The sequence below is a fragment of the Tinamus guttatus genome, unplaced genomic scaffold (assembly GCF_059628265.1).
Source record: "Tinamus guttatus ecotype Peru unplaced genomic scaffold, ASM5962826v1 Tinamus_guttatus_pri_ptg000530l, whole genome shotgun sequence".
In the NCBI taxonomy this organism is placed as follows: Eukaryota; Metazoa; Chordata; class Aves; order Tinamiformes; family Tinamidae; genus Tinamus; species Tinamus guttatus.
Window position 1 is genome coordinate 3,395,329 of NW_028289064.1, and position 121,896 is coordinate 3,517,224.

The window sequence follows — 121,896 nt, forward strand, 5'->3', positions numbered from 1 at the left end:
ACATAAACAGGCTTAGCAATAATTGTTGATATGTCTCTACTGTTTCCTCCTTTGGCCAAATAGGATCCCACCCCCCCGCCGACACACACCGCGCACACACACACACACACACGTAGTTTCAGGCCCACATTTTCATCTTTTTTTTCCCCCCTATTTTTGAGAGATAATGTTACCTTTCTTCAGCTAAAGGGAAAGAAGGAATGAAACCCCAAGGATTCATTTCTGATCTGGTGTAGACTTGGTGGAAAGTTTCCATAACTTGTCTTCAGAGAAACGCTGGTCTCTGGGCAACCAACTCCATCACAACACAAACCAGATGATGATTGCTGCTGAGCTCCCTGGAGAAGAGGTGCCTCTCAGCTACAGAAGTGAGGATGTGCAAGGATGGTGCCTTAGAGAGGGTGGCCGAGAAACGAAGTGTCCTTAGACAGAGAGCTCCCGGCAGGAGCATCGAGCATCCTGAGGGCTCCTGTGCAGGACCAGCTGCTTTCACATGTCTCCTCATGGGAAGCACGCCCTTGCTTGCTTGCACACACATATATAGACCCCATGCACACACTGAGGCATATACCCTCACACTCATGTATATTTAGTGGAAATCTGTAGCTTATGTCTAGAATGGATTTGAAAAATCCTTGAGATGGGAAGCCTTCCTTTACCTAGAGAACATATAAGCAGGACCACGGCATTAATGGAGAACAGCAAAGTCCGAAGTCCATAGGGCACGGCAATCTGATAATTCAGGTTCCACTTAATGTGTTATTAATTACATTTAAAATTGCACAATTATATAATAAGAGTATATAATTTTGATAAATTAATTACATAATTTTAACTTCAGCAAGAAGATTAGAATTCAAGGATTTTATTTATGTTCATATATTTTGCAATTGTTTTATTTTTATACTTTTCAGAATACATATAACCCAAAGCTCAGCAGGTAGACACCTTCCTGAGAGCTGGGAGCCCTTTGGTCAAGCTTTCCCTTACCCCAAAGCCACTGGTTGTTTGGTGCCCCAGCAAAGGCACCTGACCCAGCGCAGGGCTACCCAGGAGCAGAGGCAGTGAACACCCACGGCCTGCAGTCAGTCCCATGTTTAATTCCCCTGGGGGGACCAGGTCGACCCTCACCCGGCCGGCGCACAGCAGCTGTCTGCAGGCTGCTTCTCTGCAGGGGTGCCGGGAGCTGGATGTGGGCACTGACTCATCCCTGCAGTATTCACTGCTGGTTTGTTGCTCATTTCTTGCTCTTTCTGTTTATTTTGCACAGCAGTCTGCTATTCCTGATGTTGCTGCCATCCTCTTTACACTTCCCAGCTTAAGACGCTTGCTCACTCCTATGGCTACTGTTCTTATTATGTTGGGGAAGAAATTAGATTTTGTATGCTCTGCTCTACTTTTTTTCTTGTCCCCAATCCTTGCATCTTTTGACCGGGGAAAAATTCCCAACTTCTGTGCTAGGACTCCCCTATCCTCTTCTGAAAGCTAGTGCCATGTGTCAGGTCTTGCCCAGCTACTGCTATTCAATGTACCAGCTTTTTAGTAAGCTGTGGAGAAAAAAAGAAAATGGGCCTAGCATCTGCAGGCCCAGCTGGGCAACTTTTATACAGAGGAGAAAAATGGTTGGCTATAGAGGAAGTCAGTAGGATAAGATACTTGAATATAGACTGGGAACTACAGCTGTATATTTTATTTCTGATGAATTTCCACTGAATCATGCAGGTAGCTGGTTTCCATCCCCTTGCCTCTGCTCTGCATTTCCCTAGTGTGCATGTGGAGGCTTCTCTCAAATGGTGCTGGAACAAAACCCACGGGAATCAATCCCAGATACAGCTGTGCAGACACCAGGTATCCTGTCCTGCCCCAGTGCTTCCCTTGAGAGCAGATGACTCCGGAATCCCAATGTTGGCAACTATTTGCTTACAAATTTGTAATATGTAATGAAATACCCCGGAAACTATTTGCAAGCAAAGAGTTCCCAGAGTATTTCATTACTTATTACAGATTCTCAAATTGTTCACGAACTATCAAATATTAATATGTAGATGCAGGGCAGCATCAGAACAGAGCCACCATTTTCAGGAGAGATTAGCCATGTTCGGGGCATTCACTCAGTTCTCGTTCCAGTTGCGTCATGTTCATCAATTACTATTTAGAAAACAGGAAATACCATTGAGTTTTTGTTCGTATATCGAAGACTCCTGAGCCATTATAATCTGCTTGCTCAGGCACTGATAGCAGTAAGGCTAATGCCTCTCGGGACGAGGAGGCTCTGTGAGTACAAAGAGCTACTGAAGTCCTTAGGACGATGACGGTACCTTGGCTCCAGTAAGCAGGCGGCCTGAAGGTGGAGCAGAGTGTTTTTCTGATATGGTGTACACAGCACTCCACCCAAGCCTCCCTGTGTAAATAGAAAATAAAGTCAAATTATGCCAGCAAGGAGTGGATTACACTGGTCGCTGGGAGTGCTTGTGTATGTTCAGTCATAACCTATGATAAAGCACAGGCCATAAAACGCCTCCCGAGCACAGCTTGCCTGGAAGCTGCAGGATGCCAGCGGGAGCAGAGCACGTCCCAACACCTCCCCGGGGTGGCAAGGAGAGATGGAGGGAAGGGCTGCTCAACCAGGGGGCCCAGGGGGGACCCTCGCTGCGTGGGCAGAGCATGGCCTTGGTCGAGCAGCAGATACAAGGGGATAAAGTACAGCTCAAAGAGGCACAGGGCAGCAACCTTTCTACAGGCAGAGCTGTCCTGCAGTCAGTCAAACTTAGCAGTCATAAGGACACAGATAACAAGGCATATAACGAAGACCGAGATTACAGAGCCTTGTGATCAATCCGTTCTGCAACAAAAAGGCTTTGTAGAGCAGCTCCAGTGCCAGTCTTTGAGCTCAGTTAGCTGGAAATGCAATGCTACAGGACTCTCAAAATCTTACAGGGAGTTTCATTGGCACTATAACAAGTTAAAATAGTGTGTAAGTCTGAGCAGATCTCAGATTTTTTATATTTCTTATGAACAAAAATAATATTTATTTATGGTAGAAATAAACAGCAAAAAACAAGCCATCTTCAGATATGAAGGCTGCATGACCATGAAAACTTCTGAGACAGCTGGAGTTAAGCACTTGACTAGACTGAGAAGAAGTGGCCTTGCAGGTGGTTTGTGGCGAGAGCTGCCCACTGGCTCCCTCCACCCAGGGAAGCGACGCCTGGTTTGAAGAAAGCGCAGTGTGTGCTCATCAAAGTTACAGTCTCTCTAGAAAACAAAAACAAACAAGGGCAAGGTTATGACGGGCTGATAACAGATAACGCGGCGGGGAGCACTGCCTGGCGCCAGGGCGATGCCACACGGCCCGGCCCGCCGGCTGCCCCTCCAGCCACGCGCCCATCAGACAGCCCATGGCTGGGGGGAAAGATTTGCTGGGGGGCTCCTGGGGGAGAAGAAACTCTGCACGGCATGTCCAGGAGGAAGCCAATGGCTCCAGTCTGGAGGGTGGAAGAACGTGGCAATGTATCGGGTGCAGCCGCCGCGCTGGGCACTGCAGCCCTGTATCCATCACACCATTGGGTTGCTCCCTCCACACTGTGTGTGATGGAAAACGGTGCCGCCTGGGATACGAGTCCCCAGCTGGGGGGCCAGGAATGGTGATACCACAGGCCAGGATGGATGGGTATCCATGCCAGCTCGCACCCCACACCATGTCCGCGCTCACCCACCACCACAGCCTGCAAGGGACGACAAAAGCGTCAACCCGCAGGCCAGCGCTCAACCCCGGGGAGTTTCATTTGCAGTATAAATTGATGCATGTGCAGAATAAATGTTAGCTTTGCAGGATTAGCTCTCGAAAAGCCTGCCAACAGGCTCGGGCCGCAGGAAGCGCGGCGTGACGGAGCCGCCGGTGCCCGTGTCTCTCAGCCGAAGCCGCAGCCCCGCGTGCCAGCGGGTGCTCGTGCGAAGCTCAGCAACCCCCTCCAGCCTCAGCCTCAACACACCACCCCTGGGACCGGCCTGAATTATGCACATCCTTGAGTATTTGCAGGATAGAGGCCTCAGTTCATCGGGTTAAAATACCAAAATAAAGCAAAACACCTCTGTCTGCATAACCCACTGCACTTAATAAAAATGCTGGGGACCCTGCTGGAGCTAAGCCATTGTTGATAGCCATAAAAAATTGGTTAATAAATCTTCTTCCCCTGATGAAATAGGCGACTTTGCTGCCAGGACTAAACAAATTGAGCATTTCAAAGCAACCTGTTTGATACAAGCCCTGATTTGCACACAAATAGCAGCATCCCCAGCACCCAGCAAGCCTGCGGAGCCGACGGGCCTTTATTGCTTGCCCCTCGCCCATGTCACAGCCGAGCTCTGGGAGGAGATTTACTGCACAAATATTTTCCTTCCAAGTGACAGGAAGGGGATTTACCTCCACAATCTGCAGCCGTTAGGTGAAACGATCCCCAAAACTAACAACAGTGGAAAGCAGCCTCACACACAGCGCAAAGGCCTTAGCTGTCCCCTTGCTGTCCTGCTGCTGGTCCCCTGGGGTACAGCGCAGAGACAGAAGCTAAAGCGGCTTCTACCTTTTTTGGTTGCCTTCATTTTAAAAATGGAAGCATAACCAAAAGAAGAGCAGCTGCTCATGCCCCTGCTGCTCCATTGAAAGGGCACTGAATGGCTCTTTAATCTAGGATGGGAAAGAGAAAATAGGCTTAAAGAGCAGGCTCTACTTTTAAAAGGATTTTTGGAGTCAGTAGGTTTAAAATACAGCTGATAGCCAAGGTGGGGGAAATAACACATTTCACTAGCTTTTCTCAGCTACATAACTGTCAAGGCATTACAATAGAGTGTAATAACCGCAAAGAGAAAAATACATATATTGTAATGTTTTTAAAAAAAGAAACTTGCACTCTAAATTCTTGCCAACAGCTTTTATTAACAAGTCAGTCCTGGCTTGTTCCCTTCCTTCCTGCCTGCAGGAAAGCCGTTGGGAGCTGTGGGGCAGGAGCTGCTTCCAGGCAGGAACGCGCAGTGGAGTTACTTCTAAACACTGCCGTTTCCACAGAATTTGCTGTTTGTTTCCCTGGATGCTACAGAATTGCCCGGAGAACCACACTGGGGAAAAAAAAATGCACATTTGTTTAGGCCCTTCTAACAACAGAGAGAGACTTGGAAACAGTGATGAGCAAAGCCTACATTTTTCAAAGCCATGTGACGCGGGGCTCAGATATCCTGATAACTCATCAGGATTTGGGTTTCCAGGACAGGTGTTTGGCATGTCAGATTCCCAATCCCTTTGGGAGACACCAAACTGAGCGCAAAGCTCCCCATGGTCTTGAAAGCTCAAGCGAAGACGCTTTTCGTCTCGCTTTTCCCCTTGACCATCCTTGCAGGACTGAGTCCCTCATGAGGGCTGGGCAGGAGGCGCAGGGCTCTCAGCTTGCAGGCGCTGGGCTCCCTCCTGGCCTGCTTCCCGGCAGTTTGTTTTAGCCCGGGATTCACCCGCTGGGATTACAGAGGCCGCAGACAAAGGTTAGAGGTGAGGCAAAGCAAACGGCCCTGCTTGTTTATTTAGAGGCAGCCCGGACTGGGAGTGCTGGAGACACTGCCACCCTCCCAGGAGAGAACCGCAGCTTTGCAGCACCTTTCTTCAGCTTCTCTCTCTCTCTTTTTTTTTTTTTTTTTTTTTTTTTTAACAGAAATATAATATGGTGACAGATTCAAAATACCATTTCCCTGAGTAACTCCTAGAACCAAAACAGGAGGGAGAGTTTATCCTGCAAGGCGGCCAGCCACGGGAACAAAACAAACACCGCTCCATTGATCTCAGGCCCCACGTGGGAAAACAGCTAAAAAAAGCAAAACAACTCTGCTTGCTTCAGAGACCTTCCTTTCTATTCTGTCGACTTCTCTCCCAATATCCACGTTTCCTTGCCTAGAGATCTTTTTTTTTTTCCTCAGAAGATAATCTTCTTATCTTTCCCTTCAGTAAAAAAGCCAAAATTTTGTTTTCATTTAATCTCAGAGCAAACCCACCAACCAGCATCTGATATGATCCTGCACGGACAGCCCGGCTTGCACCTTTTCCCTGCTTGCACCCTGTTTAATTGTTACAACAGTAGCGAAGGGTGAAGGATGTGTGTCCCTTTTTGCATAAGGAAAATGGTGCTTTTTTCCCCAGGTCCTGTCACACATCAGCTACCCGAGGCACCGTGTACTTCTCCTGGGATTGCTCCAGATTTATAATGCAGCATGTGGTTATACAATAACAAAAAAAAAAAAAAATCGATTCCAAAGTCCTGGCTGGAAAAGGTAAGCTTTCCTGGGACTGGCGCCTGCTCTCAGCCGTATAGGCACTAATCTGGGGCGAATCTGCTGGCGTCAGGGAGTTTTCTCTAAACGCACTCTGGGGTAAAAAGCAGAAGCGCAGGCGGGCGCCGGCAGCCCAGCCCCAGTGCTCTGCTACCAGAAGTGGCTGCTTACTTTCAAGCTCTCTGCACAGCCTGTAATCACCCAATATTGAAACCAGATTTACAGGCTCTTTAGAGGAGGAGAAGTTTGTGATTTCCAAAGCAGACACACTTGGTATTTCAGAAAAAGGTCAAACCCCCTATGGAGTAAGGAAGTTTTAATAGAATCAGTTCAGCAGGAGTTAAGAGGAGACATACCAACCCCACGGCTCTCCAGACTGGGGCAAGCGGAGACACAGGGAAAGCCACAGCCATTATTGTTTGGAGAAAAGAACCAGGGAAAGAGAGAGGCACAGAGGAAGCTAAATTACATCTTGGCCGTTGGATTTCATTTATTCCAAAGGGGGAGACTTTTCAGTTTAGAAACGGAGAGGGTTGTCCTTGCACTCTAGTGCTTGCAGCAGTTTGAAAGACAGGAGGGTTTGTTATTGTCTGCAGTGGAAATCTGAGAGTGCGCAGCAGCACAATGACAAATCCAGGCTCCTCAGCACAACCCAGTTTAAGTTGATAGCCACCAGTTACTGCGGACAGCCACCAGTTACTGCCTCACCTCTGCGGCTGCCGCCTCCGCCGGGCGCTGCGGTGGGGGATGCTGCCCGCTCCCTGCCCCGCGAGGCCGCCCGCTGTCCTGGCTGACGGCGCCAGCACCAGGGAAGCCCGCGGACCATCACTAAACTCCCTCCTTCTTACAGGAACATAGATTAAAATGAGACAGCAATGGAAAACTTGTATTGGTGAGATCTGCAGATATAATAAGCAGCCTCTACAGCAATACTTATTAGCAATAAATGCTGTATTCTCCAAAGAAAGGGTCTGCAAAATTGCCAAGTGATTTTGGTGAAGAATTCTTTTTTTCCTTAGGCTATTTGAAGTCAAAAGCTCTGCAGAAGTGATTCTTTTTTTTTTTTCCTGAAATATTTCGTTCTGTTGCGCTGAGGAAGCAAAAGCAGAATCAAAAGCACAGATCAAACAAGCAGGACATGGTTTGGACAAAGTGTGACTCGGTTACCCCCCTGCACTGCTTTCATGGTTAGAGGTTCTCAGCTTGCAGCAGCGAAGGTGAGCGCTCGTTTCAGACGTGCGCTGCACCCCTGGAACGCTGCAAAGTGTGATTCAAGAGGACCCATCTCGGCCCACCGGCATGCTGCGGAAGAGGCACTGATGCAGGAACACAGAAGGATGCTGCCTCCGTTGCCCCGTGCAGAGAGCTGCTGCTTGCTTCTCCACCCTTGGGATCCTGAATCACAGAACGGTTGCGGTTGGAAGGGACCTCTAGGGATCACCTAGTCCAACCGCCCTGCTGTAGCAGGGACACCTAGAGCACGTGGGACAGGATTTTGGATCCAGGCAGGTTTGGAAGATCTCCAGAGGAGGAGACTCCACAACCTCTCTGGGCAGCCTGTTCCAGGGCTCTGTCACCCTCACAGGAAAGTTCTTCCTCGCATGGAGATAGAACTTCCTGTGTTTCCACTTGTACCCGTGCCTAGTAAAGCTTCAGTAAGAAAACATGGAGCTTATTCCACCACTCCCATAGCTAAGACCAGACACAAGGGCTTATAGCTTAGTTTCCCCGAATACAGAAGATTTAAAATAAATTGGAAGCCTCATGCCACCTTTAAGAGCATGAGTGTGTACGATAGGCCCTTGCAGGCCGTACGGGCTGCCACAGGGGAGCTGCACACAGCAGCTGCTAACAGGGCAGCACGAGGAGAGGCAGCCGCCAGCCCCACAGGCTCTGCGGCCCTGCTCTGAAGACTTTAGAGGAAGGCAAACATCTCTCTCCTTCTTTAAAATATCTCCACAGCGAGGGGCCAATTAAGAGGAGCCTGGTCTTATTAGCCTTTCAATGGCAAGTATAAATAGGCCCTTATATATTCAAACCAGCAGCAAATGAGTAGTGGAGGTCACAGGATGTTTTCATGGCTCTACAATGTGTGCCTTCCTCCTGGGCCCTGGAGAGAGAAAACTAAAAAAGTTTAGTTATTGCATGGTCCAATCTGTCTAGTGGTAACTATTCCTAGAGCTCAGTTTGCAGCAGACGTGATTTCAAATTTGTTTCTTTTCAAAAGAAAGTTCCTAGCCCATCCTCCCCAAAAACAATCTATTTGCTAGAGCAGGCAACCACTTCCACCTTCAGTTAGTATCAGCACAAAAAGAAAAAGACAGAGCATTTATAGGAAAGCAGCAGTTTGAGAGGTCAGCCAGAAGATCATGGGCCAGGTGCCTACCACAGTTAAATCCACATCATCTCTTAAACCTTAGCAGCAGAAAAAGGTAAATATTGGAAAATGTAACTTGGGGCATTGAAAGCAACTCTTGAGGCACGTAGAGGAAATAAGAAAAGTCAGCAGCTTGAGGCACATAAATGAAAATAATACTCCTAAGCTATACTTTAAAGCTGCACACACAGATATGGTAGAACCTTGGCTCTCATCGAGCTCTGCCTCTGAGAGTGTTTAACTGTGTGATGAGCTTGCAGTACCCGCACCTCTGTGCACACAGCAAGTGATCAATTTATCTCCAAGTCTACCACAGAGCTTGGGCACTTTCAGGAACAAACTTGTGACTTATGGGGCAGATTTCCATGGTTTTTATATCTAACTGTGCCATCCCATTCCTCACCAATGGAAGAACAGGGGCTCACTCTTCCACTAGAGCAAAAGTCAGAAGCATTTCTAAAGCAATTTAAATATAAATTAATACTAGCTTCTAACCTATTTTTCAACTCCCGCAGCAGCATTTTCAATCTTTTTGCTGTGATGTTGATCTGCCTTTTAAGCAAGTTCTCCTTTAATTACTACAAGAAAGTCTAGCGGGGCAAGACAAATAAATGCTGTAAGCCCTCTGGGAGGCTACAGGGGTTTTGTTTGTTTTTTAGCAGCTAGGCATCACGCAAATGGAGTGATCAAGTGAAGCCGAATCACTGAAGGAGGATAAGGAACAACAAAATGCACAGATGCAGCTGGGAAGAAGAGGCACCTATGCAAGACAAGCGCAAAGGAGCAGCCAGAGATTAAAGGGAGAACATTGTTGACTCTTCAGTCCAACAGTCCCACACAAAAGCAGCAGCAGGTAATACCAAGTTACCCTATGAAAGGGCAATGCAGTTTTCCCTTTTGCCCAGAGGGGTTATCAGTAACAGTAATACACACAGCAGAGTTGTCTTCAGGGCTTCTTGGATTCCTCCCATCCCCTAAATAAAGGGGAGAGTAAAAGGTTCAAAAAAAATGATTACAGAAAAATAGAAACTGTGAGAAAAGTGAGGAAAACCAGCTATGCAGAATTGAGAGACATTTTCTGACAGGGTGGTTTGCACAGAGAGAAGCAGCACTTTCATGGAGACAGGAAGAAATAGGTATCAGGCATAGCCTAAATTAATTCTTAGGCAGATAAAAGGAAAATGGAGCAAATGAAGTGAGGACATAGCCTCACTGCTACTTAAAATATTAAACAGTAAAGCTGCTCGCCCCCCTCTTTCAGCAATAACCATATAATTTCCCTGAGTGGGCAAATAAACCATTTTTTCAGAATCTAGACACTATGCATAGCTTCAATAATACTACCACCACCTTCATCTGTCCCCAGCAGCGCCATCCAAAAAAACAACAACAAAAATACTTTCTAAAACAAAAAGCCACAAACAAGTTTCAGACAAAATATATATATTTAAAAAAAATCTTTACAATAAGTCAGGAAACATAGGAGCTTGCATACAGTTTATTATATAATAACTCAATTCTCAGCTCCCTAGAGTTCAGATAACCCTGGTGACAGTGTTTACAACTTCTTATTTTTGCTTTCATAACTTTAAAGCAAACAATACATTTGAGTGTATTTTACTCTGTGCAAATAAGACAACTTTTGGAATCCTTCAGAAGAAATATCCAAGATTCTGTTTGCTGAGGTCCTTTGTTTCTCAAAGATGATTTATGAGAGTTTGTTTTTCAGATAAAGTGCTCCTGTCCAGCAGAACCCAAAGGCCTTCAACAGTTCAGAGAATATGTTTAGCCCAGATGAAAAAATAATTGGTCATACAAATTCCAGCTTCCCGTGTCCGCTGTACATTCCCCAGTGGACAAGCGAAAGAATTTTGTCATTGCTGAGGTCTGAGTGTCTCATTTTATCACAGGTCATGCAGCAGTTCTCATGACCAGTGACGGGCACCATGCATTCCAAGTCCAGTTTTGCCACCTGCCCTTTTTTCGAATGATGTCCATGAAAACTGTAGTGCAAACGGGAGAGCATTTGCTGCCGTTGATCTTGCAGTCTCTTATTTTCACTCCTGAGCATCCGCAAGGCCAGCATGATGAGGAGCACCAAGATTAGCCCGCCAGCTATAGGAACAGCTATTACAGCTGCCCTGAACCATAATTCTTTTGAAGAGGTCAGTTCCTGCACCTTGGTGATGAGATTCCTGCTGTTGTCATGTTGATATCTGCTCCCTTGTCCTGCAAAGGCAGAAGACATGAAGCTTATTCCAATTGCAACAACTGATTTATATTTAAACAAGCTCTTAAACCCCACACAGGCAGGGTTAAGGAGCCACAGCTGCATGATCTGTCATTTCAACAGAAATTTCTCCTATAAATGGAGAGACAAGGCTCTAAGCATGTTTTATGATACAGAATTTATTACACCACTAGCTCATCTAACTGGGAACGCCACTGCCATCGTTTCTTAAAAGCAACAGCAAGACAGACCCCTGTTAGTAATGCAGACATAAAAGCTACTCCAGGCAGCCACACGCTTCTCCCACTAGCGTCTCTAGTTACACGAACAAGAAAATCAATAGCAGACGGACAAGGCCTCGGCGATCCCAAACCGGCAGCCTGGAGCAGAGGCTTCACTGCGAGCGCGTGGCCCTACCTGAGGTGTCGGCCCTGGCAGGCGACAGGACGTCGTGCAGCCCCCGGTAATTGCACATGTCCTCGTGGCAGCACTCGAGCGTGGCGGCGCCGCCGGCCGAGCGGTTGCGCGGCGGCCGCGCGTGGCAGGGCTCCGCGCTGCTGGCCACCGAGTCCAGGCAGCCGTGCGCCAGCGGCGACTGCGTGTTCCGCGGGTCCAGCAGCCTCGAGAAGCAGGCGCCCAGCTCCGACTTGCACATGTAGCCGGTGGCAACGCAGTGCGCAGCGTCACAGTAGCATCTGATTTCACCTAAAACAATAAAGAAATGGTGCAGACGGTTAGAATTGGAGCGTTTAAAGGCACCTCACTAGCTACTCTGCTCATTAGCTGTGATCATTACAAAAAGGAATCAAACCTAGCAGCAGCTTTGGGTTATTGCTGTGGACTGAGGATCCCGGGGGCAGGGACTGCTTCCTTTCCAAGGCTGTACAGTGCCCACCTCCTTGTAACCTTAATCCCAGCAAATGCCTTGGGGCAGCTCTTACAATTACGGGTACTACGGTGCTTTCAATTAAAGCAAGAACATTGTGCTAAGCCAGGGATGGGGAGAAGCAGGAAGGTCACTCTGTCTTTTTCTTCCAGTCCAAAGGACTAACAAGACTGTTTTATAGCTACTTCCACTCACTGTCAGCAGCTAAACCACATCTGAAGTGAAACCCCACTTTTTAAAAAAAAAAAAAAAAAAAAAAAAGAAAAAAAAAAAAAAAAGAAATACCTACCTTTAATTCTATAGTAAAGTCACATCTACATTTTAGGTGATTACTATAGACTTTTATAAAGACAGCCTCGCACACTTTAACAGTGCAGAAACATACAACAGAACTTCTTTTTTTTTCCCCTATGTCACACAAATATTTAATCGGAACTGCAGAATTGTTTATTACTTCTCAAAACCATGCCAAGATTTAAGAGGTTTAACTAACACCTTATAAAGCTATTACCTAGAACTATTACCATCTAAAATCTCCCTGTCAGGAAGGATTTTACTGTGTGAAACTAAGCAAGCAGCTACTTATGATTTCTTCATTAAAAAAGCGGTTTTATTGTTTTGTTTTTTAAAATATGATTTTGTTTTTTAAAATAACCCTAATGCAGAAAGGCTTTTTAGGTAGTATTGTAAAATAAACTGCAAACAAATTAATTGTAAACTGCAAAGTAAGTGTCTTCCAACCCAAATGTAAAGTTATAAATGGGGTGAAACAGAGTATAAAGTTGTTCTCTCCCCCCGCTCTAATTCTGCACGCAATCCAACATGCGGTCAAAAGGGGAAACACTTAGACTGAAAATCCTCTACCGGTTGTATGAAAAATCTCTCAGGAAACCTCAAAAATTTCTGAAGGAAGCGATAAAAAAGTTCCCTTCATAAAACTCTTCATTTTGTGCTCTCCAAACCACTCTGCTACAAATTATGCATGCCCTGTGCTGTAGGGAAAACTTGCTCTTTCTAGGCAAGCTGAAACTCAAGCATAGATCAAATCACAGATTAGGAGGAAGCCGGATTTTTGGAGCCGTCATTAAAAGAGTGGACAACTCCTCTTAAGGAATTTGGTGTCCTGGACATCACAACGGCACCAAGGCTTTAAGTCGACTGAACTGTCACATCTCACCCTTTTACAACTCACTCTCCAAAATGGATCTGTAGGATTCCCGGGATTCCCACCGCATTTTATGGCTCTCCCCTCGCTAAAGGTATTCCAAAGGCATTCCTAGAAGGCATTCCGAAAGATGAAAAACCACCTCTGTCAGGTTAGCCTGTACCTCAGGTTAGCCTGTACCTCAGCCTACCTTGTACTTCCCAAAATGCTGCTTCCAGTTCCCAAACTTCCTGCTGCTCTTTAAGAGCTCTGCTTAATAGAAGCCAAATGATGGAGTGTCTGTCTCCAACTGCACTAACTCCCCTGGGCTTTTAGACCAAGGAACCTCATTTTTCTTGGATTCGCAGACACTTCCAGAGCCTGCTGGATGGGAAAGCCTCTTCCCTTGGTGCTGCACTCAATCATTTTCGGAGCTGAAGGTGTCACCCTGTGCTCTCCAAAAAGCATGTGGGGTGGCACCACGAGCAGCCACAAGTCAGAAACAGGGTGCAGAAGGGAACAGCCTCTCAGTGACAGTTTGTGCATGAACCTAAGGGCAGCACAGGTAGAAAGCAGAGCAAAATGCACACTTCTAACTATTTCTACAAGCCTGCTTACCATTCTAGATTTTACTGACCTATGATAATCTTATAACCAAGAGCCGACAGGCTCGTCTGCAGGTTATTGCAACTGCTTTTTTAATTAAAACCACTTTTTTTTTCGGGGGGGGGGGGGGGGGGAAACAGAATGGACTCTGTATTACTGTACTCAAACTGTATTTCTGTCAATTCATAAAGTTTCCTCCTGCGCGCTGCAAAGGGCCGGGGAGGGTACTTAGTATTTTGCAGCAGCGAACAATGCCCTTCTGTTCCCTCCTCTTTCTTGTTACTGTACGCAGCTATTAAAGAAAAAACGCCCGCTTTTAGTCAAGATGGCTCCAGGAGAGGCTGCGGGCTTCTCCTCGGAGCTTTTGAAGTGAGCAGCAGCCCCGCGACCCCCCGAAGCGCCCCCTTATCAGCCGCGTGGTTTCGGTATCTGCCCCTTCCCGGCGCTCGGGCCCTGCCCGCTCTGAAGGGCCGGGGCGCCCCGGGAGCCGCCGCGAGCCGGGGCCGGTTCCGCCCGCGCCCCCCGCCGCGCCGCGAGGGCGCCCCGCGCGCGGCCTCACCTCGCGTGAGCAGCACGGCCATGGCGCACAGCTCCAGCTGCAGCCACACGAAGATGTAGCTGGAGTGGCGATCCATTTACCCGCCCGCCGCGGCCCGCGCCGCGCCGGCAGCGCCGTCCCGCGGCCACCGCTCCGAGGCGGCCCCGGCGCGTTGCTCCGCGGAGCCTCCGCGACCCGCCGGGCGCTGCCGCCTCTCTGGCCGGCGCCGCCGCCGCCCGCGCTGTAAATAGGGCGGGCGCCGCCGGGCCCGGCCCGCCCGCTCCGCGCCATTGGCTGCAGCGCGGGCCGCCCGCGGCCGGGCCGGGCCGGGCCGGGCCAGGGCGGCGCTGCCGCCCGCCCCGCCGCGCTGCCCCCCGCGCCGCAGCCCCCCGCGGCGGCGGCTCCGCGGCGCCCCTCGCCCTCCGTTACTAAATCAGCGTGAGCCCTCGGCGGGAGGGCCCCGGGCCCGGCCCGGAGCGGTGCCACGGGGACGGCAGCAGGGCCCTCCTCGAGCTTCCCAGGCAAATGCAGCGGCGGCGCTGCCGGAAAGTCTGGTGGGGATGGCTGCGAGGAAGGAGCAGCAATGCAAAACCCCTTTCTTCGTGATGAAAGGCAGAGTTAAAAGGGAGCTAAGGGAAACACGCCGCTCCTGTGCCCGCTCCCCCGTGCTCAGCGCCCTGCCCCAGGCACCTCGTTGCCGCCAGCCCTTTCCCTTGGCTCTGCGTGAGGATGCAGAGGTGTTGCAGCACCCGATGCCAGCAGTGTCACTGGAGCAGCTTCTTGCTGGGCTAGGACGGGCCGCGTTGGTGCCAGATGCTCCTGGAGCTGAAGGCCATGCGGTACCACCACCGAGCATGGGGTGAGGGTGTCCTACCACAGCAGCGCTGCTCCATGCGCCCCCCTGGGCCTCCAGCTCTTCCCCCCGAAACCAGGGAGCCCACAGGGCTGTGCAGTCCCACTCTGCCCGTCCCTCGCAGGGCTGTGGCACTCGTCCCACGGCCACGGAGCGGCACCGCGTCGGGCAGCATCACGCACGCCCTGCAGCAGCGCTGCCTCCCTTGCACGTCCTTGCACAGCCAGGAAAACTTCCTACAGGTTGGATTTTACTTGGCCAGCTTTCCTTTGTATATTGTGCCTGAAAACAATATGCCTCATAGTTAAAATTTCTTTGCTAACTTAGTTTTCTACTTTCTGCTCTCATTACATATTAAAAGACTTGAATTCTGCAGTATTTGCACTCCAACTGTTTCCCATTTATGGGCAAAATGCTTTAAATATTTGGGCCTGCCACTACCACTCAATCTGCTGGACAATGTGTAGATAATGAGCTAATAGCAGCAATTATTTCAGAATGTTAATTTGGACTGTTTTGCGAGCCTTTTAAAGATGCTTTCAGTTCAGGATATAATACCTTGTGACAGAAACATTCCTCCCCTGAAAGAGAAAGGAGGAAATATGAAATCTGAGATTGAGATAACTCCAGTTTACTTTGGCAGAGAGGAACCGGCTGGATCTAGAGCTAATTAGTGCTGATGCCATCACACACTGTAATGGTTTTACTGCGAGTCTTGCAATCTACATATGTATAAGATAGGTGCACGTGTGCTACACCGCAGTCTTTACACTTACGTTGTACATATTTGCACTCTACCACAAGGTAATTTTCCAATTCTTGTTTCTGTTTAGAAATTACAAAAATGCCGAGATCAGCCAGGCCATATCACCCGCTCTGGCACTGGTTATCAGACCTTCATTTGCAAACATAAGAAAATATGATTCATTATAATTTATAATCATTATAGGAACATGTGTAATTCTGCAGGTATCGTTTCTCCTGCTCCTAGCGCCAGTGACAAGTGCATTTAGCAGTTCTCATTTGTTACACGCGATACCAACAGACTGGAAATGGATTTATTCGTGGAGCCACATTATTGCACTAAGTAACATGAGAGACTCCCTGGATGTTACAAACATCCTGCCAAGGGAATGGGTTCAGACTAACTAGAAGGCAATGTGCTTGAAATCACTTTTGAGCGGCAAATTTCATTGACAGCCGTCATGTTTGATCTGAGATCTAAAATTTCCTGTAAAAAAACTGCTAAATTCTGGGTGCTGCAGACATGCTTGCAATGCCACACCCGGGAGAAAGGGATGGTGGGGATTGTGGCCCAGTGTTAGTTTCTGTCAAATAGATTAACTTAAATTCCCTTTTGGGAATCTATGGGACATGGCGGGATACCTGGCAGGTTCGGCTGCCTCACTGTGTGCTCTCACTCACTCCAATTCACTGGTTTTCCATGCAGGAAGCTGCGCAGGGACTGCGTGGGATCCTCTGACAGACCATGACACAGACAAAGTAATTCCACCTTTGGAGCACTAATTAGCTTTTGTTTTAGAAGCAAGAACAAATAGGGCCGCATCGGCTTGTAAAAAGAAAAAAGAGGGACAAGGGGACCAACGCAGCGCAGCGCAGTAATAACAACATGTTGTGCAGCTAGCAGGAATGTGGGGCAATAACTACAAGGAAGCAGCAAGGGAAGCGTCGGGAGCCCCAGGCTGCGCGACGCGTCTCCCGCAGCCGTGACGGGGCGGCCTGGAGTCGCCACTGCTGATGCCGCCCGTGCCACGGAGCGCGGGCCGCTCGCCCAGCACCCGCTAGGCCGCAGCCGCGGGCAGAGCACGGGGCAGCGCCTCGGAGAAGGGCACTGGCCTCGTGAGCACGCTCCCGTCTGCATCAGCGCAACGCTGTGGCACACACACGACGGGGTTGAAAAGACAGAATTCCCAGCAAAAAGAAGAGCACAGCTCCAGGGGAACCACAGGCCACCCAAGTGCCATTTTGATTCCTTCGCTTTGTTTTGCAGGGCCAAGTTTCTGCCAGGGATGCGAGCAGTTCTCAAAGACCAATTTAGATAAGCATCCGAGGTCCTGGGATAGTCCAGATCCTGACTTCTAGCAGGCGAGCGGCGGCTCAGCATGGGGCCGGCTCCTGCCGCCTTTGCCATCACACTGAAGAGGAGGAGCACACAAGCAGTCTGGCCCTGGAAGAGTTCCCCTCCGGTCTTCAGCTGATAAAATCCCTCCCATGACATCCCAGACCACATCCACCGTCCTCTCTACAAGTTCTATTTGCTGCAAGACCCAACACCAGCGCAAGAGGGTGACTGGCACGAGGGGTTAAGGTTGTTCCTAGCTCTAGTAGGAAAATAAAACAAGCCAAGACAGAGGTAGAGCCAGCAGCGCTTTTAGAGTATTTTTTTTTTTTTGAATAAAAGAAAAGTTCCTTTCTGGCTCTGGGATCCTAAGACTTCCATAAAAACCAGCCTCCCCAAACTGTATTGCTTCTTTCATATATTCCCTTTCTCCTTTTAACATGAGTCAGCACCGGCGCATGTGCCTGCTGCTGTACTAGCATCAACGTGCTGCAAAACAGGCTAAATGGAGCTGAAACTTCAGCCTGCAGGTACTCCTGGTTTCAGGAACTACCCTTAGAAAAGTGCTTTGCAGTAAAGAATAAATTCTTTATCTGGCAGCTTTGAGCGCTGTTATGAATTCTTCACCCTTCTTTAAACTCGCCTGGCATGCTGGCAGCCTGCCACCGCTTCCCCCAAATGTTTGGATGTTTGGATGTAACCCTTCAACCTACCCCTATCAAAACCCAACTGTGCTCACACAGTATTCTCTGCTTGTCTGAACCCTTCCACCACAACCATCCTGCCAAAAAGATAAAAAAAAATAAAAAAAGAAAGAAAGAAAAGAAAAGAAACATAACATTAGCAGTTCAAAAATCCCTTTGCATTCCTCTCCAGGCCCTGCATTACACAGCCCTGTCCCGGGGAAAGCCACATTCCTGAGGGAGCCCTGGATTTGCATATTTGCGTATTTGCATGGGCACTCTCACATTTGCCAATATTGCCACATAGCACGCTGATTTCACCAGCAAAGAAGGATTACTGCTACATTTAAGTCATTAAAATTGATGTCAAAAGCAGTGTTAGTGCACCAGATCCATTCGTCTTTTTTATTTTATTTTTTTTTTCACCTTGCAGCTGTGATTTGGCTGGAATCTAATGTTTGGAAATGACAGGAAGCAAAAAGCATCAAGACTGCTTAAAGCTTCATGGAACAACCTTAATTGAAGTGGTATTTTTTAACTGTTGGACACTAACAAACAGATGAACTTTTCCTTTGCCTAGCTATCTTTCCCCCATTTCAGGTACGATACACACAAACTAATGCTACCAAACTGCTTTTAAAGAAAAAAATACAAGGTTTAAGTTAACACGCCTACGCTCAGCGTAGACTCTAGGGGACAGGGAACATAATGCGACTCCATGGAATTCCTTCAGCCCCCCATTTCTGGCACCGGCCAGGGATTTCCTGAATCTAGTAGATGTTTGGGGAGCAAAGACTAGGCAGAGCCGGAGCCCGGCTCCTCCGGCAGCCGCTCCCCCGGCGACAGCGAGGCTGCCAAGCAGGTTCCCGCAGCTTAATAACTCCCAGGTAGTTTTATCCCCCGCATAACTAGGGCAGTTCAAAGGGGCGGATGGAGGCTGCTCGCTACATGCCTGCTCGCTCGCAGCAGCAATTAGCAGGTCCCGGGTGAAACTCGGTTACCTGCGGACTGGGGCGCAGGGGGAAAGAGCGGGGAGGGCTGATTTCCAGAGATGCTCAATGTTACCTGTACTTATAAAATAAATAGGAAACAAGGCTAGTTCATAAGAATCAACTCTCCATGCCCAGGGGGATATATCGTCCAAGTGGCACCAATCTGTTCCCCCTCGGCTCCATCAGATACAGAATGCAAAAAAAAGTGACATTCTTTCAGGTGCCCAGAAAGTGAAACATTTGCTGACTTATCACCCGTATACCTTTTTCATTTAAAACTCATCCTTCTCTGCCCCCAAATGAGCTGCACTCCTACTCCTCCAAATCAATAGGACGATTTGCATTTATCCTCCTGGAGGCATCGCTGCTAGGACCGGGGCCAGAGCGATCCAATCGATAGAGGGAAGCTGGAGAAGAAGCAGCCGGGAGATTCCCCCGGGGAGAAATGCAAAACACTGGAGAAAGGCAACAATTATTGTAATTGAAGGTAATGAGGCCGAGGCGCCAGCTCCAGATCTGCTTAACATCATTCAATACAAACCGAGACGCACATGAAGGAGACAGCCGGAGCCCAGCCCCGCGCCAGCCGCCCGCAGCCACCGGCCCTGCCCCGGCTCAGCCCGTCTCCCACCGCAGCCCGTCCCCGAGCCCCCAGCGCGGGTGGCTGGGGCACCCATCCCTGGTAGCTCCGCAGCACGGGAGCGGGCAGATGCAGGACACTCGCTCCAGGTCTCATTTATCTCCGGGTTGCAGGGTCCTTGTTTTCCTGTCCGTATCAGCTGCTGTGTTTGTGGCATCCTCGGCGTATTTATCCTTGCTGGGCACGGGAAGGTCACATACTGAGCACAAGTCACTTGCCCTGGTGTCAGGGCAACAGAATCAGTCCCGACTCCTCAACCCACACAGTCCTCAGAGCCTGTATCTGCCCTCCTTTCAAATCTCCCTTTCTGCCACCCCAACCCTTCTCCTCCTCAGCTTCCTGGGCATCCCAGGAAAGGTAGGAGCAGGCTGCAGCTGCAGGGGGATGTGATCCAGGAGAAATCTGCTGCCCTGTGGGTTTTTTTGTGACGCTGCCCTGGCACGATGCCAGTGTGTCCATGCCTCTAGCACAGCACTGGTCTGCACCAGCGTAGAGATGAGACCAGCTTTTGGCAGGGTCCTCAAAGGCATCTGTGCTTCTACCTATGATTCCTTATGCACAGAGATTTCACCACAACTTTAATAAAAGAGGGAGGTTTCAATAAACACCAAGCTAGCAACATGTCACCTCAGAGCTTCTTTTCATATTGTCCCTTTCCCAATGTACAGCAGCTGGTGAGACCATGATGGCAGTAGGATTTCCCTGAGGACACAACGCTCTGGTTACCTTGGTCCTCGACCAAGGACTATAAGGGACAGTTTTCCCAAAGCAGGCTCCCTGGCCAGCCCGAGGAGGCCACTTCACGGTCCTATAGTGCTCTGCATCCACAGGAGCGCTCTAGCAGCAAGGCCGGGGTGGGAGGAAGGCAGCAGCGCTGCCTCTGAGAGTCCCTCGAGCACCTCGTCCCACCGGGAGCCAGCTCCTTGCAGGAAGCGTTTCCAGCCTCTTTGCCCCTGACGTTTTTCACATGTGGCTCCCTTAGATTCATCCCGCTGCGGCTCAAACAGAGGCACCGGAGCCAGACAAGGTGGCGGTGGCGGCAGCCCCGGACGCTGCCGGGTGCCTCTTGCCCTCTGCCGGCAGAGCCGCCCCCACCAGCGCTGCTCCCCCTGCCCAAACCAGCCCCAGGGCACCTGGCAGTGCTGCCAAAACCCTCTGGCAGCTCCCGGGGCCAGTGAAGGGCTCTGGGAGGCTGTGATTGCTGCTCTCGGCAGATGCCCCCACACGCAGTAACTGAGCACGACTGCCCGAAGCGCTAGAGCGCTGCACGGCCCCGCGGTACCGCCGGCCTCGCACGGGCCCCGAGGCCAGCACCTCCTGAAATACCCACACGAAGGTGCTATGTGTCAGGATTCATAAACTGTACCTGAAAAGGCAAGCACCGCATATCAGGTCTGAGTTATCAGGTGTCTGGAGATGAGACATGGCAAATATTAGGAATTCACTCTAGATCACAAGCATAAGAAATCATTAGTTACATCCTGACACTGCATAGCTGGAAGCCAGGAGAGATGGAGTTAGCTCTGGGATTGTGATATAGACCCCTCAAGAAACACACAAAAAAAAAAAACACTAAAAATTGAACTTTTTTTTGAAAATTGAACAAAATTGAACTCAGTGGAAGAGATCTGTGATGCACGATCATACACGTCAGTTCCTCTGAGTGCTCCTCCTCGCAGCAAAAATCTGGGATGATGTGCAGAGAGGCAAAGGTCTCCTCTGCTCTTGCAAACAAACACTGTCAGCAGCTCCCTTCCCACCCCCCTAACACAACTGCAGCTCTAAAAGCTTTTGATGTAGATAAAGAAGCTCTCTAGTGATATGTTACTCAATATTAGCCAATATTTATTGCTTGACCTCTATTTTCTGAGATGCATATTTCAGAGACAAATGTCAGAGACGATGCAATGCACAGAAGTCAGGAAAGCACATACACATTATAATAGACCAGCCCCGCTACTCAGGGAGATTTGGGAGGACATGAGCTCTGTTTGCACCAAGCTCAGGCTCCGACGGGCATTTGCAAGTGTGGAGGGAAAAGCCAAAGGGAAGGTAAAACTGGATCTCAGAGCTAAGAAGAACAGCTTCGAGAAGATGTGCATGTATTCTGTTAATGGCCCAATAATTCTGCTCCAAAAAGCTGCTGTTTGAAAGAGGTCAGCCTGACACCTGAGCAGAGAGGCGATAAAAGAGTAAGACCTTGCTTCTCACTTTAGCATAACAAGAAGAAGGGAGGAAAATAGTTGTGAGTTGTGGGACTCAAGGAACTGTGAGTCAGTAAATGCTTTAGACTTGTTTGATTTGTAGCAGTGCTTGTTGGTGTGATCCAAGCCTGCAAGGGATGCAGGAAAAGGAGAGAGCAGAGGTATCTCTCCCTTGGCTGTAGGAGAGGATCAGTAATTACAGCAGGGACAACCTGTAATTCTGATAACTGGAATTTAGAAAATTGTAAAGAAGGGGATGGACAGGGTAAGCAAACTCCAGCAAGTTGCGGCAGATGTACAACAGGCTGGAGGTACAGAAGGCCCTGGCTGACAGGTAGGACAGTGTCTGATGGCCCAAACTCGGTCTCAGGTGGACCAAGTGGTCGTATCCCCAGCTGTCTCCAACTCTCCGTGAGAAACTTCCATGCTTGTAGCAGGGACTGCAGAAGGGACCATCCGTCCCTGCAGTTCACAGCCAGCACTGGAGCAGCTGCAAGGCAGGAGCAGCCACTGTCCTGCCACCCTCCAAAGAAGAGCATGATCTCAAGTGAAGGGGAAGGACACCCAGCTCTTGCCAGTAACATCTCAAGATGCTGCAGGGCTTTATCTGTAGAAACACAGAGAGATTAGGCAGAGGAAAGTAGGGGTGAAGGGAAGCACAGAAAGCGATAATAGCACATGGAACAGAAACTCGAATTCCTCACAGTTCAGGGCTGGGAGGCAGCAAGGGGCCAGGACTAAGGAGTGCACAGAGCTGATAATCCTGAAGAGGGGAGAAGTTTCCCCCTGGGTTTTCATAACCACCAAAGGAAAGAGTAAAAGAGACATTACAGTTGCACAAGACTCAGGTCTAAAAATTAAAAAAGTGACAGAGGAAAGATAGCCCTGGTTATTTTCAGAGCATGATGCTTATTTAGCAGACAGGACACTAAACTGAGGCTCTCCCCACATATAGTAAGTGCTGTAAAGCATGTCCTGCGCTCGCCCCTGCCAGCGGGCACGGGGCAGGCACCCTGAAACACGGCGTGGGTACGGAGGGCAGCAGTAACAGAAGCGCTGATATTAGCAGCCCATTAATTAAGTGAAACACCGCTGATGAACACCCAGCCGCTAGCTGCTAGTGTGGCAAAAATCAGGCATTAGTTAGATAGAGTCCCTGTTGTTAGCTCTGGACACTTGCATAAGTAAATGTGAAATACATTTATCTGAATCACATTCCTGTAAGTAAAACTGGGCTCAAGCTACAAGGCACGGGAAGGAGGATGCTGGCGTTGGAACTCACGGGTGCCCTGTGGCCATGCTTGAGCTGCTGCCTTTGGAGCAGAGGAGCTGGGAGGGAAACACAGGCATCAGTGCTGCCTCCTGTGTCACAACCAGCCAGAACTGCTTCATTTGACCAAATCCATTTGCCCTTCCTGAGACCCTCAGGTTAAAACAACATCAGCTGATTCATGGGGCAAATGCCGACTGAAACATTTCTGTTTCCAGTAGCAGGAGGCATGACTTGATTCTGCCCAAAGGGGCCTCACATGGGATTAGTCACCTTCTCCAGCCTGCAGCTCTCTGCGTGCCCCTTAGCACAGCAGAGAACGGCAGGGAGATGCCCCTCCGTCCTGCTCGAACTGGATTTCTTTCGTATACCACAAGAGCAAAAGGAGAGCACCGTAGGACAGTGACGTAGTCACTGAAGGAGGGTAGAAGGAGAGGAGAAGGTTAGTCATGAAGATATTGAAGCCTGCTGGAACATGTATCCACAGTGGACATAAGAGACTCGACTTCCTGCTGGGTGAGCCCTCCTCGGGGCACTGCACTGTTACCCGCTTCTCAGCGGGCCTCCTAGTGGACATAAATTTTCTGGTGCTACCCTCATGCCTTCCCCCGACCCCCACCCCCACTTCATTTTCTGCCACCAGAGAGATATATTGAAGATACATAGGATGACATTTTAAGGGGTTTCCTCTAGCTAACTGGTGTGACACAGATGTCTGGCAGTCTCTCCTTTCAGCATGGACATGCTTGGCCACAGCTAGCACAGCCCACAGCTCTTGGGCTCCTTTTCTCTCAGTGGCAGCTTCTTGTTTGGGGCAAGGTTGGGGTTATTCTCCCCTGCCCTCAGGAGAGGGATGGAGGGAAGGGATTGAAGGGTTGCTGTGGTGACAATTGGCAAGGAGGCGAGGACACAAGCAGGTCTCTGCACTGCCAACATCACTTGTGGTAGGACGCTCTCCTCGGGCGTGAAAGAGTGCAGTGTTCCCTAGAAGCAGTCTAATCTGGTCATTTTTGTTACAAAATCAACATTGTCTTTTTGCTCTCTTGTGAGCTGAACATGGATTTTGTGAAGACATTGCTCAATACTTACTACCAAGCAGCTCCCAGGTAAGAGGGCAGTACAGGCTCCAAATTGGTCTTGGATGTTGTTAGGGCTCCCCCTTCTTGCCGAGTTGAAACCCTGGCTGCTCCAAATCCCAGACACTGTATTATGCTGTCTGTCTTGCTGGCCTTGCTCTGAGCTGTTTTCCATTACAGGACACATTGCAGTGAGTGAACTATCCAGACCCCTTCCCTGAACTGCTTGGTTAACCATGTAAATCTCCCCTCTTTACATGTGCTTTAGGTTCAGCACCAAAAGATCTCAGAAAGATCACCCCTATTGACCCACCGTTGAGGCCTCGCCTCAAAACCCTGAACTCATCCTCACTCCTCCTCTTGCTGACACTGTTTTCCCTGTATTTACATCTGCAGCTAGGAAGTAGCAATGGGAAGATGTACCAAGCCAACGAACAAGGAGGAGCAGAGTGAAAACGGGCCAAAATGGAGAGAAGCCCAACCAGCTTACAGGGAGGAAGCACAAGAAATGAGCCTTAAGAATGAAAAGCAGCGAGTGGATCTGAATGTAAACCCCACAGCGAGAAAAGCTGGCCCCAGCACCATGCTACAGGAACAAGATGTGACTTGCCAGGAAAAAAAAAAAAAAAAAAAAAAAAAAAGGATGCAGTAATGAAGGGTAAGGATATGGTGACTGACAGACACTGGCATCGCCCATATCCACATGTGAGAAATTCTGTCCTCACTTTCCTGCTTTGCAATTTGACAAGCTGACAAGCACAGCTGGGGCTGCACAGGCACTGGGAAGAACCAGAAATGAGGGGTAGCTGCAGGGAGCAGCACAGAGAGGCCAAGCGGCATCAGAAGTCTGAGGAGCAGATGTCTCCTGGCACAAAAAGGATGAAGTTCTGCTGTGTAGCGCCCTCGCTACATCACGCTTCACAGAAACAGTGCTGTTGGTGTCCCTCTGCCCGTGGAAGAGGACCCTCCCCATCATTCTTGACAATTTTACAGTAACACTCGTGCTTTCATTCTGAAAACCTGATATTTTGCTCCAGAAATGGGTCAGTGTCTCTCCACCATACTGAGCTCAGGATTTTCCCCATGCACAAAACAAGTTTCCCTGCTGCCTACTCCATTCCTTACCATTCTGTAGGAACATTTAGATGAGGAATATTTTACCAGGGCTGACTGATTTTTTTTCCTTTCTGCTTTCAATGACATAATTAAGAAAGCACAAATGACGTGACTTTTTCAGAAAGTATGCTCCTTCCCTGATGGCTGGCACATCTGGAACAGTCCTCCACACTGCATTTATGTCAGAGATTTACTTCATTTGTGTTGAAAGAAGGGGTTGTCAGAAATCTGGAAATGAAAACTGTGCCAGGGTCCTACCTTAAACCTTAAAACTACACAGCTGCTTCAGATTCCCTCAGCACAGATTGCTTCAAAATGCTGTGGTATGTAATGACTTGCCATCATCAACCAGCAGGTGGTATGTATGTCAGGAGATATCCTCTCTTTATAGAGCATGTTTCTTCCAGAAGATCCCCAAAGCACAGTAGAGAAACCAGCCAAAGTGATCAGTTCTCGTGAGCTTTGGTTAGAAAACCTACGCCTCCTGAGCTGTGGCGTGGGTGACAATCCTGAATAGAAACACCCATGCCAACTCCGTAGCAAGTGAAATACATGGCAATTGATTCCCTATAAATTGTGGAACACGTAATTCTGTCAGCAGCCCTCATGGCTCTTATCACAATATTAAACTTCATTGGACCCTTACCAAGAACAATCCTACAGCTGATTCAGAAAGCACAATAACTCGTTCACAAGCTTCTAATTTCTTCCAAGCTTAACAATTAAGACTGGGGTTCTTCAAAGGAATTTAATGGTGCTAAGCTCCCATTTGCCACAGAAACACCCTTATGTATGTGAGTGGTAGCTACATTGGTCCTGAACATGGCAGATGTGGAAAACAGGGTAAATAGACAGTATGAGCCGTGTAGCACCTACAACCAGAGCTGCTCAGTGGATTTGCACACCCAGCAGTAACACTCATAAAAGTATCCCCATTAGAAAAATCACACTTACTTCAACAGATTGTTTTCTCTCAGCAAAAAACAGTATACTGTGAAAGTGCAATAGACCTAACACACAAGACTTCTCCTGGCTTTCTCTTGAACAACGTCCTCATGAGAGAAGTGTTAGGAAATATTAGGCTTAATGCTATGGAAGTCATCTGATACCATCTTGTTTGACCCCTTATATAGAAGGGGAAGGGAACAGGAATGAACCATATTTCAAAAGCAAGTTTCAGAAAGCATTCAACTATATGAAGTGCTGCCCCCATACTGGATTCCAGCTCCAGTACATAAAATAATGTGTGAGACTTGTTCAGCATCCAAAATTGAAGCCATCAAGCTCTACAGATGTTGCAAGTTCATTTTCAATCATTTGGAAATGACAAGAAAAGAGCTGCAGGCAGCAATAAAGTATCCTGACATCCATTATCACTTCAGAACCAGGAAAAAACAAAAGCAATGGGTTGATATCATAAAAATATCATAGAGGAATAGGGCTAGGAAAGGTCTTAAAAGATCATCAGATCTATTCTCCCTGCCCAAGGTAGGATTAGCTCTTCCTACAGCAGATGCTTGTCCCACACATTCTTTACAGGCACCCAGTCACTGGGACTGCAGTTTTCCAGGACAGCTTCTCTACATTAACAACTGCAACCCAAGCTTGTTCCCTCTTTCCTCCCAGGCTTTCTTAGGCTAAGCCACCCCTGTTATTTAAGTCTTCCATGGTAGGCCATTTTTTGCAGGTCATTGGCACTGCTCTCCTTCAGACCTTTTGCAAACTGAAGCCTACCAATACGGACATCTTGTGATTCCTCAGACACTCTAGCATTAAGCGCAGCAAGGAAATCTTGCTCGTTTCTACTGAGCTCACTGGATTTTTTTTTTTTTTCAATAGCAACACCCTGGGAGATGCCCTGCAAGGTTCTCCTTAGCATAGAAGCTCATCCCCCATTTGCAAAGGTAGAAGCTTCTCTGGAGGGTGTTCAGAGTGGCTCTCTGTATCGGGCAGTCCCTGGTTCTTTTGAGGAGCACTCTCCAATGGCTGGAGAGGGTGTGTAAGAAGGCTGTTATTAGTAGATGTCTGTATTTGATGAATACACACCACAGTACATCCATACTGTGACCACTTGAGCCAGTGCTCTTGGGAGGCTGTTTTTGTTCTCTCTTTTAAGGATTACTAGTTCTGTTTCTCTACCTTCTTCTTTAAGCTTCTTCCCCAAAATTACCTACCAGTTTTGAGTTTAGTGAAGTCTTTCAAGTTTAGTTCACTCTTCTCTCACTTTGTATTCCCAGGCAATACAAACATCTTTTATCTTCACATTCTCAACTTGTTTTGCTCTGCTGGTTAGAATCAAATCTGGAAGAATTTTGTTCTTTAACTACTTTCCCCACCTTCTTAATATATATAAAAAAAATCATTCCCCATCTCATTCACATATGTATGAATATACACATATATATGTATAAAATCAATTATAGCAACAGGCTCTGGAATTTCTTGCCATTCTGCACCCGACTCCTCCTTTCCCAGCAGCCACGCGGTGATTCCAGCCCTCGGGAGCTCCGTGCGCGGTGTTGCTGGCTGCTGGAAGGCAGCCCCATCCACATGATTTTCCCAGCAGGGCAGTCTGTGGCAGCGCACAGTGGCACAGCCCTCCTCCTTCCCGATTTTGACAGGACTGACAGCACGAGCAAACCCTTGGGAAGGTAGCGGGGAGGTTCCTAACCCGCTCTTCGTTTCTTTGGTGTAAGGGCTGGCTTTTCCTTCTGTACCAATGACACTGGGTCCTCAGTTTGTGCTCAGCCAATGGACAAATCATTCTTTCCTCCCGCGGAATAGGGATCACCAACAAAGCTGTGGTTGGTTTCTCCTTGCAGACCAGCCACTTCCTTCTCCTTTAGTGCTGCTGCTGCAAGCCTGTACCTTTCTACCTTCGATATGTGGAAGCCCCAAAATTCATCCCATCATCCATCCTTGTGATGATGGACTTGTCTCCAGATGTTCTTTCCTCACACAGCCCTTGCAGCCTACTTCTGAGAACTTCCCCTCCACACCAGATGATGCTGTTCTCCTTACCTTCACTGGCAGCAAGAAGTTGAGTTTGGAGCCTGGAAATCCTGCTGTGGACCCAGGCTGAGGCCTGCATGTTTGTGGTGAGCGCGCAGGCCTGCCCCTCATGGCAGGTCAGGGAAGGTGTCAGGAGCAGAACTGCTCTAGCAGCACCAGGTTTCATCATTCTTGCTCTACATATGGAGATCTTGTCACCTCCCCCATCATTACTCCTGTGAAACTCTCCCTGTTTATGATCCCTAGTTGCCTTCAGCTGCTGAGGCCAAAGGTTCAGAGACCCCTGCCCAGCCTGGCTGCATCCTGCTCTCTAACTAGGCTGCAAAAAGAGGGCAGACAGAGAAGCTCCCTCTCATTAAGCTGATGTAGCTGGAACCCCCCCACAGCAGACACCTCTGCTTGCAGGGACTACATGGTAATGCTAGGATTCCTTATGAGCTGAGCAAAACCAGATCAGTTTTCTCACAATTTGAAGACTATGGGTTTTCAGTAAATCTGAACACATACTGAGCTTGGTTCTTTCTGTGTTAAAAAGTAGGAAAGAGATAGTAGCGATGTCCTCCTGCCACACTCTAGACTGTAGCCTGTTCTTCAGGCAGTTTGTGTTTGGATCTACTTGAGGCCACCAAGGCCACCATGGAGAGAAAGACATCTAGAAAAGCTCATGTATGTAATATGCTAAGCAGCCATGCAGGCTCAGGCTCAAACTGAATAATCAAGCAAAGATAACTGCTTATCAGAACAGCTTCCTCCTTCCTTTCCCAGCACTTCTACTTGCTTTCAGTGTATCTTGCTTTACAACAGAACGAGGCTTTGCAGAGTAAGGGCCATTTCTTAGTTTGTGAAATGCCTGAAATTCCTTTGGGAGCTAAGAAGCAATTCTTTTCAATTCCCAGCTAAAATTATGAGGATCATCTCCATAATTCTTCCCAAATCTAGACAATTTTTTTATTCAGCCTGAACAAATATCAGCTGTCTGTGTAACCCAAAGCCACAGAAGACTCCTGAGACCCTTTCAGCTGCTATTGCATAACAATGTTTGAACCAAGTACAAACAGGTAACGAACTCGATCCTACCAAGGTCACCTGCAGTGAGCTTGTTGTACAGGGGAGGTATTTTGGTGGAAATACCAGCTTGTGTAAGAAGCCAAGAAGATTTGGGAAAGCAAACATAGAACCCAAGCCTCAGTGCTCACATTAAAATCAATCAGTCCATCAAACAAACTGCTTAATCATCTCATTGCAGCACTCTGGTAGGGCTGCTGAGCTGGGCTGGTGAACAGATTTCCCTTTCCCTTCAATGGATATTTGGCCTAGCAAAAACAGGCTGCAACATCCACGTCTTGTGGGAGCTGCCAGGGCCTCTTCCTTTCTAAAGATGGGTGGATGCAAAATCCATCAGTGAGTAAGTGCAAAGAGAGCGGGCAACGTCAGCACAGCACTCCCAGGGTCTCGTGTGAACTCTGCGCCTCTCAGGTTGCTCAGGTCTGAAACAAAACAAGTTTACGCAGACCTGTAAGAAGCCTTTACACAGAAATACAGAATGTCAGAATACAACAAACAGCACTAAACACGAAGAGCAACATCCAAGAGAACAGAGCCACCTTGGCAAGGTCCGAGAGGATGGCCCCATATTCTACCTAGTGTCGAAACCAACCAAGAACGCTTTCAAAAGTATTAATGAGAATTAAAAAACAAAGCAAAAACCAAGGAATCCTCACATAACTGCTCTCCTCCATAAATCAAAGCACTTCATGAAAATTACTGGGAGTCATTCAGCCTGCCATCTCCATTTCTCACTAACATTGCACATAAAAACCATCTTCAGCAAGTATGAGCAGGACCCATGGCCTCACCCTTGCAAACGCTGAGCACTTCCACGTTCTGCCACTAAGAATCCAGTGTTATTCCACTGAATGCCTTTGGCAAGGGCGTTTTACCTCTGTTTAAGGCATTACTGTGTACATTATCAGTGCAGCATCAATTAAAGAAAAATGAAATAAATCAGGCTGATTGCCAAATGGAACCTAGAGAAGAAAAGAGAAGGAGGGTTTTTCTCTAAGGTGCTGTGACTCTGAGCAGAGCTTTCATTCAAAAAACATTTGGAAGAAATTAGCTTTGGTGCCCGGTCCTGCCAGGCCCTGAAGAGCAGCACCTTGCCTTGAAGCTGAGCAATAAGCTATGCACCAATCTACAGCACTTTGTGATCAAAGTGCAATCCTCTGTGCCCAAATCCCCTCACAATCATGGTATTTTTTTTCTCTTGGTCAGAAACCACCAGTTTCACGTCACAATTTTTCAGCATGGCACCTCTCTAATGAAACAGGTTGCAGCTGTGCCCAAACATTTGCATTGCTTTAACACAGGGGGAAATCCTGGAACCAGGGGGTTAACATGGCAGAGTAACCACAGCCCTTAAACTTCACGTTACAGCCAAATGCAAAAACTGCCAAGTGCTGCGTTCCAATAAAACGCAACTCTCACAATCTGTAAGTGTAATAAAATAGCTGTTAACAATTCTGTAACTCTCTCTCTTTGAGCTTGTAAAAGCTCGAAGGTCAGCTGGAAGTCAAGCTGCATTTCTTTGGAAAGAGGGCAGGCCAGTCCCAGGTTGACTGTTTTCTGTCCTTTTACCTGATCCTCTTGGGTTTCCAAAGCGAAAGCACTAGACCTGATGGGGTTTTCCTGCTTTGCTCCCCCCATCAGAGAGTAAATAGAAGTGTCGGGTGTGTTACTGGAGGGTGCCTAAGGGGAGTGACACTAAATGGTCTCCCCACTTCTAAATTACTCAGATTTGGTTTCCATCAGCAGAAAAATATTGCACAAATGCCATCTTTATTTGGTGGTTTGTAAGAAATAAGCTGATGGTTTCCTTTCTTCAAGACTGATGCTGGAGACATTCAAGATCCTGCAATGAACTTTTGTAAGTTCCAACAACGCCTCAAAGTATGAGGAAAAATTAAAATTGCAGAGTAACCCAGGAGGCCTCACTGGGATATAGGGGCTGGATATACAAACCCAGGCACGTGAAACGCGCACAACCAACATATAAGACCAGGGATCAAGGGAATAAACTCGCTCCGCCATGCAAGAAAGCGAGGCGGCAGGATGGATACACAGAAAGGGAGCAAGGGGGAAGGCAGCAGAGAAAATTCATCACCATTCCCTTGTCACAAAGCACTCCATTCCTAGTTTGGCAAACTAACCATATTTATTTGTCCTCTCCAGGGTCAAAAGCCTCCTCATTTAATCAGAGATTTGGAGGGACAGAATGTGTCAACACTTAGAATAAAAACAACCAACATGAAAAAAGTGTTTTCCCCAGGAATTTCCCATTTATGCCCTCAAAGATATCAAGCTCTTGAGAGAAAAAGCATCCTGACAGACCAGACAGAGAGCCAGCAACACCACCAGAGGAACCCTAAAGAGGTCAACAGTCACTGCAAAAAATGTATAATCAACTCTTGTCAATTAAGAATAGCAAGAAAAAAAAAAGGATCCAACTATATAGGTTTTAACTGTTTGAGCAAATAGTACGTAATTATGTTTCTATTATATTTCACAGTACAGCTCTACTTCTTTCAGTTACGCAAAGAGAGAGTCTATGAAAAAAAAAAAAAAAGAGGACAAAAGTGCAAAAACAATTCAAGCAGAGGCCTCAAGATCAGGCAGCTGTTCCAGCATAATTGAGGAATATCCAGTCCTGCTCCTTCCTAACAGGCTTTTGCCTACCCTTATTTTAGGGTAGCTAAGGCCAAGGTCTCCAGGCGCGGATGAGGAGTTGGGTGAGTACGAAACGTGAGACTGGACTTGCAGGACACCAGTGGCAGGCAGAAGCCTTTGCTGTAAACCCATTTACAAGGAGAAAATTCTACAAAGTACCATTAGTGTATATATACATATATATAATATATAAATTAAAGAAGCCCCTTTTAGAAATCTACCTTACCCAGAAATTGTTTCTTTCAGAAAGAGCACTTTAGCAGCTCAGATAACAACAGTAAGAAGCACAAAATTTGTGAACGGGTTCATCCTTCTACTTTTCCTTAGGACCCTGCCTTAAGTCTTAATAAAGTTTAGCTGTGACACGTGCTGAGTGCCCTAGGATTTTGGTTAGGGGAGGGTGGCACTGAAACAACTGTAGAGCTTTTCCAAAGGGAGCCAGTGGCATCTGCACCTGGCTCAAGCAAGGGGCTGCAAAATGGGCTTCTGCACGACGTCTGCGGAGAAATACCAAGGCAACAGGATCTGGGGTTAGGGGTTAGAGCAGCTGCTGCAGCGCAAGTGACGCTGCCGGAGCCAGCACGGCTCCTTCTTCCACCCCCTGGGAGACCCGGGGGGGATGAAACCCGGCCCCGATGGGGCCCGCGGCCCTGCGGGACCCCGCGCAGCCACCGCGGCCGCGAGGACAGGGCCGGGGGGCGGGAGGCGCCGGGCCCTGGGCCCAGGCCGGGGGCGGAGGGAACCGCCACATCCCCGGCCGCGCAGCGACACCCAGCGGCGCCCCGCGCCGCCGCAGCCCGCGGAGCGGCCCGGCCTCCCTCCCGCCTCAGGGGCGCCGCGCGGGGCGGCCTCGGCGCCCCGGCCCGGCCCGGCTTGGCCCGGCTTGGCACGGGCCGAGGGCTGCTGGGTGGTCACCGCCTTTGGCACTGACCAACCGCGACAGCAGCCAGGCTGGGCTTCCGTGTCCCGCACCCAAACGGCAGCAGGCTGGAACGTCCCATCGTCATAACCGCGAAGAAAGCGAGTTTCAGATAGCTAGAGAAGAGGAGAGTTACTGCTGTATATATATACATATATGTGTGTGTATATATATATATGTATATATATATATGTGTGTGTGTGTATGTATATACATACATATGTCTGTGTAAATATGTATATAAACCACAAATGATTCTGCAAAAACGTTCTCTTCTCTATTAAAAGCAAAATGGATGCAGTGGTAGCAAGGGCTGCCCCTGACTCCTGAGAGGGTGACAGCAACAGCCCTCAGAAAACAAGTGTGAGCAGCAGGGCACTTCTAACAACCTATATGACATTAACAGTTCACAAATGAGCAACACGATGAGGGAGGACAGGACAGGCCCCTGCTGATCCCGGCCGGGTAGCTGTGATTGAGCATCGGCAGCAGCCGGCAGGCAGGTGAGGAGGGGAGCAATCAGAAATCTGTAATGAGAAGAGACCTACGCACAAAGCAGGCAGCTGGAGGGAGCTCCAGGGCATGCTTAGCATGAAGAGCCAGGACTTCTTGACTGATAAAAGACAGTAGAATTGATAAGAGAAAAAACAAATGACACTACCAGGCATTGTAAGGGGAAGCCCAGAGACTGTATAATCCCCAGATTTTGAAGAGGGTGATGAAGCCAGACTGGAGTCCAGAGATCACCAGCTGGGACGTTGTCTGCCCACTGAGTCTCCATGCTGGACACGAACAGGTCTGGGCCCTGGAGGAGATAGAAACAGCTGCTATCAGTTACCCGGGGCCGCCAAGCGAGCAGCCGTCCCCAGCACAGCAGAGATGGAGCGAGGTCTCCAGAACAGCAAGGGGAACACTCTGGAAGGACTCATCTTCCTTCCCAAGTGAGGGCACGTGTACACCGCACATTGCTGGCAGATGTGGGCTTTCCCTGCTCACGGCTCGAGCTGAGGAACACATGTGTACACCAGCATGGAGCCAAGGACATAAGCCCTGCTGAAAAGCTTCAACTGTTTTGGCTTGGAGCACAGACAGAGCAAACTCACTCTGTCTGCAAAACGGATGCAAGGCAAAAGCGAGATCCTAGTGTTTGTGATATGAATGCTTCAGCAATGAGCCCCAAGGAATTATTCTTTATTCCTTATGCATGTGTCCAGCAGGAAACAGCATATGTGAGGGGTGAGGGAAGTTTGATGGCATTTCCTACTGCATGCGACACCAGAAACTGAGCCTGGTTTCTAACAAGGAATAGCTCTGGTGCTGCCCCATGTTTCGGATGCAGAATACCAGAGAATTGTTTTTCAGTCACTAGGGAGAGAAGGAACCTAAAGCCTAATATACGCACTGTCCACCAGAGAAGAGGTTTAACAAAGTTCTCACGCGTGGAATTGCACTGCAGGTGGCAGAAGGACCTTGGTTTCTGTGAGGCACTAACCAAAGGAGGTGGCAGGGAAGCAAATTAGGCAAAGGAGGACAAGGCCACCACAGTCGAAGCCTAGGCAAGAAGATTGCCAGTCTGCAGTTGGATAAAATCCTACCTGGAAGAAGAGAAATCACACGAGTAAAATATCATAGCAAAGTGCTTTTGACACAGGCTTCCACATGATCTGAGAGCAGTGCACACTCCATGAGAGCAGATGAAGATTCACTACAGTGGGTAATGATGTAGAGAGATTAGAAGTTGGGGTGGAAAGAAAAGCAAGCCTTAGGTACTGAAAAAGAAGAAATAACATTTCAAATAAAATAGACTGGATGGTTTAGGATGCAATCAGCAGATTCGGTTCTCAATTGGCTCAGAAAAGTATTTTTAAACTGTTGTGACCTACTTCTGCATATATTAAAATGCACTAATTACCTCTGAGTTTTACGTTAATACCAAAAGGCAGATTCAGGTAAAATTATTTTTCTATAAGTCACAGAAGCCATGTCACTCATCCTGGGGAAGCTCACAAAATGGAAAGGCACACAGAAAAGATATTATCTCGAAATCCAATCCAATTTCCCTGAAAACTTCAAGTGTGTACGGAATTTAAATATTTAACAAAATGAACAGGCTTTTTCAGCAAACAACTTTTTCTAGATGTAGGAAAAGGTTTTAGAATATACTCCTTTTTAAAATAACTTTTCCCATTCATGTACATACTTTGCTTTGTAAATACAAAAAGAATCAAGGTACATCACAACTATTTTAGACTGCCTGATGGAAATTCTAGCTGTTGAATACTACTGAATTAAACACTTCCAGTCTTAAAAAAAAAAAAAAAAAAATCCTAACCCATATGATAAAGAAATTTAAGATATGGGATTATATTAGTGTTTCTACTTGTCAAACAAGGAAGCAATTGTGAAAAAAATGTGAATAACCAACTTCCCATTGTGGAAAGTCTTATAATCATCCAATCACACCTGATTTAAACGCAGACAGTGTGAAAGAGCAGAACACCATTAAAAATATGAGGTTTTTAGACACCTATTTAAAAAGGTTAATAGCATGTTTCCTTTGGGGAATCCTCATATAAAACTATCTCCAGCTGTACAAGCCTGAGGAAGGTTTAGGTCTCTCTACATCTTGATATTCTCATACTAGATCCTCTGTAACCTAGTGCATACCGAACATGAGCTAAAATTATTCCTGTGATATGAGGCTTACATTACCTAAAAAAGTATCAATGCATGCTAAAGGAAAACAGGTCTCAGACTACAAAATGTTTTAAAAGGTCTGCAGTATGAATGAAACAAGCCTCTGCTAAGTACTATCCAGTGGTGATGTTTACTGCCATAGTCTCTCTGCACAAGACAGGTTTCTGTGAAATGCAGATCACTACTGTACTTTACCAATACCTTGTAGATCAAGAACATGAAATTTCAAAAGCACTTTGCAAACTTCTATGAATCAGCTATCAAATTAGCTGTCTACTCAACAAACCAGCAGCAACTGTATTTATAATCCTAAGGAGTTTGGAACAATTGTTGCCATTTCAGGTAAAAATCAGTCAGAAATCTATGCAACACATAAACAACATTTAACTTTGTATCAATCAAGCATGATCAATGCTGAAACTAGGCACTAGAGAATTAGACAAACTGTGTTTACCAGGAAAATGTGTGTTAGCCAGGAGGAAAATAGAGATTTAGTGGCTGATACCAAAGATCATCCTAAGATAGATCTCAAAGCCTAAAATACAGAAAGATCAATTCTGTTGGGAGCAGCTCAGGTTTCAATGGATAAGGAGTCTCACCTGGCATCACCAAAGTTAGAGCTAGGAGCTTGTACTGATTGAGTGAAATAGAACTGGCTGGAGCCCTTGTGGAGGCCAGAGAGATTCCTGCATCTTGAGCTTTCTAAGGTACTAAAGAACCAAAAAAATCAGTTCAGTAAAAGAAGTTCCAGCTGGAGAAGAACTGCTCAACTGCCTCAGCTGAGAAGGCAGAAGAACTACCAACTAGAACTGCCTCAGCAGGCATCAAGCAGAGCTTCAGCTGGAGCAGAAACAAGACAGATTGACTAACAGGAGAGAAAAAGCACACACAGAGACAGAGCCTGTGCCTCAGGGTAGCCATGCAAGGCAGAGTCTGCCAAAATACCTGAGCTGGCCTAAAAATCTTTGGAGATATCCAGTGTGGCAGGCTGATTGCAGATTGCCAGCAAGGACACATGCTGGTTCACAAGTTTCCCTGCGGGCAATCTGTAAAACTTTCACAGAAGTAAGGATTTCAGGAGAAGCTCCAAACTGCTTAGATGGCAGATGAGGAGAGCTGAGCCGATTCTTCTTCTTGAGGGAGGCTGGGGATTTAAAGGAACCATCAAGGGTGAGAATAGTGGCTCAGCAGTAGCTGAACATGGAAAGTCAAAGGCACAGTCTTGGGGCAGCTGCAAGATCTCTTCTCCCTCGGATCATCTTTGGTGGCCCTCAACAACCACCCCAACACCCAGGGCGAGGAGAAACAGGGAGGTGGGACAACGCTCCCACTGCTGCTGTGGAAGTAAAGGCTTTTTGTGACTTTGTATCCTAAAGCAGGGGCGCTTCTGAGAGAGGGGCAGGTAGATCTTACCAAATCACCAAGCAAATGCATATGTAAAAAGATTGAATTGCTCTGGGGGCTTATGTTGGTGGGCAGATAAGGATGGAAATGTGACCCCGAGGTCATAGTAAAGGTTGAGTGATCCAGCAGATACACATTAAATATGAATGCGCTTATGGAGAATCTCTTAAAAACAAACAAAACACCCTATACCTATACATATTGCTAAAGAAAACAGCAGAGCAATGAAAAAGATCTACTAATTTTTCAAAGTTAGTCTTTCTTCAGATAAAAAGCTGAGGCCTTCGGTGAAAATCGGCATTTTGTCTAACCTCTCTCTAAAGCCACAGGAGATGCTTCTTTCACTACCTTCATTGTGAGGCAAATCTAGAGCTTATGCACTCACAAGGAAGCATCTCTTAATTGCTTTGTATGTAAAGATGTAAGGGATAAACTTACCACAGTAATGCGAAACAACAGCAACTATATGAAACTAGCACAACGCAACCAAAGCGAAAGGCTCTTGGACTTTGAGGTACGCATTAGAATGTAAAATATGAAATAAAATAAAAGCAGGAGACTAAGCTTCAATCTTTGTTGCTCTTTTTGAGCTGCAGCTGAAGGAACTTTGCCCCCTCACTCCCTGTTCTTCAATGGGGAAATAGCCCATGGGGCAGGAACAGAAGTTTTATGCCTACAAGACGGTAGCTGGGATGAGGTCTAGCATGGCAAGGGACACGGAAGCTTCTGGAGCACATATAGCAGCAGACCAGTTCTTCCAAGACTGAATTCATGGAAGAGGAAACAGACTTTTAACCAACATTTTACATCAAGAAGTAAACTCTGAAGAAGCAGAGACATTTTTAATCAGTGAGGAAGAAGTAGCACACAAAGTCTGGGGACAGGATCAAATCTATTTCAAAATCTGTCAAACCATTTCATCCAGTGAAGAAAGTGAAACACCTCCAACCAGGGTCGCACTGTTTGCTTCGAGACAGGTGCTTTCTTTCCCATCAGTTATTGACAGCATTGTAAATAATTCCACCTTTACTCATGCATAGCTGAAAATCTAAAAAACAGTTAATAAAACAACTAAGTTAGATACGGATTTTCTTCATTTATATGATAAACATCAATATACACCAAAGCGAAATTTCCATCTTCCCCAAGAGGAGGAACTTCAGAGAAAACAATTATAAGAAAACAAGACACAACCAAAGGATCTTTCAAACATTTTTATTAATTGTGTATTGAGTTATTGATAAATTTCTCCACTTATCCTATTATAAACTTTCTCTACCTACCTGTTAAACATTTACCTAGAAGTAATAAATCTGAGAGATTAAACTCTCCACTATCCAATTTATCTAAATATTGAATACATTTCTTATACTTTCTTCTGATGAGAGCATATCTGCTTCAGAAAACCATGTCCATACTACACCTACTGCAGCTTTACGCCAGTCTCCTCTATGATGTATATACTGAGCTTTCGGCATTAAAGACTTACTTACTGCAGCTGGTCAAGGCCATCACCAGCTGTACCTAGTTGAAAGAGGGCTTTGGAGCACCCAGAGAAACAGGGCCTGCAGGGCTGCAATGCACAAGTGATTTGACAGAACGACTGACTGCTGCTAAAAGCTACTTCGAGTCCCCTTTGTACCCTGCCCTGCCAAGGCTTCTCTGCTCACGAGCTCCGCGCACGCTGTTACCGGAGCGTTTTCTGCTGGGACTTTGGTACTTTGCTCCTGAACTGCTCCCGGGCTGGCGGGAGGGCACGGACAGGGATACGGGTCCCGGTCCATAGGGAAGCGGCTGTGTGGGATGAGGCCTCCGCAAGGCCTCGCGCTCGGCAGCGCCTCCGCTGAGGCGGCGGCCTGCGCAGCACGAACAGCCCTTCCTAAGGAATCACACTCCACACGCACATGCATACATGTGTGTATACGGGGGTATATACACACACACGGACACACACTGTTCACAACGGACACCTATCAGCCCAAGGCAGTTCAGAATACGCAGCAAATGAGTTTTTGAATCAATTGAAATTCTGGTATCGCCCCAGCTCTGAAATTTTTTAACCTAAAAAAAGAATGGTATCAAGAGGAGCAGTGATCCCAGCTTCTGGCAAATGTTACTGGGAGCAGAAAGGGTGTTTTGTTTAGCAAGGGAGGAAAGGAACATGTTGCAAATGTTGTAAGCGGTTTAATAGCTTTCTCTTTAAAAAAAGAATGAAAACTTATTGTGGAACTGAATCTCTGACAGGAAGAAAAAGTTAAAGCTTTCAAAATGTGGGGAGGGGAAAAAACAAAAAACAAAACCAAAACTTTCCTCTGAGGATGCAGAGCAGCAGCAAATGAAGCAGGACAGCGGAGCAGACACCAGGGCCCTGGTGCCAGGGGGCAGCCCCGGTGGCACATTCCAGGGCACCGTCTGCCTGCACCTCCCTGGCTTTGCCAAGCGGCTCTCCCCAGCACCCCAGCTTTGTGCTGCCAACGGAAACGCAGCGAGCAGAAGCGCGGGGTTTCCAGCCGAGCGCTGACAGTGTCCTGGCCACGCTGACACAACAGCCGGCCGCAGGGTTTTGGATGAAGCAGCGCCTGCGGGGCTGCAGGACTAAGGCTGTATCAAGAGCACGGTGGAAACCTCCTAAAATCCATCAGGGTTTTCGAGGACCAAAATTACTCTGGAGGCAACTATAGAAATGAAGTATCCACAAAAGCTTCCAGCTTCCACCTCCAGGAAGGAGCTTGAGATTTAACTATAAATAGACAACAATGAAATATTAATTTAGGGCTAAAGTGATCAAGCCTGCGCAGCTGAGCAGTGAGGCGTCTCAGAACACGGGGCTGGGTGCAGCGCTCCAGTAGCCGAGCACACAACACTGCCCGCTCGGGCCAGCATTCCAGCAACACGGAACTGCTCCCGCAAACTCCTGCACGCGTCGGCCCTGGAATGGCGCAGGAGACAGTTGAAGACACCATCTCCTCTGACCTGGAGGGCTACCTAGTGGGCACATGCTCCCAGTATTTTCTTTATTTGCATAACATGACAACCAAAGGCAACATAATACATATTTAATGACTCTATCATTCTGTAACTATCATTTTGACTAATCGTATTAATAGTATCAATATGGAAAACACATCCCACAACTCCAATAAAGACCTTCTGAACACCTGCCTAGGAAGAAAACAAGTTTTGTCCCAGATGAAATTCATTTGATCTTACTTGCAGGTTAAAATGATCCAAAAAAGCCTCCTCCACTCCAATCATGAGCTAAATTTGAAAGCACAGCATCAGTTTCTGTACAGATAATAAATGACGAGTTGGAAATCTAGTAATGGCCTTAGTGAATCTGCTCATTTCTCTGTTCTGCAGTTCAGATAAGAGGGTATGGAACAGAAGGGCCTCCTTCTTCCCCATCACGTAATGGGCAGAGGGCCAGTTCCTGCCGGTCACTCAAGGGAGCCTCCAGAGCACAGGAAGGCCAGGGCCACTCTGCCACCCAGCTCATTTTGGAGGCCCAGAATCCAGTTACTGACAGTTAGAGCAGCCTCTGCAGCCCTTTACCCACCTTGTCTGATACCAGAGGAGGTTTCAGTCTGGGACGCTGGCGTTCGCGGGGCCACATCTGCCGCAGCCATCTGAAGGGTGTGAAGGGCAGGAAAGCTGCTGCGTGACCATCAAACGCAGACACCCACAAGTTCAGCGTAGGCTATGTAATGCTGACAAAGACGTGCTCTTTATTGGATAGTTCAGGAAAGAAAGAACTGAAGAGTGTGAGTGACTCTGTATAAAATATATACATATTACATATATAATACACATTATATACACATATATACACCTCTATAGATATATATTTTAACAGGTTAGCAAGTTAATCCTTACTACTCCCTTAAACTCCAAAGTTCCCTGCACATATTCACCTACTGTGGAATCCCTGGGTGTGAACTGTGTCAAAAATACACAGCACATCGACTAAAGCACAGATGGGGCAAGAAGAACGAGCAGTCAAGTTTTCACTTGAAGAACCAAACAGGTTGGAAAGAGACTGTTCTATAAAACAACGAATGGTTACCTCAGCAGGCAGCATCTGAGCAAACACGAACCTCATTCAATTTATTCATTCAAGAAGGTGATTTAAAAAATAATGCAAAATAATCTTCGAGCAATACAAAATAAACATGTGAAGCTCACTGATACAGGATGTTACACTGCCTGGTATTTGAATCAGAAAGGAACAAAGTTAGCTCATGGAGAACAGGCCCAGCTTATTAGAAGAGAAGCAACATCCACCTTAGCAAGTGACTAGAGCTGCAGACAGCTGCAATCACCTCTGCTTCAATCGTTCTCTGCCTGGGAGCCCTAGGGAAGAACGACCATTCCTACAGAAACACTGCTGGGTGCTGTTTCTCAGCAAGTCCTGGGTCATTTTTGCCCTGGCTGCCTCAGGAGGCAGGAACAATGCACGTTCAAACTCAAGTTATTCCTGGCTTCTGAGCAAAACCAAACATTTGCTTGACATGAAACGCCACACACACAAAAGAGACTGAAAGGTGATAAAAAATAAGATTCCTCTGATCTGATTTCCAGTTCTGGTCCAAACGCCAGCACGTCAGCAGTAGCAGAGCCGTGGCCTCAGACAGCAGCGCAGACAGCAAGGACGGCAGGATGTGCAGCCAGAACCACGCAGCTGCGCGCCCGAGACGCGCGGGATCCAGAGCAACGCGACTGTGATTCTGCTCGCTGTGCTCCAACCCACCAGCGCAGACTGGGATCCCCCAACACGCACAACACATTCACACCGCTACAGCCGAGGGGTAAACACCAGGAAATCAGTTTCTCCCAACACAAAACCCCTAGCTGCAGTCAGGGATGGGCCAAAAGAAATAAGTTTGTCAGAAAATCTTGTCTCTACTCTACAACCATCATTAGTGCAGGAACAAAACTACAGAGAGAATTGCAAAGTCAGGCAAAGATGAGAGAGATCAAACTTTGAAGTGCGAACAGAAATGCCTGCTCTTACAGTTAAAGCTTCCTAACTGCCACACTGTATTTTAAAGCATTTCAGAAAAATCAGGATTTTTTCCCTATCCTCCTCTAGCTAAAAATACACATTTCTATTTTCTAACTGCTCCTCTCTCTCTTCTCCCCACTTCCACAGTGAACATATTCCAAAACTTGGTCCATCTGCTCTGTCTGGTTAGGAAACAATATATCAACCTCGACCGATTAAAAAATGTTTTTGAAAAAATCAGTCTAAATTCACTCACTGCAAGGCAAAAAAAACTTCTGGTGCTGAAAGACAGTACTTTGTAGGAATAAAACATGCAGCATCACCTTTACCATTTCGTTCTTTTTTAATCCATCATCTTTAATTTTACTTTATCAGACTATCGTAATGTTTACACTTGTGCAAATACTGAACTAGCAGCACCACCGTCTTCTGTTGTTTTTAAGCAAAGAAAAAGCCAAGTTTATTTTGTAGTAGCAATAGTTTCTTTTTTATTTTTAATATACTTTAGGAAACAATATACAAAGCTGAGCTTTTCCACCATTTTCAAACGGTGGGTTGCTCCAATTACACAAATTCAGCGTTTTGTGATGGTTAAGAACAGCAGTCAGCACCAGACTTAAACAGTTAGCTACAACACAAACATCCTTCGAAATGAAATGTCATAATAGCAAGACAGGTAAACCAGGAGTTAACATATGACAACTGTTGGGGAGGTGTCTTAAATCATCCTTGTTGAATTTTATATTTCATTAAATATTTTATACACAATTTCCTGTTTACAAGTTTTAAACAAAACCTCCCTTGAGGAATTATTTAAGTACAAAAATGTTCAACAAGAACAGTTCTAATAAAGAGTCCCCAAACAGACCAAATTTTAATGTGTTGACCAAAAGGAAATGAAAACCAGTGTTTCTTTGTTTTAACATGTTTATTACAACAGATACAATTCACATCTGACTAGCTTTTTTTTTTTTCCTCTCCTCTTTCCCCTCCCACAACCATGTTAACATGTTCATTGGGCTATTTCCTCATATTTGAGCAAGTAATGTACTTTCAGCACACATGCCCAGCAGTACTATAAGTCCATTCTTACAGGGTGCAAATGGAAATACGTTTCAATAATTTATACAAACAAGTGGGTTATGCTCAATCACTGCAATTTTAAGCTACTGTACACAGGAATGAAAAGATTATAGAAAAAGTGCCATAGCAACAGTGCCTTAAGAAAAGAGAAAATTAGAAGCATTAAAAAAAATGATAAAATCAGATTCAGGATTTCACGGGGAAATGGAACACAGAAAATGAAAAACATTTCTCTGTAAAACAAAAATGGAGAAGCACTGCTCTTGATTCGGTGCAAGTGTGGAAACAGTTGTTTCATGATATTTTGTACATTACCCGAATTGTTGCAGCCTTAGACACAGATCGTCTGGCGCTTGCATTGAATTTTAGGAAATGCAAAATTTCTGAACGATAAATTAACTAAAAAAAGAAAAAAAAAGAAAAAAAGGGGGAAAAAAAAAAAAGAAAGCTAATTTTGCAGACAGGTTTACATGTAAAAGGCTAGGTATTTAGCCACCTCAGCATTGATTAGTTTTGGATGTCTAAGCTCTGATACACATGGCTTCCCATGGCTTCACTCTACAAAACATATTTACAACGTGAAGAATACATCTACAAGAAATCTACATTTCAAGGGTTTTACAAATCATTCTTGTATCTTTCCCCTGAATTTGACTCCCTCCTGTCCCCTTCCCCATGTCATCTTTTTTTTTCTGCCCAGCTGAACGGTCCAAAGTCTACTCAAATGCAGCTCAAAAGTGTCAAGACTGGGCATCAGTTTAACAGTTCCTTTACTCAAAACCATGTGCAATTATTCACAACTTTTCACACCATGAAGGAATTCTGATTCTTTAGTTTTTCAAGTTCTTTAATTTGTTGTCTCAAAAATAGTATCCTGCAAGAGAAAATAATTAAATTAGTATAAATATTTCCATTACATACAGATACTAAATTCAATATCTATGCAAGTATCTTCAAATTCAGTGAAAGATGCCAAGTTCCTTAGTTCTATCAATAAACTTCAAATCCATTAAATGAACTCCTGATCTGTTAAATCATCTATGCAGGGGCACAGGCCTGTTTTAGAAAATCATGCTGCTGTATTTCAATATGACTGATACACAGTTATGATCAAGGCTACTGGGATTCAAGCAAAAGTGGGACACATGGGAAACACACATTCAGAAACTGAGAAGTCAAAAGGAGGCATTATGCCCATGTTACACAGTGTTCCCCAGCAAAGTGTGAAATAACCCAAAGAACTCAAGTTTCTAACCAAATGTTGCTCTGCCCCCAGCCCCAGCCTCCTCGGTAGTTCAGCAAATTTACATAGGTCAAGATCATGAAAACAAACCCATCTTAATGAGCTTGTTCTTGGAGACAGAATACAACTCGAAGTACATGCCCATCATCTTGCCATTCTTCTATGTATTTCTTCCTCACGTTCTGGAGGATTTTATACTCCCGTAGATCTGGGTAAGCACAGGCAGAAGAGCTGCACATGCTCTTGCTTTCCTAGACCATCGGACCCCACCATAACCTGCCCCTGTCTATTTTAGCTCAGTTCAGCAATACGGTCATTCATATACACAATTCAATATATAATTTGAGTTGTCTCCCTGGCCTAATGCTGTTTTTTCTAGTATTTGGTTCTGTGGTCGGTAAAATAAATAATATTTTACATGTAATCTCTAGTTATAGAAAATGCCAATCTTAACGAAATAGAATAAAAGATGAAAATACATCTGAAGGAAGAAGCTGTCACTACAGCTCCCCTGAAAATAAACTGTACTACTTTCCCTTAGAGTTTTTTTTCTTATTCTACCGATCTGACATAGAGGAGCATTGTAATTAATGAACATTTGGCTTAGTTACTGTTTCCAAAAAATTGTTATGACAATTTTGCAGCAACTATTCATTACGGTGAAGTATAATGAAAGCATGTGAATGAATTAAGGAAACGCCAAGGAAAAGCTGAAACACTAAGCAAATAGTCTGCCAGTCAAAAGTCATTTTAATGTTCAGAGAAAGCATGCATGTCTGCAGATTTTTGTAAAATGTTTTTCAAATATGTGACCAGTTCAGTTAAAAAAAAAAAAAAAAAAGTTAATATCCTATTTAAAAGTAGGTGAAAATGCTCTGAACAGACACATTGAAAAACATAATAAAAATCTAAACTTATGAGTGTATGAAACACCAATGCAGAGTGCCAGTTCACACACTGTCAGTAAGGGTTAAAGCAGAACACTTGCTTTGCCCAAATACAAGGTTGCTTCTTAGAACAAATTTAAACAGTTCTCTTTCCTGAAGAGTACAGACACTGTGTCATCACTTCAGTTTACTAGCTTCCACTATACACAATATTTCCTTCCCTCTCCCATTCAAGCTTGCGGCCTTTACCATATAGTCCATGTCTTCAGGATGGCAGCAAAAACATGGAATGTTTTGCATTATCACTGATTCAAAGTCAGAACAAACCTTACCAACTGACACTTTAAAGACGATGTACACAAAAAAGTGCTATTTAGCTAGGTGAACAATGATATTTGACCTGTTGCTGCAGAATGGATATGCCTTCAGAGAGTGAAATTAAGCCTTAGCGGGTTTTATTTCATATGTAGAAAACTAAGTAGTACAATAAACCCTTTAATTTGTGTAACTATGGAACAAAATTTTGGAGAGAGCTGATACTTCAGATCCTTTATCACAGAACATTTACAAGTATTTTACAGCCTACTGCTGACTACAGGAATTGTTTTGTGAACTGTCAAAAAGCAACAGCTTCTGAGATGGGATTAGGGATGAACGCTATTTCAACAGCTGCTATTTAAACAGCTGAAGACAGTAAGTGAGAATCCATGAATTCAACAAACCATAGCATGACTTACTAGGCAGGACAAAATCACTCAAAAAGAAAACTGAATATAACAGTAGACTCAGCCTCAAAGTACTGGTGAAAGGTTTCATTATGTATGTAGGGCTTAAGCTTTTCAGTGCTATTAACAATAGTCTTTAACAATGTGGTTGTGTACTGCTGAAGCAGTGTAACAAAAGGCACTCATTTAAAAGGCAGAAATGTACTTTTCCATAATTGTGATCTCACTGAAGAACTCCAAGATCTTCTTGGATGTTTTCTACATAAAAAGGTTTTTTTTTTTTTTTTTTTTTTTATTTAGCTTGTGATATCAACAAGAACTCTTCAAACTTGTTCTGGCTTTTGATGCAATAAATGGGTCTCATACAAACCACTGCATTTAGGACCAGCGTGTAGATGTGTACCTATGTGACCTATGATGTATGGTGTATGGACATATGCTTCAGATATTCTCAACTACTGTGAGCAGATCAGTTTTCTTTCCTAACATGCTAATGTATCTCAAAAGATACTTCTTTTCTACCCATGTAAGTGAAAATACATGCGCCATGTTGCATACCTGGTTCTATTCACTGGAGATTGTCAAGAAGTATCTGCGTGGGAAACAGGTAAATGTACACAGAAAAGGTGGCTTTCATACCTGGTAAGCATTAGCAATACTTGCACTTAGGTCATCAATAAATAAACCTCATGCAGAACAGTACCAGACTGGGAAGTGTATTACCACCTTAGAAGTACCAGTTTGAAAATAAACACAGAGCACAAACCTACCTTTGCTCACGCAAAGTTGCTTGAATTTCACATACGCGAACTAAAGATCTTAAATTCTTTAATTCAGTACAAATTTCTGACATATGAACGCTTCCCATGTTGTGGGCTTCCTCACGTAATCTTGATGCCTGCAATAATCAAATTTAAAAGGTATCATTTGGAATTGTACATTAGAAACAGCTTTCTATAGCCAGAGGATTGTTGGACGAGAACATCTTGAAAGAGCAAAGCACTCTAAAAGGGAATATTAAATCCAAATGCATTAAATTCTCTGGGAGGGGAAAAAAAAAAAAAAGAGCTCATTTCGAATCACAGACGCAGACAGCACTGGATGCCAGAAAATCATCTAGCCCAGGTCTGTGCCGAGGCAGGGATGGTTCAGATTTTCAGATTTCCGTGATCCTAACAGATGTTTACTGAACCAACTTGAAGAAAGGAAACTTTCAGCCCTGTCACATGCTAAGAAAGTTGAGTACTTCGAAGCCTCCATCCACATTTTCTAAAAGCTAACTTAAGTTTTTACTGTAAATTAAGCCTTAGTGACAAAAACAATCAAATGACATCTTTTTTCCAACTAAGGTAAACAGAAAATGTTCATAATCCTCTTTGGCTGTTCTTTCTTTGAGACAAACTCCATTTCAATATTCCCACTTAGTCATAGAATCATAGAACACTTAAGGTTGGAAGGGACCTCTAGAGGTCATCTAGTCCAACCCCCCTGCACACACAGGGTCACCTAGAGCACGTGGCACAGGATGCGTCCAAGCGGGTTTTGAAGATCTCCAGAGAAGGAGACTCCACAACCTCTCTGGGCAGCCTGTCCCAGTGCTCTGGCACCCCCACTGCTAAAAAATTTTTCCTTAACTTAGTTCTGTCGGTGGCCACCACTGAAAAGAGACCAGCACCATCCTCCTCACTGCCTCGCTTGAAGTACTTATATACACTGATCAGGTCCCCTCTCAGCCTTCTCTTCTCCAGGCTGAACAGGCCCAGCTCCCTCAGCCTCTCCTCATAGGGCAGATGTTCCAGGCCCCTGATCATCCTTGTAGCCCTGCGCTGGACTCTCTCCAGCAGCTCCACATCCCTCTTGTACTGTGGAGCCCAGAACTGGACACAATACTCCAGATGTGGCCTCACCAGGGCTGAGTAGAGGGGCAGGATCACCTCCCTCGACCTGCTGGAGACGCTCTTCTTAACGCACCCCAGGATCCCATTGGCCTTGGCCATGAGGGCACCCTGCTGCCTCATGGTCAACTTATCCACCATGACACCCAGGTCTTTCTCCGCAGAGCTGCTCTCCAGAAGGTCAGTCCCCAGCCTGTACTGGTGTCTGGGGTTATTCCTCCCCAGGTGCAGGACCTTGCACTTGGCCTTGTTGAATTGCATGAGGTTTTTCACCGCCCAGTTGTCCAGTCTGTCCAGGTCCCTCTGGATGGCAGTGCAGCCCTCTGGGGTATCGGCTACTCCTCCCAGTTTTGTGTCATCAGCAAACTTGCTGAGGGAGCACTCTGTGCCTTCATCCAGGTCATTGATGAATAAATTGAACAGGAGTGGACCAAGGGCTGACCCCTGGGGGACCCCGCTAGCTACAGGCCTCCAACTAGACTCTGCACCGCTGATCACCACCCTCTGGGCCCTGCCATCCAGCCAATTCCTAATCCACCTCACTGTGCACTCAAAAGTCAGGTAAGGATTAGCAGAAGTATGAATTTAGAAGGCAGGACCTAGCCCTGGGTATTTCCTATGTATCATGCTCAGACATAAAAATAAACCTTTTTGCAAGCAGTATATCATAAAAAGTTTATGGTTCAAAGCAGTCCTTTCCTGCAGTATTACTTCGTGGCAATGCTCTTCTCTTCCAGAGATGTTGCACACTTGCTATTTCCTTTCTTAAGGAAAATAATCTTTAGCACAGGTCTTCATCTACCTCAAGCATTTCTCCAGTCTTAAAAGGTATTTTGTGATCTGGTTCCTTCCATTAGCTCGTCTTTTCTAGACTGTCAACATGCACAAGTCATCGATGCAACAGAACAGATCAATAATTTTTTAAAAAAGGAGAGGGGCCTGGTGACCAGCAGGACATCCTCTCACATGAGTTACTGAGTCAAGACCATCTACAATACTCTTTCTCCTTTTTTTTTTTTTTTCCTCTTTTTCTTTCTTCACAAGACAGTTATCTTTTCCAGCCAACCACACAACTGGATTAGTTTCCAGGTTTCAACATCAACCATTTTCTACAACTTCTCCAAACTAATTGCTAGTGGTTCAAGCGTTTTTTTTTTAACTAATAATTACTTCAAAGTACATTTTGTGAAATCTGACTGTTTTAACAAATTGCTGCTCTTGCTCAAGTAGTTTTTTTTAAAGCTGGCATGTGTCTGCATGCTTCAATTTCAATTTAATCTAACCATCTGGTTAGAAAGCAGAAGCAACAAAGATATCACATACTTCAGTCTATCTGCTTCATTCTATCTCTTTACTATACTGAACATCTAATTTTCTTCATTTTTCTTTTACACAAATTATCTCTGACTTAATCCCCTAAGACTGACTATTCAAGTTTGGCCTATAAACATTACCATCTGAAGTGAAGTAATCCAAAATGACAAGTATGACAACACAGCACAGGAAAGCTGGCACAAAGCTAGAAGTATCCGAGTGAGTACACAGCAGCCCAGCATTAGCTACTTCTCTTTGATCTACTCCTGATACCAGGGAAAAAGTTAACTTGTGTCTAATGCAGACAATACAGATTGATGTAGCTTATATCTCAATTCAGTACACAGTGAAACTAGTGCTATCGGGGCCACCAAGCACTGGGCCAGGGCCATAGGAAGAAGCGGATCTGCTGCATCGGTGCCGTATGTTTGCAGACATCCCACAGTAACAGCTTTTTGTGGCTTGGCTCAGTACAGATTGGCATGCCTTAAAATTGAGTAAAATATATAATTAAGAAAAAACAAACAAACAAAAAACAAAACAGCCCACAGAGAGAATGAGCCTAGATGGCACTTCTAAGAGTCACTGTACAGGCAGCTACCCACCAGCTGGGGGTCCAGCCAGCACACCACCACTCTTGGAAAGAGCAAAGCGAGCCGGGCTAAGCAAGACTGCTGTCTGACCCAGACTGCCCGGCTGCAGGACACAGCTGTCTGTGGCAGGAGGGATGTAAGCTGCATTTAGGGATCCCATGGCTCCTGGGAGTAGTATGTTCTAAGCAGCTGACATGACTCCAATTTCCCTGTGCTATCACAACGCAGCAGGTTTCCCGCAGCTAGCTACAAAATAAGGCCAGCATTTGTACTGGATTTCCCTCTATGAATTTGGGCTTTTTTATAGTCAGAGCCCTGTGACTGTAACCTAACTCTGACTGTAACCAACATCATCTTAGCAACTGGGTAGAAGGTTTAGGTGGTTCCCTTTTCACTGCAGAGGTCAGCTAACAAGTCAGGGATTCCAACTGAGGAGGGTCCCAAGTAGTTTAATTTGGCCACCCAAATCATGACAGATAAATTTTGGCAGGCTTTTTTTTTTTTAATATACAATGTTTCTTTTATGCTCTTGTAAAATTAAACAGAACATATGCAGTAAGAAAACAGTTATAATAACTTCCTCCAACAAAAAATTCCAAAAGCACCAATACATTAAATGAGACAAAATACTCGATTGCTAATCTCATGTAAAACCTGCAGACTCGGCCTAACTCATATCCAATGTTTTCTAATACTATTTAATTTTTGGCTACAGCCAAGCAGACTTTTTTTTTTTTAATTAAAAAATATTTTTATTTTCTACAAAAAGCAACCCATGGAACAAGAAAGACTTGAAGCTCTACTGGGAGCAATGCAGAGCTGGACTCACTTGCTTTTCCGCGTGGTCTGCAGGCCAGCCCTGGACATGCTTTATAAGATTTTCATTGAAGTGTGCTGCTAGCGTAGGTGTTAATGAACACGTAGGTCGTACAGATGTATTCTGCGGCGCAGGTGTTGAATTTGATGCACTCGTGCTGGAGGTATGATTTGGACCTGGTGACGGGCTTCTTTGACTACTAGAAAAAGAAGGTTTAAAAAGAAGTGAGGGTCTAAACGCATACATAAGCCTGCAGAGAAATAAACACACAGAATTCACTGATTCCAGCCACAAACTACACAAAACATTTAAACGACAAGTGGATGCTTCTGGTAAATTAACCCTAAGCCACCTTCCAGATAAGCTCCTAGTCACACTAGAGCTGTTTGAGTGCTGCAGTATGGCAGTGTTTTAACTCTAGTGCCTGTGTAGGAGATGTGAACTGCAGCTACACTGTAGTGTTGGATAGAGAATGTATGTCTGGATATGTCTGAGAAGAGCTGCAAATCTTCTACGACTTCCAATACGCACGTGTCCAATGGAGCCTAACAGGTCAAATACTCAGCAAAATAACTTGAAGTGCCACAATAATCATCAGGAAAAAGGCCATGTCCCTCTCCTGAGATTAGCTTTAAGAAGTTTTACCAATGTCGAGGCACAAATTCCTAAATAACTGCGTTGACATTGTGCACCTCCAAGGACAAGTAGCAATACAACATCTGCAGTTACCAAGCTGACCCACACATACTCACGCTGCCACTTTCCTGGTTGTAAATCAATCTGTTGCTGGACAGTTTGCTCACAAAAGTTGTGGCAGCAGAAGACACAATAAGTTGATCGCTCTCTATTTTAAACCAAACCAGGAACTCTGTATCTCGGACAAAGCCTTTGAACATCCTCTTTCAGGGTTCCATATCCAAGCAAAAGCAACATTTACATTTTCTGAACAATACTGATACACACAGCTTTTCAATTTCACTATGCAACTATAATTCTTCGTCAAAAATTCTTCTTGCTAAAAAAAAATCTCACACTGATTTTGACAAATTGGTCTTTTGACATCCACAGGTCTAAAGATTACGTTACCTCCAAAAACATTCTGGCAATTGCTTTGACTGCACTAGTTCCCTAACTGCATGCCTCTAACAGTTACCCTCTCACTCGACTCCAAAATGAATGCCTCCACAAGACGTTTTTTTCTTTATAAAAGTCTAATCCAATTACAGTGACTAAAAAAAAGTAGATACTGGTTCACTAAATCTTTGGTAAGCCAGGAAGACAGACTGATCTAACACGGACTCTTGCACCCCAAATCTGCGAGTCCTCATTCTTCAGCTTATACTTGGACTGCGAGTTCTCTGGATACGGAAGTCACCTCACTTACATATGATATTATCATCTCACTTAACTGTGGCACACACAATTTTAACACATAACATGATGCCCAAAAAGCCGCAATTTTTTCCCCTAAACAGACTAAAAATGCTGGTAAATAAATTTACTTGCTGGGTGTCCAGAAAGCAGGCCCTAGATGGACACCATGTTCTCACATTCCCACCACATCCCACACAGCCACCAGCACCGCAGCTACACAGCCCTCATGCTACTCTTGCACTTAACGCCACCCCTTACGAAAACAAGGCCTCGCTTCCCCCATATCCCTCCAGCCACCCCGTTGCCCTCCACTCATTTTGCCAGGGGCAGGAACAAGCTGGTTACGGCTCAGGGAGGGAGCTGCCGGCCGGGGCCTCTCCGCCCTTGCGAGGGGTTGTTACTGGGCTGGCGATGCTGTTCTGCTCTGCTGGGAATGCTGCTCTGTCCTCCCTTGCAAGGCACTACATATACTGAGAAATATCCTTCCTTCAGGCACTACATATACTGAGAAACACTGGTGCTAATTAAGTATAGAGCCTTACTAATAAGATGCATAATGTTCGCAGTCACTCCCACCTATGCTGACAGCAGCTTTCGGCATAGGCCATAATTTTAGTCTATTTCCTAAATCTCACTTATTACCAGCCTGCAAGCAATATAATGAAAAATCAGAGAGAAACTACCCTAATTCTTCACCTAACCCACCCCGGAAGGCGAACACAACATCCTTGCACTGTCTTTACAGCCCAACGCCCCTTCATCCTGATCACTGCACCGCGATACCAAGCAAACAGCCTCAGACTGGACACAGCACATTGCCCCATGGCTCCAAAGTGCTGTGTTCTGTTCTACCAAACGCTTGCTTCATTTACCCTCACTAACTTTGTTTAAAAGGTTAAGATACAAAATTACCTTACAAAAGAAGATTTTGGTGGGCAGCTTTCTTAATATTTAATGCATAAATTTCCTTCGGTTTTGGGCAGCAAAAGCTGCAAAGGGGAATACATGGCAAAACTGAAAACAAGAGAGCATTCTTCAGTTATTCAATGTAACGTCTCCCTCATCAATCTTAGCCATTTACTGAAACTTAGATATGCAAACACTTAACTGGAGAAATGTTGAGCTGATTAGATAAAAGAATAGCATTAACACTTCAAAAGTGGCATTGAACGTAGAGAGGAATGTGACGGGTAGTAAGTCCTGTGCATCAACAGAAAAAGAAAGCTTAAGGAACCTGCAGGCTCAGGAACCCGCAGAGAACGTATGTGACAAAAGGCCACGCTGCTCAGCAATGTTTTTACGGGTATGGTTTGCTCTCACAGCTCCCGTGGCCTGGAGCCTCTTAGCAGCACAAGCAAAGCACTAAGCTACAGCAGCAGAAGAAAGAGTGAGTGCTCGGAGCTCCCTGAAAACACTCACTACGTATCTAAATACATATATATAGCTCCTTGCAAACGGACAGTATGCACCTAGGGGAATGAAGGACCTCACCAGTGTCATTTTGAGCCACTCCCTTTGTCTTTGAAAGATCGCGGTGACTGGGGGAAACTCAGAATCACAGAGTGGTTGAGGTTGGAAGGGACCTCTAGAGATCATCTAGTCCAACCCCCCTGCTCCAGCAGAGACACCTGCTGAGCACGTGGCACACGGTGGCATCTGGGTGGGTTTTGAAGATCTCCAGAGAAGGAGACTCCACAACCTCTCTGGGCAGCCTGTGCTCTGGGTAACCCTCACAGGAAAGAAGTTCTTCCTCACATGGAGGTGGAACTTCCTGTGTTTCAGCTTACACCCGTTACCCCTCGTCCTGTCACCGACCACCACAGAGAAGAGCCTGGCCCCATCCTCCCTACAATCACCCCTCAGGTACTTGAACATGTTGATCAGATCTCCTCTCAGCCTTCTCTTCTCCAGACTAAACAGGCCCAGCTCGCTTAGTCTTTCCTCATATGACAACTGCTCCAGTCCCTTAATCATCTTCGTGGCTCTCTGCTGGACACACTAAAACTCCTTAAGATGGGGAAAAATGAGTTATGCCCGTCTTCAGGAAGAGCAGTAAAGACAATCTGGGAAGTACAGACTAGCTGACCTCACCTCAGTCACCAGGGAAATTACACTGTAATTCATCCTGGAAGCTCTTTCCAGACACATGAAATACTAAAAGGCATTCTTAGGAGAACAGCACAGATTTACCAAGGGCAAGTTATGCCTGGTCAAGCTAACTGCCTTCCATGATAAGATGATCAGCTCAATGGACATGGGGAAATTGGAGACATTCTTCTTTAGCAAGACTTCTAACATGCCTTTCCACTGTATTTTTAATTTGACAGTCCACTCATCCTCTCTATATTTCAGCCATAGACATAAAACTGGCAGTACCAATGAGCTCAAAGGGTTGCAGTGAGCAGAATCAAGGCTAATCAGCAGCCAGTGACTGGCCGCATCCTTCACTGATCAATACTCGAACTAAAACTACTTAAAGTCTGTATAATGACCTATAGGATGACAGAGAGTACACTTTCAGCATATCTGCTGATGACATCTAATTGGGGAAAACAGTCATTATGATGCAAGGTAGATTATTATTCAGAGAGATCTCAACCAGCTGAAGGAATAGGCTAATAGGAGATGAGTTCAATAAGGGCAAATTCAAAAACCTGCAGCCAAGATGGAATAACCCTATGAAACAACGCAGCCTGGACACTCAACATATAGATATAGCTGAATAGAAAGCAGCTTTGATGAAAAGGATGTGAAGATCTCGGTAGACAAGTTAAATGCAAGTCAGCAGCATGTCCATCCCTGTGGCAAAGGCTGCACGTCGAGCAGTACTAATGGGAGTGAAGCAGGCTGAGGAAAGCTGCTCCCTCCACCTCCTTTCCGCACTGGATTGCGCACTGGGAGTACTGTGAACTCAGACACAACTGGATGAGGCAGACACTGCCGTCCTGGGGGAGCCCACTGAGGACCACTAAGACGCTGAGGGGGCTAAAGTGTATGGCATATTGGGTGAAGGTGGAAGAACCAGGTTTGTTAAGCCTGGAAAAGAAAAACCTGGAAGAGGTGGGTTCAAGGATCTTCTTGCTGCCCTCAGCTACCTGATAGGAGGCTGTAAAGAAGACATAACCAGATTCTTCTGAGGTGCACAGACAAGAGGCAGGGACACAAGCTGCAACAAGGAAAATTCTGATTAGATATAAGGATTTTTTTTCCCCACTATAAGGTTAGTCAGACATTGAAAGATGCCCGGGGATGCAGTGAAAACCCTGTCCTTAGAGCTATTCAAAAATCAACTAGGCGATGCCATCAGCAACCTGATCTTGCTGATCCTACCTGGAATAGGGGCTCAGACTGGATGACCTCTGGACATCCCTTCCAATCTAAATTATTCTGTGCACACAAACAACATCATCAGAATAATAATAGACAGAAAGGATGTATTTATTAACTAAGAAAGACAGACATTATCTTCAGGGCTTATGCCTTTGTTGAAAGGGGACCAAAACTTCCCTATTACTTCCCTCCACTTATCAATCTCATTTCTGACTCCAAAATCTCTTCAACCAATCATAAATCTTCTAGGGAAACAACACGTTTTTATTTTATTTTTTAAAGTTGTACTTAATTGTGAACCTACTACCATAAAATTCCCTAGCACAGCTATTCAACAGCAGGGGGAGCTGCCGATACAGCAATGACAGAGGAAGTTGCAAACTGCTCTTATACTTTTAAATGCTTTAATAAAGCCAAATACTTTTCTGAACTGCTAAATGATAAAGATCATTTATAGGTGATAGATATAGATAAAGAACGTCAACACCACAGGTTACAAAATGGTTTTACTAAGGCAAGAACATGAAAAAAGGACAGTTCTGAAAGACACTACTGCCAACTACTGAATCAAACATTCTGCCCCGCAAAAAGTCCAACTCTCTTCCTGCTAACAGCTTTGCTTTTTCTAGAGATAAAGGAAAAATACTCTTTAAAGAAATAAAAAGAAACTATTAGGAACTCAATTTCATTATTAAAGTATCCATAACCCAGGGTACCTCTTAAAGAAAGCTCATTACACCCCAGGAATATTCAAAATTTTAAAGTCAACAAGAGCTATTCACACATTTCTTGGAGTTAGAATTATTTTTATCTGGTCTGAAGGCACTATTTGCCTAAAACTTTTGATAAGAAGGCAAATGAGGCAAAAGAAACACAACTGTGACCAACTTCTACATAATGAATCCATATCCAAACTGTCACCACACAGAAACAAAAAAGAAACATTAATTCACAGAACTTTTTTGGACTGGCTTCCCACAATTCATCTTGTTGTTTATTCCGATATAAAGGTAAAGGCAGCAAGGCTCAGGAGCAGTTCTCAGTCCCATTTCATTTCTTGTAGAAGCAAGTAGTCAATCTTTGCTGTATCAATTCAAAAATACTGCCTAGACACAGCAAGTCTTTTGAGGATGAGTAAATCTAAGCCTGAACTAGTCCACTCTTTTCCAACTCCCTTTCATTGAACAAAAGAAATTATCAGACTCAGGTTTTCCCAAATCATGTCTTCCTTAATCTTGTATTTTTGCAAATGAGATGCTTCCTAAAAAGCTAGGAATGAGTGACACATGATACATCACTGTCACAAACAACAATTTAAGAGCTACCAACCACCAGCAAATCTCCTTCGCAAATACGAGAGGCCTCTCTGTTCTACGTGTGCCGCTGCCTGGACCAACTCAGCTCACCCTCTCCAACATGTGTGGAGGCTACGTGGAGCACTGGTCTGGAAAGGGCCAGGGGATCCCTGGAGAGAACTGCATGAGAGCAAGGGTATTGCCGGGGTAGCAGATCCTATAACCCCCAAAGGGTATGCAAAAGCCAGTGAGATACCCCCAATATCACTTCAGACTTCAAGTCACTGTGAATGTCTCAAGGAGGTCGCTGTCTTCCTTAACAAGATTTCCTATGGGAAAAGGAGAACCAGCCAAGGACAGAGGGAATGTTTCTCATTCACAACCACCACAACCTCACTGCTCCATATTATAAAGGTTTAGCTGGTTGCTGAAAACTAGTTTTTGATACTACTATTCAGAAAGATTTAGACACCACCATCCATAATTACTAGAGACCAACTGACGAAATGACAATATAAAGAAGCCACTAACTACAAACTAGACTGAACTTTATGTTAGACATCTGCCAAAAATCAAAACCAAGTATGCATCAAAAAAAAAAAAAAAGAAAAAAGAAAAAAAAAAGAACACCTCAAAAGCTTCCCACTTGTTCCTGTTTGCCTCCACACACACAGATGAGTATCACCGTTCTGAATCTCCAGTGAGACCATTCACTGGGATCAGGCCGCCAATCAAAAATAAAATAAAATGCTGTTTAAAATATTTGAAAAAATGCTTAAAAAAAAGTTAGTGTATCAATGAGATAGAAATGAAAGTCGTCCCCTGTTCTTAGTCCCAAAAGCACAGATAAATGACATGACTATTTTATGATCTGGAAAACTCCACCATGAAGCTCTACAAGTGCTGACAGAGAAAGGGATTTTTCTTTTAGTATCACAGCCCATGATATAAAAGCATCATAAAAAACTAGCTTTTAGAAAGCACAGCTGCTTGCAGACTTTTGGGAGCCCATAGTGACAGCTCAGTTTTTCCAAGAGCCCTGTCACAAGAAGGGGTCCTACCCACCACTCCATCACAGACTGACTGCAAGACAAAGCATAGATGGTATCTATGAGGGTAATAGCAGGTACATAGGGAGAAACCCATTTTCCCCAAGGAAATGTCAGGCAAGACACGTATTCTAAGCGTGGCTTGTAAATCAAGGGCTAAACGTTCGTATCTTGCAACATCTGAACAGGCTGTAACGCGGACAAAAACATCTGGCCAAGAAAAAGCATTTGTGAAGCTTACTTAGTTCTTTAATGTTTTACATTAAGGTAACAAAAATCACATGGCACACACAAGCTCTTACTAATTTAAAAATCAAATCTGCACTACAGCATGAAACCACAAATATCTGATTCTAAGGGAATCACATACAGTTAAAGAATTCAATTCTATATCCACATGGAAAGAAAACACAACTCCAGAGTCTGAAATCAGCCTTTGCAGAAGAATGAGAATCACTTGCTTTACTAACTCCATAACAACAGGGGAGAAACATGAAATCTTTTTTGCATCTCGAAACAGACCACTAGTAGTGCACACAAAACTAAAGCAGAGAATCTGCCACATGAACTCTGTGCTGAAGTTATTTAGCTGCATCATTTCAGCAGCAGCAGAGCTAAACCACAGCTTTAATAAAAATGCTGAAGAAAACTTCACAAACTGCAACGTACACGATACAGGGTGGATCAAGGCGAACACAGAAGACAGTACAGACAAGTATTTCAATATACCTCGAACGCTGAAGACTTCGTGGAGAGGCAGGTTCATGCCCTGCCTGCTTGTCAGCTATTACTGGTTGCTGCGGTGCTGACTGCGAAGCTGGTCCTTGTTTCACACCTGGAGTAGTAACCTGAAAAGTTCAAAACGCCGTTAGCTTTCCTGCACAGGAAGACTGAGTACAAGAACCACAGGAAAATACAGAAACTCCCAAGCAAAACACCACTCTTTTTTTGGTCCAAAGTCTTAAATTAAAAACAATTTTAACAGCATTCACACGACAAGGATTAATCTGTCTAGCTCTAGGGCTCTACTTAAAAGAGCTTTTTTTTTTTTTTTTTTTTTTAAAAAAAAAAAAAAGTTTAGATCCACCTGACAATTCAAAACTCTAAGTTTATCAGGTAATATAGTCCAATGTAATTTGTTTTGCTTATATCCTTCATTTCAGCAACAAGCCCATTTCCAGCTTCAGAAGAGTTGTTCATTATCTAGGACAAACTTCTCGCTAGAGTTCGCCAGTTTAAAATACATTATTGTAGTGTCGTTACTAGAACTGAAGATCTTATGCTAACTTTGTTCTCAAAAAACAAAGAAAAATAGCTTATAATTCTAACATCTCTGGCAGAAACAAAAAAGAAAACTTGAAAACTTATTTTTCAGTCTGCTAATCCTCCCCTTTAAATTTATCTGTCCATTTGAATCTATGGAAGATGATAAACAATAAAATAAAACTAATAGCTCAAGTTACCTGCTTCACATACACATACCTTAACATCTTCTAAAATTAAAGTTACACTATCTAAAATTCAGTTTTTTGTTCATGCTTTGTAAATCTCTGTTCCTTTTAAATAAAGGGGAAAAAAGGAAGCAGCTCAAAACGTTATTTTCCCACAGAAACCTAGAAATTTAACAGTGAGAGGAGGAAAAGCAGCTTCTGTGAATCCAAACAGGCAAGAGCAAATTGGGCTGTAGGACTAACTAGCAACTACCAGAACTTGCAGAAGTTACTGTTTCAGGAACAGACTCCTGTGAAACGGCCACAGATACCAGAGCAAGCGCAACACGCATGAGTTACTTTCTCTAAACATGCAGAAAATCTTAACGTAATCTCAAACACACTCACTATGTCTAAAAGGCTTGGTTGGGAAAACTGGAATTTGTGAGTTCAAAATACGAACCACTACAGGAGCAAGACAAACTCTTAACTATTCTGTATTTCCCAGGATCTTCAAAGACACTAAGTAATCAAAGGTATAGGGAATAGTAAAGAATAAAGACTACGTGCCAATACCATTAGTGGCAACCTTGGCTGCCTGTGCAGGGCAATGCAGGCGTGTTCTGCTTGCCCTGTGCCCGCTCAGCTTTGGCTGCCCCTAGGCACGAGCACCCTGAGCCAACCAGTCTGTCTTCTAAAAGGATCTGTGTCCTGGCCCGGCACTACTTCATTATGGCAGAAGTGAACAAGGTAGCCTGATTGACTGGCATATCTAAATGACTATTAAAACAGCCACTAAGTAAGTTTTCATCTTGATATCTTTTTAAGAACAGAACTGTATCAATAAAAGAAACTTATCAAAAAAGATTTTTCTTCACTAAATTGAAAAAAGTATTTGTTATTGAGCATTTTTTACTCCTGGATCTAGATGCTCTATCTGTTTTTAAAAAACAGCTCTGTTGTCAGCACCAATTTGAGGAATATAAGCTAAAAAAAGATCCTGCAGGCCCATGTTACTAGTATTTCTGTTACAAAGTTATAATACAAAGTTATTCCTGTTACAAAGTTATTCCTGTTAAAAAGTTATAATACAAAGTTATTCCTACAGTGGGACATTGCAACCGTAACAGCTATGAGGACCCACGAGAGAGGAGGGCTAAAAGCCTGTCCCTGTATATAATGCAAATTGGTCCATCATCATTAATTGAGGTTGTTCTCAAGTAGATGCTTTACAGCTTATCATGAGTACCTCAAATTTATTAAATTTAACACTTGGTTTGCAACCACATTGCATGTGATTCAAAAATAAACCAAGTATGCAATCTCATCTTGTTAAGGTGCTCCTTGAAGAAAATGTGGATTTAAACACAATAATTTCAGAATGTGTACCACGATACGACCATAAAATTAGAAATGGGATCGGTTTTTAAAACCTATTAAGAACATACAAATAAATGCATAACACCACATTCTGAAAATACCAGGGGAGAAATTCTGCACACCAGGTTACTAAATAGATGGAATCTCATCCTTTCTAACCCCACAGCCTACAGCAACACTTCTCACACTGAAGAAGTGACCGCCCAACTGCAGAGAAGCTATTTCTTCCTTCCAGGGGAAAAAATATTCTTCATTTCTTTGCCAAGAAGCCAGCAAAACAAAACAAAACAAAAAAACACAAATACTGAGCAACATATTGATAGACCAGTTTAAAACCTGAGGCTCTCCCTCCTAAAATAAAGATCTGTACAATGAAAAGGATAGCTCCTCATTTAATGAAAGCAGAAAACCTCTAGGAAAAGTCCAGCTGCTTCCTAACCTCCTCCCATTACTCACAACCACCTGATGGATTTTTTTTTCTTATATCATTCTTAAAAGAAACAGAAGTTTTATACCTGGAGCTCTACCTTTTCCTACGAAACTATCTCCAACATCAAAGGTTACTAGACAGAGGGCAGAAAAAAGCCCTAGCTTCACTTTCCTTTAAGTAACAACTTCCTCCTTCACAATAGGTGCTTAAACTCTGTATCTCTCCTCTTCCTTGACATACAATATGAATTTTAACACAGGGAGGAGGCAGAAGAAATCAAAAGAGCACCTTAGGAAAAGAGAGGAGCTCATCTTGAACACCTCTGCCTGTATCTGCTTTCCTCAACCATGCACTGCAAAACAGAGGCTCTGATCTCCCAAGCAGAGCACAGGACAAAATTCTACCAAATAAGCGTACCAAAAAACCTACTAATAAATAAATAAATATTTGTCAATACAGCCTCTTGCAGGATGGAATCTGAGTTCAGATTCTAGAAATGACATTTTTTCCCCTCCAAACGATGAAGCACTAGAAGGGTCATAAAAAAAAAAATCAAGATGACAAGAAGCAGCTTTGTATTTTCTTCAACGGCTCCACTCACCCCTAAAAGGTCCTTAAGAGAATAGCAATTAGCTTCAATTAATGTTTCTTCATCACTGATCCAATTAGGAAACTCTGAATGAAGGCAGGGAGGGAAGGAGGGGGCAGACCATGTTTACCTTGTAAACACCACAAGCAATTCTAAATCAATTCTGGCTTCACTTGGAATCTCTCTCCCATTTCAACAATCTTTTCTTGGCTAAAGCCCAGAAAACTACATCAACCACTGCCCTTTGAGCAAGACTCTGTTACCATATAAAAATGCTAGAACATTGATCTCTTGGTAATGTCTCCAGACCTTCCTGTGGCATGAAGTGCCTTCTGAAGCAAGCACAAGCTTTTCTTCAAGAAAAGGAAAGTTTGAATTCCACCCTTAAATTCTACTGCGATAACAGCAAAAAATCAGTTGCTTCTGGATGTTTTCTTACTTCTTCAACAAACTAATACAAAGCTGCAAATATCACCTTTCAAAAATTTGCACTCTAAAACCAGAATCAAGGTGAAAGATGACTGGTAGAAACAACAGAAGCGAATCTGAAATTTGAAAAGCTTCTGAAGCAGCAATACATTTATTTTAATTAGGAAAATTAAAATGCAAGAATATTTTTGTCACTTCTAAAATGGATTAACTTGCTATCCAATCTAGAGAGAACACTGAACATCAGTTATATCACGACAAACGTCGAATATCCTAGGAAAGATAATGTGCACTTCACACCATATATGTAAATGCTAATAAAAGGATATGCAGCAGTAATATTTCACATTACCATGAATGGTTTCTGATTACGACATGCCATAAACCTTTCAAAAGCAGCTTACCTTCTGCTGTGATGAGACGGGTGGCGTAGTCATCAATGGTTTCAGAGGAACAGTGTTAGTCTGAGGGGTGCTTATTCTGGGAGACACATATGACCTGGGTGATGAGGCATCCGATGTTAAAGACATTGGAGACTGATTAGATGGCTGAGCTGGAAAGTCAAAAAGATATTGCTTTCATAAAACCATCTGATATGAATTAGATCTTCTTCTGAACTTGCAGTATGCTGTATTAAAAAATACTTAACAGATTGAATTTGAATAGGGGACAAAAGCAACTGACAAGATCAAATGTTCAACAAGAATTCTAACTAAAAATCTATATTCTCCCCAAACATCCAAATTTCTAAAACTCTGGAGTGTTCCAAAGTATGGTGAAGTGTCTATGGGGGAAGACTGGGGTGCAAGGACTTTGTGCAATACTTTAAAAACAAAAACAAAAAACACACAAACGAAGTAGTTCACTGTTCTTATTGGTGTCCTATTTTAGATTGCCTGATTCAATTTAACTGACAAAAGGCACAAAAAAAAATGCATCTAGAAACCTGTTCATTCCATTTTGGTCATCTGACTTCCAAAAATAAAGATCCACACACACCCTCACCATTGTTTTATCAGTTGAAAATCATTACTAGCAAAATAAATTAGCATAATAAAAATTAGTATCAACAAAATACTCTTCACTGACAAAACTGCATGACTGCAGTTACGTCTCTGGTTCCAGTTACTTGGCTTATTAAGTTACAAGACAGAATCTACCGATACCTGAAAAAACACCATGCCTGGAAACTGAAAAAGCATGGAAGTTCCTGAAATACAGGAAGTAGTGAATATTCTGTTAAACGTTAGGTAAGTCTAACTAAACATTTCAGAGTAAATTTAGGATCTTGCACACATTTGACATGCTCATACAGCATTAGCTACTATGCAAAGATAAAACCCCAAAGTGACAGAGAACAGCATTTATTCATTTTTTATCAGTTTTCTGCCCCCCAAATAAAGAACTTATTTTCTTCCTTTTTCCCAAAGGCAGGATAAAAGCTCAGTGTCCTCTACATTACACTTCTACACTAAAGACAGTACACTAGGAGGCAGCTTCTCTAAGTTTCAAATGCTTTTATACAATACAACCCAACAATTTTATAAGAGAAGTGAAAATATGACTCTGAATACCTTGCGTAGACAGTTGTGCAGCTTGAGAAATTAGGGAAGTAATATTGAAAGCAGATGGTCCAGCAGTGAGAATTTTATGGAGTATAGACTGCAGAGAGGCTTGTGTCACAGCTGCTGTAAGAACTAAAAACAAACAACGAGTCTCAGCGACAATTCCGGAACGTCAGTTTAAACTGTTCAAACTGTAGATGCAGTTACCAGGGATATCAACTGTACCAAGGGATATCCCTGTATCAGGGAGAACAACTATTTTTCAGTGGCAAAAAAAATCCCAAAAACTACCAAATACATTTTACGCAAACAGTATTACCCCTTCAAATACTTGAGGATGAAAAAAAAAAATCCCAGATGGGAAAGCAGTAATGCACTGAAGTATTTATCATTGGGGAAAAAAAAAACGGTTTTGCTCAAAGAAAACCTAAGCTGCTAGCAAAACCTCAGACTGCCTCTGCGGGATGGGCAAAGGGGGAGCCACGGCCCTCGTGCACCCGCGACCCGAGCACTCGTGCTGGCCAACAGCACCAGATCACTGGGTTTCGACGCTGACGGGCGGCTGCTGCGGGGCCACGGCCGCAGAACGAGGCTGGGAGCCAAAAGCTCGGCAGCTTCCCAGCAAAATACAAGTGGAGTCTTTTTACCGGACATGTGGTTTTCCATCACGAACCACAGTAACATTCCCACTTTTTAGTCCAATCTGGTACAATAAGGTTTTCAGAGCTCCTCCCAGGACAACGAAAAGAATATCCTATCTACCTATTACTGAACGAAGACATAGCATTTGCTGATTAAACGGAAATTCAACTGACAGCTTCTCCTTATAAATAATCCTAATGTGGTATTAGTCCTAAATTTTAACTAATATTTTCAGTATTTTGACCTTAAGAAAGGTGCTATCCATGAAAGTCCATTAAAATCTCATATAAAAGTTATTTTTAGTTATTGCATAACAAGTTCAAAATATTTTACACATTTTATTCTTCAGTAAACTTTCACATGCAAACTTCTTCTCAAGTAAAACGCTCAAAATGCATCAATTCAACTTGTCATTGAAGAGAAAGGCACTATAGCTAGTTTTAAGTTTTCTTTGGATAAACTAGGCCTACATGACAAAATAGCTGAGGAATACACAAAAATTGCACACATACACAAAAAAGTTAGCTTGCTGGCACAATTACTGATGCATCATTTTTAAGTCAGGCTTAAATTCTCCAGGAATGACTAATTTTGTCTTGCAGTACTGAATTGAAACTTTCCTGGAGATCAAAATTTTCCTCTACGTTCCCCAGCCTGATCTTCATTAATAGCACATAAGCATATTTTAAAGTTTTAACGTTCTCTGTGCACATCCCCACTACCAAAACCTTTCGGAAAGCAACAGGTATTGCTAGTGATTGCCCAACCTCATTCAGAGTGGCCAATACATGTTTAGTAAAAAAAAAAAAAAAAAAAAAAGGCTGACAGGCGACAAGATAAGAATCAGTGAAGGTTTCGTTTTTTGGAAAATGCAGAAAAATCACACAAACTAGAGAAGACAAAGAATATGAAGACACAAAACAGCAAAAGCTCAAAGTTTTGTGCAACAAACGAATGCTCGCATGGTAACTAAGTCTCCAATCTCACCGCAATCGGTACTGCTCATTAGTACCTCCATATTTATTGGGTTAATTAAAGCTTATTCAGCTAATTTAAACACCACCACCCCCACTACAACAAAAAAGCAGCCACCCTTACTTCAGTTATCTATTTATTTAATCTTTTGCATTAAGCACAGCCTCCTGCCCTATAATACACGGATTTACATAAATAAAGGCTACATTAACTTTAAGGGTATCCTTACCTTCATTGATTTTGGATATATCTACGCTAGAATTATTAAGCTGCAATGTGGCTTGCAGAGCAGGCAGCAGCTGTCGAAGGAGATTTGGGTCCTGCAGTAACGGGGGAATTGGTGATTGTGGGACAGGTGAGACGGGGACTGTGGGAGCAGATGAAGCAGGTGCCGAAGTTGGATTCAGTCCAGAAGCCGAAGATGTGGAAGGAGTTGTGCAAGAATGGGGTACGGACTTGTCCAGAGATGCAGACTCTAAACAGAAGGCACACAGTAATTTACATTTTTCCCCCAATACAACCTCACAACTTTCCTCACTACTAAAATATCCATATTAAATCTAGATGATCAACTTTTTAACCACTGCTCAAAAAAGCTGCATATTACCACAAACAAAACAAAAACTGAAGGTACTTGATAGCCAGTGCCACTACAGCTCCTGGAGTCTAACATTTAGTAAGAAAAAATAAGAAAAAAATATATATATATCTTTTTTTTACTTCAAGAATTAAGATTGAAAACTGACGGGGTTAGAAAAAGATTTTTTTTTTTTTTTTGCTGATAGACTGCTTTCAGAACAAATCTGAGACAAAAAAGATCTTTTTTTTTCCCCCATCTATTGTGCATACATGCATATTTCATATTCATTTTTTACCCATAATTCCTATCCTCCTTTAGAAAACGTATGATAACAAAAATCTTGTAAAGTCCATGAGCTTCATCAATAGCTAGACAGTATGTCAAATTTGAGGGGACGTTATAAGCCATACTTCCTTTATTCAGAGTCCAGACTACAAAAAAAATAACAGTCTAGCAACATTGCTCCGTACTGAGAGGGCAATGAGCTATACTACATATGTAAGAGAGAGCTGTTGACAATTCTATAGCAGAGGGGAAAAACATCCAGAATTATATCTGCCCATAATTAATTTCAAATTTTGCATGATGAATCAAAACCTGTATCTTCTACTTAATTAATCTTACTTTAGCAAATAACAATGATTATTTCTCACATTAAGCTGTTTGGCAATTAAATTCATTCATACTATATGGCAATTTGTTCCAATTAATGTGCATCTTTTCATTAATTTTAAATCTGACTTTCAGTTAATATGAATGTGTCTCCTTCATTCCAGTACTGTGAGAAATTCCGTCACTGAAAAGATTTTCATTTACTATTTTTATACCATAAGTTGTTTCAAACATCTTTCACACCCCTGTTTAAAAAGATTGGGCCATTATACTTCAATTTTGGCTTCCTTTTCCCCTATTGCCCATTCAATCCTACCAGGAAAAAAAAAAATCCAAACAGTGAAGATTAACGCCTTTATCATGCCAAACAGGTTGGATAAAGAGTGAAGAGATGGACAGGGACACAATATTTTATTCGAAGTGTTTTCCAGAATATTGAAGATCTGGATTTTTATCCCCAACATAATTTGGGCACATAGTATTAAAATAGTTTTCCCATGGAAGCTAAGTAATTGGCTATGAATCTCTCTCAAGCTAAGGTTTTTTTTTTTTTTTTTTTTTTTAAACACAAAAGATTACTGGAGGATTAAATTGACTGTTTTACTAAAGGAGAAAAATGAAACAAAATTACATTAGATACAAATAAAGCGTCACAAACACTTTCTGAATGCTGTTTTCTGACAGATTTAACTGTAACCCTTAAGCTGGATGATAATTTGGAAGACAACATCTAAAAAAGATTCAAAATGATTATCAATATGTAAATCAAAGTTCTAGACCTCAGAGGTAATCTCAGAGGTAAATGAAACAAGGTCATGCAATTACCTCTTAGTCACTGGAGACATTTTTCATTTTTTGGAGAGGACCACGGGAGGGGGGAAAATATAGTTATTTTTCTGCCAAACTATACATTTGAAAATTGCATAAGTAGAAGGATTCTGTTTCCATGCTATTAGAGCAGAAATAGTTCATGACAGGTCACAAATACTCCCAAAAAAACCTTTTCAGTCAAGTACCTAAACAACTACGACAAACTACAACAGGGCCGGGGGGGGAAGGCAGCACTACCCATACAACGATCCCTATTTGACTTCTGGTGGGGATGCAACAGCCAAGGCACCTGGGCCTCAAGAAAAGGGGCAGCCCTATCCAGCTACAGGCTCCTCAGGACAAGGAGTTGGCTTTTCATTGTATTTCAGCAGAAACTCATCGTTTGGCCAGCAGCTTTCGCAAGAACAACTTAAAATTCCAAACATCACAAAGAGACAAGAAGTGCTATGAAGGTGGAAGAGTAGGGAGAGAAAAAAAAAAGGCAAAAAAAAAAAAAAAAGGCAAGAAAAAAGACACCCAAAAGCAAAGAGAGAATTCTTTTATCACTTCCAGTGACATATGAGTTAGGCCATTAGGTATTAGCGCCGCCTTGAAACACTGAAGTCACCTGCATGAGTCTCTGGCATAAAAGTATTATTCACAAAATATTCTGATTTTACGGTATTCCAGGTAGACTCAGTAGAACATATGCAAGTCAAGACACGGAGCAAACAAGCACCTTATCACACTAAACAGCAGCACGTAGACTTTAAACTGAACCTAGATCTGTCAAAGTCCGCACAGGGGTAAGACACAGTCGCAGACAAAAGCAAGGCAATTAAACACAACAGGACATGTAAGTACTTATTAACATAACTATCCTACCCTACAGCTTTGAGAACCTTTAAAATTTTGTACAAAAAAAAAAAAGTCAATTTTGTCCATTTAATGTCCAAATCAACTAACAAGCAAGATAACAGAAACTAGGTCTAATTTGAAGAAATATTTAACGTAGCTAGACTCATCTTCACAGTTATGTTATTTTATTGGAGTTAATTCAGCTCAAGTAAGACAATGCTCCTACGACCAGTAGTACCAAAGGAGGAAATAATTGCTCTAAAGCTGCTACTCACTGCTATAATGTAATTTCTGACCCATGCTGTAGTTTTGCACAAGAAACTGAATCAAAGCGAAACTCAAGCTAACAAGGCATCACACAGGAATTTTCAGATTTGAGTGTCTGCTCATTTCTCAAAAAACAAACAAACAAAACCCAAAAAAGTGTTTAAAATCTGTCATGCAAAAATAAATTGAATTTCAGTAGGCCTGAAAAAGCACTATGGCTCAGCTGAACATTCCTGCTATAAAGATGTGAATTCAATTCTACCAACGTAAAGAATGCTAAAGAAAAAGCGGAAAAAAATGTATCTACCCCTAACATTTCCATCTTTTCAGATGGTTAATAGTATAACAACCATATAATACTATTAGAATAAGACCAACAGTCTGTACTCAGTGAAAGACTACAGCACTTATGCACAGGGTATTAATGATTCTATGTTACTTAATGTTATATAGGATGCAAAGTACAACTCAGAGTGCTACTTATTTCACAAATAAGGTTATTCATAGCAAATTAAAGAGGATAAAAAGTGTTCTCACTAAATCAGATTTTTGCAAAATATCTTATATTCTATGAAAGTGCAAGTATTTGTAGTTTATATTGAGCAGTCTCAATGGGTATGTTTTCTACGAAGGGAAATACCTTTCTGATGAAATGTGAACCACACTAGCAAAATATAGAAGGAATTCAAATCAGTTCCATACAGTCTTAGTACAATTGAAATCATATCTTTAATGACCTTAAACTGAGCTACATTATTCCCTGTTATTCCCTGGCTTTCAGACACAGAAATAAAGTCCAAATAATACTAAAGAAAAAAAAAAAGCCTCTAAATACTTATGTATCTGCTTTTGTGCAATATGCACTGCAATAGGTTTAAGTTTTACAATTGTTTGTATTTATGTGGCCAAACAAAACTTTCATGTTTCACTGCTGAAGGTAACACCAGACCGCAAAGCTCTTCTCAGAGCAGCACTTGCTCCATGTTAGCTCTCAGCCATCACTTCACATTTCCCCTGAAATTCCTCCAGGCAGAAGCAGAAAACTGCTCCCTGCCCCTCCTCTTCCTCCGCAATTCCCCTTTCCTGATGGGTGTGAATCTGCAGGACTGTTTCACTGAATGCTCGGCCACAGTTCAGTTTGCTTTTCAATATTTAAATGCTAGTTGTGAGTTCCTAAAATATATTCTAGGACTACAAACAGAAATGTTTAGAATTATACATAACCACATCTTTCTTAAAGGCATTTGAACCTTCCATCAATATGAAGCGTCCAAAATGAAAATATGATATTTAGAAAAGTTCAATTTCTTTGCAAATTTAAGTCTTTCAGTTAGGCAACTCTGGTTCACTAACGTCTACTCTTGTGTCAGTGTAATTTCACGCTCATAAACAAACACTCCACAGTATTATTGCAAAATATTTCTTTTACTAAATGTCAGCTACACATAAAACTCATTTTATCCATTAATACATCAATTAACACATTAACACTGAACCTGATACTAAAATAGTACAAACAGGAGATGCAAATTTGATCTATATAAATAGAATCATAGAATCGTTAAGGTTGGCAGGGACCTCTAGAGGTCATCTAGTCCAACCCCCCTGCACACACAGGGTCACCTAGAGCACGTGGCGCAGGACTGCGTCCAAGCGGGTTTTGAAGATCTCCAGAGAAGGAGACTCCACAACCTCTCTGGGCAGCCTGTTCCAGGGCTCTGGCACCCTCACTGTTAAGAAATTTTTCCTTAAGTTCCTGTGGAACTTTTGGTGCTTCAGTTTCTGGCCATTACCTGAATGAGATTAAGAATCAAAACCCAGAGGAGAATAAATTCCTTTACGATACTCTGAATTGTGAAGAATTTCATTAATTTCAATTTTTGTTGCTTTTCCTCTCAGATCACTGTTCCAAAAATGCCTTTGCACTAATTATTTCCCAATAAAAATAAACACATTAAATTTCCAGTTTCTGGGAGCTTTCAAAAAAGCTTCCTAAATAAATAAATAAATCCATTCACTTGTGTTGTGACAGAATGAAATAAACAGTCTACTTTCTGACAATCACGGAGAAGCTTATTTGAAACAGCTATCCGAATTTTAATGGCAAAAAGAAAAATAAGTTTCTGCTCCATCACACTCAATTGTACAAAAACTGTACACATATAACAAGTGCTCTCTTGATAGCAGCTTTTTTTTTTTTTTTTTTTTAAATGACACGGAAACTGTCCACTTGCTGCTGGATAAACCACAAGTGACCACTGCATTCCCTCAAGTATTCCAACAGCTTCCACTACCGATGTAATATTTATGCCATTAAAAACAAAACCAGGACATTCAAAGCCCTCCAAATCCAACATTACAGTATTACCCACCTCAATCTGCTGCAACTTTGAGCTGTATGATTGCCCCGCTAGCAAGAGCCACGCATGTGCTCTCATATCATGCTCTCAGTGGGGAAAAAATCTGCATTACAAAATTTCCAGAATGCCAAAGCCTTATCTCCTCACCATCCTTGCCCTCTGCTATAAGGATTAAGCAGCTATCATCTAAAACAACTAATTACTGCTAATGATGAAGAATCCCAACATGTTCTTCTGTGCTGAAGGCCCTTGTAAGCACACACCCCAGTGCACAGTTACTACTGAGAGAGCTTAGGGGGTGACAGCCACATTCAGCCTTTTTATGCAGTTCACTTCTATGGAAATCCTTCAGTCATACCTAGATAAATCCATTCAAGAGCAATAATTTTATAAACACATTTTGCCAAGTGAACTAGAGCAACAACGACAAGTGAGCTCTCAAATGTGCCTCAACTCTCTACATCACAGAAAGCCATTTCACAGTTGCTAAAATAATTGCAACTGCAAAGCTCAGCAAGCACATCTGAAATACCAGAAGAAACCTCTAACAGTCTCTCTAGCATAATTTTTTCTAACCGCTACATGAATTGAGTAATATACTTAAAACTGCAAAACTCAGCCAACGAGGAAGATGCAACAATACCAAGAACAATGTTAGTAACTGACTGCTGCAAACTGCAGTTTTCTTACTTCCAAAACTTTCTAAGGGTGAAAATGAAGAGGAAGAAGCTCAGTGGCCACTGACTGAGAAGTGCAGCCTGATGGGCCTGGAAGGATGTGAGCAGTATCCTACAGATGGAGATGCTGCTGAGATGCAAACAGCAGGGTAACATTTCATTCAATAACTGAATTAAAGAGGAAAATCCGTGCGAGCTCTGGAGAGAAAGCAGCCAAGAAGCAGGGCTAGCAAGGCCATGCTCTGCTGCAGCAACGAGCAGCTGCCTCCGCCTGCGACACCCCGAGCACAGGCAGGAGGCCAAGCAGGTCCCAGCTCCTCCAGCCACCAAGAGGGCAGAGGGCTCCTGTTAACAGGGGGCTTTATTCAGTCTCATTGGGGGACTACAACACATCCCTGCAGAAAAAGACTGAGCTGAAAAAAGCTGCTTTGGTTGTTGTTTTTTTTTTTTTCCACTTTGCTTTTCATAGCTATTACTGCATTAAAAATACACACTAGGAACACAACTATTGAAACAGCAGTACCTATAGTATGTATATCCTGACATAAACCCACCAGCAACACATTGTCATGAAGTAAAGATTTTTCTGAGCAGGAGCTACTGTACATATTATTCAGGCATCTAGACCAAGCTACTTTTATAAGCAATGCCAAAAGGCAGCTTTACTTCTTTTTAAGGGGAAAAAAATAATTAAAGATCGAACACAGCTTGCTTTACTAGCATAAAAATAAAGCTCTCAAGCTATTTGCTGACTCTACAAAGATATTTTTTAAAGGGGATTGAATATCCCAGAACTTTTTTTTTTGCATTGTGTCTAACAACTACAAATGGAAACTTTAAAAGCTGCACACCTGGAGTACTACACGTTCACAGACACCTCAGGAAGATTAAGTACCAGAAAAAATCCACCCCCAAACCTCCCAATGCAGAGGCAGAAATTCTGGCAGAATAATCTTCCTTCCTCCTCTTTTTTTTTTTTTTTTTTTAATATACATAGCCACAAAAGTTATTCTGGTCAAATTTCACATCAAATGGAAGTCTAAAAGTCACCAAAAAGAGAAATGCAAGACTACTGCACATATTTTTTGAATGATCTTTGATCGTAATAAAAGATGCACTGAATTTTTCTGTATCTGCAAGAACAGCAGTAAAGCCATGCTTCATAACTTGTGGTTTCTGCAACTGCAAGCATTCCAAGCCTAATGTTCAGCTATTTACATCTTTTCTTCTTCTACAATTACATCTATTAACTTTAAAACTCTAATCCACCCTATCTGAAGCTCAGGAAGTGTTAGATTTGCTCACAATGAAGTGTCATGAAACACTGCATTTCAGCAATGAGACATCAGTATTATGAAATCTATCCATTTCACACATACAAACATAAAAAAAAAAGCTGCACAGGAACACAGAAACTAAGCAATTCTTAGCATGGAAGCATCCAAGCTAATATAGACTCTGAAGGCAGATCTATGGTGTAAAGTCTGTCCTACAAGTTATTCTTCACTACACATATCAATGCTCAGCTCTCAAAGCAGTGTCACATACATAAAAATACTAGATTTCTCCAAGGACAGCCGTAGCAGTTGTGGTGAGGGCAAATTCCTCTGACTGAGGCAAAATTCATTTACTCAATTTTACTGGAAACAGCTTAAAAAAAAAAAAGGGTGTGCAGTAAAGCAGGGAAGAATATCAAGTTTGCAAGTTTGAAGTCCAATTACATATGAAATAACGTGGCAGAATTGAGTAATAAGGATTTTAAGCACATTTTGAAGATTGTAATGAAAATAGAGAAAATAGGCTAAAGGAGAGAACATTTGACGTGAATGTTTTGCAAAACAAAAACTCAAAGTTGAAAGGCAGAAAAGCACACATAGAAAAAAAGTCCAATGTCAAAACAAGTCCCTTTTCCCCCCAATATTTTCTTACACAAGGTTACTCTCCATGAGCCATTACCATAGCAAAGAATCTCACTATCATTAATAACACATCTCTCCAGCCCTACATTCCTCTGCAGCTTCATTACCCCAATAACAAAATAAATGCAATTAAATATGTAGGCTTTTGAAGGGTCACAAACAGTGCCTAACACAATAAGGGTCTGATCTTTGCTTGGTGACTCTAAGTGTTCCCAATATGCATTATTAAGAAATAGAAACTTTGCAAAATAAACGAAATTTATTGTGTGCATTTGTTGTGCAAAATAAACATAATTTAAGGGGGATAAATATATCAAAACAAAGGGAGGTTCTAAACAGAATCAAGACAAGAAATATATTCAAATTCTAGAAGTAACATATTTGAATCAGCAGAAGTAATCCATCACCTTAAATACCATAAGGACTGACATACCTTTTCTCTCTGTTTTCTGTGAAGGGATGGAAGATGTGGATGTAGGCAGTTTTGATAAAGTAGATGCTCCATTAGCATCGAAGGATTTCTTTGGCTGGTGATCAGATTGTAGAGAAAATGGACTAGGAGGAACAGTGCTTGGGGTAGCAGTTGGATGAACCACTGGTTTGATGGGATGTTGTACTGGAGTAGAACTACTGTGAGTCTCTGCTCTTGGCAGTCTGTAGTCTCTGTCATTGTGCCTGCTTGTTTGAGATAAAATATTCTGTGGGAGCATACTACTGGCGTCACTGGAATGCTTGTCTTCCACTTTTGCAGGATTCCCCAAGTAATGTTGCAACAAGGAAAAAAAAGATTTAATTAGAAGCTTGGCTTAAGACTGCAGTGACTGTGATTAATTAAGTAGCACATCAATAATAACAGCTGATTGAAGAATTTTTTTAAAAAAGGAAAAAACCCTCAAGCAGATCAGAAATAAAAAGACAAAATGCAATTTTACTCACTGACAAAAAGCACTTTTTTCTGACCTTTGCTTGATTTAGAGTTCCAGTTAAGCACTGTGCTTTGATGAAAGCATTATAGCCAAAGTTAAGTTTTGAAGTTTCCTAAAAAAATTTAAATCAAATTCTATTATTTCTTTCTTGTATTTAGTGTGATTAGACAAATGATGCTATTTTCCTTTTGAGGTACTCAAACAGGTACAATGTAATGCTTTCAAATTCTTGTCTTCAAAGAATCCCACTTCAAGTCACTTGAGTAGCAGTGCAAAGAATTTACTTTCAGTCAAATAAATTCAAGAAGATCATACACAAATGAGTGGCTAATCTGTGTTTGTCACATGCTAACAGACTTTAAAATGTGCTTCCCTGGGAACATGTCAAGCATATATACACTTCTCTGCTTGGTTCCTAGGTTTTCATCTGTCACAGTTACTGCACTACATAATTTTTTATGTTTCATGGCAAGCACATCTTGAATAAAACATATTTTTGTCCTCTATATGTTGAAATTTTGCTCATCCTTTCCTTGAGGGGGGAATAAGGGAGGAAGAGAGCTGGTGATGAAAGTCTGTCTTTTGTAAGTCTCAGCCTTATAAAGCTCACAGACAGGAGGGGAAAAGAAGGGAGGGGAGGAGGAAAGAAGCAACTTTTAAACCAACCTGAAGCCTACACTACAAAGCCACACAAACTACACTGGCAAAGATAAAAAAGATAAAAGCTAGGAATCAGGAAAAAAAAATCCAAGCAACAAAAAAAATCACAATCTGGGAAAAGCTTTGCTCAACAGTGTCGGCATGGTAAAAATATTGTTTAAATAACATGCACGAGACTCTGGAACCACTGATGACAAAACCTATTAAGTTAGCGGACTATTACTTTCAGATGTAAAATCGAGGTTTTAGAAGAGACTTTTACATCTCTATTTTCATGCTCCAATGTTACGTAGATCGGTCTCATAAGGATCAAGACAACTGAAATACATGAAAAACTACATTTTTTTTTCAGAAGATATTTAAAAAGATCATTAAATTACCCAGAAAAACAGAAGCAGTACTACAAAAAGCATTAAGCAAGTAATACTAGTGACAGTTCAATGAGTCCAATGTTATTTTAATGATCAATATCTGGGAGACCTGTCCATTTCAGTACCTTTCGCCTTTTTGTATTAAAAAAGGGGGAGAAAGACAGGTAAAAAAAATATTTTTTTTAGTTTAGAAAAGAGAGTAATACAAACAAAGCAAGAATATATTACTTAAGCAAACAAACAAACAAAAAAACCACATACTTCCACTGGCAAACCCACTTGCAGCTGTCGCCTGCATCACCTCTCTTCTGTAATCCCTATCTTTTGGGAAACTGTTAACTGACATCTTGCTTGCTTCTTTTTGTCTCTGCTCTCTGAAGAAAAGAAAACAAAAGAAAGACCATAAGAAATTCAATCACGCTCTCCTGAGGTTAAGTTACACAAGACCAAATAAGCCCTTCTAGCAGCTTGCTCTTACAGACCGGGGAGGCAAATTCTACCCATGATTTTCCTTACTTGAGTGCCTGTGCTTGTCCAGCATCTCGATGAACGGCTCAGCTCACTAACTCAGCAGCAAACCACAGATCTTTTTTTCCCCCCTCCTCTTGCTTAGTAAGTAGTTCAAACTTAATAGGGAATAGAAGAGGTGCCAGAGGTCATGCAGGGGTGTGGACAGAGTAAACCTGGACCATGCAGCAGTCTGTTAGGTTGGCTCAGCTGCTCTTTGAATTATCTGTTGTAACTTTTTCCTTATACAATGAAGATACACACACATTTACCTTTCCAGCCACTCTTTTGGTTTTTCCCATTGTGAAACTTCTGTTCGGCAGTTGTAGTAGTACTTTTTGCCTGAGGAGCTGATGTGTTCAGACCAGTCATCCGCAGAATCATAAGCCTTTAAAAAAATGAACAGCATTGGATTAAAGGCTACTTGGGAGTTTTAATACACAAGTTTAAAAGCTCTCATCTTTTTAAGTTGCATAGTGTCCTCAAATATACCCTAATCTAAATGTCAATTCCATCTGCCACAGTTAAAGGTGACACGGTCACTACACTTCCACTGTCTCCTACAAGCCAGTTCATTTGATTTTATTCCTACCAACTCCAAATACATCCAACGGGTTCAGTAGGATGCAATTGTATCTGTATTGCTAAACTTTAGATTTCTGCACATTAAATTCCTCAAAATTCTGTATCTAAATACCTAACCTATGGTTTTCATCATAATATGATTATTTAAAAAAAATATATATGGTTTTCTATACTTAGAGAATTTATTTATTCTGTTTCCAGTGCAATCATTAACTGCCCTAACTACTAAAATTTAGGTAATAAGGTTAGGTAATAAACATTTTAGGTAATAAAAACTCGAGGCGTACAGTGTGTCTTAAGTAAGAAAATCCAGTCAAACCAGAATGATTTTACCAATGCTTGTAGAAAATATTTCTCTCCATAGTTATTTTTATTTAAATAATCTAGTATCTTTAAAAAAAAAAAAAAAAACAAGTACCTGAAACCTCTAAAAATAACCAGTTATAACAGCTTCACAAGATATAAAAACTGCAGTTAGGGCACATATAGGATGTTTATACAATAAAATTTATATTGGAGAATTCAATGAAGCGGAAGTTTGCATTTTGAAAAAAATCCTGAAAGTAGAGTGTGCATGAAGCTGAAGTGGGGACACACACTAATTACAAATACTCACTGCATCAGAAGTCTTGCTTGGATTATTGCTGGGATTAGAAGAATGTGAATTTGAACTATGAAGAGCACTGTGGTTATGTGAATTTTCTTGTGGAGAGTAACTGGTCCCTAGAGGAAAAAAAAAAAACAAACAAAAAACCCCCACATATTTCACCATAGCTTTCTTTGCACAAATAAAAGTATCTGCATTTTAAGGGTGCAGAAGCACAGCATCTTATTTCCTAAGCATCTTACATACTCAGACACCTCTTATAAACTAGATTTCTGCTCTCAAGTGACATAGCAACTTAGTAACAACAGTCATTTACCTAAATGCAGCCAGAGCACAACATAATGCAAATGTGGAAGGAGGAGGCCCACATGTGTATTTACATTGCATTCAGGGTAAGGCCTACTTTGTTTTTATAATTTAAATACTGCAGTATGTTCTTTTATTATTCTTACTTATGGAAGGGCTTACTCTCATATCTCATTTAAGTACAAGCAAAATATGAACTTTTCCTTTTATTTTTGAGGGCTGAAGGAGTCCTAATATGTCAATTTTGACACGCTTTCTCCTCAGCACTAATTAATAAGGTTCGAATGGGTTTATCACCAGCACATGCAGTTTAATGCACAGGTTTCAAGTTCATCACAGCAGTCTTCTTTTCCTAACCATTTTGCCAGTGTTTGTAACTGGCAAACTCTTTCCATTTATGCTTGCAGATTTCACTAACTTTCCAGCAGCTCTGTCTTTACAGCATAGGTACCTACTCTCAGAGCACTAAAGACAACATTTCCCGAACTGTCACATTCTTATGGCTTCCCTAAAAACTGCTTCTCAGGTAACCTGTTTTTCTTCTTCACCACAAAAACCACTTAAACACAAAAGAACAGCTGGGAAAAGAGAAGGCAAATAATTTCTAACAGTTCTCAAATTTACATCTCTGCCTAAGCTCAAGTCATAAATTACACCTGAACTGTACTAGTTTCTACTTTAACAACCAAACAACAACAAAAAAGTATATTTTTATCAGTAAAATAGCAAAGTTACTTTATATAAATAAAGCAATTCTTGTAAATTTAAGTTATCCTCTTTCTCCCTGCGCTTCCTATCATTCATTAAAATAAATAAATAGGGTTCAAAGTCCCCCGGCACAAGTGAACAAGTCACAGAGCAATGCTGGAAGTTATTCCCAACAATTCATTGAAAACAAGTAGCATGGGCCATATTTACAGGATATCTAAAAGTAACCCTGAATAGCCAGCCTGTGTGTGACCATCTCACCCTCCTCACTCTGCAGTAACAGAAGACCAGAAGAGCATATATTAGTTTTTTTCCAGGGTTATAGCTCATGAACCTGCCTCACAGCAGAACCTGACACATACAGGGCAGGCCCAAAAATATCAGCTAGGATAAAGCAGCACTAACTTAGGTAGGTAAAAAACAGCAATGTAGGCTAGTAATTTCTCAAGAATTATTTTACAAAGAGACTGTTTACAAGCACCTATTAAGCAATATTCTTTATGAAGTGAATGCTACCATCAGAACCAACTGGTAGTGGTACCAGCCAGCTAAGCCACATTACAAAGATAAAAACGCCTTGAACAGCTGAACTTTAGTAGGACAGGTTTACTCCAACAAGAACTTTTAGGGTTGTTCGTTAAGCAAAACCATGCATTACCTAAAGGTCCACTCTTTATAAATTTAAACTTTCCTTACAATCCACTACAGGAGATTACCAAAAGAAATGGGTGTTGGTTTCCGAGTAGGACAATGCTCCACTTTTCCTTTTGTAAAAGGAAATCAAAGCTCTGGTAGAAAAACAAAGGTGTTAACCACTCAGATTTGAAGTGTAAAATCTCTGGCAAATTCTGGTCTTTCTTTGATATAGTTTCACCTGTGTTCTCCAAGACGTGCAGCCTGGGATAACAAACCTGCTCTTCTCGCTCCCCACATCCACATTTTACTACTGACCAAAGTTCTGTAAAGCAGAACAGAAAGTGCTGAATTTAAAGCTTGCTCATGCACCAGCACTCTTATGAAATGCAGACGCACTGAAGTACCTTTCGGAAAGACCAAATGCCCTGCTTCACTTGAACGTGCAGTACTGTCACGGTGATAAGCTTTTCCAAACTACTGAGAGACCATGCTGTGATAAGCATATGTTGTTCTGTGGAAACAACCAGAAGTGGCCAGTGCTACTTAGTAATATCTGTCCCTGTAATTCAAAAATGAAAAAAAATGGTTGCTTCTGAATATTCTGAATATTCAGTATTAGTCTGCAAGATGTCCATGTGCAAAGGGTAAACGGACAGATGACAGAGATGACGGAGTATTATTTTATAATGTTACGTGCTTAAAGCCTCCCATTCTTGGAGAAATTGTAAGCAAGAAAAGAAAAAAGTACTTTTTCTTCATTCTTAGCCGATTTCTTCTTCTCAGGTTTTAAATATTCATATAAATCATGTCAAAATAAGAAAAATAGTTTCGTGGACCATACTCCAAGAAAGCAGAAAATATTCCTGTCTTTATTTTTCCTCTACCTTCCGAGGAGAAGTTTTTAAATCCTCCTGGGCGCTACATCATGTACTACACTAGCCTCACATCCTGCGTAGCAAGCCACAACGACCACAAGGACCTCTGCAAGTAGCAAAGACCAACTCCTACAAGTATCTCTAATATGGTAGAGCAGTCCACTGTAAGAGGTGGGGAATGAATGAAACCACTAAAACTATTTTTACAAGTCTGCTGAAAACCACACATAGAGAAGACGACTAGAGGAGAATCATGTCATGGTGCAGCATGAGAGAGGTTATAATGCAATTTTTAGCTTCAAAGCCTTATGACTATGCAAGCATTGACCAAAATCCTTTTTCACATTTTCTTTTCCTCCCACTCTCATACAGCTTAGAAAAAAGTTTATAACATAAAGAAAGATGTATAGTAATATGTTCAGTACCTTGAAAGAGAAAAAAGCTGATGCATGCATATGCATGAAGTACTGACCTGACCTGCCAGTAGCTGACCAACCAGACCCACCAGAAGCTTAGAAACTTTATTTGTATAATTTTTGATAACATCCATATGTCAATTCACCTTAAAAATTTGGCAGTAAATAAAGAAAAAGCACAGAGCCTTGACTTCATATACAAACTTTGAAAGCAGGAAAATTAGGTCTACACTATCTTCTGTGCTCTCAAGTCACGCGAACTCAAAGTTACCACTTGTCATTTAAGTTTGTCTAAGTAGATCTCAAAACATACATGCTCAGTATACACATGAACAACAACAAATAACTGAGCTGAGAGTGAATGATGTAACCTTACATGCTACATATAAAACTTCAGAAGTTACACTTATGATTTAAAAAAATACTTATTTTACACACATGCACACAGGCAAATATCCTGACACATATGCATAAACTATATCACAACACTGTATTCCTCAAACAGCCACACCAACAGTCTCGATTTTTTTCAGATACTACTTACAGAATAAAGTACCTGATAAACATTTTTGTATCGATCATTCGGCTTATACTTACTAGGCTCTTCCCAAACCCTCTAAGAACAACATAATTATTGAACTGCTTCATGTGCTTCTGTGGATTGCTAACAATTATAAGGCAACTCTTCCACAGACAAATTTGTTCAATTCTACTGTGCAATAATATTAAATGTCTTTTCACAGGGGAAAAACAAGATGAAAATTTCTTTTTTTTTTTTTTAAAGTGTCTATATTAGAGAGTTTAACAGATAAGGAAACAGTTTTCCAGCATAGCTAACTCACTGCAGTTCCTGAAGACAGCTGCAGTTATTTGTGGTTATCCTACACGTTTCGTTCAGCATAATGAAGACTTGGTCACTGTAAATACCAGAGTGGTCTGAACGGCCAGCCAAACTGAGTCTAGTCTCACGTGCATGTTCCAATACGAATAGGAACCTGTTCAGTAAAATAATGCAATCCTTCCGTACATCTCAAACTCGCTGACGAGACCAGCAGGCCCTGAGCGCTCTCCCAGCTCGGCACCCACCTCGCGCTGTTCCCTAGGGCAGCAACAAGCCGCCGGCGCCTCCAGACAGGACCGTGAGCGGCCGCAGCCGCCGCCGGCCCCTCCGGCGCAGCTGGCCCCGCTAGCAGCCGCGCGCGGCGCCAGGCCACAGCTCCCCACGGGAGCCGCAGCTCCCCACGGGAGCCGCAGGGCTGGCCCTGCGCTGAGCTGCACTCCCGGCCAGGCTCCTCGGCTGTTCCCACTTGGGCTTGTCCTGAGCCAGTGGCTCAGCTACGTAAATAGCGATCCTGGCTGCTCCAGCATCACTGACCACTGCGGGGGGCCACAACTTTTAAGCTTTTCCTTTCAGGCTTTCAGAAAGGCCGCCCATAAATACTTATCTTGATGGTGCATAGGTCAATTAAAGGCACAGCTTTCCTCTTCCACCCCCCTCCACAACTCCGTTTTATTTTATGGCTAATACTCCTTTATGTTTATGTAAGTACCAGATCCTGGGGAGAATGAGTGAGAGCAGGCTGCCAAAATGACGTTTGCTGTGAGAAGCTTCCAAGACCAAAGCAGATGATACCTTGGAAAACAATAGTCGTAAGCACTTCCTACAAAACAGCTAATGGCTTAGATACCGTGTGTGAACAACAAAACCAGTATTATCAATTTCCCACATACTAAAACTGTGAAGTATCAAGGTGGGAGGGGAGGATCAAAGAGAAGCGGGGGGAAATAGAGACTTATGTAAGTTACCTAGAACTCCAACAACCAGCCCAGCAAACCATAAGAGCTCCAATTGCCAGGAAAAGCTGTTTGGGATCTTCAAAAAGCCACCACACTAAGAGGACATGTGGAGAGCAGTTCGTAAGTAGAGGGAAACCTCTGCAAAGGAGGGTCTTTCCCTTAGTCACACCCTAGCTGTCAAATGAGCAGGGCCTATCCCAGAGCCACACTTAAGGTGTCTGTGGCAATCAGCTCTGCCTCTCCCAGCTACAACCCTGAGAAGCAGCTTGTAAAGACAGTCACAAAGATAAAATTGCTAAGATTACTGCATATGCCGAAACAGGCTGGATACAAGGCAGACAGCTCGCTACTACTCCAAGAAATATTCCCAGAACAACAGGCCTTCCCACCCATTTCTCGTGCACTCTCCTTGCCAGTTTTCAACAACGCGGAATAACAAGATTCTGTCATTTAAAACGAGTATTAGCATAGGTTACAATTTATAATTTTAAATAAGCATCTTAGATATGCTACAGAGGAATTTTATTTCTCCCAGTTTAGTTAGGACTCCTCACAGAAGTGACTTTTCTCAGCTTAGCACTTCGAAAGCAGTTCAATCTGGCAAGAGCGATTTCTAACTGAAAGTGGCAACAGTCCTTTTGTTTTAATATATAAAACTAGCATTGCAACTGTGCCAGCAAACTCTCACTAACACTATGTCTAGTAATATGTCCTTTAGTACAGGTCACCGTTAATGTTAAGTCATTAGAACTATCTTCAAGTAACTTTCAAAGGACAAATCACATCATCTTCACCAATCAATGGACGACTCAATGCAGCAGGAAGTTCAAAAGCACCATTGTGGAAATCCATTCAAACTGACTTGATGTCTACTGCTGATCTGAGCTTCTGCCACGCCAGATCCAAAGCGCTCGGTCCCAGACAGCCTGAGCAGCAGCAAAGCTTCAACACTGCTCTGAACTTGGAAAACAGACATTACTCTGACTCCACCTTCCGTATTACATTCAGAAACTCCTTCTTGGTAATATTCTCATTTAACTGCCAGTGGAAACATCAATTCAACTACATGAAGTTAAGAAAAGATGAGATTCCCGGGTGGTTAAAGGGCAGGCGTCTCTAGTAAAAGCAACTATTTTCTTTCCCTGCTTCTCCCACCTTTCAAGGGACAGCTGAATAACTCTCCCTTCCAAGTACTATACACCTATACCAGCAACGACAGCAACCAGATGCATCAAGTCCTACTGCTGCTTAAAAGAACAGGCAAATTCACCACCATCTAGCCATCCTTCCCGTGGCGTCCAGGCATCTTAGCTTAATTAAAACTCATTTTAACTCATAATATTAAGTAGTACCATAAAATACACAACTGCAAAGCACAAACAGGAACACAGACACAGTGAGGTTGAAGATAATCTATAATCCACTTCAACAGTAGCAAAATCCTAATTTTCTCCTTTTTGAACACACTTTCATTGAGAGAATAAAACAAGATTATGCCTCCACTCATACCCAATATTTAAGCAAGAATAAAAAGTAATATTACAGTAGATGCAGTAACTACTTATCTATTTATTTTTAATAGGTACACATTAGAGTTATCTTTATACAGTCCAACAAAATATGCAGTGCATGTTACTTTCCTTCCTTGGAGAGGCAAATAACTAGCTAATATATTTCATTTTCCTTCTGTCCTTAATAAAATTATCAATGCGGACTACACAAAGAGAAGTCCACAAAATGCTCACCAGCTGGGCAGGAAGCACAAGAAATGCTCCTGAGCTGTAACTCAAAGTCCTTTCCTTATCTCTGTTACCTCCTGAGGAAGTTTCAGAAGAGGTTCTGGTATAAACCTCTGTTCTCTATTGCAGAAACCAGCATAGGAAAGGAAAAATTGGGCAGTAAAAAAGTAATTCTGCTAACTTACACTCCATAGCTAGTACTCTAAGACTTCCCTTTCTCTTAGCTAACGTTGAATCACATTCATTAAATTCAAGACAGGAACAGAATCTGAACTGCTTCAACAGAACAAATACTGCCAAACTCAGGGACACTAATTGTCTGTTAACAGAGAAAATCAGCAAATAGGTCACGGTAGTAACATTTTATGGCCATAACTAATTAAGACTTTTTCCAAATACCTAAAATGTACTTCAGCTATTTTTTTAATACAAATAGTTCTGCAGACAATTTCTAAATTTCTGCATTCAGGAAGCAAAGCAGCAGCTTTTAGTGAGAACCCAATACCCACAGCCTATCATGGCCGTTTTTATTTACCACACGCAAAAACAGTAGGACAAACAATTTTACTTCAGTGTATTTGTATGTGGCCTGCTGTACTGAAATAAATTATGGCCACCTTCCACAGGCAACTAGGATCATAAAAACTTGCCATTTTTCTAGCAGAGCAATGGCCCCAAAGAATATACCAACTGTGCAGTACCATCTTTCAGAAATTCTTAATATGCTAGAGCTCAATGCAGAGTGCCTTGCCAAAGGATAGAAAGGAAAAAAAAATCACTACACTGCCCATTATCATGCTTATTTTGCTCTCCCTGCAATAAGTCTGTTTTACATTAGTCAGTAAGTAGTTCTATGAGCAAAAGAACTTACAAAGCTTCATTTTCTTTCCTCCCACCTCTCCTAGCCAGCACAGCAGACACTGCTGTTTGGTAACGTTTGGCTCCCAGGAGAAGCTTCACAGCAGCAAAAGTACCAGAGCTCATCTTTTCCATTGCTTATCTTTTACACAGAATTTCAGAGAAATTAGGCCCAGTCCTTAGTATAAATGGATCAAGACTTGTACGTAAATAGAGTGGGACAGTGCACTGACAAAGGATGCAGAGACACTATAAGAATGTTGTTTTCTTCAGAAAACAAGATTAAAAATGGCACAGATTTTCTAAAATGGCAGCATGAAACTGACTGCTATCCTCCGTTTACATTTTGTATTTCAAATTAGATCAGCCTGATTTTGTTTCTGAAGTTTAATTTTGAGGCAAACTGTACAAAGCAGCACTCCAGGATGAGGACCAGTTACCTACCTACCAAAAAAACCCAAAAGGCGACAACTAAACAGCTCAGCCTAAATGCGAGCCTCCACTCTGAGTTCTCACATAGTTCAGTGATCTTCTACTCCAGCAGTTAACAGACTGACTTTGTTTTCCCAAGATTGTACTTTGGTCGGACACAACAGCTTGGTTGTCATCATCGGCCAAACAGATACAAATATCACAACAATATTCTCCTCCTAATCTGCAGTCTGCTCCTTTCCTTGTTTTAGCTACACTAAAATGGTAAAGTAAATCTTTTTTGGTTTCTGTTCCTCCCTGCCATCCCCCCAGATATCAAATCACTTTCCAACTCACACATGACTTAGAAAATGATCAGGTTAACTGGATGAAGTCTCCTGAATTCCCCCAGGAAGATCCATTCTTCAATTTCCCAAGTCACATTTTTGGAGAAGGACCAGGGAAGAAAGGTGCATTTCTGCTGCACTCCAGAAAAATATAAATAGATATCAGAAAAGGAAAAAAGTCACAGCACTACTACAGTTAAAAACAGGTCAGCAGACAAACTGTCCCACTGCACAGCATTTTTGCTACTTTTTTCCCCTTGTAATACATGTTAGTTTACAAGTAGAAAGGAGCTTCATTATGGTGTTTTATGAACATATAGGGAGACCCTTTCCACTCCCGAGTGGAGAAAAAAGATAAAGCACCTGCAAGGAGATTTCTCTCCACTGTTTGCAGTATTTAAGAGGCTATCCATAGCCAACAGACAGAATTCAGAGCAATAGAACAGGAGTAAAGAGCAAGAACAAGCAAAGAAAAGCGCAACTGCTGGAAAATGTGTGCGTCTCAAATTCCCATTTTCCAAAGATGACAGTATTTTTCCTTGTTTTAGATTATGCTCATTCATACCACTAAATTCAGAGTACAGCAGGTAACAAATCCCTCCCAAGTCTCCACACAACCACGTTATACACATCTGAAAGATCTTTTTTCTCTTGGACCGCCTCAAGAGTTAATAGACCTGGGACGTCCATCTGCCACCTCAGAACTCAGCCAGCACTGCACACAGGCTGAACTTTCTGTAAGACGTGAGAAATCTAACCACACAGGTGTCGCCTAAGCCAAGGCTGGGATTCAACGGCTCACAGCTGCAGAAACGCCAAAATGTAGGTGGGCAAATAATGCACATCAACAAAGCCACACCCACGCACACGCGTATAAAAATGGAATCACTTGGTTCATTTGTTGAGACCTTCCGCCCCAAACTCTAAGATGCCTTGCCAAGAAAAACAAGGAGGATGTTCTGGCCCATCAGAAATGTTCAATTAGTACCTGATGCTTTCCAGTACCCTGAGAAACTCCCTCAGTAGGGGGGAAGAGCAGGGGTCAAGTTTTAGTCTTTAGTCTCTCTCTGCAACCTCTTTCCATGCTTATTATGTGGCAGCAGTGCCACATAATATGTATCCTGTTAGTCACAACAATTACGAATCCAACACATATCTCTTATATAATAGCAAGTATCTATGGAATCTAACCAGTCAAAGACACCTTTTCTCTCTGCCAGCTTTAAAGCAAAGTAACTACAGGCCAGTGTGTGCTAACAAATGTCTTGGCATAGAGTTCATACCGAAGTGGTAAAAAAAAAAAAAAAACATTAAAAAAAAGTTCCTATTGGTAACTACTGCAAATTTTTCTTTGGAAAATTCAGTCTCCCAGAGGGGAAGTGCTTTGGTTTCTGTCTTTAGATTATTATTAACCGCCTTGCTCCTTCCCCCTCTCCCCACCCCATGAAATCTATAGGAAGATTTCTGGAACATGAACTTCAAAAATCATTATGGAGAAGGAATAAATAGCTTTAGCCTTTGTGATATCAGAAAAAGCAACAGCCAACTAACATCTGGCAAAGAAAGAGAAGGCTTTGGAGTAGAAGTAGGTGTATTCTCACTCTGCAAAACTGGACCAATTACAAAAGATAATCAGCTTTACATAAAAGGGCAAATTAACATCTCTCCCCAGCTGTATACAAAACTAAAAAGCCTATACTAAATACTGAGGACTAAATTGTATTTATGGAGATTCTTTCAGGTATTAATGCAAACCACTATGTATCACAATTCGAAATATACTGTAGCAAAGTTACCACTTGCGTCTTCTGTCACTGGTTTATCATCTGCACTACCAGGCAAGCAGAGAATACAGCGCGCGTGATGCAGCTAAGAACACTGCCTGAACATTCAGTGGGAATCACACCAGTTCAGGGTTATTGTTTTGGTTTGTTTTTAAATAAACTTGTAACAGTATTCAGTTTTCAAAGCACTAATTACACTTCTATTTTAATAAGTAAAGCAGCCACAGAAGCCTCTCTCTCACCCTTCATAGAGCCCTGCTGCCTTTCTTCCTTATAGGAAACCATTCTCTTGGCAGGTTTTTTGATACATCTCAACCATTAGAACAAAAACATGCAACAGAATGGACAATCCTATCATGATTTTACCTATTAAAACATGCTCACATCTGAAACCGTTTATTTCTGAACAGATGCAATGAATGTCATTAGAGACAATTCTCTGCTCCTGAAGAAAGGCTGTCTCTAGTTGGTTTCTAAACTCTTCTGGTAAGAACCTTCACAAAACTCGAAAAGCTTTCTAAAGCAGATGCTTATCACGATGTGCAGGTTGAATTTAAAGATACTTTAGAATTGCAGGTGGCTACCAAATTCCTCAGTTCTACAGGCCTGCTAGATTCACAACAGCAAATGGAGAAAAGTTCCAACAACTTCTTCAACACCACTTAGTACATTCAAGGCACCTTCCTTAACAATCAACTTACCAGCACAAGCAGCTTTACCCACAGAAAGCATGAGAAGGTACCACGAACTTCAGCAATGCACAGTCAGATTCCTAACTCCTTAGCTCGTGACCCACATCTCAATGTGTTAAATTAAAGCAATCTCCTCATCACAGCATCACCGGTGTCAGTAAATTCAGAAACCTGTTTAATCTTGTGTCACTAATTAATATTGCCACATTTTTATTCACTGGAACATCCCTCTAAAAAAAAGAGAGTAGAGACACTTCAGAATAAAGAAAAGCCAGGCTTTCCCTCCTGGTTGTAGGCCAGAAGATATTTATATCTCTGGTAACAGGACAGCTCACTTGTCCTTGGTTAAGTAGTTGATAGAGAAAAGGTGGTTAATTACTGTAACATACAAAATAAGAGCTGACAGCCAGAACCAAGAACCAATAATAATTTTGTGCAGAGAGTGAATAAGAGCAATAGACCAAGTGTCCCCCTTCCCAAGCAACCAACCATGAAGCAAAGCAGAGAGCCCTCCACCACCACCAAGTCCTGGTAACTCAGAGCAAGTAAAAACTCCCCTGTCCCTGGTTCAGGCCTTTATTCATGGGCTGGGGGGTGGGGATAGGGCTGGTGGAAGATTTAGGTTCCCTGTCAGCTGGGATAATCCAATTAAAAGCATTCTCCCCTTGGAGGTGTAAGGGTGGGGGGACATGACCCATGAACATCAACAAGACTGAGCAGGAAACAAATCCCCCACACTTGATTGATGAAAACAAGAAGGAGAAAGAGAAAAAAAAATCAATAAAAGTTAGTGCACAAATGCTGAGGGACAAAAACTTGTCACATCTGAAAGGCACTTGCTGGTTATCACAACCAGCAGTTTCATGTCCTTTCAAGTCTTTAACTAAAAACACAAAGTCTTACTTTTCCAGGAACAAGAAATGCCAGCTCAGAAATCATCCATCTAAAAACTGGTACAAATACTGTTTGGATTTGAATACTAAGGATCGGCAACCTTAACGTTAAGCGGAATGTTTAGTACGGCTTAACAAAGGTTTTGTGCAATTGCTCCAGTCGCTAAACAACAACTGTCTACTCTTCATATTAAATAATTCTTTAGCATATACTTCAAATTCAACCAGTTGTTTCTGATTTTTTCTTAATAGAGGAAAATACATAGCTAAAAACACTTGCAAAATAAATATATATTTTCAGATTTATGGTTCCTCTTCTAGGGTTCTCAGTTCACTTCTTTAGTTAAGTAAACGTTTCTATAAGTCCTACGCAGGAGAGACTGAAATGATTAGAATGGACTGTTTCGCTAGCAAAAAAACAGAATTTTATGCCACTTGCATTTGAACAAAGTGATTTTTTTCATATTAAACCAAGTATCAATAGCTTTCTTTCAAAGTGAGAGGATGTGAAAATGAGAGCAGTGTTAACACGTTAACTCTGGATGCTTGAATGAGCCATAAGCTACTTAACTAAAGCTAGAGAAACTCCTGCTGATGTTACACAGGTGTGACATCTGACATATGAAAACACACCATAATTCAGCATATAAACTATATGAAAAAATGTAAAGTGCATTATCTAACTTGTACAGAAGATTTTTTGGACAGGCACACATTAGATTATCTCTAGAGGTCCTTTCCAACCTTAATGATTCAATGATTATTTATATAATAAATGGACACAAAACAACGTGTCTCATAAGAAAGTTAAGAAACCATGCAAGACACAACTCATCTCTATAATGGGGACTGAGCTATAAACATTGTTTCCAGAAATAGTTTCAAGAAGCATGACATGTCCTGTATTTTTCCTAAATATATCGCAGAAATATAAAATATTTCTCCCTTAAGAAAAAAAAAAAAAACTTTTTTAAAAATCTTACTAGGGATACTGAAATTCCTACAGTAAAAGATGTAACAGGCTTAAAGGCAGAAATGAGGAATGAGGAATTTTTTGACAAGTGTAACTATACTATCTTTTCTGTTAAATGCTCCAACACAGGCAATGAATCACGACAACTTAGTTTGAATCCTGTATAGTGTAATATTAACATGGTCAGTATTGTGGATTTTATGTTTTCCTTTAAGAAAAAGGCTGATCCTCAAGATTCCTTCCTTAAGCAGATTTAAGAGCACTACTCTCAAAAGCAAATTCATTTACATTTTCACAAATCTTTAAGTACAGTTACAAAACATATGCAAAGCTCTCATCTTAATAAGAGATGTTCAGAAAATGGTTTGATGTTTTCCTAGATAGCATTATTTTAAAGAAACACTTTTACATACTAGCTGTTTGTGCTTGGCTTTTGCCAAAAATCAGCATGTTCACAGTTTTCCTTTTCACAACCTGTACCCAAACTCCGCTCGGCTGCTCTCAGATAAAGCAACTGCAGGGCAAAATCACAACACCAGGTTGCAAGCACACGTCTGTTTGGAAAACACTAAGTAGATAATATAGTGAACTCAGGGTGCAACTGGACTGCAATAACAGCCAAACCGTTTCCCTTTTAAAAACAAAGAATAGTATTTGGCATTAAAACACGTGCAAGCACTAGACCAGAGATGCATCTCCAAAGCTCTACTCTTTCCACATAAGCTTGACAACACCAAGTGGCATTAAGCCACTGCCCATGAGAAGCAGAGCAGCCCTGTTCTGTTCATGTCCCAAGTAGCTATCTCTCTGTGACAAAATATATGACGAAAATATTAAGAAGTAATTTTCATGTTATCAAATGAATCAGATACACAACAAAAATGCACTGATTTTATAGTAGAAAGTCCCTAACTCACAAAATCCTATGTCTTCACCACACCCTCCTAAAACCACAGCAGATACGAACTTACCAAAAAGTTTTCTAACCAAAGTTCAAAATATTGTATCATTCTCTATATTTACAAAATATCCAGCTTTTTCTATTTGTTTCTTTTTTAATATCAGAAAAAATATGTTGTTAAGATTATATGTGAGCTACTGCAGTTCAATATTGGCTTACTTAAATCAGTTTTATTTAAATCTTAAAATAAACAGGAGAAACCTAGTTTATGCTACTTCTCGTCTCATCCTGTGTAGTCTCTAAGCCCAGATCTGTTTCTCAGACCACAGCCAAAGCTAAATCTAAGGACACAAATCAGAGGAAACTGGGCAGCAAGGAACCAGCTGTCACTACCCAACCCTGTTCCTAAGTCCCATTAGTTTTTCCATTTCCTTTACGGTCACAATAAATATAAGGAAAAATAGCCAGGTAGCTAACTCAGCAGAAGACATCTAGATATAATCTAGAATTTATTAAATTCACTTCAAATAATCCTGCAAAAACATAATCCAGTTTAAGGAGCAGCACGCCTCTTTACTGCAAGTAGAAAGTGTTTATCTACAGTTACCTATCAGTCTCCAAATTAAATATTATCAAGATGAACTTTGAAACCAAATGTATGCTGGGAGGATGCACACTGGGGTGTAAGGGAAATGAAAAGCACAAGGACCCGATAAACCCTTCTTTAGAAAGTATGCCAACCCTTCTGTAAGAATTGCTTTCTGGCACAAAAACCAAGTAACCTAAGAAAATTACATGTGTTATCACACGCAACTGGGTGAAGCTGGGTAGTTATTCCCAACTCAAACTAAAACCAACCAGGTAAATGTGCCCATCCATGAAAGGAACCAAAACTGTCCAGTCATTGAATCTGTAACTGTTTTTGAAGAAATAAATTTTACATACAAAGACTTGTATAAATTACACCATAGTGCAGATAAATTCTAACTAATTTAGCTAGCAAGATCTCATCAGAGATCTAGTTTTATCATCAACGCTAAGGAGAGTTTTTAGGACAGCTGCTCCTGAAAAGCAAGTGATAAAGGGCATAAAACAAACTGTACCAATGTAAAAAAGGCAGGTAAAGATGCTTAATTCTGCTGCTGATAAAGATGTCAAACCTTTACCTGACTCCAAAAAGGCATTAAAAAGAACATATGCTCAGAGACCAAAAACTTCACAATGCAATACCAAACACATCTACAAGTTCATAATCTTTACTATACTATCAATCAAAATTAACTAATAACCAATAAAACACACAAAGAAAATCACATTTTATAACCTATTTCCCAAATTCATGCACCAAAAACATGTCACAGAAGTGCTGCTTGAAGGCAATTAATAATTCTTAATCCCTTTCAATCTGAATAGGCACTGATCTAAAACACCTAAATTAAAAATATTCACATTAAATAGCATTCATAAATGTTTTGTAAACTAGAAGATCTTTCTGCACAAAAACAAACAACAAAGTTGTCTAAAGTCAAGTAATCCACTTTTAAAATGTCCAGTTCTGGAACAATAACCATTGCAAGTTACTACAATTGCTACTAACAACATGAAAAATTGTGTCAAAATCCCGAAAGTTGATTTCCTGACTCACTGGATGTTGCTGTACCTTTACTGACTATATTCAAGAACTATTAACTACGCAATTTCTTTTCCCTGTTGCTATTGATCAAATAAATCCTAAGGTCTTCTTTGCAACTATTCCAGGAGTTCTTCAAGTCTCCCTTCCTAAAGCAAGAATTTTAAAAGCCTCTCCTCTGTAATTTTCTTGCTTCTTCTCTGAAAATCTCCAGTTTTGAATCCTTAATGAATGGTGAGAATGAAACCTTGATTCCAGCACCTGCCACACTTACACTAGGAGGTATCTAGTCCTACTTGATACACCTCTGCTTGTATGTTCCTTCTGGCTAACATTACACTCACACTTTACGCTTCAAACAGCACATCAGGAATTTCATGCCTGTTTTAGAGTCACTGCAGTGTATCTCCTTCCTGTAAAGTCTTACACTCCTTCCTGTAATCTCCTTCCTGTACAGAAATTAGTACTTTCGCTTTCACATGACATAACTAACCCTGAAGTAGCAAACTGGTTTTATTATTTACCACAGTCTTAAACTAAAGATACTTTATGAGTGACATCTCTTATTCATAGAACAATGTTATTACTTCGTTCCAAGAACAAATCTATGCACACTAAAATATATCCACCCAATGATGGATTTTATAGTGCCAGATTCTGTTACCAATGTTTGATCCATAAAACATACAGTGTAAATAATGTTTTATATTTGAAGATCTCAACATATTTTATTCAGTGGGTAAGAATCACTAATTTCATATATACTTGAGACAGCACATCACAGAAGTTGGCTGATATGTAACAGATAATTGACATCAAAAGTTCAGACACAAAAAAGGCCTCCTGAAAACTTCTGCTGCACCTCACTCATTAAAAACTCAGCTCTAGAAACTAACGGTTTGTATGCAAGAGTGCCTTGCTCTTGTTATAATTTTTCAGTGATACTGCAAAACCTGGAACAAAACCAGGAAATTAATGTTTTATCGCATCTTTGCTGTAGAAGCAAAATTAAAAGTGGGGCTGAGAAACTACAACACTTCACTGTTATGTATTTTTCCTTCGCAACTCTTCTCATACCAACAGTCACAGTAAGGAAGACCGACTATCACAAGTTAATAGTGGGCCTGATGAACTCAGGTGCTTAGGTATGTTGTCTCCAGTTCATTTCAAACACAATATAACGTTCCTGCATGCATGGAATTGCAAATCAAGGCCTCAAAGGCTTACCAGACATCTCTTAATCCATCTGATAAAAAGAAAGAATGAATAGTGAGGTCTGCAATCAGCCATCTGCTCAAAAATTTAGTTCCCCTTTGAGTAATACAGAAGACAGACAGACTTTCCAACTGGACATTAGACTCTTGGAAGAAAACTTGTATTAACCTCTAGTCAGTAGGCAACTGTAATTTGTGCCTTAAAACAAGCACATCAACCTCACCAGCTTCTAAGTGGGAAAAAATAACTGCTTTCCAAGAGGAAAAGTGTGGATGAAAAGTGTATCTTATTTTCCCTCTTTGAGAGTCTCCAGCCTGCTGCAAGATGACAGGGGGCTGCCAGTATGTATCTCCCAAACTCTCATTTACAGGTGATCTTCCCGCAACAGCCTCTCTCATGAGGCACTTATCTTTCTCCTAGATACGGAGAAATTCTGCACTTCACTGAGGCGCAAATTCTTGCAAATTTCAGTTCTATTCTTCAGATTTTCCGTCCTGTTAAGTTCTGAGAAAAACTTTCTGCAGCAGTAGCAGAGTTTAAAAGAAATTTCAAAAGAAATTTCATCTTCAACCCTATGGTTGATTTCAAAAGTTTGTAAAATTTACAGGATTAGCAGTTTTAGAAGTCTGAACTTCACAGAAACAGATGTAGTTTTACTTATGCATTCAGTAACATAGATCTTGTCACTGACTGTAGGCAAACTTTGAAATACCTTTTTTCTGAAGCATCACTTTAAACAAACAAACAAAAAAAATAGTGAAACACTGCATTTAGTGTAATTCTAATACTATTATCTGTGCATACAACCTCAGACAGAAAGTTCGTATTTCAGAAAAGAGATAAAATACTTAGCAAAAATCTGTCAAGCCATGAATATTGCTTAACACTATTCTGTGCAATACTTTTTCCACAAGGAAATATACAAAAAAACACAGGTCTGCGCTGAAATAGGGGTAAGAATTCCCTGCATCATTAGCCTAGTGCTTTTAAAAGGAAAAGATTATTGATATATGGAAACAACTAGTGAACACATATGCTACTGTAAGGAAGTTCTACTGTAAAAAGCTAGGAAGTCTACTAAAGGTCTTCCAGAGGGAATGAGAATCTCCTAATAGTGATGCTACACCAGAGCAGTGCAGCAGTCAAGTACAACCAGGATTTGTGACCCTTCATAATTCGAGAGAAAACACCAAGAGCTCAACATGTGCTAAACAAAAAACTCTTCCCTCTTTTTAAATGCTACATTGATGTACTATCACAACCAATAGCTGATAAAGCAATTATTTTTTAAGTATTAGTGCTGAGGTTCATTCAACGTCAGTACACTTTTTCCTTACTCAAAAACTATGTAAGAAACAATTTCTCTCTACTTTAAAAGTGATGAATTCCTCTCAAAGTGCCAAAACAACTCATACAAAAGCTTGACTTAATCAGCAAGTATAGTTAGTGCTAGAAGTTTAGCATTTTTTAATTACTGCTTTCCATAGCAAAGCTATTACAATATATTGAGCTAAAGACATTTGTAGAAGGCAAAACACACAGTGACAGAGGTTTTTCTCACTGGTTCGCATCATTTTAATAACTGACTTGATATTTCACAGAATAGAAAGAAATAGCAGCGAAAGCAAACATAACCTGTCAAGACCACAAACATCTCCTAAAGAGCAGTTGAAGAACTAACTTTAATCAGGCCCCTTAGCACACAGTAATTCCAAGTGTGTTGAGGCAAAGAGAACACTATAAAATTTACGAATTGCTGCCTTAACTATTGGATGGTATCAAACAGCACCTCAGAAACCAGCAGTTTCCATTACTTTTTTGAAGTTTCATAAGAGTAACTCAAAAATACCTGATAAAAGCCGAAGCAATAACCTGTATAAGCCATCCCTGCAAACTTAAAGGCTAGAAGTATATATTAAGAAAACATCACACTAAGTAAACTAATCACAAGAGAATGCTTTTCATGTAGTGAAGGAAAGCAATTTTGACAAACCTTGTTCTAAAAATGCATAAAGATACATACTCCTTTAAAGGAACAAAAGGAAACCTATAAAACACAGATCTGTAAATAGATCTGCTCATACACTAGCAGTGAACAATTCAGAACAGCACAAAACTCTAGAAGATCCTAATATTAAAATCCTAATGTCTGTGGATTTTAGGAAGCAGCTACAGCAGGTGCCTGAGAGAACAGCATTAACTTGTTGCCATGAAGTGCAGTCTCCTGGATATGAAGGACTAAGGATAGTCTCTCACTCACAGATTTTCCTCTGCTCTTCCCACTTAGATCAGATACCAGGGTTTAATGAAAGAAAAAGGAGAGGACCCCTCCCCACACAGACTCCTCCCAGACCCCATTTCTTAAACAATTAGCACTTAATACAGTCCTATTATTATCACAGTTCTTTCCTAATAAAAGTAACAAAAATAACTTCCATCCTATGTTTTTAAAAGCACAGCTTTTCAGCTACATTTCAAAAATCAATTCTGAATGTTGACATTCTAAATATTAAATTCAAAACTAAAAAAAAAAAAATACTTACACAACCTACATTGTTTACCTTTCAATGTTTTCCATCAGATAATCTCATAGCAGAGTTAAAAAAGGGTAATACAATCAATCCACCAAAAACGAACTTCACTGCCACAGGTTCAAATCAAATTTTAAGTTACTTTCTATTTAAAAGTCAAATACTTAACACAAACTCTTGTTAAAAATAACCTCTCCCCTAAAACTGTAGAAGTAATGACTTCAAAGAAAGCTTGCACTAGTATCCACAGAAATCTCCTCTTTCCTTTTTTTTGGTTTTTATTTTTCACTTTGATGTTGTTTTAATTCACAGAAAAGCCTTCCAGATTTGACTACTCCAGCAGAAGCAACTGCATTATTCTACCAAAAAACAAAACAAAACCTTCAGATCCATCCACCAGTTATTTCTAAACAGACAATATTCAAAGAACTAGATGAGGGATCTTTTATTTTGGGGCGGGGGGGAAGGCAGTCAGATGTTGAAAAAAAAAGAAACCAAAGAATGTTTCATGGACAATATACTCTCTCACTTGCAATCACAGATGTCTCTCTTCTTAACTTGGACAATACAGGTGAAGAAACTGTTTACACAGTAGCAAATAATTATTTTAATAATAGCAGCATGTAAGTGGCTAGCAACCTCAACCCTTCACTGCGTTTTAACTCTTCTAAGGCTTCCTTCTTCTCACATGCCCAGCCAGCTTCCCCACTCTCGTCCCTGTCCTAACGAGCTGCTCAGTTGGGCCTGCTGCTCCATGATCACACCAACTAACCAGGAGTCGGATTCTTGTTCTCTTCTATTATAAGGGTCACTAGGACAGGAAAAGAAAAGTTGGCTCCCTGTTTCCACTTGTTCAGTCTGCCTTTTATAGTGTGGATTTTGAACTCTTCCAGGAACCACCAGGAACAAAGCAAGCCAACACTCCATGACAGAAGCAACTCCAGCAGACCAAAAATTCACAATCTAAAATACTCCATTCAGGCTCTGATGGAGAGCAGGATTTTAAATCTAAGAACTGTATCAGGAATGGTAGAGCGCTTATCAACAGCATTCTTAATTGCTAATAAAAAAATAAACAAATAAAAGAAGCTTATGTTCAATAAAGCTTGGTTATATTTTGGAATCTAAATATCCTGAGATATAATCAAATTTCTACAAAATAGCATGCATGGCATACAACCCAGCTAATGCTTCCCATTTGTGATTTTACAAAGTTTACTGAGATCATGATATGAAGCACTTTTTCAAAGTCTTTTAAGCATAAATGCAGCAAAATACTCATCATCTCCACATGAGTGAAGTGAAACAACAGAGTAACCGAGTACTCATGGCAAAACTTCACTCCAAACTCTTTTCATTGAACTCAACTTTTTTTTTCTCTCTTTTCTATTATTAGTTTGTCATTCTGCCCTATAGAAATAAGAAACAGCCCTTCCACCCCTGCCTCATGAACCCCTTTTTCAAGCAACAGGCTGTCCCTTACTACTACTATTTGGGAGTAGAATTTGTATCTCCCTTACAACATTCCCAAAGCTACCCTATTTCACCTCCTTGCCTCCTCTTTCCTGTCTATAATTCTTTTATACCAATATCATTCTTAGTCATTCCTTTGAAAAGGACTACTAGGATCATCCACCTTCTCAGTCTGTTCATCCTCAGGCACAATAATGCTAAAACTTTGTAATTTCCCTTTTTCTGTAACGGAAACACTCCTCCACATCTACAAGGCCCTTCAGAGTTCTCTCCATGCAAACAACAGGAGGTTTAAGTCCCTATTTGTTATTGTTACAGAACTTCTGGTTCTGGTAAGACCACTAATCGCTTCCAACTCCATGTTTGCCTGCAAGAACTGACCTACAACTAACAGATACACTAAGGGGGGTAGCTATCCAGTAAGTTTCAAACTCCTGCAGACAGAGACACAGCACAGGTTAATTTAACCTCACAAACTTCACTAGGACTCTGCATTTTAAAGTGTTTTTGTGTGTGTGTGTTTTTGGGAAGACAGAAAAAAAGACTGTTTGGGGGCTTTAAGGGAATTGAGGATTTGGGGAGGGAAATAACACTAGAGATTTTTCAATAGCGTTTGTTTTCTTAAGTTAAGCTAGATCATAGAAAAGCAACAGGTCCTTTGTAGCAGTTCCAAATCAAGCACACTAATTTTATAATAGTCAAATGTACAGCAATTAGGAGAAGGAAAAAAAAAAGTTTTTCCAGAACCAAGACAATGGAGAACAGACCACTCAAGCAGTAAAAAAAGAAAAGAAAAAAAAAAGAGGAAAATACAGTAGCCTTAAAGCCACTTAATATTAGGACATCAATTAGGATGTCTGTAAAGACTCTTCACAATCATTTGTGATATGTATCCCTTCATTTAAACAGAATTAGTCACAAAATGAAAAATATAATTACTTCTATTCCCTGCATGTACATATTTGCAAAACTACAGGAATTCTATACCAATAAATAGTACTTCAGTGTAAGTCAAGAAGACACAGAACATGGAAAAAATATGTTCTTTAGATATTGCCAATATACAAATGTCCACAATACCCACAGCATTTCAACTATATTCTAACACCTACCTTCAATTCACATTGACAGAAAGACTCAGTAAACCGTGGCAGGATATAGAAAGAAATATGCAGGGAGCTGAAAGTTGCACATAACTAATCTGAGAGACAAAGTTAACGTGTTCCTGGCTCAAATCAGCTCAGCTTTGATTTGCTGTATAAAATATACAGCATTCAATGTAACTTTGGTTATTCTGAGCAAGTTGGGGCCCATCTATTTTATTAACAACATATAAAATGCGCTTCTTTGTTCCATTACATAGTACAGATATTCATTTACTTAAATCAGTATTTCCCTTCAAGCTAACTGTATAGAACAGTTTTCTTCTCCTGCTGTACTAAAGTAAAATATGCACACAAACACTTTCAGATCAGAATAAATATTCTCCACTGTGCTAAAAGCCTGGGAAAGCAGAAGTAACAGTGGGATAGTGTTCTTTTTACTTACAAAACTATAATTCATTCATTTCCATCATTATTATAGACTTCCATACATCAGGACATTCATCAGTTATTAAATACAGATGGATTTTGTGAGAACTTCAGAACCACCTTCCTATCTTAAAAAGCATGTCAATACTCAAAACTAGAAATGTTCTCCTCATCCTCCAGATGTTTTCATATATGTATAGCTCCACTAAATACAGCTCCACTGAAATCAGAAGAATTACCAATTGTAGCAAAACTAAGAACAATTATAAGACTATGCAAAGTTATCGTTTTTGGACAGGTGAACAGGAAAAACTAGAGCGCACAAAAATAGGAAATTATGATACCTTGAAAGGTAGCACAGAATAGCAGCCTTGCAAGTGTGTTTAAATCTGAGAGCACTGAACTTTCAAGTGTGGTCAATATACAAAAAACAGTGTGCAAACATACGATACATGCTTTTAGCATCATTCTGGACAACAGAATCACGTTATTGGTGATCTACAGATATCTCTGTATTAATCCAAAGAAGGAAAAACAAATATGAACTACAAAAACACCTGGATGCTGTAAACGTATTCGTGGTGCACAGGAACACTAAAACATACCTAAAAATACTTTCTGTGTTTCACGTTACCATTAACTATCTATTATAACAAGTAATGATAATGCAGCAACAAATATATCTTTATATCGCACGTTGTTAGCTTTTCACAGAGCATCAAGAAGCTCTACCTTAAAGCTCTAAGTTTAAATTTACTATTTGAACACTTTGTTTTATAACTCCATACTAAGAAAAAACATAGTACTTACAAAATACAAAACGGACTTTAAAATTCAGTCAGTATTTGGGGTTTTTTAAACTGTAACCATTACCATTTCTAAAAGGAAAACCCTGCTCTTCCCCGTTTCTCACATCAGGTAAGACATCACCGAGTGTATTATTACTGTCTACAACAGTCTATAAAAACACAACAAACCAATTGACTTAACTGTGAACATTTCCCATCTATGTTCCTGCTAAGAGAGACTTCAGTAGGTGCTAATTTGGATTGTTATTTTCTGATTGTTAAGTTCTACACAGCAGCTGAAAATGCAGTTTGTTTCCGTTTTTAGGAGGTTTAGTCTATGAAGTACTCAACTACGTAGTTTATCACCTCAATATAAAGAATTATGAAAAAATAATAGCACTATAATATAGTTTTTAAAAGAAAATATCTTTCAGTGGTAAATCCAGAATACGATTGCTTATTACTGAATATTGAAATAAATCTAATTTAAAAGTAACTCAGACATACCACTAAATAAAAGTTTATTTAATCTTTCTGGCCTTAGCAAGAACTACTACACCTGTAAAAATAGAAATTTAAATTATTACTTCCAAAGAAACTGCTGTTTTTGTTTCAATGTAGTCTTCCAAGCATGGCAGCATATCCAAGCACATCATTTAGCTCTCCTCATGTCAGTAATAACTGGTAATTTATAATATTTCTGAAAAATCAGCAATTGCTCAAATAAAGGTTAATTAAAGATAACTCACCACCATCCCTCTCTCTAACTCTGTGAGTATGCACACTTTTTGCTTTAGTGTGCCCTGGGGTGTCAACATATTTGTTTTCAGGGCTATCAGAGCGTCGCAACATTTTATTTGGTGGTGAAGGATCTGTGGTGTCTCGCATCTTGTCATGACGGTGATCACCACCACTGGGGTGACCCTTGGATGAGTATTTAAGAGCCTGCAAAATACAACAAGAGGACAGGCATTTACATTAACATCTGTTCAGTAACTTTAAGTGTAAAGTGATATATCTATATTTCAGATCTCTTCCCAGAAAACATTTTAAAGTTATTTAATTTCCCATTTCGATATTAGCCTTTCTAGTTTTAATTACCTACATTACAGCAACAAGTTCTGCAATTAGAACTCAAACCCTTTTCTCCCACTATGACAACCAACCTAACATTTACTGTTAGGACAAATCTAGTTTCTCTGTATTTTCACTGGTGGACTGCACACATTCAGCAGCAAGTGGCCACAGAGCTCCCGACACTTTAGGAAGAAGCAGAAGTCCCTGGTTGTTATTAAAATGATGAACAAAAAGTTATTCAAAGTTTACACTAGTTCAGGATGTGTCCTTCTTACAGTTGATGCCACTTTCACCCCTACTTAAACTTCTGCAAGCTTTTTATCTTTACTACTATATCTCAATAAAATAATAACAAAAGCTAAAATTTGGGGGACTTGCAACATGGAATATGACGGTTTACTTGGAAATATTTACCAAAAAAGGCACTTTCTGCATCTCTTTGACCGCTTGGTTTTGCGGTGTGAACTTCTGAGTGGAAACTGTTTACATTTACATGAACTGTCACTAAGAGCTGTCTTTGACTGTCAGGTTCCATTTCACAGTGATACAAATACACAAAAAATATAATAAAACAACAGCTCAATTACGTGCCCTAAGGAGAGCACCGCTACAATATGCCAGCATTCCCCACATTCACACCCTCAGAACTAAACTTATCCGTAGGCCAGGCAGGCGAACGTAGTAACTCTTGCAGAAATTACGGTCCATCTCAGCAGTTCATGGAACCGACGGTGGTTTCTGACCATCGCTAGCAGCTGGCAACTGCAGAAATTAAGCCTCACTGGCAACCCCGGTTATTCAGTGTCTAAAATCATGCCCTGCTCAGGTTACAGCCCACAGCAGCAGTTTTGGGGAGAAGAAAGGACTTGGGAAAGGGGGCGGGGGGTAAGCACAAAACGTCTTTTGTTTTTAAAAGGGAAACACTCACCCCCACCCCCGCCCCAGCTCTCCCCTCACTGCGAGCGACCCCGGCTCGCGCTCCCGCCCCGGCCCTCCCCGCCTCCTAGGCCCGGGCCGCACTCGGCCCGCACTAGGCCTCTCCTCCCCGGCCAGGCGCCGGAGGCCCCGCGCGGGAGCCGCGGCCGCTCCCCACGCAGTCGCCGCCGCCCCCCGCGGCCGCCGCGGGCCCCGGGAGGCCCTGAGCGGCGGGGCTGGGGAGGCTCCCGCAGCGCGGCCTGCGGCAGCGGCCGAAGCCTCCGCTGGAGTAGCCGCCCCCCCCTTGCCTTCCCTTCCCCTCCCCTGCTCCTCCTCCCGGGCCTGGCGGCCGGCGCTCTGGGTACCTGGTAGGGCTGCGAGTCCCCCCTGCGGTCGTGACAGCTGAGGAGAGAACGAGAGAGAGAGAGAGCGAGACGTTAGCAAGCACCCGTTACCGGCCACCGGGGAAGGGGGCCCAAACATGGCGGAGGAGAGGGGGGAGACCCCGCGGGGCACGGGCCCGAGGAGGAGGAAGGGATTTACCCATCACTGAGTCTCTGCTGTTTCCTCGCATACATTACCATCAATGCCCGGCCTGTGTGCGTGAGTGTGAGGGGAGCCGGAGGGGACGGCCGCGGCCGGGCCACAGGCACCGAGGGGGGAGGCGGGGGAGGCAGCGCTCCGCCTCGCCTCCGACCGGGGGCAGGGAAGGGGGCAGGGAGGGAGGGGGCGGCTCGGGCAGCTCGGCTGGGAGCAGCGCTCACGGGCCCATCGCCTCCGCGCGCGCCCAAAGGGGAGACGCCGGCGACTCGGCCCCGCGCGCGCTAAGAGCCTCCGGGAGCACCGACTCCGCCGCCGCCGCCTCCCCCCGCTGCGCCCGCCGCCGCCGCCGCTCCTCCAACTACATCCGGGAAACTCGGGCGACGCCGCGCTCGGTTAACGTCGGCTCTTTTCGGCTCTTTCCGACACGCTCCGTCCCCTCTGTCCCCTTTGCTCTCGGGCGACTCTGCCTTCGGGAAACATCGGCTGCCTCCGCCGAGCCCAACGCCCTTCAGCCGCTCCCTTCGGCAAACATCGGCTCCTTCCGTAACTCCCCCCGCCCCCGCGCCTCGGCCTCCGCAGCCGATCGCTACCTGTCTTCGGAAAACATCGGTCGTTTCCGTAGAGAGGTTTCTACGCTCCCGCCGGGTGACGCCGCTTTCGGAAGCGCTCGGGTATTTCCGTGACCCCGCGCCGCTGCTGCCGCGCTCCCGGCTGCGGCGCCCGGCGGAGCGGCCGTTGGCGCCCAGGGCGCGCCCGGCGGGGTGGCCGCGAGAGCCCGCGCCGTGCGCGAGGGAGGCGGGCGGGCCGCGCCGCGCCGCGCCGAAGGGGAGCCGGGCCCCGCAGGGCCGCCCGCTTCCGCGGTGGGAGCCGAGCGGGCGGGAGCGCCGGGCAGGTGGGGGCAACGGAGGAGAGAGGCGACGGGGGGAGGGGGACGCCGCCGCCCGGCTGCGAGATAGGAAAGGGAAGGGAGGAGAGGCCTCCTCTCACCTCCCCTCCTCCCCTTCCGCCCGCCGACTTGATGTATAGGCAGGAGCCATTTTGTGTAGGTTTCGCCTCGTGCGAGGACGCGCGGGGCGGTAAAGAGGGCGGCAAAATGTCCCTAGGGAGGCGGCGGGGCCTCGCTGCGCGGGGGCGCCCGGCCGAGAGGCGGCGTCGCTGCCGCCGCGGCGCCACCGGGAGGGCCCCGGGCCGGGGGCCTTGGCTGGTGCCGCCGCCGGCGGCTGCTGCTCAGGGCGCCCCCCGCCCGCATCGTGCCCTCGGGGTGGCGCGAAGGGCGTGTTTCAGTGCGGTAGCTCTGGTTACCCCGAGCAGAGCATCGCCATGTTCTGCTCTGCACTTACTACACGAAGGACCGATTTTCAGCGTGGGTAATCCCGTAGTTTTGCCCTATGCTCCTTCCTGGGAAACTAAGAAATGCGGCACACCTCAGAAAGGGCGTGATTATCTTAATTGAGCACCTTTCCCCGTGGCTTTGCTCAAGATGTGTGATTATTCGTGACAACTCTGCTTCACATTTTTTATGGTTTGTTTTGTTTGTTTGTTTTTGTTTTCTTCCAGAGTGCAGAAGACTGTGGCTGAGAGGGGACCTTGGGGGGCCGAGGGAGAGCCGTGGAGGATGACTCAGCAGGGAGCTGCTCTGCAGGGTTACAATAATGAGCTAGTGAAATGCATCGAAGACTTATCTCTGCAAAAAGAAGAGCTGAACAAACAAATACAGCAAGCAGAAGAGGAAAAGAATAAGCTCCAGCATCAAATCCAAGTCCTGAATGAGCAACTGGAGTGTGTATGTGAAGACCTGGCCCAAAAGGTAGCGTCACGGAATGAGCTTGATAAAATTCTTGCTGAAACGGAAGCTGCTTACATGAAAATTTTGGATAGTTCTAGAACTTTGCTTAATGTCCTGAAGAAGGAGGTGGGAAGCTTAAAGAGTACACCAGAACTGAAAAGCCATGTAACCTGAATCTGGCAAATGTTTGGACTCTACAGTACTGAAATTCCACTAGGTGAGAAAATGTGGTTAGCCACAGAGCTTCCAACAGCAGTATAACCGGAAGGGGACTCTACTCCAGTTTTTCCATGTTTTTCTTTACTTTTTTTTTTAAGCATTAGAAATCCTGTAGACCATATATGAAATAAAGTTGTTGTTTTGCTTAAAAACACCTATGTAGTTACTTAAACCACCACAAAACTGTCCTGCAAATATATAGGTAGCTGAGGCAGATTTGAGGCTGTCAGTTCTGATGTGACGATGCTTTACAGCTGTTCGGAAGATGAGGGTAGAACACTTCTGGTTTACAAATCAGACTTTGAATGGCTACATTGAATTCCAATTTGACTGAATAATACTTTAAATGTGGAGAGAATGCTTGCTTTTTTTTCCCAGTTGCTCTTTTACCAAAGGCTTATTTATTTCTCCTCCTTGAAATCTTACCTGTTTAGAAAGAAACCCACTGTAAGATCTGCGTAGATCAGATACTACTTGTTTTCACTGTAAAAATACTGCTATTTATTTTTAACTGTGAGATGCTTTATGAAAAGGTAGTAGTTACCTCCCTCCCTTAGGAGGGGACATTTTCTCCACTTGATATGCACAAAGAGACAAGCTCCTGTTTATAATCAACCCTTAATGAGCGGGAATAATGGAGTGATAAGGTGAGAAAGTATCCCAGGACATGACATTTTAATGATATGAGACTATGTACAATTTATTTATCTTTTGAAAGTATGTTCAAAAGCCGCCTTCATGCTATGATGAAAAACGGGTTTTGGCTTTCCACTTCCAGAGTCTGATGCTGTAGGCAACTCCCTGCTATAAGCTGGGACCAATTAACCCACTTACATATGATCAAAAGATGACTATGAATATTTCAATAGCTCTAGAACTTCTAAAAAAGTAGGATTTAATCAAAATATTAAATGTTAAATATAAAGCCAAAGAAGATAATTTTAGCCAAAAGCCAGTAATAAAACTACTAGGAACCTTATTTCTAATGCCTTTGTTTAGGACTGATGTACTAAGTATTTGTAATAAGATTGTAAAGAATAGTAGAGAACCTGAATTTGAGAGGAAAAAAAATACAAACTAAAGTAGAAAATGAGATTAGAAGTGGTTCCACAACTGCCAGGTGTTCTGATAAGTGTGGTTAAAATAGAATGTAGTTTAGAGATTGGGGAGGAGGTAACAGCATGGCAGAAATCTCAATCTTGTTTTCTATTTCTAGCACTTAGCCTCTCTGCGTAGACATACCTTTTGCTCTGTTCTTTCAGGTACTATAGCAGTAACTTTGTTTTTAAGGAAATGTGACTTTTGATTTGACTATGAGCCCTAAATCTTTATTCCATACCTATTTGCTAAATGTAAAGAGGGGCAGTTTTGATCATCTTAGCCTTGCGCCTTGAGAGAGAGATGGTTTAAAGAGCATGTGTATATGAATAGTTTGTTAGTGATAGCTTTCCACCAATTATGTGAAGCAAATTTTATTTTCTTCTGATTGGCGTGCTATGTCTTTGGAATAAACTTCCATAAGGGATGTCTGTGACTGGGCTAATCAACAATTTTCCTGTATAGCATTTCCCTGCTTTACCTCCACTAATTCAGGAGTGATAAAACAAGATGAGCCTAGGGATACTGCTGTTGTTGCAGCCCTGCTGTATTCATGACACTTCTACTTGCATAGAAGTAAAAACAAAAGCAAAAATGTTAATACTCTTTTGTAGCCAAAAAGTTCATTTGACTGGATATATCAAGGTATTCTCACTCAGTCTGATTGTAGTCATAGCTAATTACTATTCAAATATGAAGTCTTAGGAAGACTTACCTAAATAGCAATGACTTTATTTTAGATTTAAATATGTAAGATGCTTCATCTTACCGAAAGGAAGCTTTAAATTGTCTTACTGAAAAAGCACTTGTATCGTGGAAACTTTAGTTACCGAGAGCTCACAGTACAGTTTTATTCTTCTACTGTCCACCTCTGTAAGTCAGTAATTACAGGTTTGTCTTAGAATAATCATATGTTATTAACAGTGTCTCCTCTTGCTCTATTTAGGTAGTTAAAGTAGTATTAAGAAAAGCTTTTAAAGCTGAAGTCTACTTCAGAAACGTTATTGCATCTTAATCAAGCTACTACATTAGCAAAACTAGACCTCACATATTTCATCTTCTTTAAGTTGCAAAAACATGAGGAAAAATGACTTGTCTAGTATCTACAGGGCCTCCCACCTATCAGATAAAAAGTGTTGTCAGAATTGCATTCGGTAATCACAGTCTTTAAGATTTTTGCTTACACTGCGATTCACAAATGGACAGCAACACACGGTGTATCTTCAGGGCTTGCTATTTTTAGAGTAACTCCTGAGAGTGGCACAGTGAGGTAAGAGCATCTACAGAGTTGTTACTCAAAAAAAAATCTTGCCATTATTTTCTGTCTTGACACAAATTAACTTACTGTATGATTGTTCAACTCTGTAGTGCATAGCTTTCTTTTTTTTTTTTCAGATAATGTGAATGTTCACATAAATAGCTTTTCTTGAGCAGTTTCAATATGCTTAGAAGATATATAGACTAAAATTAATTTACAGGCATTGCTGGAGCAGAAGTGATAATCTGGAGGTAACAGCGACTCTGTAGGGTTGCCCTACAAAGGAAAGGTCATCTGAAATAGGCAGGTTATAAATTTAAAACATCATGTTTATTTCTGGCTAGATCTTCTATATTGATTTTTATATATGGCTCTCAGAGTTAGATCCACTAGTTGCTTTAGTGTTTGCAAGCCAGAAGCCCTAATGACAGGATTGACGTTACCAAAGCAATTGTGTTTGGTATCTTTAGCTTATTCAGAGTTTATTTTTAAGACTTTTAAGTTTCCAAAGCATCTGTGCTTGACTCTCAGCCCTGGTGAGGTGCATCCAGAGCACCAGAGTCGCTTCCTGAAGTGGCATTGCGGCACAGCGCTGACATCCCTTAACTGTCACACTTCACACCGAAGTGATGGCTTCTCGCTCTTGAAGCGGTGCCTCTTAAATGTCTATTTAGCACTGGTACCCCTAGTGATCAACAGGCTTTTCAAAATACTTGAGTGCTGGCTCCTGCCAAGTAAACTAAGCTTGTTCAGCACGATGGAGTTACATGGTGGTTGCTAAAAATATCCTGACTTTGATGGCATATTGGAAGTGAGGTGACTGTGTGAACCACTGGCTGGGTTCCTGCATGCAAGCAATCATGTGTGGTAGCTGTGCAGAGGTGCCTGCTCCTCAGATCAGGTACCTCCGTGCACTGTTTTTGCTAATGAACATCCAGTAACAGGGGTGAGGGACCCAAGATGGGTCCTGATCTGTGACCTGGGGAGCTAGTAGGGAGTGTGGATCTGGAGCCTCTGTTTGGGAAGAGCGGAACACGAAGGGGTGTGATAGGAACGGAGACGAGTAACCTGATTTCTGTTTTTGCCTCAAGTGCATTTATATTGAGCCACTGCCTGCAGCTCCTGTTAGCCAACCAAATTTCAAAAATCACCTGAGGCTCACCAGGACTGGGGATTTTTCCACCTCCTTGAAGTACATAAGCTACTGAGGCAACCTGCTTTCCGGTTTCTCTTTCTGGACTTTTTCCAGCCACAAAGACTGCTGTTTCTGGCCACGCGGTGACCAGCTCCAACAGATGGGATGCAGAGGACCCTGTCCTCAGGAGCAGAGGGTCCATATGGAGCCGTGGTCTGTAAGTGAGGGGAGAGCTGCTGCTTTGAATTCTTGTAAACCGAGAAACCCTCAAAACAGGAGTCAGTCCTGTTGTTTGCCAGGTTCACACAGGACATGTCATCGTTGTTTGCTACCCCAAGCAGTACCGAAGAAAAGGAATCGGGAAACAGCTGCTTTGTGAAGAACCTTTCAAAGCACAGATGCTGTCAGTGCAGGGGGTGCACTTGGCACACGGGTCAGATTGGACCCTGGAAGAATTAATTTAGATGGGAATGTCAGGTTTTTGGTCTCCTCACTTGGCAAATGCAAGAGACTTGTTTCCTCAGACTAGGTACAATTTCAGACACCTGAAGGACTGTCCATTCAGCTGATGAAGCATTGTGTAATATGAACCCAGATGACTAGGGCTTAGATTACAGTTTCAGAATGAAATAGCTCAGTTCCATCCAGCCTTTGTTGTAGCAGAAGTGTGTTTTATGCCAGATGAATTAAGTGGATTAAGCTGAGTTGGAACGAGACACTCTTATTCTGGAACAAGAGCATTCAATAGGCTGTTAGTAAAAGGATCAGCTATCCATAATTAATTCCTCATGAAGATGAGTTCTGTTCAGAAGACCCTCTTATCAGATGTCTAATACGCTGTAGAAGGTTCTGCTTCCTAGGGAGAAAAAAAAAAAAAAAAAAAGAGGGAGTTTGTGGAAATTGCTGAAGTTATCCCTAGCTTGGAGCACATCCTGGACTCCTGGGTGTTCTGGGTGTTTATGTCTGAGGCAGATGCAATGGTTTGGGGGCAGGTGGGATTTTTTTTGTTTTGTTTTTTTTGTTGGTGGTTGGCTTTTTTCTATTTTTCTTTTTTTCTTTTAATAGGGGTTTCTTTTTCTCTCCAGGGAACAGAACAAAACCAGGACTCTCTTTCATTTTCAATAATGAGTGAAGAGGAAGTGTCACTATGCTTTTATTTTCATTGCCTTTTTTATCAGGTACATGATTTAAATTTTCATAAAATGAGAGAGTTCATCGAGCTTAAGCGTGTGCATTTAAGTATAAATACAGTTTTTGGTTTGTTTTTGTTGTTTTTATTGGAGAAAGGAAAATTAGCCTTTGGTTCAGTCATGTTCTAATCACCTTGTCAATAATTGCTGTTTCGTTTCAGGTAGGGGCAGGCACTGTGGCTGCTTCTCAGATGACTGATCTACCCATTTGTTAAACCAGGAATGGGCTGTTACATTTTTTCCCCTCACCATTTTAAAATCTGTCTTTAATTTCAGTTACCCCAGAGGGATCCTTGATTGTTGTCTTCTCAGTTGTTTTTCAAAGATAAAAGTTTCATTCAGTTATCCAGCTTTACTAAAACAACACTTGTGCAGGTGGCATAATTTATATATTGGTTATTAATATAATAAGATGGAGAGACTCAGACTTGCAGAAGAGGGAACTATCTATCATTTGATCATTCATAGCTCTAGCTTGTAGGATTTGTGTGAAAAGTAGTTAAGTGTTGCAGTTTAATTTTACAAAAATACAATCCTGGAAGAGGTAGGATAAAAAAAAAAAAAAACCCTTTCGTATTATAGCAGTTTTGGAAAGGTCAGCAGGAGGAAAAGGTGCACATGTCCTTCTTGCATAGTGAGGCGACTTGCATTGAAAAAATCTATCTTTAATTACTAGAGACTCTTATAATGCTTTTTTAATGTGATTAGCATTTAAGAATTGAATCATATTTTAAGAATAGTATGTTTACAAACAAAAAGTAGGAGGAATTATTTGGATGTTCCTTTATGCAGTTGTTCATTAACAAATCTTGCTAAAGATTTGTGCTGTTTATTTTACAAAAATAAGTGGGATTACTTGGTGTTGTTGACAAACCCAAGGTACTTTTTATTAGATATTGGTCCTTCAGCAAGAACTGTTGGCTAACATGAAAGGAATGGTTTCTTCATCATTGGGAGAGGGTTCTTCAGACTTATTAGAAGTTTTGTGCATTCACTTGCTCACTCACATGTCTTGCAACAAATGTTGCTTGCATGACTTGGAGAGGCTGCATTGTGCTGCTGCCATTAATCTACTTTTGCATTTGTTTAAATGATGTATTGAACTCTCCCGTGGCATTTTGCTTTGGCACGCTGCATATACATTCGTGGATTTCCTCAGAATGTCCAGAAGAAGATACCTGTATCACAGCAGTTTAACTGAAAGAGGAAAAAAAAAAAAGGCTCTAAGCCATTCTGTTTGTTTATTAAAAAAAGAGAGCATTCATATGCTACCAAATATATGAATAATAAGCAGGAATAGAGCTTCCAGTCAACAAAGTACCTTACAGAGAATGTTATCTTCAGCACACTTGATAGACCATCATGCCCTGTAGCAACCTACCCAAAATCAGGGAACGCAGGCTTTGCTTTTCCAGCCCTAGCTCAGTGCTCTGACTGGACTGCTTCCCAGCCTTCTGTGTGGCATTTGGCACTTGTCATAAATTAACTGGGTTAGGCATTTGCAACCTGTGTATATTGAAAGTGATAGAAATAACTGAGTAGGTGTACTTTTTGCTATTAATCACATTGCTTGCAGCATCATGTTGGTACCTAAAATCTGAGTCATTTCTTCCCTTATAATAATAACACAGTCTCCCCAAAATGGAACAGCCAACATCACTTTCCAGAGCTGCCTTCTCCAAGCCTGTGTGCATCGGTGTTTGGGAACTGACTGTGTCCTGCAGGAGATGGTCACAGAAGAAAGCTGTTTTAGTGATAATGGATAATTAATTATCGTCCAAAAGCTGACTGGCTTGTTCAGATACCTTGTCTTCAAAGAACCAGGCTGTTTCTCTGTTTTCTGTTGGATTTCTTAATGGTCCATGTTATTTTAACAGTTGTGGGAGCTTTGGGGTTTTGTTTTGTGGTTTTTGTTTTTTGTTTTGTTTTTAAACTGCCAGTTACACACAGATTTTTCTGCAATTGAAGACCACTAGGTACCTGCACCAAGATCCTCATAGGCATTTCTAGACACCAAGGTTCTTTGCTCAAATACAGTTGAGAATCTAGATTTTGGTCCATATCCGACCATGTATCACAGCAATAGATTGCATGGCTCCTGTTTTGGGCTCATGGTGTTCAAATAGGGTGGCAAGTCGAGAACTTGAGTGAGAAGGGTGGATGGAGCTCTTCTACACATCTTTGATACAGAACAGCTGATGCTTGACAGCAGTATTTATATAAGTAAATATGTGTCTATTTATGTATTTATATATACACACACATATGCGTATATATAAATCTGGTATGTAGCGCAATAACAAGCATACATCAAAATATAAAAAAGAGGGGTTTATATGTGTATATATAAAAGTATAGGCTGTTCTTGGTGAAACATCTGTTGTTCCTATCTAATGGCAGATCATTTAAGAACTTGCACTAGACCACGTGCTGTCTGCCTTACTGCGCCCTCACACCCTGTTCTTTTCCTGCTGCAATAGCTTTTGCCAGCTGTTATCTCACTTCTTCTTGGCGTTATCTCATTTTGTAGCCCATTGCTTAGTATTTTTTTAGTTATCTTAAGCTGCTGACCAGAAACCTGCTCTTCTGCCACTTGGTTGGTTAGAGATAATTTCCAGTAATTTTACAGAGTCTGGATATGTGGCATGACCTTGCTTGCAAGGATAACCAGAGTTCACTCAGTTTGTTATTGCCACCAAAAATTATGGCTGCACGGGGGAAGAACATCCCACAGAAGAGAAAGGAATGGACATTTGATTTGAGAGGAGTTGCATACTATGAAAAACTCCTTCCAAAAAGGCTACATTTTAGATTTAAGAGATGGCCGTATCTTCTTGTTCACCTTGCTTCCACTTTTATTAATGGCAGGTGAGGGTTTACTCGTTAGGCAATAAAGGTGGATAGACTCTTCCTGTTCATCTTCATCATCTGCTGGGAAGATTAAAAGAGAGAAGTTTCTGAATTGTTTGTTAATGTGAAAATCCTTGTCCCAGCAAATTCAGTTACCTGTATTTTCCACGATAGTATCACTAGTATAACAATAATATCGGAATGACTTCAACTTGTTCTAAAAATGACTGTACCTGGTCTGAATAAAGACTATTTCTTGAATTCAGAAAGACAAAAAAAATAAAATCTTGGTGCTTACAGCTCAATGAGCTCATTGAGGAAGCTATTGTAGGTAACTTATGTAGATCTTCAAAGCTATATTGCAAGGTAGCTGCTAAGACAGGGCTAGAGTATATTCACAGCAAGCTACTTGTATGATGCCTTAATGCAACTTTTCATGCATTCCACAGTTTTCTTTGTAATGATGCTCTATTTTATAAAGGTATCCCCCAGTAACGTGCACTAGAGATAAGTATTGTGGATGCCTTCATCAACAGAGAGGGAGGAGAGGCAATTAAATGTTTGCATGCTGTGAAATCTCTGGGCACCAAAAATTTCTGCATAGAGTTTTATAACATTTTAGGGAACAATTGCTGTTCATGCTGTCCATGTTAAGCAAATGCAAACAGTTTCTGAAAGAGGACAGTTGCTTGTTTTTTCTTAAACTTGCTAAAATCTTGCTGATTGCCTATGGTTTCTATTTTTATTATCTGATAGCAAGATCTTGGTGACAACCCACCTTCCTCAAACCAGAGAAAATTCTGTTTTTCTCTTATTAGTCAGCATCATTTGGGCTCTGACAAGGGAAAAGCAGACTGTGGGCAGCGTAGGGAAAGAATGTGGAGCACAGCAATGCCTGGTACCGACCTCCATCAAACAGGCAGGAAAACACAAGAGGACAAAACTGCCTGCCTTGATTTGAATTGAGCAGGCTCTCTTGTAAAAGCAGCAAGTGAAGGGATACACTTCTATATTTTTATTCCCTCCCTCCTATGCCATCACAGGACTGAGCAGGAAAAGAACTCTCTCTTTTTAAGAAAAATACTAAATGGGATAATTTGGCACAAGAAAAGCTGATTCCACATGGGAAGCGGACAAAGTTGCCCTATAAGAGCTCTATTTTTTTGCCTTCAAAAAGCCAGCTTCAACATTCAAATTCTGAAAGTCAGCAGCTACTGAAGGGCAAGGGGAAGCAACAAAATGCTGTGCTTTTGTGTCATTTTGGACTGATTATTTTTGCAGTAGCTGTACTCTTGCATGTAGTTCCTTGGTTGCAAATACTGCTGTTTGTTTTAAAAGACGGTGTTTACATCAGAAGAGCTTGATAATCAAGTGTGCATTCAGGTGCTTATATACCTATGAAATTTATCTTTTAATAAAGATACATTTTCAGCTTTAGTATACCTAGAACAAAGCTCTGTTTTCAGGCATTAAGATGACCTGTCTAACTCATGTTGTCAATGTATTTTTTATAGTTGCAGATGTTGACAAAGTTAACAGCAACAATGGTATGAATTTACTTCTGTGGATTTAAATCTAGTATATTCCATTAATGCCTTTCATGAAAAAAAAAAAAAAAAAGGATTTGAGTAACTTGCCTGTTTGCTTCTTTGGTGGAATGTGCGCTGCCAGATGTTTTACAGGAGGTCTCAAAAATCCTTTATTTGGGCCAGTGGACTAGTGGATGTGGCACACATGAAGCAGTCCTGTCTCTTGCAAGGCTCCAGGCAGCTGGTGCTTCTCCCTGTCATGGGGACTGCACGTGCGCTCGATTTGGTCCAAAATCTGCAGAAAGGCCTCCGGGGACAGGCGCTTGGATCCGGACGCGGCGGTGACGGTGTTTCCCAGCTCCGCGGCCTGGCGGCGCGGCCGGGCCTGTGGCGGTGCCCGCCGCCACCTGCTGGCGGGCGGCGAGGCCGGCGCCGAGGCGGGCCGGGCCGCGCGGGCGCCGCGCCGTGAGGCGGCCGGGAGCTCCCGCCGCGCCTCGAGGGCAGATAAAGTAAATACGCGCGTGTCCGTGGGCCTCTGTGTGTCCGTTACGGTCCCTCTGTTACAGCAGGAAGCAGTGAAATGCCTGCGGAGCAAGGAAGTTAACAAGGCGGGTTTTTGAATTCTGGAAGGATGATTTTTAAGATGACATTAAGAATTTAATAAATGCCCAGCTGTGATTTTTAATACTGCAAGGCTCACAACTTAAATGTCTTCAAGTTATTAAAAAGGCCTTCTTGCTCAGCCTGATACCCAGTTTCTCAAATGCTGCTCGTCCTCAGTGTTTCGCTGCGGATTCCACCCTCCATTACACACCATCCAAAAACCTGCCATGATGATGGCTGTAAAAAAGACACCTTGTAACCCATGGCTATAAATGCAGTCGTGTACAACTTGCTTTCTTTATGTGACTAACAAAAAAATTCCCTTTTTTGCCACCACCGGTGCCATCACCAGCTTCCCAAGGAGTGGTGATAGCTCTGCTGCAGGCAGGCAGCTCCCTGCGCATCCCAAGGCAGAGGAGCGCGGGTCGGCTCCGTGACGGCACTGGGCTCCGGGCCGGGCAGACCCATGGGCATCATGTCCTGGCGCAGGACGTGGTCTCACTGCTGCTCAGAGAGCCCTGCTGGGACAGGAGGTTTGGTGGGAGCACCAAACCAGCAAGAGGCAGCATCCTAGGGGGCTCTCAACGTGGCGTTATAGAGAAGGTGTCTTGAACATGTGGGGAGCTTGCTTCAGAGCATGAAAAGCCAAAAATGTGGTCACAAATGTGAGCACTTACCTGGAGGCTGAAGAGAGGATGTAGAAATGGAATAATTGATACAACTGGAGCTTTACTGGAGAGTAAGGAGGGAAACAAGCATCCATGGAATGGTAAGGATAAAGAGATCTGGGCAAAGTTATGTTGGAAAAGGAGAACTTTGTGAGAACATCCAGAAAGATGGAGAAGAATTTTCATGAGAAGAGGATGTCACAAGAAGTGTCAAAGTTATCTTGTTTTTTAATTTTTATAAAATGAAAACATACATTTAGTACATAACACAAAGAGTAAATTATCACAATAAAATCCTCATCAACAAAACATAGATAATGTCCTTATGCCATTTCAGAATTATTCTTGCCAGCTGTTTTTAATTTGGCACAAACAATGGCAAGGAGGCTTTGCAGGCATCCTAACATGAGCTCTAGACCTGGATGATTCATTTCACTCATCACAGAGAGGGCACAATAGGAGGGACCACGATGAAAATACAGAAAACAATGACTAGGGCTGCACATAGTTGGCTCTCATAATTTTATAATACGTCCCATGGTATTTTGTGGTTTGCTTAAAGCCTCAGCTCCCAGATTCAAGTAGTAAATGAGAACCGTAGCTCTCATACCAGAAAAACAAGTTTCTAATGTTCACAAATGCAAAAGGACTGAAACTTGTACTGAACAAGGAAAGGAACTAGAATACATCATTTTCAGAGCCAAGTTTGTAGGGGTTTTAGCTAGAAACAAAAATGTACCTTCTGACCCCCCAAATAATCCAAAGGCTTAGTAAAGATAGGACTTGAACCTCCTGTCACAGCTTGGGTCAGGATTGTATTTAAAGGGCATTGAAACCACTAGTTCTTAAACAAACGTTGGAAGGTCTTCTATCCCCATGTTTCTCTGTCCTTAGCAACATTGCTGTGGAATCTTGAACAAAACAGGACTTTTCCCTGTGCTTCACCCTGTTTTTTACCTCAGCAGAAGCCGATTCAAGCAGACTCTGCTTCCAACGGAGTCTCTTTCCGATCCGGAGTAATCCTGCCTTGTGCCAAACAGCGCTGTGCGGTGCCGAACCCCCGCGCTCCTCCTGGCCGGGAGCGGAGAGCTCATCCCAGCCTATTGTTCCCTGTGCCTTTGTCTGGGCCCGCGGAAGCCAGCATTGTGCTTTACAGTTTACTCCCTGTCTCTGGGAAGCAGTGGGACATGAAGCAGAAGGACGCAGCCCTCCTCGCTGATTCAACCTCAAAAATTCGGCTGATTTACGAGAGGGAGCCGGAGCGCGGCAGCGGTGCTGGCGCCACATGGAGCTGGGCAGCCCGGCCGCACCGGGCGCCGGGGGAGCGGGGCCTCCTCGGCCTCCCGCGCCAGCCTTGCACCGGCCACTCTTATCTCTGCTTCTCAGGAGCACCGTGAAAATGTGCGGAGAGATCATAGGAATAAGCCTCTTCTGTTCTTCACGTGGTGTTCCTCACAAGTTGCTTGTTCCAAGGTAATATTGAAGGTCTAAATCGAAGGAATGACAGTAAAGCAAAGAGAAAAAATAATATCTCTTGGACGCTTTCTCAGCATTTAGTAGGATTGAGTTTTGGTTTATAAAATGCTCCTTGAGCAGGTTCACTATGTCACTGGTCTAGGGGGAACCGGTACTGCTTTGTTCCTCTCCTGCACCATGAAGGATTGGCATTGATTTAAGGAAAAACTTATGCATGGGGAGTTACTATTTTTTTTTAAAGGGAAAGTGTTACAAGAGTCCTTTTTATTTATCATTCTTTTCCTCACTATCTTTATGTACACAAGTTTGTACTTGTGAAATTTTACGGCCTCTGGAAGGAACATTTAAAATGCATATAAACATATTTAAAAGTCTATTTAAACTTTAAAAATTGTTTTATACAGGAACGTTTTCAATAGAAGATCACTGGCAAATCTGTCTGTGTGTTTCTGCCAGGCACCAGGATCAAGCACCAAACTTTCCAAAATTCTTAGCTGCCTGCCCTGCTCACAGTGTCGTTCGTCATTGCCTTTACAGCAAGAATTGTCACGTCTTTGGTAACAGGATGGCACTTCCAGTGCCTGAAAGACAGCTGAATGATTTTGTAAATCAGCTCACAATTTGATAACTTTGTTCGTGTCAGATTGATCATGCCAGAGTTTCAGGAGTAGTTACTCATATTCAGTGGCCCTCCGTGTTGTAAAATCTGCCACAAACTCTCTGAAAGGCACCAACAAAGCTAAGAATTTCACCATGTTACCCAAGCAGAGAAATGAAAACAATAAAGAAATAAAGTATCTTGTTGTACAATCAATGTACAATTAATTAATTTACAACAATTAATGTTGTAAACTGACATGAAAAAATCTTATGACAAAAATATCTTGTGGAATAATGAATGCCTCACGTCACCCCTAGCCTTAAAATGTCAGAATCAGGATCCAGCGTTTTCTGCCGCCTGCACATTGTGTGAATGCTCTCAACATTGCGCTCTTGGCTGGGTAGCACGTTTGCATCTGTCTTTTGCATATATGGAAAAGCAGCACAAGGCCCAGTTTCATCCATCCCGTGACCTCAGGCAAAGCCTCAGTGTATTCTTGGATTAGCAGATTGGCACTTCTGACTGGCACAAAGTTGATTCATCCAGAAATCTACCCTCTTTTTACAAAGTTGCGTTCGAGAAATTGAGCAAGACTCATTTTGTGAAACGGGCCAGATGTGTCGACTGTAGCCTCTGGGACCTGGACGAGATGCTTTGCAACCAGAACAAAAACTCTGATAGTTATTGCTACCTCATTCCCGTTCGCTAGAAAACAGAAGACATCTAAAAATCTACTCAAGCCACAACTTTATGTTTGGCTGCTTCAGAACTCACTATTTAGACACTGAAATACATAACCTGATTTTGTTCTGCTTCCAGGCACAGCAGTTTTGCTGGACATGGGGCACTGGTGCAGGAGGAGCTCAACTATAGCGCTGCCGTGTGCAAGAGCGATCAAGGTGGAAGAGACACAGCTCTGAGACGGAGCAATGGTTAAAATCCTAGACAGTTTGCCTCTCTTGGGCAACTGTTCTGCACTCGTTGAGTTAGCTTGTCTGTTCTCAAAACTGCTGCCTTGGGAGGTAAAGAATTATCAACACCATAAACTGATCAAGATCAGATGTGCCAAAGGAAAGGCCTTGCTCAAATATCAAAGCAGTCTTGAACTGCTAAAACAGACCAAATGAGTGAAGCCCCAAGGGAATCAGAGCTGCAGTTTGTGACTGACCTTCATTCGAGCGGGGCAACGCGTGCTCCAGAACGGCGGCGCTCCGTCCAGGCCCGTTTTGTCTCACGTGGCCTCCCCGGGAGGCTCCGCTGCGGTGTCACTGCTGGGCACTGCTGGGCAGCGAGGCAGGCGCGTTCATTGCATCCGCATTCCCAAAGCTTTTTCCACACTGAACTCTTGGGCAGTGACAGTCCCTGCTTTGTGACTTCCCTGCACCTGCCCTGCCTGCCTGGCTCCCTCCTTTCTTTTTGCACTATCAGTTGCAAAATGCTTCCATGTTTTCTGCGTTCTCAGAACCCAGTGGTTGTCTGCCTTTGTGGGCCAAAGGAGCTCTTCAAGGGGATTTTCCATACCAGCAGAGCATTTGTCATCAGGAGAAGCTCTCAGTCAATTAAAAGGACAAGTATTACAAGAAAAAAACAGGTATATTTTGTCTTTTCAGTCATATATAAGACAAGAGGGTCTCAACGCCTCAGTCTTGCATGCGTTGCCTTTTCAAAACGTTTTACAGAGTAACATTTGACTAGAGACCTTCTAGGCTTCAGCAAAGTTCAGATTCAAATCTAGTCTCCAACTTTACTTTGTAATGGACCCAAACTGCACACTGGACTTTGGGGATATTCACAACCACATTTTCATTGTGTTTTATGGCTTGTTTCCAGTCATAATCTGAAGCAGGGTTGCTTAGCTGCTGTAAACTGAACTGAAGTATTGCGATCCCCTGGCCAGATATTCTGCATCAAATCAAAAACTCATCTTCGTTATCTCAAAATCATGTTCTAATTACAATTAAACACTTTAATTAATGTGTTTATTTTCCACCTTATATTAAACATGCACTGCCGGGAATTACAGTGTTCAGTAAAGTGAAAAGTGTTCAGTAAATAGTGAAAGAATTACAGTGTTCAGTAAATAGTGAAAAGTTTGTCTAGAAAGCCCATGTAGCTGCCCGTAACGAAGAAGTCTTTCGGCAGTACTGGTGTCACTTGTAAGACTCACAACCTCTTGCCTGACAATGAGAACAAATAATCTTGTCAAAAAGCCTAAACTTCATAGCTGCCCCTCTCAGCTTCCCGTGTGAACAGCTGTCAATACGTGTAATGAAACTCACTTTAACAAGCAGGCAGGTTTGAAGACTGATTCAAAAAACACCCTGTAGCAGTGCTTTGGCAGGTAGAAAAACTCTAGCAGCTAATTGGATGGGAGTATTTAGATTATTTTTCATCACTGCAACATGTTGTTTTGCAACACAAAAATATGTCCGTTTACATTAAATACAGAGATGCCTGCTATAAACTTCAGAGATTTGGAAATACAGATGGGATTTCTTGCACTTTTCCACAGGGCTACATTTGTTCTAGAGAAAGCAGAGATTTTGTTGCTGTTTTGTTATTTTTAGGAGCTCACTCATCCCCGTCATTTCTGCCTCACTAAGAAGAGACACAATCTGATTTATATAGTTTATCTGCAATCAAGCAAGGAGATTAAACAACCGATTTTGTCACTTGCAATATGTTTCTGCCGCCTCCAGCATTTAATTAAAAAGATGCGCTCTGCTAGCAGAAAGCGTGAGGTTGCGCCCTCTGCGAGGACAGTCTCCCGGTAAATCAACTTTCGGCGCGTTTTGGCAGGAAAAAAGCGTGGATCGGCGGCCCGGCTGCGGCGCCGCGGCGCGGCCGGCGGGGGGCGCCCTCGGGCCGCGGCGGCGCCGCGCGGGGCCGCGCTGCTCCTCTGGGGTGAAACGCGTGGAAACGGGGCCCGCCCGCGCTCGGGAGCGCGCGTGGGGCGGCTCGTGGGCGGCGACGCGCCCGCCAGGAGGCGACGGAGGCGTCCCGGGGCAGACCTGCCGCTGCCGGGCTGTCAGATAGCGCACGTGAGCCCGGCAGGGAGCGCGGAGCAAAACGAACTCCTACAAATCGGCCGTTCGCAGAAGGGCCTCAGGCGGCCAAGTGAAATTCTTGCCCACAGTGGAGCAAGGTCTGCTCTCCCGCATCACCTGACTGTGATCACAATATAGAGGAAAAATAACTTTGCAGGCAGGTATTGGGGTAGGAGGTGGCTGCATGAAGTGGTGCTGCTGCAGAGCCCCCAGAGCTGCCTCCGATGCTCTGCAGCTTCCTGTGCGGCCTGCGACTGCTCCAGCCTCTCCGGTTGTTTTCTTGCTGCTGCAGGGGTTAGGGCAAACACGTTTTAAATATCCATGTTTTGCAGCTCATTGCCTGCACGTGCCATTTGGCCAAGGATTTGGAACCTGCTTAATGAACTTGGTCCCTGATTCATGGGAGGTTTTGATGCCCACCTGCATGCTTAGGTAGCCAAAATCTTTAGGTAGCTAAAATCTTAAGGACCGTTTGGCCCTTACATCAGTTACTCTTTTGTTCCCTTACCTAGCTAATACCTACTATCTAAGTTTTATATCTGCAGACATCCAGATCACGGTATCTTGTGTGTATTACTCAAAGGACAGTCTTTTTCCACAGGCCCAGCATTTTGGGGGGCATTTGAAATTTTCCGCCTGTTATATGTTCTCTTTTCTTGTTCTGTCCGAGAAGAATTTGCTATTTCTCCCATTAAATGAATAAAGCAAGCAGCTAGCATCCTCAGACATGTTCTCCGACCTGCTCAGAGAGCTCTGAGTGTGGCACCACCTCAAGTCCTTACTCGTGGCAGCTAACAGCAAGTCAAAGGATGCAATCCTGGTTAGGGAGGAGAAAGATCTGTCAGTAGAGCCGACCCCAGGACCAACTGCATCTCCCTTTTCTTTCCCAGATGCAGGGAACCACAGTTCAACTGCTGTAAGAATGGGTGTAAGAACATAACCTACAGCTTACAGCTAGTGAAACCAGGGGCAGATGCCTCAAGAGGCAGCCACCATATGACCAATTTAATACCTATTTTATTGTTAGATCCATGCCTACAGGTCTATAAGCACAATTGGGAGATAACACCAGAGAAGAGGAAATCAAGGACAAACAGCCACTGCATGAACCCTACCGGTCTGGACACACATGGTAGGCCCAACATGTCCAGGCTGCGTCAGACCTTGCTTCATCTCCTGCCCTCTGCACATCCGCTGGCCATTAGGACCATGAGCTCCACGCTTGCCCACGGTCTCTCTTAGGGCATTCTGCGGCTTTAATATGAACTTTCATACAGATTTCTGCTCCTGGGAGGCATAACCTAAGGGGAAGGGGCTGCTTTGGAGGCTTTCTGGTGCCAGGCTGGGCGCCTTAGTGCCATGGCTTGTTTGCAAGGATCATCGTTTGCACAAAATTCAGCTGCTCTCCTTGGCAGAGGTGGAAGTTGGAAGACATCATTCCCTTGCCAGAGGGCTATTTTTTCCTGTGCTGCCCACACATAAAGACATTAATTTTCTTCTCAAGGTCACCAGCAAGTAACCGTCAGTCAGTGCTGCATCCACGTGCCACTGTCACAGACCTGTCAGGCTTCACCCCATGCACATGAAACTCCCCCGTCACCGTCCCTGGCCAGAACCTCCCCTCTGCTCCACGTCCCTTGCTCTCGGAGGCGACGCTGGAGGCCGTGCTGGAGGCCTCCTCTGGGGAGGAGGATGGGCCGCGCCGGGGCCTCTGCTCGGGCTGCCTGGATCGTTCGCAGGCCTCCCCGTGGCAGCAGAGCCCCTTGACCCCTCCTCTGCCGTGGCACCAAATGCATCTGTGTCGTGAGGTCTCTTCTCCTGTGGGGACCTCACCAGGTCTCATTTTGAAATAGCTCTGAAACACTTGGGTATGGAAGTGAGCCTTGAAATGGGCGGTTTCTTTTCTGATATTTAGAGTCAGGGTAAGCACACGGGCCATCAGGAGCTGTCACGAGCAAAGGAAAGTAGCAGTTAGGCGAAATGGCAACAGGAATTTGAAGAGGAAGTGGTCAGCATTTGCTCATTGCAATTGCATAGCTTATTTTCTCTTCGTTCCCTAAGTCAGAAAAAAACATTATAGCAGCTAGGAATGGGAAAGAGGAGCTGTTGTGGTTCTTCTTCTTATTATTATTTTTATTATTATCATTTCTCTCTCTAAGCATAAAAAGCAGGTTCCCCATTGGCAAAGTTGCCCAGCACATTTTGTTCAGAGGTCTGTCTAGGCTGCACATGTACATTGCGCCAGAAGCAAAATACAATTTTGTAGGAACCTGCGTACAGGCCATGTATTACTAAAGTCTCACTTATTTCCTATGTTGTGTAAACTCTTTACAAAAGGGTAACTTCCACTTGTATTTCATTTCCTTTTTCATAAATCAGGGGTTTATTGCCCTGAGGATGTGGCTGGCTTCTGGCAAAGGTTTGTTGATGATGAGCACAACCATTAGGGAAACGACAACGGTAGAACGAGAGAGGGGGACATGTCTGCCCAGAGCAGGTATCACAGTCTGCCCCTCACCAGGGAAGGGGGCCTCTGAAAACCGGCCAGATGCCACTTTCAGCAACCTGCCAGGACTGCCCGTCCCTGGCCAATTACAGAGACTGCTGGAGCTCAGCGCGAGGCTGGAATGATTTTTATGGAGCTCCAGCCTGCCCGTGACAAATGTCAGCTTGTGACTGATGTCGGCTCATGACAAATGCGAGTCCTTTATTTTTTAACTTTGAAACTAGTGGGAAAGATCTTCCTGGGGTAGTGGCAATTGCCCAATTTCAAATCTGTTTAATAGTGTTGTGTCTCGGCAGTTGAAAGCAGCATCTCTGAAGTAGCAACAATTGAAAGGAAGGGGAAATG

General features: G+C 42.8%; 3 protein-coding genes across 9 annotated transcripts; 1 reads left to right on the plus strand and 2 right to left on the minus strand.

The window, feature by feature from the left end:
• Positions 1 to 10,112: 10,112 nt before the first annotated feature.
• BAMBI (BMP and activin membrane bound inhibitor) lies at positions 10,113 to 14,252 on the minus strand. The gene is made up of 3 exons (XM_088533942.1): positions 14,112 to 14,252; positions 11,334 to 11,621; positions 10,113 to 10,915 (listed from the first exon to the last, which is right to left on the minus strand). Exons 1-3 carry the CDS (start codon positions 14,185 to 14,187, stop codon positions 10,497 to 10,499), a joined length of 783 nt encoding a protein of 260 aa, XP_088390068.1. The 5' UTR covers positions 14,188 to 14,252; the 3' UTR covers positions 10,113 to 10,496.
• A 27,968-nt stretch (positions 14,253 to 42,220) lies between these two features.
• WAC (WW domain containing adaptor with coiled-coil) lies at positions 42,221 to 102,219 on the minus strand. 5 transcript variants are annotated; one of them, XM_088533994.1, is made up of 14 exons: positions 102,176 to 102,219; positions 101,408 to 101,444; positions 99,800 to 99,995; positions 76,555 to 76,661; positions 75,626 to 75,741; positions 75,108 to 75,220; positions 73,323 to 73,631; positions 65,036 to 65,281; positions 63,199 to 63,321; positions 62,029 to 62,177; positions 58,096 to 58,214; positions 50,331 to 50,517; positions 46,470 to 46,597; positions 42,221 to 43,718 (listed from the first exon to the last, which is right to left on the minus strand). In XM_088533994.1, the coding sequence occupies exons 1-14, from the start codon at positions 102,190 to 102,192 to the stop codon at positions 43,649 to 43,651; spliced, it is 1,917 nt and encodes a 638-aa protein (XP_088390120.1). In that variant the 5' UTR covers positions 102,193 to 102,219; the 3' UTR covers positions 42,221 to 43,648. The 5 variants fall into 5 exon arrangements, with proteins under 5 accessions (XP_088390120.1, XP_088390123.1, XP_088390121.1 ...); XM_088533997.1 differs by lacking the exon at positions 102,176 to 102,219 and adding an exon at positions 101,948 to 102,061; XM_088533995.1 differs by lacking the exon at positions 102,176 to 102,219 and adding an exon at positions 101,807 to 101,877.
• Positions 102,220 to 102,285: 66 nt separating this feature from the next.
• On the plus strand, positions 102,286 to 103,565 carry LOC104570459 (microtubule nucleation factor SSNA1). 3 transcript variants are annotated; one of them, XM_088534004.1, is made up of 2 exons: positions 102,286 to 102,477; positions 103,143 to 103,565. In XM_088534004.1, the coding sequence occupies exon 2, from the start codon at positions 103,201 to 103,203 to the stop codon at positions 103,543 to 103,545; it is 345 nt and encodes a 114-aa protein (XP_088390130.1). In that variant the 5' UTR covers positions 102,286 to 102,477; positions 103,143 to 103,200; the 3' UTR covers positions 103,546 to 103,565. The 3 variants fall into 3 exon arrangements, with proteins under 3 accessions (XP_088390130.1, XP_088390132.1, XP_088390131.1); XM_088534006.1 differs by having other exon boundaries at positions 102,286 to 102,445; XM_088534005.1 differs by lacking the exon at positions 102,286 to 102,477 and adding an exon at positions 102,588 to 102,627.
• Positions 103,566 to 121,896: the final 18,331 nt, after the last annotated feature.

Excerpts from the sequence above, each read along its gene's own strand:
- BAMBI (XM_088533942.1), bottom strand. The coding sequence starts at position 14,187 with ATGGATCGCCACTCCAGCTACATCTTCGTGTGGCTGCAGCTGGAGCTG. Across the intron at positions 11,622-14,111 it reads GGCCGTGCTGCTCACGCGAG|GTGAAATCAGATGCTACTGT; the intron begins GTGAGGCCGCGC and ends TTATTGTTTTAG. Across the intron at positions 10,916-11,333 it reads TGCCAGGGCCGACACCTCAG|GACAAGGGAGCAGATATCAA; the intron begins GTAGGGCCACGC and ends CTGCCTTTGCAG.
- WAC (XM_010217472.2), bottom strand. The coding sequence starts at position 101,626 with ATGGTAATGTATGCGAGGAAACAGCAGAGACTCAGTGATGG. Across the intron at positions 75,221-75,625 it reads CCAAAAGAGTGGCTGGAAAG|AGAGCAGAGACAAAAAGAAG; the intron begins GTAAATGTGTGT and ends TCTTTTCTTCAG. Across the intron at positions 65,282-73,322 it reads ACAGAAAACAGAGAGAAAAG|AGTCTGCATCTCTGGACAAG; the intron begins GTATGTCAGTCC and ends CCTTCTGTTTAG.
- LOC104570459 (XM_088534004.1), top strand. The coding sequence starts at position 103,201 with ATGACTCAGCAGGGAGCTGCTCTGCAGGGTTACAATAATGAGCTAGTG.